Source organism: Aulonocara sp. 'chitande type north' Nkhata Bay, linkage group LG7, assembly GCF_057382095.1.
Source record: "Aulonocara sp. 'chitande type north' Nkhata Bay isolate Kocher_YH1m ecotype deep benthic linkage group LG7, A_spYH_male_GT1.1, whole genome shotgun sequence".
In the NCBI taxonomy this organism is placed as follows: Eukaryota; Metazoa; Chordata; class Actinopteri; order Cichliformes; family Cichlidae; genus Aulonocara; species Aulonocara sp. 'chitande type north' Nkhata Bay.
This window is the reverse complement of record NC_141350.1, coordinates 50,702,043-50,833,774: the sequence shown is the minus strand read 5'-3', so window position 1 is coordinate 50,833,774 and position 131,732 is coordinate 50,702,043. Positions and strand designations below refer to the sequence as shown.

The following is a 131,732-nucleotide window of genomic DNA, read 5'->3' as shown; positions in this document are numbered from 1 at the left end:
TCAGGTTTGGAGAAAAAGTTATAGAAGCAAGGTTGAAATGGTTTGGATATATATAGAGGAGGGCTAGTGGATATACCGGACAAAGGATTTTAATATGAAGCTGCCAGGAAGGAGGAAAAGGGGAAGACCACAGAAAAGATTCATGGATGTGGTGGAGGAGAACATCCAGAGGAAGAACTGTTGTGGTGACCCCTAAGGGGAGCAGCCAAAAGAAAAAGAAAAGAAAGATCACTCAATATTGAAACAGCTGTATATCAGTAACATAAGGAAAATTTATAATGGTTAATGAACACAGTCTTCTACAGATTTCTTATATGTATTTAGAACTGTCTTACAGTGTGTTATATGGCATTAATAAAGTGTTTTATGGTTCTTATTTAAGCTATTATGGAACCCAGGAAGAGTGTCTCCTGCCAAGATAACTAATGACTGGGTTTTAATTAAACTGTAAACTGGAAATGTACTTTTAAAGTGCCTCTAGTTATACAGAGTGTCAATTGATTAAACAATGTATCTTGAATGTAAGTGCCAGAAATAAAAGGCATAAAAATAATAAAAAGTGTTACAATGTTAACAGATGTCTTTATCGTCTGGCATAGAGCGTTTGAAACTAAAGGGAAAATACTGCACTGCCAAGACAGGACTCATAAACAAATAAAGTACAAGCCTCTAATAAAGTGATGCTTCATTGCAGACTGAGTCTCCACCCAGCACTGATCGTGACAGCAGTGACTGAGGATCCTTTGATAAATCAGTCAGTGCCTCGGGACACTGACAGGGCTGACGAGCCCAACCCATTGGAGCTCACACCAGTACCAGTAGCAATTACCCAAAGATTTATTTTTGCATTGACAGCCTAAAAATGTTCAAACCTTGGCATGTCTGTGGGAAAAGAAGCCAGCTCACTCTAATTTCCCACAAGTTTAAGAGAAAATGAAGGACTGCAAGGAACAGTAAAAGAACACTTTAAATATTGGAAATGAGAAGTTGCATTATTCTTGTTTTTAAATATTGGCTTATTTTGGATTTGGGTTTTAAACTGCCTGAATGTACTGAATTGCTGCCATGTGTTTGAATGATGATTAGAACGGCTAACGCAGAGCTGAGCTGAATGTTCAGACTTGCAAGAATAAAATGTATCTAGACTATTTTATGATATTTATGTAATGTTAGAGACACGTGGGCGGTGTACAATACATAAGCACATGCAAGCGTCAGTCAAAAAAAGACCTCACCGGACTGAACAGAGCTGCACTCACTTTGAGCTTATCTTAACACATCTCACATGATTTAAATCACCGTCTCACAAAAGTTATAAACAAAAGTTTTTATTTAACTTGATCTACACTGACTGATTTAATGATAAGAAGCAGATGATAAAGAGACACTAGCTATCACATGACTTTAAACTTTTGTCTATTGCTGTCATTAGGCTGAAGATTATATCAGACCTAGACTTTTTGTTGTCAAATACCTTCAAAATTGAAGCCATTCTCTATCAAGCTGTGTTTAGTACTAAGTCATTTTATTTGTTCTTTTATCCTAAAGGTTGTGATTTAAAGAATGCTCTTTTTCACACTGAGATCGAGAGTTGGCTCAATAGTATGCTGTTAACACTCAACTAAATTATCAGTCATCACCATAAGTCATGTATACATCTATAATGGTGCGCATCCAATGGTCATACCCGCTTGTATGCCTCAGCTGTCAGTTATTATGAATTAATAGCCATAAAAGTGCAGACATTCAGCTTAATGAGTAATATGTCATATTTCATTAATATTTCATTAATATTTTGAGTTTTCACTTCACTATTCGAAAAAAGATGTTAACACTATGATACTTTTCATCTGTGTATCCTTCCCTCCCAGAACCTTCAGGCAGAGGAGTGGAGTCAATCGTTCATGTTTAATGCACCTAATTTCAACCAGATGGAGCAGTTTGGAGAAAAAAATAGTCAGGCGAAAGCTATAGAATGCATAATTAAAACACAAAAAGTCAAAAGCAGCTCCACAGAGAGGCACATACTCCTGGCTTGGCAAAGTGACCGAAACCTCAAAGGAAAGATTATGGAGTTTACAAAAAGGGAAAGCAACAGAAACCACAGATGTCGTCAAAAAAGGGTTTATCCTTGAGGTTACTGCTTCTACGTAAATGAACGTGGGCGGGAGGGCCACATGAATACCGGGCTTCAGCGCTAAACATAAAACTTACAGCAGCCTATGGGGATTCTACACTTATGTACTAAAACGCACGCTACATGTCCTGTTGAAGGAGTTATATGCACATGCAAAATTGACAATTATTTCTTTCATCAGCTGTGACATTAACGCCCTTTAAAATTAGTGGCCGTGGCTTAAAAACCCAGGGACGGTGTAAACACTCCAAATAAAACAGTCTTCTCTGGTTTGATGAGTCTGTCCCTGCAGAGATGCGCCTCTCTGAGAAGCATTCATTAGAGCACACCACCCACATGCAGTTTACCGAGCCCTTAACCTCACATTACCAATCTCTGCAGGCTGTGTAATCAGTGTGCATCTACATATGTGTGTCCTTGCATGCGCTCAAGTCTACGTGTGGTTTTGGGGGGTCTGTTAGCTTTCCCACTCTGCTGACCATGTTTCCACTTTCCCTTGGAAAATCCTACCAGACCTCAACAGAATTTTTTGATCCAGCAGTTTGTGTTGAGGACTTTGTGTAGAATAACTGTACTGACAAGTGCTTTTGGCAACTATTTTTTAAGTTCTACAGTCTTTATTTATTTATTTCTTAAGTGTGGCTATAGGGATAGTTTTGAAAGAAGAAAACCAATTTACTACTATACCTTCAATGAAGGTTTCAGTGGAAAAGTCAATGAAAACTGCAGGATTATAGTTTTTAAGTAGAAAGGAAATGCAGTTGTGTAGTCCTGGAAAGTCAATAGGCCACAAATAAAGTGTGAGGTGTGGAGCAAATGAGGAACAAGTCTTGGTGAAGCAAAGGAACATCTGGGTTTTTGCATGGAGTTCAGGGATGTGTTTTACACAATTTTTGATGGGGTTTATAGGACAGATTTCCTACTGTTCGCTGGCTACTGTGGTAAAGCGGCAACTTAAATTCAATTTTCCCTGTCATAGCAGTTCAACTAAAATTGAAAAAAGTGATTTTTATGGGGGATCATGTGGATTATTCCATGAGTGGTCTCAGTGGTATAAATCTTACTAAGAACAAAGAAATCGATGAACTCAAAAATACAGAGCAAGGGTGGAGAGATAAATGCAAAGCCTGAGGTGGCAAATAGTTTCCCCAGGTGTGAGTCTGGCAAGAGGGGAGGTCCGCAGAGGAGAGTTTTCCAAGGCCAAACTGGCAGGAACTTTGAGGCGGGAATCACGAATAAGCACAAGGAACCAAATGCTGAGCAAGAAAATTGAGGGAGCCTGGCGTAGTGCTGCTTAGCACGTTGTACTGCTGCAACAGCAAGTGGGTGGATGAGCCTCTCTTAAATACAGCAGGTGAGTGAATAGTTGATTGAGTACAAGTGTTCAACTGTATAACCAGCTCTAGCCACAGACCTGAGAGAGCCTCGAAACAGCATGGAAAGCAATTAACTCCACACAGAGACACAGTGAGGAGAGAGGGAGAAAGAAAAGAAAGGAAAAGAAGCACAAGAGAAAAAGAGAGAAAGCGTCAGCCTGCACTGAAAGCAAGCAGGTTTGCTACAAAAGAATGAATTAAGCATTACTGTGAAGGTTTTCATGATTTTATATCATACATTCAGTGTTACACTGTCAGAAGCTCGCATTAAACACATAGGTACAAGTAACCCCTGTAAATCTAACTGTTCTAAGCTTCCGTTTTAGATATTTTGTATTCAGATCTGTTTGATGTCAACAGATCAGAAACGCCACCCACCTGCCTTTCAAATGTTTTGTTTGCAGGGTGCAGCCAATTAGAAGAAAGGTTGGCTTAAAGGGAGGTGGAAGGGAATTAAAATGGACCATTTAATGAATTTAGTGGGCTTCACTGAGGCGCAGTATAAGATAAAAGGGGATTTTTGAACTGTTGAAATTGTGTAAAGCAGCTCTGTTATAGTGCAAGAGTAAAAGTTTTACTGGAGCTGAGCACATTTTCTCCATTTTTTTCTATTAATACCAATCCAATACTAAAAGAAAAGCCTGATTAATATAGGAATATAAAAACCTTATTCTCCCTAACAGAGAATATCCTTGATACTTTTGTGACCTTCTGTTATACTTCAGAGAAAGCCATGACATAACTGGAATGGTAGCGACCATAACATGACATCAGATCTAAAACTAAAGCATCATGGGGTCAGTTGTTAGGGAACAGACTGACAGAGAAGCCAGAAATCATGTGGTGTTCAGGCCGTGGATTGAATGTGTTGATGCTAATTCATCCTGATTAATCCCGGAGAGCGATCTGGGTTCAAGATGATGGTACGCCAATCAAACTGTTGCTATGGCTGGTCAGCAGCCAGAATTATCGTAGACGTGCTGAGATGTTATTCTTTGAATACTTTGGCTTGATGCACGGAGACAGACAGCCAAGGTGAACTTTGCAGACACAATGGAACCTGGCCAAGGCAGATTTAAGAATTGCAGCGCGAGCCACTGAAGAGGAGAAGGTTGTAGAACACCCAAACATTTAGTTTGGTCAGCCTGTGGCCTGGGACAGAGGCCAAACCTTCCTTTTGTGGAATTTAGAGAGAGAAGCAGCAGCGTAAGCAACATTTGAAGGACATAAAATTGCAGGGAAATCTAAAATAGAGCTGGAACTGATTAATTTCCTGTAATACTAATTGCTGTGTGTTCACGCTAAACTAGCTCATAATGCCAAAACCAATATAGAAAGCTCTAGAAAGGAAGTGCAGCAGAAACTAAATAAATAAATGAGTAAACTGGATTTTTTTGTTTACCCTGATTGTATTTTAAATGCTGATTCTGTTCATTTTGCTCTATAAATAGTGAGTTAAAACCAGTAATAATGAGGAGAGATTCACAGATTTTATTTTATTTTTTTAAATAGCAAATAAAGAGCTAATAACACATACTAAGACCAAGAAAAGCATTTCTTTGACTTTTCCTTAAAAGATAGTCAAAACCTGAATGTCACCTTATTCTGTTATGCATTATGCGGGACACTTACTATCCTCCTTGGTGTTTTCAGTGAACTGCAGGCAACTAGTTCCCTAAAGTTGGGAAACCCGCCTTATGTCAACTACACACACTTGTTAGATTTTATTGGCTCAGATCAGTTATCAGTTATTTGTGTTACCACTTGTTATTATTCATACGTTTAGAGTGGATTTTAACCACAAAAAGGACCACTTTTGTCATATTGTACCAGAGGTTTTTTTTTTGGTCCCTCTTTTGCCATGCCACATGTCCACCCACACAGGGGTTCTCAATTATTTTTGCCTGATTAAACCTCTTCTTAGGACTGTGTGGGCATATACGGTTTGTTCTTCACTAACAGCCCCCTAACTTGCCTGCTTTTCTTTATGTGTACCAAAGGAAAGACACCCTGGGAGCCTATTTTACATTTCATTCAAAGCACAAACACACAAATGCTGCTAATAACAAGACTTCATTATATGCAAATGTTCCAGTGACTCGTGACAGACTGAGTCAGCCAGCAGGCACCAGCATGTCGAGTCCCAGGAAATGAACCAAAGGCACTTAAGGAATCGTATGTATGTCTTTTATTATTTACAACCATGCTTTTATAATGACCAGATACACATCTAAACAGGCACAATAACTTTAAAAGGTCAGGGATAACAAAACTCATTATAGTTTAAACCGCCTGTCACCGTTACCTATCATCCAGCCTTTAAGAAAAAAGCCCCAACAATTATGTGCGCAATTCTAATGGTGAATAGAACAAAAAGTCATGCACTTTCCTATTAGATTTACCCTGCGTTTTTCTTTACATGCATTCTACATGTTGTCTGTACCATATATAAATTAATTGCCTTCCTGTGAGTTGAAGAAGGACAGTTTATCCAGATAGGTGAGGGTTTTGCAGGCCACCAGTCCGTAATAGGTCTGCAACAGCGAACATTTTCTATCCCTCTGTCTCAGGTCAGTCCACACTCTGTCTAGTTCATGGCTCCCCATTCCTGCTGAGCTGAACATATAGTGGTAACAGCAGGCATTGTAGCGGATGTGTTTTCCTCCTGAGAACCTGGCACTGTGTGTTGGTGCAACACCGGCCTTCTTAGCACAAAGTCCCACAAAAACATCAGCTGGCACAGGTGCGCGGACCTCTGCGGATGCTACATACACTTTTCGGACCACGTCCTGGGACAGAATGTAAGCTGCCCCTTCACAGTATTCAGGAAGGTATTTGCTTGGGTAGAGAGATGGGGGCAGGTAGCCAGGACTATTGGGATCCCTGTCAGGAGAGTCTCTCTGGATCACTCTGCCCAGATAGAAGTCCTCAGGGTGCCTGTGTAAGCCAAGCAGATAGCCTACAATGGCAGGAAGGTTGACAAACACAGACTCTTTGGTCAGCAGGACAAAGCGTGCCAGAGGGCAGAAGGTGATCACCCAGCGGATAGCCAGCACTGTCTTCTCTGTTGGGCCATGGAGGGATGAGTCAGCTGTAGCATGACCTTGAACCACATCTCCATAACGTTCAGACTCGCTCACGAGGGCTTCCTGTGCAGCAGAAGTCTGAGTTGATCCGATGATAAACAGTATCTGCACTGGAAAGCCTTGGATGAGTGTTTGATTGGCCCATGTCCTCCTAACTGCATCTCTTTGGGTGATATTATCTGGAGAGCTGAAGACAAGAGTGAGGAGGAAAAGGTCAGAGGTTTTGCAGACATCAGGGTTAGCGATAGGATAAGCCTGTGACACATTTTCCTTGGCCTTGCTCAGGTCCAGTTTCCTTGCTTTCTCTCTCACGCCTACAACCGTGCCATCAGCATAAACCCCAGGCGTAGGCTGCAGCAGGTACTCCTCGATGAAATCGGCCCCAAATAACAAGCAGTGGAAGAGCAGCACATTGAAGAAGAGGAAGCACCACTGGTGGGTACGTAGCTTGCACAGACAGAACTGGATCAGCAGATAAAAAGATGAAGCATAGTCAATTAGAACAAAAATTAGTTAATAGAACTTAGATTAAATTGAAAACTGCAAAGAGTTCACTCTGTACCTGCATGACACCCTCTTCCATCAACTTGTTATTGTTCTTTTTGTTAGTAACAAATGACCAGAGGACCTCCTGCACTGGTCGGCTTTAGGACAATACTAGCTGACAGACAGTGTTTTCATTTTCATGAAACTCTAGCAGCATGTAACCTTGCACCGAAGCCCGGAGTCAATACCTCATTAAGAGGAGTGTACCTTGCGTCCTCCATACAACATTAATGACACCTAGAAGGAACAGAACAGTTATTCTGCATGTTATAAATGTTTTTTTAAAAAAAGTACCAAAACACTAAAACTCCTCCTCCTTCTAGAAGCATACAGAACTTATTAAAATGGTGATATGTTGTATATTGTTTGGCAAGCTCAACAACTAGATGCTGTCTTATCAGGCCTCAGGCACATTTAAATTTAAGGTCTGATTAAAAAAACTAAGCGCGAGAGCTGACCTCAAGTTTTCTGGGAGCTGGCTCAAGTTATGCGGGTCATAAAATCTAAATGCTGCTTCCCCAATGTTTAGTTTTGACTTTGGGAATAGAAAGAAAACCAGATGTCTCAGATAATCTTAGACTTTAGACATCAGTGGATCACAAATGTGTTTTTGGTCTCTAACCATTAAGTGCTTTGTATACCAATAGTAGTATTTTAACATCAATGCTTCGCCACACAGGAAGCCAGTGTAAATATCTGGGATATCTTCAACTGCTACTTTTTAAAGAATCTAACTAAAGACATAATTACAGTGCACAACCCTACTGAACACAAATCCTTGCAAAGGTTTATCCAAAATCATGCCAAGACACAAGCTTTTCAGTTCTTTATAATCAATTAATTTTGTAAATGCCAAATGTAGCTGCTGAAATTTTGCTTTAGGTCCAAAAATACACCAACATGCCAAGATGTCAGCATCTGATGCACTAAGCAATAACTTTAATCTTTGTGTTTAAAACATTACTCTGCATTTTGTTTTCATTTAATTTAAAAGAATTATTATACATCTTAATTATGTATGATGTATTAATCTGGGATACACAAGAAAAAGCAGATGTTTGACAAAAGTGGCCCCAGAATGGATCCTTGAAGAACTCCTCATCATATATCCTTGTACAATGTCTAACTGTGCACTATACAAGTCACACAAAGTAGTCCCCGTCCTTTAATCAGTTAGCGCTTCCCCACACACTTTTACCGGTACGGTCTTTGAGTCGTTTGGTACCGGGCTGCGAGAGTTGAGCCTCAGGTGTGAAATTTATGGTTTTCAGGTTTTTTATCAGTTTTTAATGTATTTATTTTTGTGTTTTTATTGTTAACTCGGTTTCTCTGGTATTTTCCCATGTGTTATGAATAAATCTTCTTTTTTTGGTGCCGGTACTGGTTTTATTTCGTTGTATTTATCCGCAACACCTTAAAGGTCAGTCCGTGAAAATATTGTTAGATATAAACCAGTCCGTGGTGCAAAAAAGGTTGGGGACTGCTGGTATACATGATATATATAGTGCCTAACTCTGTATCTAGCATCAAATGTAGCAGTCAAATGTAGCATTAATGTCAAATAAGTCCAACATTGTAAAATTTCTGCTGTAATCTGTAATTACTTGTATTTAGAATGGGCCTATAGTCTATTAGCAAGAAGGCTATATTGTTCTTATTTTAAAAGAGATGCAATTTTATGGTTTATGTGGCCTTTAAGGGAAAATTTAAGTGAAGTAACCAGAGTAAGAGTAACCAGAGTGCTGCCCTCTCACACATGCTCTACACTAGGCAACCTCACTCTTTAACTTTACATCTGCCATTTCTAGCCCCTTTTCACTAGTACATACTCAGCACTAGTTGCGGATCCTAAATGCTCATATTGTGCCATGATTACAATTACAGACTCACATTACAGACTCTGAATCTGATATGGAGACACTGGCTGCTCCTCTAAGGTTTAGGGTCTACAGGCTTATGAGGTTTTAGCAACAAATTAACCATAACAAATAAATGTATATTGTCATAAACTTAAGTATGACAGCTGGCTCCAGCGCCCCCCGCGACCCTGTAAAGGATAAGCGGAAGCGAATGGATGGATAAATAAAATGCTTTAGAAAAATAACAATAAAAACAAAAAGAAATGCACCCCCCCCCCCCCCCCCCCAAAAAAAAGGAAAGAAAAAGAAAATGCAACACTATTAGATGCATGATCTTTCCATTACCAGTAATAATGTCAGTTGTTGGTGTCAACCTGAAAGTTATAATACAGCGTAATTTTATTATTGAAGTTACACTTTGCAAGTTGTTTAAATTAAGGGGGACACATGGAGAGGGAGGAGGTGATAGGGCAGGGATCATGTAGAGCAGAAATGAAGGCTGTTGAGCCAGATTAAACCTGAGGACCAACCAACATGTACGCCACTGCTGTGTCCCTATGATCAGTCAAATATAAAGTCTTTATTGTCAGAGTTTGTACCTGATGTGGAAAGACAGTCAAACACAGTGGAACTTGGCCAAGGTGCAGGGAGCACATTTAAGTCTTTGAACTGCTATGAACTGTGTGTCAGCAGAGCAGTTTTCGACAGACTGGGAAAGTGACTTCTCATTCTTTGAACTAGTATGATGTTCATGGCTTAATGAATGACGGGGAGAAAATTTTGATTAAAAAAATTATATAACATTGGTCAGAAATGTTGAAATTACCCTTGAATTGTCTAAAAGTACCAAACCATACTGCGGTACAACAAGTAAACATATATAACTATTAGATAATTTGGTTATTAGCAAGAATTTGGCAAGAAATAAAAATAATTTTTAAAAAAGAAAAAGAAAAGAAAAAGAAAACAAGGACCGATATAAGTGGAGCATCCTTCTCAGTCCAGCAGGTGGCGGTAATGTGCCATAATGTTAGATAGCCACCGTATCCGGAACCGGATGAAGAAGAAATCATTTTGGCGGATACGTTTGGCTGAAGTCTCCCCAAACACTGGAAGATATGGCTGCTTCCATTGACAGCCTACTGGAGGAAATCGCTGGAGTTGAAGACCCAGTTGAAGAACTTCAGAGTTTAAAAACTGCTCTGTTAGCGATTCCTGTCAGTGTCTTGAAGGACTCAATTAGAGGACAGCGTTTAGATGTCATTTTCTCTCTGCTCAACTCCAGTGACAGGTGCGTTTGGCTCTGTGCATCAGCTAAACGTTGGCGAATAACTGCTGAGTCAGTCAGTGGGTATAATATATGTATTGCTAACAGTTAGCTATATTGACACTAGGTTAACGTACAAGAAGGGTTTATTAGTTAGCCTAAAAGAGCTGCTTGAAACTGAGCTAATTGTTAGCAAGCTAACTGGTTACAGTGTTACTAATAACACAGCCCCAGCAGGACACTGTTTGACATTTAAAACACCAACCTTCATGTTTAGAGCATGTTTTTAACCACTGTGCCCTTTTTGGACAATGAAATTGCTACGGTTTTTGGTGAACTATGATTACAAACATGCTCAAAGTTAGCATTTAAACTACATGTGTTGTTTAAGGTTTTTTTTTTAATTGTAAACATGCAGCTGAACGAGTTCATCCAAGCACTGTTTTTAGATTGATTTGATTACTGTTATGTATAATCGCCATTCCCGGTCCCATCTAGTTTTTAGAAGATATTTTTAGTGTTGTAATTTTTAACCTGTAATAGCAGGAACTATTCTACGCTATACAAGGGTTTATGCTTTCCTTCAAATGACTTGTTACTGGTTTCCTTAGCTTCAAGGTTAACTGAATTTGGCCTTAAAGGTGCTTTGATACATCAAATATTTCTACACTGACAGCTGTGAATGGTATATACCATTCACTTTTCCATTTTACCATTGTCTAACACTGTACAGAATAACCGTAGTTAAAATAAAAAATAAGAAGGAGCTATATTGATTGTTAAATAAATAAATACTCACAGGACGCAGGTGGAGCTATGCGTAGACATCCTTGAACGCATCTTAATGGCCATGAGCCCTGTGCATGTGGTCCAGAACTACAGAGCGGAGCTGCAGGGGGGGTTGACTCACCCAAATGACACTGTTAAGATACTGGCCTTGGCACAGGTAGGCTGCTCGCACACATACATGCACAGAAAGTATCTTGTAAAACACTGAAAATATTAGTTAATCCCACCTTCTTGTGTCAGATTGGGAGAGTGGTGGAGGACCCTGATGCTGTTACTGAAATCCTCAACAACCACGACGTCCTCCGAGCAGCAATCCGCTGCATCGGAGAGGAGAAGATAGCTGTGGCAAAGCAGGTGATGAATAAAGCATTATAATTACACTCCTCACGTTTTATAAAGTGTCAGTGCCTGGAGTATCTGCTTTTCTTTTGTTTTATCTCAGGCGATTCAGTCCTTGTCTAAGCTCAGTCATTCCAAGCCTGGATTAGACAAATTATTCCAGACTGACCTGCTGCAAGTCATGAAGGATGTGATGGCCACAAGTGACATTATTAGATACAGAATATATGAGGTATGTTCAAACTGGGTTATAACATAGGATCAGCAACCCAATGATTTTAAATTCGATTTACTTAGTTGGAATCGGTCGACAGTATGACATTACTTACACATACTGACTTAGGTCATTTTATATATTGTATACATGTCATGTACAGAGTTCGACACTTTCATATAAATGATCTTATGAAGTTTTTTGTCCTTTCTGCTTGCAGCTGGTGGTGGAGATCTCATCTGTATCTCCCATTTCTCTCGGTTACTGTGCCAACAGCGGCCTCATTTCTCAGCTGCTCAGCGAATTAACAGGAGACGACGTATTGGTCAGGTAGTACAAACTAAGTTTGACTGCTTTTCTCCTTCTTTCATATGCATTTCGTCTTCGTTTATGCTGTTAATTTGTTTTTTTACTTTTTTACCAGGGTCACAGCTGTAGAGATGGTTACAACTCTTGCACACAGTCAGCATGGTCGGCAGTATTTGGCCCAGCAAGGTATCATGGATAAGATCTCAAACATGATCAGAGGAGCCGAGACTGACCCCTTCTCTTCCCTCTACCTTCCAGGTGAGTGTCTGTATCATCCCCACCCAAATATATATTTATCTGTCTAATACACAACAGTATAATGCAATGCCTTTTACAGTCTTATCCATACAGTTCAGCATTATTCTGCACTTTATGATGTGAGTATTACTGCTGCAGGTTTGGTGAAGTTCTTTGGGAACTTGGCCATCATGGACAGTCCACAGCAGGTTTGTGAAACCTATCCAGCTTTTCAGAACAAAGTGTTTGAGATGGCGCTTGATCCGGACCCTGTGATGATCGGCGTGGCTCTGGACACTTTGGGATTACTGGGATCTAATGTGGAGGGGAAGCAGGTCCTGCAGAAAACAGGTTAGCTCGGTATCCTTGGCTTTATGAAAGAAATTTTCTACATAACATTTTCTTATAAAAGAAAAAAAATTGAATCTGAGTGAATTTTAGTTTAAAAGTTATTCTCTTTTTTCTGACATGACTTTGAAAGGTCTTGGTCTAACAAGACTGTCTTGTATTTTTTGACCATTCTTATGGTTTGACTGTTTTCTTTTTGTTCAGGAGAAAAGTTCAAGGCTGTGTTGTCAAAAATGAGCCAGCTTGCCAGTTCTGGACCTACAGAGCTCAGAGTTCGAAGCTTGGACGCGATATCACAACTTCTCTCCCTACAGGTATTTTTCTGACATGTAAAGAAAAATCATTTTTAATAAAATAATTCTTAACAACGATACAAAAGTGCAAGTTGGTCAATTTATGCATCGCAGCCAGAGCAGCAGACAGAAGACCTTTTGGCCCTGACAGAGTCATGGTTCCACCTTTTGTCCAGCCAGCCCATGGACATGATTCGCAACATCAGCACTCAGCCCTTTCCAGAGCTGCACTGTGGAGCACTGCGGATATTCACTGTAAGCACTGTTTTTGTTTTTCACCTTCTAATATTTCCTCTTTGTGGCTCTGACCACCTGGTTACCTGTAGAAATAAAGGTCTCTATCTGATAGTGATATTTGGAGGGGGGCACAAGCGTATATTGCTCTGATATATAATATCACTGTCTTATATAATATCACTGGATGTCTGTGCATATGTGTCTGCCAGGCCATTGCCACTCAGCCATGGGGCCAGAAGCTGATGATTAACACTCCTGGATTCATGGAGTTCGTTTTGGATCGTTCAACGGGCCAGACGAAGGAGGCCAAAGATGCCAAGTTTGAACTGATTGGGGCACTTGCAGGTTCATCAACAGCAGCTGAGATCCTGGGCAGTCAGCACTACATCCGCGTGAAGTCTTACCTCAGAGAAGGACCTTACTATGTTTCAGCTGTGGCCGCAGTCAGCACCGAGGGAGCGGACTGAGTCAAATTAACAATAAACCAATTCAAATGCACTTCATGGGCTTCTAGTTGATGCTTAAGTAATGGATAAGTGGCTGAGTGATCTGCCTGTGGATTAATATAACATGCTCTGCAAACCCTACAGCATCTGGATAAAAAATTACCATGTAAAGGCTGATTAAAAGTTCTTAGAAACAAATAATTTATCTTCAGTACTTGCACGGCTAGGTTGCAGCTGCACTACATTCAATAATTATCAGTTTTTTTGGCAGAACACTAAACTCCTGATCCTTATCTTCAGTCATATTCTGTTACTGCAGTTTGCAGTACATAGATCATTGTTTATAAAATAACAAAAAGTTTCTCCATGAACCATATCGGTAACCACTAAACAAATAAACATGTGTCACTTTGTTGCTATGAAGTTTTTTTTAATTACACTCAGAAAGCTTGCGTTTAAAACCAAAAAAGTTAAGAGGTTTCTAATGAAAGATTCAGCTTTGATTTCCTTTCCTCCTTTGATTGCAATGACATCAGCAAATTCTTGAGTATCTTATCTTATAGCTTGAATTCAGTCTATATTTTTCCCATAAAGCATCTGCGCACAGTAGAGGTCAAACAAGATGAACTTAATGAATGAATGAGTACTATACCAGCATACCCACGTCTTATCTATAAAGTCCCCACATAGCGTGTTATGTTAAGGTGTTTAGTTTAAGCGTCTTTGCCAATACTTAAGTAATAATTAAAGAAAACAAAACATCCACACACTTATACAATTCCACATCAGTGTATTTGGATCCAAACGATTTAAAAGGAAAAAAACTCATCTTCATCATTTTTTCCTTTCCATTTTTTAGTTTTTTTGTAATTAAAGTTTCTGTCTCGCAACTTGTGTGTTTCTTTACTTTTCATAAACTTTAATCCCCCTAATGAACATATTTTATTCCATCATTGCATACTGTATAATAGTATTGGGGGATTAGTAATTTTTTAAATACTGTAATTGTTGCCTTAATACCCATGTTATGGTCCTTGATTAACTTTGTTGTTCTGCTGCTCATGTAGCACATAATGGGAACCTAAGTAAAAGCTCTGGAACCAACTAATATAACATGGGTGAGACTGAGAGGAAAAGGTTTTTTTTTTCTCCATAGCATTTCTTCTGTGCCTGTCAGTGTAAAAAAATTAATGAATAAAAATTGAGGGAACTTTCATGGGAAATGATTTAACGCCCTGGTTTAACCACAATAATAATTAAAAATTGATAATACTTAGTAGATATTCTAAGTATATATTCAGTGCAAGGACAGAAGCTGGAAACTTTTTACTCATCTCCACCAGAGGGCAGCATTTCAGCTATTTTCATTTCTTTGTACCTTTTTCAATCTTTGCTTTTGTTTCTCTGTGAAATTTATAACGTGATGGCCGTTTGAATGAAAATCGTGGCAATTTTACAAGATTACTTTCAGTTCAATCTGGGCTATGCAGTAGCTACAAATATACTTTAATATGAAAACATATTGTTAAATGTGTTTTATAAACCATCACGTTAAATCACAAATAAGCAAATAGGTTTTAAGTACTGCTTTCACTGAATACTGTGTCCACTTACATGTCTAAGTCATTAACCTATAAGTGTCTTATATTGCTTTTTTCTTTAGACTCTCACTATTTAAATTAAAACAATAAAAGGTAAACTGAAAAGTAACCAGTTAGTTAAGGTACAAATAAAGTAGTAAACAAGTGGTTTTATGTTGTATGCAGTATCCAAATGACATAGTGCATCTCTCTGCCAATAACCCATCAATTTAAATTTTAAACAAACTAAAAACCCAATAAATCGGAAAGTACAAGGATTTTAACATAGAAAAATTAAACCAAATGCAACAGTCGTGTTACTGTTTTAGGTTTCCTTTAGAATTTGAACTCTGCGAAGTGGAGAGTTCGAGCTCAGGGCAGTACAGTGGCTCCGCACACCAGATGGAGACCGCGATGGCACAGGGGAAAGGTCCAACTTCTCACTGAAGATAGTATCGCACCTTATGTAAGCTTTTAGACACGGAAGATAAAACCAGTGCAGTTTGTGCTAATGATAGATGTTACAGACACTGGTCGTTTTCATCCTTATCGGTGTGTCACGTCACTACAACTGTAAATACAGAGCTGGCAGAACGTGAAGTAAGCAGCTCTGTAGCTGTAGCATCTACAGCTGGAACACAGTTATGTGTTCTCGGTGACTGAGGCTGAAGCTTGCTGTGTTTGTGTGTTTGTCCCATTTTCTTAAATGCAGTATATTTGAAATACTTCCAAATTTTTCACACACACTTAAAGAGGAAAGAACGGATTTGTTTTTTGAAGTCAAAGCTCAACGTAGCCGTGGCCTTGCTTCTAGTTGGGAAAATTATTGGGAAACCTGAGAGGGATTATCACTACATCTTGCACAAATTTTCACTCAGGCTGTAGGAAAAAGTAAATTATAATTTAAATATTAGAAGCTGCTGTGATTTTTGTGTTTGTTTGTTTTAGGGTTTATGGCCATGACTCAAGAGTTAATTTGATTTTACCACATTTAACAAGAACATCTAAAGTGAGGAGATTTTTTTTATCCAAATGTGCAAAGGTTAACATCACTTTAATGACATGATGTTCTACAAAAATCACTTTTCAACTCTATGCTGTGACTCGGGAACAGACGAAGTGCTTCGAAACTGCACCAAGACTGATTAGCAGAAGAATTTATGAGTTTTCACAAGCCACCAGCAACCACTTAAATATGTTTGGGTTTTTTTTCTAATTTATACTTTATAATATAATATTGTAGTTCATCAAATTTTTGTCTGGATGGCAGAGCGTCTTTATCTTTCCCACAGTTAGACTGTGAAACTTGTGACATCTATAATCCTGCTAAAAAAAATCACTGTTGTTCTTAATATTTTCCTCCAACAACACACACAAATTACAGAAAATCAAGATAAGATGTCTGTAGACATTTTTTTTAAATATTATTGGCTTTTTTTCCATTCTCACAATCTTATTTTGAACATGTTTGCTTGCTGACATTAGGTCAGAGTACAAAATCCAAGTATAAGAAAGTATTAGGAGTTTTTTCAACCTACATAACAAACACTTAACACTTAATTTCACTATACTAAATACATAGCTGCTGGATTCACCTGAGATAATGAATGAGTGGAATAAGACTATATTGCAATCCAGTAATTATTTGTAGAGATCAGCCCGGCTTTAGCACGATGTTACTGTAGTCATATGCAAAAGGTTTTTGGTTGAAGCGCAAATGTTGTGTTTAATGTGCTTTGTGAAGAATGTCCATACACATTGCATACGTTCTTTTCAAGGATTGAACACACTCAAAAGCCCTCGAAGATCTTCAAAGACCATCTTCTTTCATTCTGATCTAGAATCTGTGATCAGTATTTGAAAAACAAGCTGACAAGCAAAAGCCTACAAACATTTTGCTGGACTTTACTGCCTGGCATAAATATAAAATGAATCCACATCAATTAATCTGACTTCAGTTATATTTATAAAGTGCCAGTTCACAACAACACTTACACCTGGTAATATACGAGAGAGAAACCCAACGATTCCCTGTGAGCAAGCGCTTGGTGGTATTTTCGATATCAAACCTTTACACATCTCTCCCGGTGGAATCCCTTAATCTCATGTATGCACTCTTTATCTACAGCATTAGAAATGTTTCCCCGGAGTGAGAATGACTGACTCAATCCCAAACGGCTTCAAACTCTTCAACAACCTCGTGTCACTGCCGTCCCAGTGAATCATATCACCTCACCCACGTCTTGTACATACTTGCTCCAGCTTGCGTCATCAGATAAACAAAGAAATAAATAATAAAAAACATCCAGTCAGTCAATCTTTTCTCTGTACATTAGATTTATTTATTTTTATTATTTCTTCTGGCGCTTCTGGATGTGTTGTTGAAATCATTCAGCTATGCTCTTTTTTTCTTTTTTCCCACATATCGTTTAGTGTTCATCATTAGTGACCTTCTCCTGAAGGATAAAATTATAACACAGGGACTGAAAGACATCTCGAAACAGTTTTTGGACTCAGCTAGTCTGAAGATTTCATATTCGGAGTCTTCGTGCATTTTGACCAGACTAATCATGTGTATCAATGATTGCTAAAACATAAAGCTTATCTGAAACGTCTTATCTGAAAAGCTGCACGTTAATACCTGCCAAGCTGCTGGGCTCTCATCTTTCCCCTGCTGTGCGATGGTAAAGATGGCGGGGTTTCCTCTGCATGGAGGGTGATTTTCTGCTTCAGCTCATTACACCTGAGAGAAAACTGACAGCAGGCACAAAGGAGAGAGCTCATTTGAGTGGGCATCGTCCAGTCACCATCATTAGTCTATAGATGCATATCATGTAACTGTGTCTGTGTGTGCATTTTTATACTATGACCTGACTTGTGGAAGGGGGCAAATAAATACTCTTAAATATGTCTTTTTCCATTTATGAATTTGTTATTATAATTTGTCATCTCGCTTGGCATTACTTGCTGTGGAATAACAGAGCAGCAAGAGACACAAACCCATCACCAGTGTGTTGCAGGAAAGTTAGAATTATTGAATTTATCATGGCAATGCATTCTGTATATGAAGTGGTATGGCTGGGTTCATGCAGATAATACACTATATGGATGAGGTAGGGTGTTAAATATGTATGTGGTTGTACTGTACATTAAAATGGATAATTAAATGGATAATTGTATTTCATGACATATGATAAAGCAGTACTTTTGGACAGGTGTAGTTATATAATCATAGATCTAACAATATATGTATATATATATATATATATATATATATATATATATATATATATATATATATATATATATATATATATATATATATATATATATATATATAACAAAGGACCATGTATTACATAGCCATATTTATTTATAGCATCTATGTACATTTTGTAAGGTGTGATCAAAGCAGATATAGAAGATGAGCTAAACAGAGGTAGGATATAATACGCATTAGCTTCCTCCTACTCCTTTTAAAAGGGGAAATGGTCAACATTGTTTTTTATCCATGGGAATATAATGGCTTTCACTGATTTTGTGTGCATTTGTTTCAATGCGGATTAGATTAGATTGATTGATTAATTAACATATTCATTGTCTCACAACCCTCATAAAATATCTATATATCAAGCACAGCTGGGCTATTTTCCCTGCAGATGTTTACTTGTGATGCTTGAAGTGGATTTTGCTGACACTTTTTCTTCTGCACTCTGAATGCATTTCCCCCTTAAACAGTATTTTTGCTTGATTGTACCACAATTGCTTAAGATGGCAAACATCCAATAAAAACAGCAGTACAGCACAATATAAGCTTTTTAAAATAAATAAATAAATAAATAAATAAATAAAAAGTCCAAGCGTTGTTCAGACTCCGTGGTCATGCTTATGTTGAAGGCTGAAATGCGCTGATCTCTTGTGTCCTTGCCTAAATGTTAATGTTCCCGTTTCAACTTGAGCTCTGTTGGAGTCTCTGAGGAGACTCAGAGCCTCCAACAGATGGTGCTAAACTCTCTCTCTCTCGCTCTCTCTCCGTCTCTGGCTCCCTCATCATCAAGAGTTGGGTGATAATTCGACAGTTATGTCCCCGCACCTCAATAAGCAGAGCTGTGATGTTCGCTGCTGCTGCAGACCTGTCCTCTCTGCGTCCCACAGTGTTTCCCACTCTACACGCTGACAGCCAAATGATTTCACTCAGCGTGTCCGTTTGAAGAGTTCATCGGGCGGTTGTTACATCGCTGGCAGCCTCTGTCTGTGCGTAGGCTGACACAAACTCACCTTCGAAATGCACCTGGATAGGTGAGAGGGGCGCGCGCGCGCGCACGGTCAAAATCACTTTTAAAGGAGCGCGTGTTTTATCTCCAGGAGTACACTCCTTTTTGGCAGATCACCCTCCGATGCAATTAATCCAGGAAGACGACTTCGCCAAGGGAGACTCAACGCCGACCACCGCAGCACTCCAGTCCGACGGCAGCGCCGGATCTCCGGCCAAAATGTGCAGTGAATGTTACGTGAATCAGTCATTTGTGAACGATGACGGGAGCGTGAACGACCACAAGCCACGGTAAGACAAGCAACAGCTCAGAGACTCCAACAAGTAGCCTCAACCGGCGAACTTCATCCATTATGTGATTGACGAGGATGAAGTTAGATCCTGTATTCATATATATATATATATATATATATATATATATATATATATATATATATATATATATATATATATATATATATATTTATTTATTTATTTATTTTTTTTTTTTTAAAGTATATTCACTTGCGGGTTAGTTTGGGATTTGATTCTAAAAAAAAATATCAGGAAATTTGCCTGTTGAATAATGTGACTGATGTGACGTAAACGTGTTGCATTGTTTTTCTCATCCATACACAATCTGCTCATCCGTCATCACCTGTTTTGTGTCCAGCTGTTCACCGGTGTGCTGTCTCAGCTTTCAGTGTTGGCCTATAGATGACAGATTATCTGCAGCTCATATGAATCCATTACCAGGGCTGGTGATGCCTGGTTTGACCCGTGCACGCACATGCTTTCTTAAGAACATTTGGGATGATTTTTGGCCAAAACAAAAACCATCTTCTCTTAAAAAATGGATACTGAAGCCATACAGATATATCACATGCATCCATACGTGCTGAACTATTTAAATGTAATAACACATTTTTCATGTCTTCACTTATCTTATGAGAGCTGAATGGTGAACTTTACTCCTGGGTTGTATTTGCTTAGATGGATGAGTTAAACAAAATCACAGTATCAAAATCAAAACATCCCCTTCATCAATCATGCATTAAGTTTGACAAGGTTAATGGAGGACCAAAGCTGACAGACACAGTGATGGAGATTCTGTTTTGTGCAATTCTAAGAGCCTGAAAACGTTATTCGTCTTCACACCAAACCAGGTTCACTTGCATTAATAACTACCCTGCAATGAGTCATATTTTATCAAAGGATGCAATATTTTAATTATAAAGGTGATGTGCTGACCGGCGCTGATCATTTAACAAATATTGAAAGCAAGAGTGTAATCTCACAAAAGCATCCATCCATGCTGCGACAGCCACACAGTTAAAAATATTAAGGCATAAATAACGCCGCTCACTTCACTCTGGAGTTTCTAATTCATCTCATTTCTTCAAGCGACAGAATCAGTTCATCTTCCCACATCATCTTCTCCAGCAGTAAAGGTAAAATCCCACTATGCTGTACTTAACCTTTGCATGTTACTCAGGCTTTCGGGCTGCACATTAGAGAGATGTGTCTCAGCATCTGCAGCCATTCAGAAAAACACAGCAGCTGAAGATTTTTTACTTTCTTTCCCACTGGTTGAGATCAACTTTAATCCAAGTTATGAATCTATAGTGATTCATAATCATCATTCATAATATGAATGATGTGTACTTGAAGCTGAGCCATATGTTGAACCTGGTGGTGGACAAAATACTCTTGGATATTTTGGAAAAGTGAAGTAATAGTACAACAATGTAAAAAATATACCACTACATGAACATGCCCTGAATTGAAAGAAGGCACTTTGATCTGTGTCTAAAAAGAAAGGGTATTTTTTTCCATTTCATGCAAGCATGTGTATACTCTGTTAATCTAAAGAAACAAACGCTTCTGTTAACAAAGTTAAATCCTATTAATAAAGTTGTGGAAAGTACTCAGGTCTGTCTTCTATGGTCTGTAAGCAGCACAGGAGCGACATAACCTTGAATGCATGCTAATTTCTGCTTTTAAGCCTGAATCATCACACAGCAGCAGCATTTTAGCCTGTCCCTGCTTCTGTCCCAGGATAGTGAAGAAACCACAATGCATGGTGCTTCAGGTGAACATATGTTGGCTGGTTCTTCATTACACAAAGATTTTAGCTGCAAAGGTCATTGTTTGGGATTATCTTTACTAAAAATACAAAAATATAAACTTTACAGTACAATATAAAGTATTCATTAGGGGCATTATCCTTTTTGGTCTGATTTTCTGTAACTCCATACCCGGGCCCCGTCAACTGCACTTTTCCATCCCATGTTTACCTTCCTTGCCTCCTTTCCTTCTCCTTGTGCTTCTTGTTTCCTTTCAACATTGGCTCAACTGGCTTCCTTCACTTTTGCACAACTTTCTCTGCCTTCTGTTTCTTTACTTTTCTCCTGTCCCTCCCCCCAGCTCATCCCCAGCCCCACTCCAGACCAAAAACAGCAGCCGCAGTACTGGGGTTATCTTAGACATCTCTACTCTCAAGATGGAGCAGCTAGAGAGCGAGGTGCTTCCTCTGCCACCCCGTTTCCGCTTCAGAGACCTTCTTCTTGGGGACCAGAGCTTCCCGAATGATGACAGGTAGGCAGGAAGCTCTGCTTATAACACACAAACTTGGCTGAGACGTGGTGTTTGAGGTGGTCAGGAACCGAAAGAAGTAAGCTGAGAAGAAACTGTCAAACTTAAAATTTGTACAATTCTGACAGACGCATCAGCTCATAGACATATAACCTTTATAATGGGTGTTATAGGTAGCCTAATATTTCAGCTGTCTATACACCAGTTTAGCAATTTCTCAACATTGAATTTAGCTTCGTATTTCAGGTAATTGTCTCTTAAATTCAGCACTTTTGCTGTTTGCCTATTACTTTTAACAAATTATTTTGACTATTGACCCTTAGCTGAGCTACCTGTGTTAGCTGTTTATTGCTTTTTACTCATCTAAGTTGAGCTGTTGCAACATTTATTTGTAACTCTTAGGTTTTGGTCATATATAATTAGCTGTTTTGCTATTTGTAGTTTACTAATTTGAGTTATTTCAACATTTAGTTGTTACTTTAAGTATTATAAGTATTATAGCTAACATGCCGGCTTTTTATCCTTTCAATGCACCATTTCTTTACGTTTAGCAAACAGCTGTTTGCCCAATAAGATTGGCTATTGATCTCATTTTTGCTTTACTTTAGTGAATGATTAATGTTAGTTAGTTAACATTATTTGCTAACTAGCACTCTCTCAGCAAGCAAGTGTAACAGTTGAGTTAAACGGTGGATGTTTTTTTGTCAGAATCGGTTAGTTGTCCTACTTAGTTTTGTATCCCAAAGCAAGCAGCTGTAATCTTTAAACAAATGCTGCTTAATCCTCTTTAATGTGGACTATTTGGGGGTAAATCTAATAATAAAGAAAAGAAGACCTTGGTTTCTTTTCGCACCATTTTGTGAAGATGAATCTACTATTACTAATAACTGTGGTAATAAATTGTCAGATTAATTGATGTTGGTCAGTAGCCTCTATAAAACGTTATGAAAGCATTAAGTGAAGTAGTGTAAAATGACGACATCTAAAAAAGAGCACACATCCATTATTCCCCCTGTTTTATTTTAAGTGGCTGCTGTTGTTGTTAATTTTTGACTCCAACTGTTTGAATTTTATGTAAGTTATTAGTGTTTTATTTGCAACAGCCCCAAGACATATACAGGGTGAAAAAAACAAGTAAATTGAATTGAATTAAATCTCATCACAGCTCTGTTGGTCGTCCGCGCATGTTGCTTTCACTTATCAAGCGTGCTGATTGCCAGACCTTTTTTTTTTTTTATTCCTGACAAATACTGTTATTTGGAGTTTAATCCCACTTGATTCACCTCTTTGTAGTTGCTGAAAAGGCTTTGTTCATGGAGTGTTTACCAGTGTTTGCCCCCTCCAGACTTTAGCACGTAGGAGCGCAGTCTGAAGTGTTCTCTTTTTCCGGTCTAAGTGGCGTTTGTGTTTAAAAGGTGCCAGAAACGTAGCAGGATTTGCGGCGCTGTCCGTGGTGCTGAATAAGAGGGAGGTGCATGAGAAGCTGTGGAGCAGGTGTCTGTGTACGTATTTGAAGATTGAAGAAGTTTGACTTGAAACACATTTTTCTTTTCTGCGACAACATTGCGACCTACTTCACTGTCAGAATTGAAAATGAGATCTCTCCGTCGGTCTATCTGTCTTTCCTCATCTTCTGCCTTCAGCGCTCTACTCAGCTGCAGCATCTGTGTGTGATGCTTCTGTTTTTCTGAGATCTGCTTCACTGGTTTCCATCCTGAGAATAAAAAACATTCTACTTTAGGGAATTTAGAGACCTTCTTCATTAGTTTAAGCACAAACTCAAAGAATAAGAATTAGGCACTCTTTTTTCTCTTACAGCATAACGTTTTGAAGTGAATTGACGTTCATAATTTGGGTAAGTCAGCTAAAAAGCTAAAACGTCCTCGGGATGTTTATTCAGTGCATAATCGCGTGTTCTCCAGATGGACCGCTGGAGAGGTATGATCAGATGTAATTTTAGAAGTGATAACAGCAGCAGCAAGCATTTCAGACTGTAGAGCTGTTTGTAATATTTGTCATATCTGTTTTGTTTGATGAGGAATAACAACAAGCTCTGCCAATGCTTTTAGTCAAAGATGACCTTTTCTCCAGCTGTCCTCACAGCTATCCTCGTTTTCTCTTCGAGAAAGCTCCAAACCTTTCCAGCTCCTATTTAAATGGTTTCCCGTCTTTTTTTCTGTTCTGTCCCTGCAAATGAGCGCATCTTCTGTCCTTAGGAGATAGTGTTGTTTATAGGGGACTGATGCTTCAGGTTAGCGTTCCAGTGGTCAAGTCAAGAGCTGTGTCTTGAAACCCCAAATGTCACCGGTCACATCTGTCCGGGGAATCATCCCTCACTCAAAGGTTCCTTTCTAAAGGAATCAACACTCAGTAGTGGCAACATAATTTGCCACAACTGAGTCCAATTTCAAAAATATGTCTCAGTTTGCTACATGATCAATGTGTAAAACAACAGAAAAGGTCCACTGCCCAGACTGTCTTGTGTTATATTAAAGCTTGTTTTGTCTGTAGTAGAAAATATCTAAAGTAGATATTAATTGTTTATCTATTATGTAACTTTTAAAGTAGTATAAATGGCTATGATAAAGTTATTTATTAATAGAAAAAGCTGTAAAACATGAAAATACTGTTAAACGTTCATGATCTATGCCCCCCTTTAGATTTTCCAAAGCCTTCCACTGAGCTGGATTGGAGTCTTTGCCAGACCAATTCTGGCCCCCGAGCCTTATGTTTGACTGCCCTGCCTTGACTATCCCCTACCTGATTTTTATCTAAACTTTGTGATCCTGAACACCATGATGTGTCTTACAGGCAGAGGCTGTGATGTAAGGGTGTTCACGTGCAACTCAGAAGCCACACTGAGTGGCTGTACTGGTGTGGGCGAAAGGGGGTTCAAGAGGGATGGCCTTTCCTCCTATTTTCAAAAGCACTGACTGCTGGGGGCAAGGTCATCTATAAATTAGTACTTCAGACATTGCAAATTTAGAGGAGACAAAGAGGTGGGAGACTGAAGGGAGGGTGACTGCCAGATCAGTCCTCTTGATTTTCCTTTCATCTGCACTGCCTGTTCATTTTTCTTTTTGTAAAAGTGCATCATCTTTCTGTTTTTGTCTCAATCCACCACATCCTGCAGAGCAAAGCGAGCGTCATCACCAACTTGTGTTTAGCATGATCAGACAGAAGAACAGACGGTAAGGCGGCACATTCATTGAGACTGTACGAGCTCCGAGTCATGAAAACTTCCTTCCAACAGGCTGAGGGTAGTCTGCTGACATGCTGCTGATGCCAACAGCAAATTAAAACAAATCCGAGTTCATCTGACAATCTCTCTGATATGGCACAGTGAATGTTTACAGCTTTGTGCTGCTGGAGAGGACCATGCTGCAGCAGCAGCAGTTAGGGTTATTCCTGTCAAAGCAACGTTGCTGTGGCAACAGGCCCGCGCAAAGAAGGGAAAAAATAAAAAATAAAAACGAGCTGCGGGAATATATTTCTAAAAATACTCCAACAAGCATCTGAAAATAAAATATATTAAAAAAAAAAACCGCTTCGTCTATGGTTTCTTATTTTTATCTTCTTATCTTTATCGTGTCGTTTCATAAGTTAAAGCTAAAATCAGTTCATCCTCCGGCAGTGCTGCGCTGGTATTTTAGAGCTGCAGTGAGGCACGTTGGTCATCTGTAGGAATTCAAACTGGTTGCACGACGCAGCTACAGGTGTCCTGCACGATGGATCCGGAGATCCTCATCCCAACCTGGAGGTCGGACACGTTTGGTAGTGGTGACGCCGGGCAGAGGTAGGGCCACGCGGAGAGGAGAATTTACCCTCCGAAGTGCGCACGATGTCCAAATGTTAATGGAAGTGGATGCGCCGGTAAAGAGGCGGGAGAATAATGCTGTCCACGGCTTTTTTTCCCCTTCTCTTTGCTGTGAATTATTATTTTCAGGCGGGAAGAGTCGTAGTTATTACGTATTAGGAGTTATTAGGAGATAAGCAGGAGTTTGATAAGAGGTGGAAAAATAAACAAACAAAAAAAACCTTCCTATTTATTTATTTATAGGGGCCAGGATCAGAAAGTCATTTCTTCTTTACGCATCGACACTTCTGCTATTATAGAAAGTAAAACGGTATCTTAAGGTCGCTATTGTGGATTATTATGTTCTCAGTTACTCCTGTACTTCTTTTGTTCAAGTGTGAAAACCCCCACTCGCGAATTTGCAAGGTGACTATTTAAAGTAGTCGAAAACGGAAAGGTCTTCAGTCACGAAAACGCGCAAATGTTGACTGCTGAGACGCACATGAACTGAATCTTTGTACATTTTGTTTCAGTCGTACCAATAATTGATTTGTTTTAGCGGTAATTTAAAAGTCAGCTTAGTGTCACATAAATGAGAAGAAAAAACAAATTAACTGAAAGTTTGTAAGATTTTTGGGACTTTTTGCTTGAGGACTTTTTACATATATATTAATCCATATATTTTCTGTCAATTGATGAATGGGCCTTTTGGATTGGAAGCAACAGGTCTATGCTGTTATTGATGAACCCCTCGAGCTGCATTGATTTAATGAAAGCGAGGCAATGATCACACACACACACACACTCACACTCGCTGAGCCACAAGCAAGCGTTTAAAAAGATCTAATTGGTCACAGAAGTGTGCGTCTTGTTGCCTGAAACTCCGACGTGACACTGCAGTATGACTAATATCAGACCTCTTCAGTTCGTAATTGTGTGCTCAACAGGAGCTGATTAAGGGCCATTACTTGTACCCATTAGGCCTATGTATGCGTGGGAGGGTATAAGGACGCGATAGACAGACAGACAGACACAGACAGAGATCAATCTGTAGGACTCTCATATACGACAGCACAGCCTCTCATTTGAAGTGTTTCTGCCTCCAGAGCCCATTTCTGTCCCGCTGCTGGCCCCATGTTACAGATGTTTTTAGTTCTCATCGCAGAGCGGTTCTCTCAGTTTTTTTCACTGAAGGGTTTCCATCACTGTGATGTAGTTTTAGTGTCGTGAAGAACTGTAATAGCCATTTTAGTGCCGCATCCAACAACCCACACCGCCCTTTCCCTTCCACTGTGATCCTTTCAGCCACAAGCCAAAACTTGAGATTAATGGAGCATCAGTGAAGCGTTGCAGTTTTTCACCCTTTCTGAAATCCTGCTAATCTCTCTCATGCCTTCCTTTTCATACCTTCCCATGCCCATGCATCAGAAAATAGTACTGCAAAGACAGCACTGAAATTCTCTTTCATTCATAGCGATCAAAGGAGTTTTTGCACTTTCTCTCTTTTTGCCACACAGCAAGAAGCTTGTTTTTAAACCTCCTGGTTCACTGTTGTTTTCTTTACCTGTGTGGGTTTCCCCTGGTGTTCTGGTTTTCTCTTTCAGTCCAAAAACATGCTTGTTAAGTTAATTTGTGGTTTTAAATTGGATGGACATGTGGATGTGAGAGTGTGTGGTGGTTGCCTTTCTTTCTGTGTTAGCCCTGTAATAGTTTGTGCTGTCCTCGGTTCTTCCCATCTTTCAGCCCGTGTCAGCTCAGCTAAGATCCAGCCCCTTACAAGCGAGATTCTTTTTCCCAAGGAATCTCTCCTAATCCCAGCTAGTTTGGATTTAGCATAATTTGATGAGGTATACAGCGCTGTGCAAAAGTCTTGAGTCACTCTTCATTTCCTAATACTTTACTAGGAAAATGAGAAACAGATGCAGTGATTTATTGAGTTGTGCAAACATAGATGGAAATACGGTAAATGAGATAAAACAGAGTTGGTAGAATTCTAACAAAAGTCAATATTTGGTTTGACCACCTTTAACTTCAGCACAGCCTCAACTCGCTTAGCCTAGCCTTCTTGTCATTTCTTTATGTAGTCTTCAGAAATAGTTCTCCAGGCTTCTTGGAGGACATTCAAAGCTCTTTTATGGATATTGGCCACCTTTTGTTCCCTTCTCTGTCAATATGATCCCACACTGCTTCAATAATGTTGAGGCCAGGATAGGACGAGGCCAATTCTCAGCAGATCCTGGTGTGTTTTAGTTTTCACTGTGTGGTATGATTTTACTGAACTGTGTTTGGGATTATCACCTCGCTGAAAAATGAAGCTATTGCCAAACAGCTTCCTTAAGAATGTCTTCTTGACAGCCATCCTTGTACTGAGACCATTTCTGATAAGGTTTCATTGGATAATTGGAAGATGGATAATTGGAAGGGCTAGATGCAACTCCCAGGTCTTTTGTCAGGTCTTTGCTGGATTTACCTTCTCTATTTCTTAATGACATGACTTTAAAATACTGTTCATCTGTTATAGGTACTTCATTAGACCTGCCACTTCTGATTTTATCCTCAGCTATCCTGGACTTGACTGTCCAGTTTCTTCAAACCTTGTTTCCTCTGCAACACGTTTCCTCAGATATATACCAAGTGTTTAGCTAAGAGCTCTCTGGGAATCACCTTGTTGCTTCTGGTATGTGTAGGCACAATGTGAATTAGTGAAAAAACAGCAAGAAAAACTTTGAAAGACCTTCAGAAAGTCTGGTGAACCTTTCCTCAAGACAACCTTAAAGAAGTTGTAAGTCTCCCTCCTTCAAAGAGAAATATAAGAAAATAGGAGTGACTCAGAACTTTTGCACAGTACTATATTGACTCAAGCATCTCACCAGCTGGCACGAGTAATAAGCCAAGCGATACAGTAGCAACAGCACAGGCAGTCAGTTGTTGGCAACAGGGTCTTACATTTGAAGTGTCTTCTTTTTGGGAGTTTTCATGTTCTCATTGTGCCCGTGTTGTTTTTCCTTGGGAGTCACGACAGTTTGAAAAAAATGTCACAGGCACTCAAACTAGATTGGACCTCCACATCAAAACCTGATGGATGGGCTGATGCTGTCACAGGGATGCAGGAGGATCAGTCTTTGACAGCTTTGAGAGTGCACAAACGCAGCTGTGTGGGGAGATGCAGTGATTTCTAATTTAGCATAAATATGAGCAGCAACAGGATTAGGATGAGAGATACTGAAAATGTTACTAAGGCATACCAGAATAAAAATGAATCTCCTCACACTCAAGATATTTTCTTGAGTGTGAGGAGTCACACTAAAGGAGTCACTGATGAATATACATTTTCATCTTCATTATATCATTCTTAATAGCAAATACAAACGGGTGTGCACAATGTCTCGCACAACATGTGTAATCCTTCTGTGGGATGGTGCAGAAACAAATCTAATATTCATTTATGCACAAGCGCGTCTTTTCATTCCATTTCTGGATGTTGGATTTCTCATCATAAAACATGCTTTGGTCTGATATGGAAATCTAGCAATGCCACTGATAGATGTCACTGACACAGTGATATCTGCATAAACTGTTCCCATCTACTATATGACCTTTTTAATGATGATATCAGAGGAATAGAAAAAAAAGGCTCTGTTCTCTTCTCTTTTCCTTTTAAAATATGAATGTTGTTGTCTTGCATACAAAAAATGTGCAAAAATATTTACCTTCATCTCTTTTAACTTCACTCCTGGCTAAAATGATGCTCCACTCTAGCAGCTGCTCTTTGGTTTCTTCAGTTGAAACTGCGTGGCCTACAGGAGTCCTGTCATGTAATTGGAAACTAAATCAGACACAGATAATTACATAACTCTCCTCAGGCAGATAATTACAAAAACAGCATTATGAATATTCATGCTGTATTAAGGTCGTCGGTTTGAAAAACATCTTCGTATCTCTGTTAATGCTGCTGATTCTTGTGTGACTGTCTCTCTCCCTCTCTTACCTGTTAGGGTGCAGGTAGAGTTTTATGTGAACGAAAACACTTTCAAGGAGCGCCTGAAGCTTTTCTTCATCAAAAACCAAAGATCAAGTAAGTGGATGGCAGAGGTGTGGACTCGAGTCACATGACTTGGACTCGAGTCAGACTCGAGTCATTAATTTTATGACTTTAGACTTGACTTGAAAAAATGTTCTAAGACTTGTGACTTGACTTGGACTTTTACACCAATGACCTGGGACTTGAATTGGACTTGAACCGGTTTACTTGAAAAGACTTGATATTTTACCCCAAATATAAAATTTAACATGCATATTATATAGAGATTGAAAATGTGACGTCATTCACGGGTAGAACCGCAAAGGATTCTGGGAACTCGTGGCAAGCGGTACTAGCGCACGCAGGCTTTCAATTAAAATCAGTTATACAGCGATAAAAAGAAACACAAAAATGTCAAGAAGCTGTTGTATTATTAACTGCAATAGCCGGTCGCATGACAGCCACGGGAAGCCGACGGGTAAAGAGATCGGTTGTTATCGGATTACGTCGTTGAAGAGAAATTGTTCATGTTTCCGAAGTAACAAAGAGGCGACGGATGGCCTGGATTGCAGCCATTCAAAGATCAAATATAACGTCCCAGAACCCTCCAGCTCACAGGTTAGTCTGCTCCAAGCATTTACACGAAGGTCAGTGTTTTTTAGTAGTTAATACGTCATTTTCATAACATAATTGGTGATATAGGTTACAAGCAAGTCTGGCGCTGAACAGAAATTGTGGCGCTATGCTCCTTTATTTATTGTGCATAAATAGTGAATTGTCCTGACACAATATTGCGTTTCGCTTCTGTTATTATGGTACATTGACAAAAACATATACTTTTATTCACAGGATAAAACAGTTGTTTTGTATCACTAATTGCCCAGTACGATTACAGCATACAGTATTATTGTCACTGCTACATTTCTGTGATGGGTACCAGAAATTATTTCCACTACTAATTAATTACCGTTGAGCTCAAAGGTCCTATTAATAAACGGTTAAGGAATGTGTATTTATGACGACGATTTGTGAGACTGGTAAACTTATGATACGTACGATGGTCTTTCGTTCTACACGGTGCATTTCAAGGTCCTGCACCCATCCGTCGGTAAACTGTACCTGGGCTTGTTGCAGTGACCTGAAGTTACTAAACTTCATGAGTGTATGCACTCACTCCAAGAAGCGTATAATTATAAATATGCATATAAATATGCTACAATGAGATAGCTGACTTCATCCAACTAGCAAATGTTGTCCAGGCTACGTTGGTGATACAGTTTTTTTTAATGTGTATGATATTTTTGTCATGCGATTTTAAAGCTGGTCCTACAACCGCATCCAAGAATAACATGCAGCTTATCTCAGAACTGTCGGTGAAAATTATTCTTGGAGCTAGGTTTAATTGAGCTGCATTTTAAAGAGGTGCAATTTCACAATTTGTGTATATTTTCTAAGTTCACTATTTTGTCATGTGTTGAGAAAAACACAGATTTAAAAATTACATGGTCTAATATTTACATTTAGCATAACTGCAACATTATTTTTTCGTTTGTTTTTTTTAAAGACTCGAAAGGACTTGAAATTCAAAGTTTCAGACTTGTGACTTGACTCGGACTTTTACACCAGTGACTTGAGACTCGACTCTGACTTGCCTGACATTACTTGAGACTTGACTTGAGACTTGAGGATAAAGACTTGAGACTTACTTGAGACTTGCAAAACAATGACTTGGTCCCACCTCTGGTGGATGGTACCGGCCACCATCTCATGTTCTTACGATGAGTGCTGCTTAATTGAAAGGGCACATTAAAGGGCAACGCGACAAAAGCAAACCCAGAAAGCTGTGCATAATAAGACCCAAATGTGTAAAGAAGGGGAAATAATGATTGAATATGTACATTTGCTGACTTCTAAAGAACAGTTTTAAATTTTCATGGTAGTTATATATTAATTTTAATATCAATTAAAAATCCAGAAAAGACTCATTATATGAAGAATTGTGAATTGATTTGTATGTCACTGAGTGAAATAAGTATTTGATCCTCTACAACCCAGCCAGAATTATTCTGATTCCTGCAGATTGGTAGTATGTGTCAATTGCAATCAATCAAAAAATCAGCCAAGCAATTAGAGATGGTCCTGATCTCAAGTCATTATGTGTATAAAGCACACCTGCCCACAGAATCTGTTTCATCCATTCCAACTGCTCCACCACCATGGGCAAGACCAAAGATCTGCCAAAGGACATCAGGGATGAGATTGTAGACCTGCACAAGGCTGGAATGGGCTACAGTTGTTGGTGTGATTATTCAGAAATGGAAGAAATATAAAATGACCATCAGTCGCCTTCAGTCTGGAGCTCCATGCAAGATCTTGCCTCATAGGATGATCACGAGAAAGGTGGTGGATCACCCAAAACCACATGGGTGGAGCTTGATAATGATCTTAAGGTAGTTGAGGCCACAGTCACCAAGAACTCCACTGGTAACATACTACTACACTGTAAGGAATTGATATAGATTGATATGTTGCTGCACCCTGCAGGGCGATCGTGGCTCAAGAGTTGGGAGTTCGCCTTGTAATCGGAAGGTTGCAGGTTCGAGCCCCGGCTTGGACAGTCTTGGTCGTTGTGTCCTTGGGCAAGACACTTCACCCGTTGCCTACTGGTGGTGGTCAGAGGGCCCGGTGGCGCCAGTGTCCGGCAGCCTCACCTCTGTCAGTGCGCCCCAGGGCAGCTGTGGCTACAATGTAGCTTGCCATCACCAGTGTGTGAATGGGTGGATGACTGGATATGTAAAGCGCTTTGGGGTCCTTAGGGACTAGTAAAAGCGCTATATAAATACAGGCCATGTCCCCTGCTCAATTGGGCACATGTACAGGCCCATCTTAAGCCGCGAGAGTTGAGACTCTGGTGTGGAATTTGTGGTTTTCAGGGTTTCTATCGTCAACTCGGTTTCCCTGGGTCTTTTCCGACGTTGTAGTTGTGTGTCTTATTTTGAATGAAATATTTAATAATAATATGATCCAAAGAACACAATCCCCACAGTCAAGCACAGAGGTGGAAACGTTGTGCTTTGGGGCTGTTTGGGGCAATCCGATGATGGACACCTTCATCGGATTAATGGGGCAATGGACTGGGCAGTGTACCATAAAATCTCTTCTCTCAGCCAGAACACTGAAGATGGGTCTTCCAGCATGACAGTGACTTAAAAGAAACCACAGAGCCAACAAAGGAGTGATTAAAGAAGAAGCAAATTAAGGTGATGGAGTGGCTTAGCAAGTCTCCAAATCTCAGTCCTGGAGAAAATCTGTGGATGGAGCTGAACCTTTGAGTTGCCAAGCAGCAACCACGAAACCTAAAGGATTTAGAGAGTTTCTGTAAAGAGGAGTGGGCTAAAATTCCCCCTGAGATGTGTGAAACATGGTGACCAGCTACAAGAAACATATTGCCGCTGTGCTTTCCAACAAAAGTTTCTCCCCCAAGTATTAAGTTAGACTTTGCTTAAGAATCACTGACATGAAAATCAATGATATAATTCATGTAATTTGTTTTTTCTGGATTTTTGGTTGATGTTTTGTCTCTCTCCAAAAAACTATAAAAATTATAAAAATATTTTAAAAATTAGAGACAAACTTACAAATTCAGCCCGGGATCAAATGATTATTTCCACCATTGTATGAGAACACCTGTGGAGAATCCCAGATGTTTTTTCCTTACCTGTCAGAGATTTACTCTGAAGAAATGACACTGTGTTAAATACAGTTTAAACTTAAACACAGGAAAGCCTATGTACACACTGTCACAATAAATCTTACTTACAAATAAGATTTATTTATACAAATCTTATTTTCTTTTGCCTTCAGGCCTCAGGATTCGTGTGTTCAACTTTTCCCTGAAGCTGCTCACCTGTCTGCTGTACATCATCAGAGTAATGACAGACAACCCCGCTCAGAGCGCAGGCGCCAGCCACAGCGCTGCACAGCAAAACGCTCCCAGTGGCAACAACAAATGGTTTGTTTAAAATAAAGGTTTTCAGGTCAAGTCGAGGATTTTTATCAAGCACATTCTAACGCAATGTTATCACAACACTCTCAAAAAATGAAAAAAACAATTATAATGTTAAGATTTGTTATTCATCCATTGCAGTTGATTAATTCTTTAAAGGAAAGCAACAAAAAAAGGTGAAAAAAGAAGCTAAACTGCAAATAAAATGCCGAGTACTGAGTACTGAATATAAGGTTACTGGTTAAGGTTGCTCTGCATATTATATGTAGGAGGACTGTTCCACAGGTCGGGATCATAATATCTATTTAGAAGCCCTGGAGTCTGCGTAATCACAGCAACAGCAGCCTCCTTTGGTGTCATTTAGATGACACAGCATGCTCATGTGCGATACTATATATAGGATACTGTATCTATTGTACGCATCATAAGACCTAAATGTCACATACTATGATTTACTCATGAAAGTGGTCCCTTTCTCATTTTTTAAAAACCAAATTATTATGAATTGAATAAATATTATGTGTAAAACTGCCAATTCTAGAGCTGCTACACGCAAACGAGTGCAGACCTCCCAGTTTGCATCTGTTCATCTAGAGTCGCCTCTCAGTGACTCTAGATAACTTTAGGCCAGTCAGTGGTGATCTGTAGAGGTAATGTCTCATTCCAGTGTCTGCCCCATCAACTTTTTGCTGTGCTTTATCTATCTGCTGTTGTGACCATGAATAACTGGTAATCAGAGTTTGATTCCACAGATAGTCACCTCAGAACAAGAAGCTCCTGGGCTTGACTCCACCAGCAGTGTGGGGCCTTTCTGTGTGGATTTTGCATGTTCCCTTTGTGCTTGCATGGTTTCTCCCAGAATTAGTTTGGCTTACTCCCACAGTCCAAACATCAGGCATTTCAGTTTAATACTAATTCCAGTGATTCTAAATTGGCTGTAGGTGTGAGTATAAAAGCGTTTTGTTATATGAGAAATATAACAAAGGTTCAACTTTGATGACTGAAGATATGTCTTATAGGACCAATAGATAAAGCAAAGATTTGCTTATAGGACAGAACAGGAAGCCTTTTCTCTTTTCCATACAGTTATCTATGAGGAGCTGGCCAGCTCCTTTGGGTGGTTAACTTGATTAATTGGCTTGTTGTGTGCTTTAAATTTTACACAAATCAAATGATCATTAATAAATAAATGTGTGTTTCATATTTAAGTTTTTAAAATTTTTAAAAAGTGTGAAAAGATCTAGCATTCTATTTTAATTCAGTATGAAGATTTAGGAACTCATACTTTGCTTTAATAAACTGACGTGTCTACGATCTAGTTCAGCTGCAGAAATCCTCCCATGTTCATGTTTCACTTCCTGCTATTTTGCTGCCTTCCTCCCTTACCATCATCACTACTCCACAGTGTCGACTGTCAGTGGAACGGTTCAGTGCAGGACAGAGAAATTAACTGGTAAGCAGCAAAAGGTGTGATTTCTTTCAGCTCTTTGTTTGGTCTGATACCTCATTTCTTCCATTCACCTTATTAGTTATTCTGGCAGGCCATCGGTGTTTTCATTATCGGATTTTCCCTTTTTATCAACATTTATGTAAAGAGATCCCTGCCAGCTTGGTCTTCTGTTTATCTCACGTTGTCACTGATGGTATAGACACCAATCATGTACAATTTTTCTTTGATTTGGAGGGAATTTGTTGTTAAATGTAGTACAATTGTCACTGTTGTGTGCTCTCTCTGTCAGGGAGTTGATCTTCTGGGTGGATAGGAAGCTTCCTGTCTGGGCCATTCAAGTGAGTCACAAGAGAAGAAAGAGCACATAAAGCAAAACTTTCAATGACTTTCACTGAGTTGCATAAACTTGTGTGTGTGTTTGCCGGCCTCATTGGCACAGCTGGTACAGTTTGTACCTTGTGAGTGTCTGTGTGCGTGCATGTGTGTGTCATTGTGACAAATTGTCCTGGAAACATCTTCTGTAAGTGGAACTACCACAAAGCCATTTTGAGTTCTCGGGCAGGTCTTTATCTGTCTGTCTGTCTGTCTCTCTGTATATCTGTCTGTCTGTCTGTCTGTCTGTGGACAGATTTCAACAGCATAGCGTCACAACCGTGCAAGATTCAAGATACTTTACAGGTGTGTAGTTGAAAATGATGGCCGATTTTTAAAGACGGGGGTTCTCCGACCCATGTGTACTCACACGATCAGGTAACAGTGTAGCAGTGACTACATGGGTCGTGTGTCAGAACATCAACATATTGACAGGTGTTGCAACTGGAGTGATCCCATCTCTGCTTTCAATTGTGCTGTTGACCAAATATTTGACTGTCTAATGCAAACCATAAATGTCTGATCGTCATGTGAAAACATGGTGAGCGTCATTCTTAGAAGATTATTTGTGACAACGCTGTTGTAAATAATTAAGTATGTCTTATATCCTGTTTTTGCACAGGTGATTGTGGCCATCATTAGTTTCCTGGAGACTATGTTACTAATGTATCTGAGTTACAAGGTAAGACAGAGTGTGCTAAAAAAAAGCACTCTGGCTTCAAACATGATTAATGCATTCTGTACAATTAATCACTTACAATGTGCTAGATTGACAATCCATAAGTGGTGCAATTAGACCAAGTCATTTGTCAAGGCTACATTAAAGACAGACAGTAATTGCAGGATATGGCTGAGGTGAAGGAATAAGTGGTTTTGCAGGGTGACAGACAACAATGAATCTCTGCAGTGACTCACTGTCTTTTGTGTGCTTACAGATGAAAGTGTTAAAAGTCTGTGCCTGTTTTTACTTTTAGGGGAACATTTGGGAGCAGATATTCCAGGTGTCCTTTCTTCTAGAGATGATCAACACAGTTCCCTTCATCATTACGGTAAAAGTTTTACCATGACAACCCTGAAATGTGCTTTATTATGCAGAAGCACTCCATGAAAAATTAAGCACATCCTATGATTCAGAAGCTTGTGGAATCACTTTTAGCAGCAATAACTTTAATAGTTAGCAACCATTTTCTATATGATTATATCACTCTCTCACATTGATGTGGAGGAATTTTAACCCACTCTCTTCTGCAACATTGCTTCAGTTCACTGAGTTTTGCAGTTTATTTATGCACAGCTCTTTTAATTCAATTCAGTTCAATTCCATATATTTATACAACACCAAATCACACAACAGTCGCCTCAAGGCGCTTTATATTGTAAGGTAGATCCTACAATAATACATACAGAGAAAAAGCCAACAATCATATGACCCCTATGAGCAAGCACTTTGGCAAAAGTGGAAAGGAAAAACTCCCTTTTAACTTTGTTATAGATTTGATGCTTTACTTGAGCTCATTAAACATGTGGCCTCTGGAATTATTGCTATACAGAGGAGTTTGTGGTTGATTCTAAGGCTGCAAGGTCCCCAGCACCTGTTGCTGCAAAATAAACAAATCGTCACCCCTCTACTGTGACGATTTGATAGTTGGTATAAGGTGTTATGCTATGTCCACCTCTGGGAAGATTGGTTACTATCTTGAATGTTTTCCACTTTTGAAGAATCATTCTCATTGTATGAAGGATTGTATGCATTGTATAAATGATGGACGTAATACTCCCTCCCAGATTGATGAGCAGCAGCAGTTGCTTCTCAAAGATGGTTGCTGAGTTCTTTCGTCTTGTGTTAAAGCACACTGAATGCTCTGGACCAGCAAACTGCAAAAACTTCTGCTCCTGTAATACCCTCATTAGGTGTACTCACGCATAATGATGGTCTCTTAATCAGCACCTGGCTGCTACTTAACCTCTTAGGTCCGATTGGTAGGGTGTACTGGAGTTTTTTACACACTCTTCTGCTTAGGTTTACTGTCATGTTGTTGTTACTCCAAATGTATTTATCTGTTCTTAAGATAATGTTTTTTGATTATATTAAGATAGATAGAATCTAAAGAGGGTGTACTTTCTAATGGATGGCACCTTGATTTGTGGTGGCCAGATGGCCAGAAAAAAATAATCATTTCAAGCTCAGCAGAATTGTCTCTTTAAAGAAGTCTTGGCCTTGCTACTCTAAAAGATAAAACAAGTTTCATTAAGGACTAGTTTGTTGGTGCCAAACTACATCAATGTGCAGGACAAGTGTGCATCTGCCTGTCACAAGAGGGTCATCAACATTCAAATCATTGACCTTGCTGTAATTAATGCTGCATGCTTGCTTTGATTAGCTCTTATATGAAAATGCTCAACTACAACAAGTACTAGAGAGGTAACACTGACATTTTGTGCAGATTGAGCTACATGGACAGAGAAGATAGAACTACAAACATCATAGCTGACTAAGACAGTGCAGAGTATTCCTCTTTAATGATTCTGGGTATAAAAACGTTACACAATAATACTTAAAAGTTTTAATTTTCACAGGTAGCACGTTTAAGCTGCAGACATATGACCCACTGCTGTGAGATTTTTATTGTTTGAGAAAACTCTGAAATGAAGTGTTTTCTACCTCTCCTCAGATTTTCTGGCCCTCGATAAGGAACATTTTCATTCCTGTGTTTCTCAACTGCTGGTTGGCCAAATGTGCTTTGGAGAATATGATCGTAAGTCAAAGCAGTTAACTGAATTTTGTCTATTAATGACCAGTTTTCAACAGCTTATTGATTTACTTCAGACATTTTAACTGCACTGATTTATAGAGGCCTTCGTACTCCCCGACATCCACACTGTAACAACAAAAAATCCTTCTTTGGTTCTGCTCTGTTTGTGCTGCACACAGGAGGGAGCTCATTAGGGATTATTTTCAGTGCTGTGTGCATTTTATCATGTTGCTCTGCAGACTGCAGTGGGGAGCATACAAGAGTAGAAGCATCTGCAACCGCTAAACGAATTCACAATTAAATGGAACAGGGGTAGACGCAGTGTCACTGATTATAAGCATTTGTATCCTTGGGAAACACAGTGGTCCAGTGGTAGTACTCACTGTCACCTCACAACAGGCAGGAGCTTAGTTCAAATCCAGACTGGTCCTATTGCATGCCTTCACTGTGTCTGCTTGGGTTTGCTCCAGGTATTCCAGCTTCCTCCCACAATCCAAAAAACATGCATGGGGTTGGATTAATTAGAGATCCTAAATTGACTCTAGATGTGACCTATTATCTGTCTCTGTGTATTAACCCTACAACAGTGTACCCTCGTCCTGTGACAGCTGTGATAGGCTTCAGCCTCCCCCTATAACTCTGAATTTGATAAGCAGAAGAAAATGAATAGGTTTTTAACTATAACTGCTGTATGTTGTTTATGGTAGAACGATGTCCATCGAGCGATCCAGAGGACCAACTCGGCCATGTTTAACCAGGTCCTCATTCTGATCTGCACCCTGCTCTGCCTCGTCTTCACTGGGTGAGCCTGCCTCTGCAGGGACTGTAAAACCATTCTGTTCAGAGTGGTGACATATTGTGCTTCTGTCTGTGTTTGCTAAAATGTGAAAGAACTGTGCAGATTTTTATTTATATTTTTAATAATTACTAAGCGATACTAAAAATGGTGATCCAGATAATTCCAAATATTATGGGAGCATAACTTTGACAGTGCTGTTTAGTTCACTGCAGGGTAGTTAAACTCATAGACAGTACGTAAAACACAGATGTAACCATGATTATGTGAGCTGTTTATAAACTGTTGTTTTGAAGCCTGGAGCTGAGCATTTTCACCATCAGCGTCTTGGTTTTTGGAAACCAGAGGTGACAAGCAATGGTTGGCTCTGACTGAGAAATCGAGTGACTCTGTGCGCTCATATGGTAGCGACCTGCCAATCACAAGGCAGGCGGACTCCAAAATATACCCTGCTTTATTTAACTCTGAATGGGGCCATAAAATTAAAAATATGAAAATCATGTTATACAGATGATTCAAAACTAGCAATTGAGATCATAATCATAATTATATTAATGAAGAAAACTGCAAAACAAACTAATAAAGTAAACAAATCCACTGATTTATCCATGTGTGGCTGATGCCATCACAGTGAGACAGCTGACGTCACATCTCCTGGCATCCACCGTGTTTTTGTGTTATTTCAGCTTGCTGTATACTCTTGCTTTTTGTGACCTGGTAAATGTGACACCGTTGCCGCAGCCGAGTGCAAAACAAGCGTATGAGATCACATTTCAGTGATATAGCCGTACAGGAACTTAGACATTTTCAGATTATACAGTGGAGGTTGATGCAACAGCTTTAAAAGAAGAGAATTTACAGTGAAAACTTTGAAAAGCACCCACCAGCTTTGTGCTTTGATTTCTTCTACTCTATACTACTGGTTAAAGTATAATTGTAACGGTGAAGAGTGATCCAAACCATTTTTGCTAGCTGAGAAATGCTCAAAATGAATTAAAATATCAGTTATGAAGTCAAAATGACAAACAAAAGCTTAATGTTTATTTTTTATTAATATTTAAACAAACCTTTTAGTTGTTAATACAGCATATTTATTTATCTATTCCTTGTGGCCTCTATGTCCAGGTTCATAACCAACCTACATGCTGTAGCTGTATATGCTGACTTCGTATTTGTTTGTATACAGCACGTGTGGGATTCAGCACCTGGAACGAGCAGGCAAAAACCTCTCCCTCTTCACTTCGTTCTACTTCTGCATTGTCACCTTCTCCACTGTGGGCTTCGGAGATGTGACTCCCCGCATATGGCCTTCCCAGTTACTGGTAGTCATCATGATCTGCGTGGCCCTGGTGGTGCTGCCTCTTCAGGTACAAAGATACTGAAATAATCTTTGGATCCGTTTACATTTCCTCGTGTGACCTCTGCATCGCGTGCTGCTTGTCAGTTTGAAGAGCTGATCTACCTGTGGATGGAGAGACAGAAGTCTGGGGGGAATTACAGCCGCCACAGAGCACAGACAGAGAAACATGTTGTGCTGTGTGTCAGCGCACTCAAAATAGACCTGCTCATGGACTTTCTCAATGAATTCTACGCTCATCCACGACTGCAGGTAACGACCGTTACATACACGTGCTCGAGGTTTACTTACAAGTGATAATGACTGACATGGTGTGTCTCCATTTACATAGAAATTCCTCTTTTGAGATACTGATGTGGTTCTTACATAATCTTCAAGGATTACTATGTGGTGATCCTGTGCCCAACTGAAATGGACCTCCAGGTGCGAAGGGTGCTGCAGATCCCTCTGTGGTCTCAAAGAGTCATCTATCTGCAAGGGTCTGTCCTCAAAGATCAGGATCTGCTTAGAGCCAAGTAAGTTACAGTTCCTATAACTAGATTATACTTTAACTGTGACTTTTTCCAATATATAATCCTGTGAAAAAAAGAGACTCTTCACAGGACTGTTTGCAGTCCTGTTAGAAACTAATCACACCCTTCCCGCTTCCAATAGGAATTAAGAGGGTAAGTAACACTTAGCCCTGCTAATCAAATGTACTTGATTAACTGATCATCAGCAAGTTAGAACACCTCTACAAAATTTTGTCAGTTTGCTAATCTTAACACAATTAAAACAATGCAACAGCCTCAGGAGTCACACTGTGCAATTCTCAGAGAAACTGGACCCCAGAGCTACATCTCAGACTTTACAGGCTTCAGCTAGTATGTTAAATGTAAAGGTTTATGACAGTACAATGAGAAAAAGACTGAACAAGTCTGGCTTCTTTGGAAGGGAGAAAGCGACATAACAGCACAGCATAGCACAGCGGGTTTGCCAAGTTGCATCTGAACCACACGACTTCTGAAACAATGCCCTTTGCACAGATGAGACCAAATGTGAGGCCATCTGTCCAACAGCTAAAACTTGGGCTCAAACTGGGTCGTGCAACAGGACCAAGATCTCCAGACAAATCTACAATCTTGTTTATTATTTCCTTACGCCTGGTGCACTTTCTTTTGGTGTTATGGTTTCATGTCCCTCTTGTTTTCCCCACACTGTTAGTTTATTGTCTCCTTAGTCCTGGTCTTTTATTTTGGGAACCTCTTGTCTCTTGTGTTTTGTATTCAATTCTGCTTCCCCTCTTTCATTATCTGTAATTAGTTTCAGCTGTTTTCCCACCTGTTGCCTGTTTCCATGTTATCCTGTGTTTGTATATAAAGCCTCAGTCTCCTTTTTGTCCTTTGTTGTATTTTTCCTAGTTCTATATTTCCCTTGAATACTAGAAGTTTTGGTTTTCTTGTTTTTAACTTGCATTATTTTGTACTTGGTGTAAGTTTAGCATTTTAGCCGCTTTTAAGTTTACCCATTGTCTTCCAAGTCCTGCTTTTTGCATCCATCTTCTGCCTGCTACACAGCTGCTTCTGACACAAATGCCAACAAACATCAATGAAATGAAGGAAAATTGCAGTCAATAACATTGATTAGGGACGTGGTAAAAGTTTGGAACACTGTCCATCATTTACTGAAATGCGCCATGTTGGTGCTCATTTTGTGGGAGACTAAAAATTGCTTTATTATATAAAATTTTACAATCATTGTGTAATCTTTACTGAGTTCGCAGAATAGTATTAAAGCACAGAATGAATATTGGGAGGGGAGAGGATGGGAGTTGAGCTGTTGAAGCCCATATTATTAGTTAATGCAGTCCTTAGAAACCCACTATAAGTGGTTAAGTGTAAGTGTAAACATAGTCATAATAAAATACTGTTTTATTGTGTTTGCTTCACTGTGTTTGGCAAGGGAGAAAACATTTTGAGAAGAGGTCAGAGTGATGTGAGAATTTTATTTCTAAATAAATTCAATTGGGCCCCAAAGTATTTGTGCTTGACTTCAAAAGAATGCTACTAGAATGAAAATGAACAAATGGAAATACAGCTTGGATCAAATGCGTAGTTAAGATGTTAAGATAAATGTCAAACTTCCCATTACAAAGAATAACATAGATATTGAAAGAGAAAGTTGAAAAATGAAATGGTTTCAAGACTGACCTTTGTTGAAATTGTCTTTTTCCCCTTTTTTCTCAGTCAAATAGCTCTGTGTGCTGTTTTTTTCAGTTTGTTTGTCTTTCTTGGTTTCCTGTTGATTGGTTATGTTAAAAATATAATAATGTACTGGTGTCATATTCATAAAGACAGTTTTATGGATTCCTTTTATCATCTGACATCTGCACCTCATTTGTTTCCAATTAAATCATCTACAGTGGCTCCCAAAAGTTCATATTTCACATTCTGGGAAAGGTACTGATAATTCTTGCAAACTGTCAGTAGGACTTAAAAGACTATTGTCCTACCAATCCTTAATATTACCCTGATATTCTCTTCTTCTTTTCTTAGTAAATAGGCTTGTCAGAGCTATTGTTTGGCCTCATACTCAGACAACACTGTAATTATTCATTCAAGCTATACTCATTCCTTTTGAAAGTGAACCGATAGAGGGACTGCTCTTCTGAAGAAAGGCAACATAATCTGTCTCACATTCTTCTGATACTTTGGAGTTGTGAAAGATTCATGAGGGAGACTATGGAACATTGTAACAATGATGAAAGGCATAAAAACTTGTTGTCAATCTGTATGTCAAGTCAGGTTTATTTTTGTAGCCATAATGACATCTATGACTCAGTTGAATTTTATTTATGTCGTACCTCTCATACAAGTCCAATTTGACAAATATCCAGTATGCAGAGCTGCAGCCAAGCTTAAGCGATAAATCCAGGAATTTTGTACAGCGCATTACAGTTAATTTGCATATTTGTGGTAATCGTATACAGTCTTGATTTATGTACGGCTGTTTGAAAAACTTCACAGGGATTCTTTCAGTGAAGTTGTGACAAAGGTGATAAAGATGAAGGTGTTCAATAGACAGAACCACACCAGGAACAGCCCAGATATACAGGGAGTGCAGAATTATTAGGCAAGTTGTATTTTTGAGGAATAATTTTATTATTGAACAACAACCATGTTCTCAATGAACCCAAAAAACTCATTAATATCAAAGCTGAATGTTTTTGGACGTAGTTTTTAGTTTGTTTTTAGTTTTCGCTATTTTAGGGGGATATCTGTGTGTGCAGGTGACTATTACTGTGCATAATTATTAGGCAACTTAACAAAAAACAAATATATACCCATTTCAATTATTTATTTTTACCAGTGAAACCAATATAACATCTCCACATTCACAAATATACATTTCTGACATTCAAAAACAAAACAAAAACAAATCAGCGACCAATATAGCCACCTTTCTTTGCAAGGACACTCAAAAGCCTGCCATCCATGGATTCTGTCAGTGTTTTGATCTGTTCACCATCAACATTGCGTGCAGCAGCAACCACAGCCTCCCAGACACTGTTCAGAGAGGTGTACTGTTTTCCCTCCTTGTAAATCTCACATTTGATGATGGACCACAGGTTCTCAATGGGGTTCAGATCAGGTGAACAAGGTGGCCATGTCATTAGTTTTTCTTCTTTTATACCCTTTCTTGCCAGCCACGCTTTGGAGTACTTGGATGCGTGTGATGGAGCATTGTCCTGCATGGAAATCATGTTTTTCTTGAAGGATGCAGACTTCTTCCTGTACCACTGCTTGAAGAAGGTGTCTTCCAGAAACTGGCAGTAGGACTGGGAGTTGAGCTTGACTCCATCCTCAACCCGAAAAGGCCCCACAAGCTCATCTTTGATGATACCAGCCCAAACCAGTACTCCACCTCCACCTTGCTGGCGTCTGAGTCGGACTGGAGCTCTCTGCCCTTTACCAATCCAGCCACGGGCCCATCCATCTGGCCCATCAAGACTCACTCTCATTTCATCAGTCCATAAAACCTTAGAAAAACCAGTCTTGAGATATTTCTTGGCCCAGTCTTGACGTTTCAGCTTGTGTGTCTTGTTCAGTGGTGGTCGTCTTTCAGCCTTTCTTACCTTGGCCATGTCTCTGAGTATTGCACACCTTGTGCTTTTGGGCACTCCAGTGATGTTGCAGCTCTGAAATATGGCCAAACTGGTGGCAAGTGGCATCTTGGCAGCTGCACGCTTGACTTTTCTCAGTTCATGGGCAGTTATTTTGCGCCTTGGTTTTTCCACACGCTTCTTGCGACCCTGTCGACTATTTTGAATGAAACGCTTGATTGTTCGATGATCACGCTTCAGAAGCTTTGCAATTTTGAGACTGCTGCATCCCTCTGCAAGATATCTCACTATTTTTGACTTTTCTGAGCCTGTCAAGTCCTTCTTTTGACCCATTTTGCCAAAGGAAAGGACGTTGCCTAATAATTATGCACACCTGATATAGGGTGTTGATGTCATTAGACCACACCCCTTCTCATTACAGAGATGCACATCACCTAATATGCTTAATTGGTAGTAGGCTTTCGAGCCTATACAGCTTGGAGTAAGACAACATGCATGAAGAGGCTGAAGTGGACAAAATACTCATTTGCCTAATAATTCTGCACTCCCTGTAAAGTAAAGGATATAAAGGAATAATTATCTGGTGCTTTGCTTAATTTGTAAGTTTGCTTACCTCAAAAAAAGTCTTTGATTTTTATGGTAGTTTCATTTGAATTTTAATAGAGAGAATATCAAACAAAATCCAGAAAAAATACATTACATAGAAGTTAGAAACTGATTTGCATATGATTGAGTGAAATAAGTATTCGATCCTCAAGCAAAACATAACTTAGTACTTGGTACCCTTGTTTGCAACAGCGACAGCAAGATGTTTCTTGTAGTTGCAGACAGGAGGGATTTTGTTCCGCTCCTCCTTCCAGAAACTCTCTCCTTTATGTTTGTTGGCTGCTGCTTGGCAACTCAAAGCTTCAGCTGCCTCCACAGATTTTCTATAGGATTGAAGTCTGGAGACTGGCTAAGCCACTATATGAACTTAATGTGCTTCTTCTTTAGCCACGCCTCTGTTACCTTGGCAGTATGTTTTGGGTCAAGGTCATGGAAAAACAGCCCCAAATTATTTTTCCAACTCTGTGCTTGACTGTGAGGATGACTTTGGGTCATACTTAGTATTAATCTTTCTTCAAAGTCCGAGTTGATGCTGAAGAGCTTGATTTTGGTTTCATGTGACCACAGCGCTCTCTCTGGATCATTTAGATGTTCACTGGCAAACTTAAGACAGGTCTGTACGTGTGCCTTCTTTGGCAGGGGGACCTTGCAGGCACTGCAAGATTTCAGTTTATCACAGCATAGTGTGTTACCAGTGGTGACTTCAGTTCAGTTTTATTTATATAGCGCCAAATTAAACAACAGTTGCCTCAAGGTACTTTATATTATAAGTTAAAGACTCCGCAATAATACCAGGAAAACAGAGAAAACCCTAACAATCATATAATCCCCTATGAGCAAGCGCTTTGCTGACAGTTGGAAGGAGGGGCGGGGCCATCTGCCGCGACCAGTTGGGGATGAGGGAAGGAAAACAGGTCTCCTGTTATTGTGAGGGGAGGAAGAGAAGTTATATATATATTTTTTTCCATTTCTAAATCACATCAACAGTTGTTACCTTCTCACCAACCTTGTTGTCGTCTTGTAGTCCATTCTAGCCTTGTGCAGTTCTACAGTCTTATGCTTGATCTTCTTCGGCAGCTATTTGGTTTTGCGTGGTGGTGGAGAAGTGGGAATGGATAAAACTGATTTTATAGACAGGTTGAATAGGTTCAATTATTTATTTCAGTTAAAATTATGCATATCAATCTGCAACTTTTATGTAATGTGTTTTCCTCCATTAAAAGTAAAGAAACATAAGAATTAGAGAGCAAATTCAGGGGATCCCCCACCATAGCTGCCATCTTTGAAAACATTTTATTAATAATTAATAATAATAATTAATAACTGTAAACATAAACACACCCTGGCACTTCTCAGTCCTGTGCTGACTGTACAGCTGTACCATACGGCATGTCCTAACTTTATTCAAATCAAAATTACATTGATGTAATGGATTGTGTAAATTCACTGTATACATTTGGCAGGTTTCTGACAGAGCAATTAGAAGTCGAGGACTGGGCGTGTAGAGCTTATATTCTGCATCTGGCACTGTTTCAAATCCTCCCACACTTTGTTTTGCATTCTGCACTCTCTTGGCTCTGTTAATCATATGCAAAATCAGTTCCATATTCTCAGCACCTTCAGTATACAGTATATATTATTTCAGCTTGTTTTGTCTGCCTGCAAGCGAGCAATGCTAATCTGAAAATTCAATCAAAGATTGTTGTTGTCTCGCCTCACTATTATCATTTCAGCTTTGTCTTTTGTGGGTTGTATTTTCTCTGCCGCTGTTTTGTTTTTTTGTGTAACATGACATTTAATAATTTGTCAATTTTGTCACAATTCTGCAGAATGGATGATGCAGAGGCTTGTTTCATATTGAGCAGCCGTAACGAGGTGGATCGCATGGCTGCAGTAAGACAAACAATAACAAATGACAAATTATGAACTGTGCTGTAATTCTGATTTATGAGTTTTCAGAAATTAATGCTGTCTGTCACAGAGACAGCTGCATAATTTTTGTTGTTTCCCCCCTCAGGACCATCAGACCATCCTGAGAGCTTGGGCAGTGAAAGACTTTGCTCCAAATTGTCCCCTATATGTCCAGATACTCAAACCTGAAAATAAGTTCCATGTTAAATTTGCAGGTGAGAGTTTCTAAATGAAATAATGAAGCAATCACGCAAATACATGTTCAGTCAAGTCAGTAACTTTTTGGACAATGACACAGTTGTTTTGTAATTTTGCCTCTGTACATCATCATGGTGGATTTAAATGTAAACAGTTAAGGTCGACTGAAGCTGAGAGTTTTTATCCGCTTTATTTGATATGGAATAATGAGGGGAGAGGCCTCACCTGACCATGAAACTGTTTATCAGTCCAATGACCTTTGGACATCTGGCTAAATAGGAACTATATATAAAAATGGCTGTAATTCCTAAACAGCTAGTGCAACACTTTTATTAAACCCTTTTATTCACCCCTTGAATTAAAGTCTGAACTTTAAATCAAAGCTTGATTGTGTGGTTTAAAATGCACTGTGGTGGTGTGCTCAGACAAAACAACAGAAATTATTTTTTTGCCCATAAAAAAAGCAAATGGGGAATTATTTTACAGCCCACTTCTTTCCCTTCATATACACTCATTGGTCACTTTATTTGGTATACCTGTTCAACATCTCGTTAGCACAAGCAGCTAATCAATCACATGGCAGCAACTTAGTGGATAATAATAATAATAATAATGGATTGGATTTATATAGCGCTTTTCAAGGCACCCAAAGCACTTTACAATACCACTATTCATTCACTCTTACATTCATACACTGGTGGAGGCAGCTACAGTTGTAGCCACAGCTGCCCTGGGGCAGACTGACAGAAGCGAGGCTGCCATATCGCGCCATCGGCCCCTCTGGCCAACACCAGTAGGCAAGTAGGGTAAAGTGTCTTGCCCAAGGACACAACGACCAGGACAGAGAGCCCAGGGATCAAACCGGCGACCTTCCGGTTAGAGATGCGATTCCCAACCACGGTCGCCCTGGCTCAGGGGGCATGTTTGGTTAAAGCGACGTGCTGAAGTTCAAAGTGAGCATCAGAATGGAGAAGAAAGCTGATTTAAGTGACTTTGAACATGACATGGTTGCTGGTGCCAGATGGGTGTTCTGAGTACTTCAGAAAAAAGAGGTCCAACCGAGTACTAGCTAGGTGTACATAATGAAATGGCCAGTGAGTCTATTTACCAGTAGCTTTTGTTCAGTCTGTGGTAATCAGACATTTATAAACCTTCCAGTTTGTTCTTTTACACCTAACAACTGCCCATACAGTTAGCTATTTCAGGTTTAAATGTCAGGCGAAAGCCAAGAGTTGATTAGCTTAGCTCGGCATAAATGTGTAACTCCCCATAACACCAGCATGTACTGTAAAAATTAATGAGATTGTGATTTAGCAAGAATTTGGGGAGTTAAGTGTATTTGTTAACAAATACAAATCTGTAAGACAGCTCTGATTGTGCACACAAGTAAATGCACACATGACCTTGGCTAAGCCTTATCATATACTTGCCTTTGCAGTGATGATGGGGCTGATACAACTTTGTACAGTGACACATAATATAATCACCCCATTATAACATTAGTGCAAGTTGTAGAGTACTGTGAGTAGTTCTCGGCCAGCTCTGCTGATCAACTATTTTCTTCATTTTCAGATCATGTTGTTTGCGAGGAAGAGTTCAAGTACGCCATGCTGGCTCTCAACTGTGTTTGTCCTGCCACCTCCACTTTGGTTACACTCCTTGTACACACTTCCCGTGGACGGTCAGTTCTTCTACAAAACCTCCTCAGGCTGTTTGATTACTCCTTAGTGAGACTGCAAAGTTCAAATTTCTTCACATTTTCATGTCTGCTGATGCATAAATAGGGCCCATGGAGCTGCCACAGAGAGGTGAGAAAGCCAAGCCAAAGACAAAAGTCCCAGCTCATTGTGAAGCTCAGCAGGATGTAGGAGAGAGTGCACCAAAAGAGAGAACAGCCGCTACCGAGATTGATTTTTTTAGCATGTGTTTCCTTTATAGCGCCGTATGAAAAGCACTCCAGTGGAAAATGATTTTTTCACAGCATGCAAACAGATCTCGCTTAAAAGCTGATTTCAGTGCTCAAGGGAAACAGCATTAATGAAGAATAAATAGGCTTTAGTTAGTGCTTGCTGTGTTCCTGTCAACCCTTCAGAAAAAAAAAAGCTTGTGTATTTTCTATTCTAAATTTTTAAAATTGCAGACATTTTCCACACAAGTGTAACAATATGTACCTGAACGTACCGTATTTCATTCTGCATGTTTCCTTCGCTTGTGTGGGCGTTTTGTGGGAAACGCTAGGTTTTAGTGACATGCAGCTCATCATGGCGCTGCAGTGGGAAATAAAAGGGGATCAGGAGTTACCAATCGTCACGAGCAAGTTATTTTTCCTTTTACTCAAAAATATGAAAGTTAGAGTGAGAAATCCAATTTACATGTCTTCTTATGCAAATATTAATAACTACTAAGAAGCAAGTATGTAAACCACCACCTTGGGGTTGTTCTGAGCATCTCTCACAGCCCATTAAACTCCATCAAAGCACTTGAACAATTACAGTAATAACCGGAAGTCATTACAAAGGGCATATTAGCACAAAACTGCCTGACTGACACAGATAAATTAAGCTGCCTGCTTTCGTCAGGAGACTTTTGAGACCCCAAGGGTCTAGAGGTAGGTGTGCAGCAAAGAAGAGAGTTTTTCTTTCACAACTGATGATTATCACTGATCCTGAATAGACTGAATAGGTTTACGTGTTAAATTTACCCATCCGTCTGTATTTCCTCTGAATGATTCCAGAGAAGGACAGCAATCCCCGGAGCAATGGCAGAGGATGTATGGATGTTGCTCCGGCAACGAGGTCTACCACATCAAAGTGTGTGACAGCAAGTTCTTTGGAGAGTACAATGGCAAAAGCTTCACATATGCCTCCTTTCATGCTCACAAGAAGTGAGTAGCTTTGTAAGCAAACGCATCTCCCTCAGAGATTAAAATGTTTGCTTGTCTGTTTAGCTTAGTGTTACACAGCATTAAGTGCTTCAGCAGTGCTTTTCTGGTGAAAGTCATATTCTGTGTGCCGCAGACTACAAAAACACTGGTTTTAATTTCATGCATGTTTAGATAACACTTCTGCTCTTGTTTGAAGAAAAAGCTGTGCCAAATGCTGTCTTGCCTAGAATTATAAAAGGAAGTTCATATCATCCTTATATCCGCCCTTTGCAAATAAAGCTACTAGCATCAATCAGTTAGCTAATCATGGCTTGAAAACCGGAAATAAGTAGAGCCGTTAGCTTGTCTCTGTCCAAAGGTATCTAAATCCACCTATCAGCAGCTTTAAGACCCATCAAACAACTGTTCTGCATAGGGCAGAGTTTAAAGTTTAAAAACTATTCAAGATTAAATAGTTAGAATGAATTTGAAGCTTTATCTAAATTAATTTCATTTCAAAGGTTAATGAGACCTAAAAACTTCATGTCCAGTATATTCAGTTATATCTGATGAAGGCTGCCTAAAATTATGCTGGCTTTGCACACACATAAGACTTTAGGGGCTTCTTCTTTCCGTCCAATAATGTTCCATAATTTTCAATTTAGAATTGTGTCTCATGTCTCTCTGTTACACTGTCTCTGGTGCTACACACAACCTAATTTAGCAGTGACCAAAGATACCACAGTCTGCCCTGCACCAGTTCAGCACCTGTCTGTCTAATATACAAAGTTATACATGGTCTGGCACCTCCACCAATGAGTGATCTTATTAAACAAAAGTCTAGCAGTGTTGTCGGGTCTCGACTGACTCGAGCCACTGTGAGAGGTGATTGTGAATGGGCATTTAGACGGACCACCTTTTCACAGAATGCTCTGTCGTATCAAGGAGTGAGCTTCTGGAATAGTCTTCCACTGTCAGGGAAAGTACAAGTCTTTGTATCTTTAAGAGTCACTTAAAAGGGTGGCTGAGGGACGCACAAACATGTGATCATGTTTAATTAATCATGCTTTACATTAGACGTGAAAAAGAGTTAGTGTATTACAAAAAGGGAAACAACTATTAATGTAATGGGTCAGTGCAATAACCCGACAGTCAGGGCATGTGTAATACTGGGGTTTGTGCAATATAATTGATGTGTTTCCGTTATTGTTCTCTGTATTGTCCTCTGTTGTCCACTCCTCTTCTCATATTTACATTTGTTAAAATGTTCATTAATGTGTATTGCCCCACTTTCTAAATAAAGTAAAATTACACTAAATTAAATTAACACAGTTCATCACTGTACACTAAACAACATCACTGAAAAACTACCCAGTCTAACCTGCTCTTACTATCTTTTTTAGTAAAATGGACTGAAACATTCAATTTGAAATTATGTGCTACTTTTAAAAAATTACTCCACTTACCAAGTACCACAAACACAACTTCTTATCTGAACCATGAGCGCATTGCAGGGATGAAATGAAAAAAAGGATACATGCAGGCGGGGTCATCTGTTGACTTAACTCCCTCAGTGGCATCAGTTAAAAGGAGAACCACAATGCAGCTCGTAAAAACAGATGTTGCTTGACAGTATTTTGTGCAACTACCACTCAGATGTAACAACTCGTTAACTGTAGATGCCATTCTGGATTGTTCCAACCTCCTTCAACCCCTGGATAAGGAGCATGTGGCTGTGTTTGGACATGACATAAGAATCATACTGATGCTCCATCAAAATAGGACGTAAGAAGCTCCACTTTGGGGGTTTTCTTGTGTTCCCATGTCTTTCATGTACAGTCTAGTAGTCGCTTTGTCCTGCTGGAAGAGTCCTGCCATCAGGGAGTGGTATTAGTGTTGTGTTCAAACTAAAATCTACTATTCATCGGGTTCTAAGAGAGAACGGCATATCATATTAGCAACTGAACTAGCTGCAAAACAATATCAGTCAGAAGATCTTTTGTGGGATTGTATCAGTTATCAAGGAAAGCTCAGTATTTCTTAACACCTGTTTTGTATAATTTTAGCAAAGTGCTATAATGAAAATTTATTTGATATAGGAATAACAAGTACATTTAATATGCATGGAGGTTAATTATTAATCTTGGAGCTCTCATTAAGATGCAAATTAAAGTTTTTCTTTTTTTCATGCTGTAAAATATAATTAGCTAATAATACCTCAAACTTATACCTCTTTGATGACATCTCTGATAAGATATATCTGTTTAGATGAGAAAGAATGAGCAGAAACACCAACAAATATGCTTTAAGATTGCAAATCTTATTAAAGCTCTTAATAGCTTTTAAGCAATTAAAAGACTTACTACTGAATTTTCAGTTTTAATTTGAAGTTTCTGTGCTCATCCAATCTGAAAATCTAGTCTTTAAACTTACGAGTAGAACTGCTCTTTTTCTTTTGTCCTCAGTCTTCCATCAAGCAGGTCGTTCAGGCGCTTTAGTCTAACGGCAGGTATGTGATCCCCAGGTATGGTGTTTGTCTGATTGGTATAAAGAGGGAAGACAACAAGAGCATCCTGTTAAACCCTGGGCCGCGCCACATCATGGCTTCTACAGACACATGCTACTACATCAACATCACCAAGGAGGAAAACTCAGCCTTCATCTTCAACCAGGAGGAGAAGAAGGGTGGTCCTGCTGGGGGACTCTTTGATGGGCCTTCACAGCTTCCTGTCCACAGCATCATTGCCAGCATGGGTGAGAAAGAAAACAAACTGATCACGTTCGATCAAACTTAGGACTGAGATTCATATGAACCAGAATGGATGTATTTACAGGTACGGTTGCCATGGATCTTCAGAATACAACCCCTCCTGATGCCCCAGTAGGTAAACTGGTCCCACCTACAGTAAATGGAACTGGAAGTCGTAGGCCGAGCATTGCTCCGGTTCAGGAATTAGCAGACTCTGCCTCAATCTTGCCATGTGACCTGCTAAGTGACCAATCAGAAGATGACTCGGTCTTCACAGATGAAAAAGGCCACTCATCTACAGAGTAAGGATTCTGGTTTTCTGTGCACGTGTAAACACACACAGTTTAATACCACCAGTCTATTTTCTTAACTTCTTGTCCAGTTCGGGGTAGTGGGAAGACTGGAGTCTAAACCAGCTCTCATAGAGGGAAAGGCAGGTCACACCCTGCCAGACAAACATAGTTGTATTAAACATTAAGATTGTCTTAATTTGCACATGGATGTATGCCTTGTATTCAGAATGCTGGCAGGTATTAAATGTGTATTTTATGTCACCATGGCTGAAGTTCATGTTGTTCTCAGAGAGCCAGCCATTCACTCTCACATCTTTGAGAATTACCAGCTGACAGGGAGGACATAAAAACACACACAAAAAGGTGGCAGATGGTAACTGGATTCAAAACCAGGACTCTCTTGCTGTGAAAATGCACGTTAAAGCCATTAACTGTATCTAAAAGATGGACATAGCCTCTGTGTTCATAGTGTTTATGTATCTTTTTTGAATCTACGTTGTTTTTACTGAACAGCAAGGTTCAAAATATCTGGCTTCACAATTAAAAGGTATTGAAGTCTACGAGCCCATTGCTCATTTTATTTATAACTTCAGTTAACAACTTTGTAATATTATGGTCTTAGTCACTGTCACTGATGTTTGTTTTGTAAAATATGACACAGTTTTAGATGGTAGCGACTTCCATCTATTATATACAGTCTATTCTTAAACCTATTTACAAGGAGACCGAGCAGAAACACACCTAAAGAAACTGATTTAAAAAAAAACAGCAGGGAGTATTATTAGCGAGTATGATTACTCGTTATTTATTAGGCTTAAATTTTTCTCAGATAGAACATAATTTTTTGTAATCTTGTATTTTTGCTTTAAGTTTGCATTCTTGTTTAAGTTCACAACATGAACTTTAGCATGCTGGCATGGGTTCATGTTGTTCTTGTTCAACTTGAACAAGAACAACATGAACTTCAGCCATGGTGACATAAAATACACATTTAATATATGCCAGCATTCTGAATACCAGGCATACATCCATGTGCAAATTAAGACAAACTTAATGTTTAATACAACTATTTTCTTCACTGTTTTGTAGTATCCGCCTATATATTATGCAAAAAAACAACAACCCTCAAACAAACAAACAATGTTTCTTACCTGTTAGATTTCTGTAGTGGCCCGTGCTAATGTGCTGTACATATTTCCTTTTTTCTCTCCAAGTAACAGAGGCCAGTTTGGGTGTTTTTATTAAAAAATAAAGGAAAGGAAAGTCCTGTATGGTTTATGAAATGTGTCGTTCATGCTTTTTGGATTCGTTGCCAGGTATGTGAAAGGTTATCCCCCTAACTCTCCGTACATTGGGAGCTCGCCCACCCTTTGCCATCTGTTGGCTGAAAAAGCCCCGTTTTGCTGCCTACGTCTGGACCAGGTGGGCAGTCGATGTTCCTTCAACTTAGTCACTCAAATTACTTACTGCCTCAATCACTCCCTCTCTCCTCTCTCTGTCCTTCACTTCATAAAAGCAATCCTGAAATACCTCCATGTTTCTGAGTTTTTTCTGTCTTTGCAGGGGTGCAGGCACAACAGCTTCGAGGATGCCAAAGCGTACGGGTTTAAAAACAAGCTCATAATCGTTTCAGCCGAAACAGCAGGGAACGGTCTCTATAACTTCATAGTGCCTCTCAGAGCCTATTACAGACCCAGGAAAGAACTCAACCCTATTGTCTTGCTGTTGGATAACCCGTGAGTTCGCCCTCGCGGCGCGCACACACGCCTGCCACATGCACACTGTCCCTTTCTTCTCCCTTCACTCCATCCTTCACCGTTTCACACCGGGAAACATTATGTATGTTAAAAGCCTGCGTCAGCCGAGCACTTAGGACACGGCTGTGGAGGCGGGACTCCATTGTCAGCCCTGATGTTAGGTTAGTGCTGTACCGCTTGCAGTGACGGTGTGTTTTGAGTGACAAAGAAAATAAAAACACTGCTCTCTGTACCTCCAGACGGTCACCATGGTAACTTGCTTTGCCTTGAACCTGAATGATTTAGATTGCTACAAGGGGAGGAAAAGATGGAGAAAATGATTTCTTTGGAGAGCACTACGCAGGCTTTCATCCACAGCCCTGATGTGTCCCTTTCAGCCCCCACATGCCAGCTCTCAGGACTCTCATGGAAACAGACAGATAACAATAACTCTCCGTTCATGCGGCGCTCTCTCTTTCTCTCTTCCTATTGGTGTCGCACGCATACAAATACAAACACCCACGCATTTACGACAGCCTTGGGTCTCTAGTCAGCAGGACTGGGCAGATGCATATGCAGTGACGTTCTGTCAGCAGCTAAATCTCTCTGAGTGGACTCATCCCTCAGCCTGAAGCCACTAACAGGGAATTAAAGCTACCATTTAAGTGCTTTGGGGAACTTGTGCTCACTGTTGCACATATTATAAGAGCATAGCAGCTACTATAGTCAAAAATCTTAATGCTTTCTACTTTAATAGACTTTATTTTATGTTTGTCTTCTTTTTTTGAGGAGACGTCAGGGCTATTTCATTTTGCCAGCTGAGATTTGAATGATCAAATGCTCAATATTTCAAATTTGGCCCATCTCATGTTGTTATAATTCATCGCTGCACATTAAACAAAATGACAAGAAATGGCATGTCTACAAGAAATACTATTCACTTTTTGTGTAGCTCTTTTTAACAGTGCAGCAGTTCAACACTCTTTACATAAGACAGAAAGATAAACATCATTAGTAACACTATATTTACATAATATCAGAAGTGTGGCTACACACAGCAAAATATTTAAAAAGTAGAAGAGGAAGTCAACATGTTTTCAGAGAAAGGAAGCTTGGGCTACAACTTTTCTATGTTTGAATGATACACTTATCTCTTTAAAATCTGTTATATATTCATGTAATAAGGTTCATGGAAGCTAAATGCACCATATATACTTCCCTCAGGCCTGATAATCACTTCTTGGAGGCCATCTGCTGTTTCCCAATGGTCTACTACATGGCTGGATCCATAGACAAGTGAGAATGTCACATAATTTTCTGCTTTCATTTTCAGTTTTGATATTTATTACATTTACTTTTTTATGTTATATTCTGCTTTTTTATTGTGTGTGTATATTTCAGTCTGGACAGCCTGCTCCAGTGTGGGATCATCTACGCCGATAACCTGGTCGTTGTGGATAAAGAGAGCACCATGAGCGCCGAGGAAGATTACATGGCCGATGCCAAAACTATTGTCAACGTGCAGACAATGTTCAGGTAAAGTGAGCATTTTTTCCAGTCGTTCATATATTATTCATGAACCGCAGTCAGTTTGTTATGAAATGATGCCTGAGCTTCTAATTCCTCTTTTTTTTTCTATCACTTTCTCCCACTCAAGGTTGTTTCCCAGTCTCAGTATAATCACAGAGCTTACTCACCCATCCAACATGAGATTCATGCAGTTCAGAGCGAAGGACTGCTACTCATACTCTCTCTCTAAGTTGGAAAAGGTAAAAACAGCATGAGGGAGCTTACGGTTAGTTGCCCTGTAGGCCTTTACAGATGCTTTGCTTTATGTGTGTCCTGTCTCTCCCCCACAGAAGGAGCGTGACAAAGGCTCCAACTTGGCCTTCATGTTTCGCCTACCCTTCGCTGCGGGCAGAGTCTTCAGTATCAGCATGCTGGACACCCTGCTCTACCAGGTTGGTACACACTTGCAGCGAAACGCGTAGTCTGAGGTGACTCTTTTTTAACACTAGGTGAAAGAAATGAGTAATGTCTGAATGATGGCTCATAGCAGCAGAAAAACAGCATCACCTGAAGATGGTGAGCAGTGTTACCATCATAAAGCACAAGTGCCCTCTTGTGTTCAGTGACTGATTAAAAGGTTTCCCTTTTTTTTTTTCTATTGCATTTATAGCTGTCATGGCTATGTGTATGTGTATGTATGAAGCGATACAAGTAATCTTCTGCTATTCTTTGTTAGTCTTTTGTGAAGGACTACATGATCCTTATTGCAAGACTGCTGCTGGGGCTGGATACCACCCCAGGATCAGGATACCTGTGTGCTGTGAGTGTGACAGAAGAACAGAATTAATGAAAAGAAAGAAGCACAGTGCAGCCCATATGCCCTAATAGTATATGCTATCATGTGCTGTTCTAGATGAAAGTAAAAGAGGAGGATCTGTGGATTGGCACTTACGGGAGACTGTTCCAGAAGCTCTGCTCCTCTAGTGCTGAAATTCCTATTGGGATCTATCGAACTGAGTCACACATTTTCTGCACTTCTGAGGTGAGATCTAAGCAAGATGTCAGGCTATCAATCTCCAGTCCAAGAACTTATTTATTAAATACACAAAAAACAAATGAATGTATGCAGTGATGTATTTCCATTGAGATCTCATTTTGGTGCTTGAGCAAAAACTAAAAACAGAAGAAAATGATTTACCTCAATGAATTATGGTCAGCCTCCCTTCTTTAAAGATGTGTAAATGTAACTTATTGTCTCGCCACCTTAGTCGCAGGTGTCAGTCAGCGTTGATGACTGCGAGGACACAAAGGATAAGGGGGACGAGTCTCGCAACAACGACCCATCCGATCACCCCCTGTTGAGGAAGAAGAGCATGCAGTGGGCTCGGCGTCTGAGTAAGAAAAGTGTGCGGTGGCAGGGGGCGAGCCGGGATTCGAACAAAGAAAACGCCCAGCGCATTGCCCAGCAGCGCCTCAACCTCTACAGGCGCTCTGAGAGGGAAGAGCTGTCAGAACTGGTCCGCAACCGCATGAGGCACCTGGGCCTCCCCACATCTGGATATGGTAATGATAGACACGAGAAAACCGACAGCTCGGTATTTAATTGTTTTTAATCTAACTGCTGTTTGTGTACCTGTAGATGACCTGACAAATCTGACAGCCAGTGACGTCATGAACAGAGTTAATCTGGGTTACCTACAAGGTATTCAACTCATGATCCTGCAAATACAGTTTGATCATGGCATCGCCTTTTGTGCTTGACTGTGGTGATGTTTGTGTTTCAGATGAACAGAACGATCACCAAAATACTCTCTCCTATGTCCTTATTAACCCATCTCCTGACACTAGGCTGGAGCTCAATGATGTTGTGTAAGTTTTACTACTTTATGTTGCTGCGCTGTGTATTTCCCTTCCTCCACATCGTTGTATTTCGATGTATTTACATGTCTGATGACATCAAATTATTCAACGGTGAGGGAAAAAGAAAAAAAAATGCCAGTAAGATATTAGTGCACACTATAATTAAAATAAAGTGAATTGCCAATATTTTTATGTTATTAATGAATGAATGTAATTTGTAGAGCAAATCCATAAAAATGGCATATTAACTAATTTTACATGCTACAACTTTACATTTTTGTCAGTTTATTAGGCATCTAAGCTGTAAAGAGATAAAGACTTAGCTGGTTTTTATAGTAGATTATGTTGCAATTAATGAGCAGACATCGAAAAGAGTACACTCAAAAAAATGAAATTGAGTGGTTGTTACGTTTACAGAATTCAAACTTGCAATGTGAACAAAATAATTTCATGTTTCTGTGGTGAACGTAATTAAATCATGTAGGATCTGCATGAAATCCAGCAACTTAATTTATTCTTGTTGAGATGACATGATACAATCTAGTAAGAGTGGTTAGTTGCCTGGATTCACAAAATTCACAAGATCAGACAAGAGTTCAAACCACAGGAAAATCACTGGGGTTAGAAGAGACAGACAACCATACACACACTATTAGCTATTTATTGTGGTTTAACCTGTAAAGGACAAAAACGTACAGAAAATTCTATATAAAGCCTTGTAATCATAGTTTCCCTATTTTTTTTAACTCTAGCTTGACAGCTCGGTGGCACAGTGGTTAGCACTGTTTCCTCACAGCAAGAAGGTCTTGGGTTCAAATCTGCAATCTGGCCAAGTTTGCAGTGGGTTCTTTCTGGGTACTCTGGTTTCCTGCCACAGTTAAAGTCATGCATAAATTAGGTTTAGGTTAATTGGTGTTTCTAAAATATCTGTGAACATGAGTGCAAATGGTTGTCTGTCTCTCTGCGATAGACTGGTGACCTGTCCAGTACTCTGACTCCCACCCTATCACATCTGGGATAGGCCCCAGTGTCACTGCAACCCTGGTAAAGATAAGAGGAGTGCAAGTTATTATAAATCCATTAACATTTTATGTTAACAAGACTCTAGACTTTGTTACACTTTGTTGAACACTCCAAAAATAAATAACTTTATAAATGAATGTAAAATAACCATGGAAAGGATTTCCACATTAATAAATGGCTTTCTATCACAATTAAGCATTTTTGTTGTACTAACGTAATTTGCATTGGTTGGATCAACTCAATTAAATTAAGTTGGACTCAACTGTAGTAAAACAGTTGATTCATCATTAATTAATCAAGTTAGTCCAACTCAAGTACATTAAGTTGGATTAACAGAATTGCTTAATGCTAAAATAAAGCAATATAATTACGTGGAAATTCTTTCCATGATTTTTTTATGTTCATTCAAAGAGTTATTTTTTTGAGTGTACTGGACTTAATTTTGTCTGGTGGCAAGAAGCACACCTCTTATGAATATAAATAAAAGAGGGGTAAATAAAGGTGATGTCAGTAAGTTGCTTCAATTGCCTTTAAATTGTAAATTAAAGACGCTACAATAATAGAGAAAAAACTCCAACAATCAGACAACCCCCTATGAGCAAGCACTTGGTGACAGTGGGAAGGAAAAATTCCCTTTTAACGGGAAAAAACCTCTGGCAGAACCAGGCTCAGGGAAGGGCATGACCAATTAAGGCTAAGGTGTAGGGGGGCATGACAAAAGACATGCTGTGGAAGAGAGCGAGAGATGAATAATATCTAATTATTAGATACTGAGTGGTGTATAAACACTTAGACAGTGAAAAAAGGTGGTGAAGAAACACTCATGGGAAGCACCCGGCACTCTAGATCTGTTGCAGCGTAACTAAGGGAGGTTTCAGGGTCACCTGATTCAGCCCTAACTATATGCATTATCAAAAGGAAAGTTTTAATCATAATCTTAAATTTAGAGAGCGTGTCTGTCTCCTGAATCCAAACTGGAAGCTGGTTCCACAGATTAGGGGCCTGAAAGCTGAAGGATCTGCCTCCCATTTTACTTTTAAGTATCTTAGGAACCACCAGTAACTCCTAGAGCATTAGAGCAAAGCACTCTAATGGGTTGATATGATACAATGAGGCCTTTAAGATGTCCTGGTCCTTTCATTCTTCAGTGAGCTGAGTGAGTATGGAGCAGTTTTAATAATGAGCGAGATACATCAGCATTTCATTGCTTTCTGCTCTCTTTCTCCCACCCAGCTACTTGATTCGTTCGGACCCTCTGGCTCACGTCCCCGAAGAGCCCCCTGTCCACAGCAGCAGCCTGAAAGAGAGACACGAGTCCAGCATGGACACCAAAGAGGACACCCAGCTCTGATACCCTGCCAACCTTTATTGCTACACTCATTAACCCAGCTTCAGCTTCTGTGGGGGTCTCGTTGCATCCATGCGGGTCCAGACGTCTGAAAGAGGACAATTTGTGCTACAAAGTTTCAGCACCTGCAGTCTGCCACTGTATTATACGAGTGCCTAATGTTTGTCAGGTGACAGCTGATGTCATCAGTGACATTTTCATCCTCTTGCCACAAACTCTGTAAAAATAGTGTGTTGATATTTGTGAGAGCTCTTTTTAGATAGAACTTTATTAACTTTATTAATCCCTCGGGTGGGTTCCTCTGGGAAATTCGATTTCCAAAAAAGCACAGCACCGACAGAAGTTACAGATTTACAGAATATTATATATATATATATATATATATATATATATATATATATACACACACACACACACACACACACACACACACACACACACACACACACACACACACACATATATAAATACAGAGACAATATAAATAAAATATACGAAGGGGATAAATAGAATAAATAGGAATAAAAATAAAAATACAAGTGAAAATAGGAATAAAAATAAAAATGAGCAGTCAGGGACATGCTTGTTATGAAGTGAAGTGAGCTAACTGAAGGAATGCCAGTCAGTTTCATCAGAGCTAAAGAGCCGGCCCTGGTTAGAATGAATCCAATTCATTTAGCCATTCAAGTATGAGCACAGAAATATGTATTTGTCACTGAAAGCTACAGAACTCTGGTGGTTTGGTTTGAAGTATCGTTATTAGAAAAATTGTGACATTGAAGTTCAGGATTTAATCCTCTTTCCTTGCTTTTTTTTTTTTGAGAATATCAGGTGATCATATTTTGAATTTCCCTGGATACACATTTTCTGTTTACCACCACTCGCATAAACTCAAGCGTAACTTGCAACACTACATGACTCAAATAAAAATATATGCTTTAAACTCTCAAAGCTTAATTTTTGCAGCTGAAGAATAGAAGTAGATTTTTAGTGGTGTAGATTAGTATCATGTACAAATAATGGTGGTTACTTATATGTTTGCTGCAGTGCATTTCTTAGACTGGATGAAGTATTTACTACTACAAGAGCTTAGTTCAACCCTTTAAACAGGCTGTGCCATGTATTCAATATTGTGCCATAAAGTATTTAGTTGATTAACACTATATTAGTAATTAGAGAGCGCCATTTTTCTTTCAGCACCGCTAAGTGAAACACTTTTGCTTCATAATATACAATTGTGGTTGCTTTGGCCTAATGTAAGAGTCTTTCTGACTCTTTGACTTCGTACTTATTTGAGTGTTGAACTTATTTATACTTGAGTCTTATTTTATTCGCACATTAAAGTGCTGTATTATGAACACAACATACTGAAATGATTTCAAGTTGCCTATATTGTTTTTTTACTATAGAAACCTGTCTATTAGTAAGCAATGACATTAAAGGAATAGTCTGATGCTTTAGAGACTTTGCAAGAATTTTGAGAAGAATGCTACTGCTTAAATTGTTTTAAGATAATTTCATAAAAATGTTAGCTTACTTTAAGATAAGCACCATAAATGGGGGGAGCAACTAACCTGCCCGGAGGCCGCAACAGACTGAGCTAAGTAACATGTTAAATCTAATTTAGGCTTTTTAATTATTTGAATTGTGAAAATATCATTTATGGATTGTTTATTGTGTTTATACAAGCCTCTGTTTATTCCTTCTTCTTCTTCTCTCAACAACCCAGAGCTAGTTAATGAATAAACCGAAGAACAAACTTGCACCTCTAAATGCACAGACACAAATCACTTATGTACCTGCATGAAAATATGGGACATTTAATACATTATTTATAGATTATTAAAGTCCTATTATTTAATAAAACAAGTTATTGGGATACGTTCAAGGTGAAATCTGATTTTTGTTGTTGCCATCACAGGAAGTTATGATTTGGTTGTGATAGAGAAATGTTGTTTTATAAATTGTCTGAATGTATGCATGAAGTGGGTTTGATCAGTGAGACGCTCCCTCTGATCTCTGTTTGAAAGATTATACACTTCAGCTTCCTTCTAACTGGCTTTTGAGACCTGACCTGATTTTATGAGAAATGTGTTTGCCCCGATGAGCAGGAGGAAACTGCAGCTGAAAGTCGTCAACTTTCTTTGGTGGCCGCTGAGGCTGACTGCACGAGTGAGTAAATCCCCATAAAGTACCCTGTTTAAAAGACCATTCTTTAGATTATTAAAAAGTATGTCTGATGCAAAAAAACATACATATATGTAAACCCATGCACCTAACACTGGTGCTATTGCCATGGTTACCTTAATTGACAGGAGCTAGTTGGTGTATACTTTGCTTCACTTCCACTGATTGGCATCACTAAACTGGAATCTGTAATTATGCTGCTGGTGATTTTTGAAGCATTTTTAATGGAATTTTCTCGCTAAAAAGGGATTTCACATTTTTACTTGTTCTTTCAAATACAAAATGACTTGATAACATTAATGAGAGATAGGTCTGACAGATTATAGGTGAAAAATAATCACTTTTTGGGAAAACAAGGCACACGGTGAGCCATCAGTGTTAGATGGTGAGAGCAAACTTGTCGGTTGATGTACAGTAAAATTCTCCATTTTCTTTAGTGACTTTAATTTATCAGGACTTTTGTTTTTAATTTGATATTTGCTTATTCTATGTACATCATTAAGTGTATTTTCTTTAATAAACGACAATATAAAAGATCATTTACAGCAATTATAATCATTTAAAACATTTCCATATTTGTACTGGGATAGTTTTTTTTTGTTAAAGTCGCAGGGAACCACCGGAGCTATGGATTGGTTGCATATTTCCACTGGCTCCCTGTGGCTCTAAGGCAACAAAATCATCGTAATATTGTAATTAAAATGCAAATTTGATTAAAACCAAATAATCATAAATAGCCCACTGCCGAGTAGCAGTGTGGTACAATGTTTTACTTAGCTACATCTATTAGTAGTCCTGATAGTTTCATTAAGGTAATTATTAAGTCTGAAAAATATGCTGATTATTTTTAAATAATAATTGCTCAAAAAAGTCTGTTTGAATGTACAAGAGACTGGCATATACAGTTGTGTTAAAAAGAAACTTTTCACAGGACTTTTTGCAGATATATTTCATGCTTATAGAAGCACCTGAAATCACCTGCTGCAAAACAAATCCAAATCATGACCATAAATGTTGATAAGCTGCGTTTGCTTTTGTGCCAAAGGGGAGATGTTGACCATAATACAGAGGACCAGATTTGGCAAGAACCAAACAGCATATCAGCAAAAAAAAACCCGGACACTAACTGTTAAGCATGGCCATGTGAGGGTGATGGTTGTTTAGCGGGTGATTTCAGGTCCTCCTATAAATGACTGAATCATGGGATGTACTTACTGGTAACCATAGCAAACAAGTCACAGTTGTGCAGTGTTTTTCTAACTGGACTTAATTGTACTTCCTGATCAGCAACCATAACTATTGCTCACTCTCCTGACCATATGTCCTCCGCAGATCTTCATTTTCTAGCTTTAACTGCCAGCTGCAGGTGCTGACTGTGTGGCATTTAGTAGTTCTTAGCAATCCATAAAAAGGACTTGTGCATCCCCCTCGTTTAGTAAATACAGAGTGGAAACGGAGAGCAGAAAAAAGACACATTAAGGCAACTTTAGCAAGAAAATGTACCTAGCTGCATTTATTATATTTAATCAAAATAAATAAACATTCAATATAACACGGACAAGACTCAGCTCTGTATGCCTGTAACAGAACAAACCTCGAAATAGTGCCTGTTTTTTTTTTTTTTTTTGGTAAACATAACTTGTACGCAACGTACAAAAAATACTGCTCAAAAACGTACAAAACGCAGCAAACAAATATCAAGTATTGTGCAGTTTTCCCAAACACTGTACCAGCTGCTGACATCAGTCACTGCAAGGAAATTATTAGTGTGAAGCGCCAGAAGCGGCATTAAAAACGAACATCTCGCCAACATCCAGCCAGCGGTTATATGTGAGAGGCAAACAGCTCAGTGGCATAGACCAGTCAATTTTAGTTCAGTGATGTGAGCTAATCGGTGATCTCACAGGGCTCACATCGGAATATATGTTTATATATGTGTGCGATTATTTCCGTAGGCTGCCCTTTAATGCAGTGTTTAAATTGCTTCAGGTTTGAGATAAATACCAGTACAATTTCCCTTAAGGTAAAAACAACATTATTTTGTTTTCCACTGTAACAGCAGCACAAATACCCCCCCCCCCCCCGAAAAACATTTGCTTGGTTGTCAGAAGATTTAAAGCATAATCAAAAGAGTAAACACATTCAGGGCCAAATGCAGAAGAACTGCAGTCTGCTCTCCCCTCCCCCTAACACAAAGACTGACGCACTTCTCCAAACACACTAAATAGAAAAGAAGACTACCACTTGCTAACATCCATTCCACACGGACATAAAAAAAGTCTGTTCGAAGCTCCCTCGTCATAAAAACACATACGAGTAGTAGAAGAGTCCTCTGTATGCGCAGCCTGGATTAATCACAGCAGTCGGGTACTTCTTTGCCAAGCTGGAACAGTAAATGTTACAAGACACTGTCAGGTTCATCCCTGCGTGTCTACACTTGCACTTGGTACCAGTAGATTCAGTAGTGGGGGTGCTACATAAAAAGAAGTGCCTAATTAAATGTAGGATATCCCCACAAATTAAAACCCTGCAGTGTGACATACAGAATAAAAAGCTAATACAACAGAATGCAATACTTTTGAATATCTGAACCCTCTAATGACATGACAGTCGTCTCCACGCTTATTGGGGCCTGCCCAACAGTAGCAGATGGGACCAGAAATGGTTACAAATGTCCCCCTTTCTCATTTTCTTCGTGCACTCCCTGGTCTCTTGACCTGCCACAGGTGATTGTGGATGGTCAGAGCGTCCACGCTGACCGACACAGTCTTGGCGGGGATGACAGTGAACTGCTTGCGGTCTGAGCTGTACTTGTAGAGCTTGTCGATCATCTTTCGGTTGATGGTGCGCGGTCCTGTGCCTGAAAACTTGATGATCTCCTCAGTGTCCGGAGAGTACGAGTAAATGGCGCGAAACTGGCACCCGCCGTCACGGAAGAGGATGATCAGGTGATTGGACTCGCACTTTTCTAGTTCCTGAGAATTTAAAACTGAATTTTTGAATGTGGTAAAAAGTTTAAAGTACTATGCAAAAGTCTTCAGCTTCCACTTATTTCTTTGTAGTCTGCTGAAAATAGCTGCAGTGATTTATTGAAATGTGCAAACATACATGGTAATATAGTCAATATTTGGTATGACCACCTGTTCCACTGTGTTTCACATATTGTTGCATGTCTTTCCTAACCTCCTCCATATATATTAACAACCATTTAAACATTGGGATGATTTTCAGATAAAGTTCATCTGTTGTATATAGTTTTTAAGGCCTACTACTTCTTCTTTTGTCCTCCACTTGTCCACTGCACACCATGCTGAGATAGAACTTTCCAGCTGATAGCTCTTTGGGAATCACCTTATTGTTGGAAAAATGAAATTATTTGCCCAACAAATTGTGTTATCTTTGACATTACATTAACATTAAACTAATCTAAAATTGTGAGCTTGCAATTTAAAACGGGTCCTTAGCTAAGTTGTCTCTTATGTTAGAAAGTCTGGCTTCTTGAAAGGAAAATAGAAAGGAAGGACGGGTGGCTCAAGACTTTTGCATAGTACTGTTTCAATAACACGTTAAAATGTTTTACTATGATATACACAAAGTTCCCAGACAGTTTCATAGGTATTACTGCTGTGTGTTCACTGACCTCAAGAACAACGCTCTTCTGCACTTCATTAACCTTTCCGGCCAGGCAGCAGTGGGCGATGGCATTGATGATGATTGGCTTGTTGGACTTGGAGCTCGGCTCCTTGAAGAGTTTGGGACCTATAGCATATGAACCAAACCAAGAAGATCAGTAAATGACATACAGGTCTCTAACCGTTTAAGGAGTGGTTTAGGTTATAATAGAAAACAGGCCTAACTCTTTTCTTGCTGAGTTACATGGGAATATCAATGCTTCTCTCATATTTTTAAAGCAATTATAAAGCTAGAATAAGGAGCCGATTAGCCTAGCATAGCTTAGCATCAAAACTGAAGGAGGGAGTAGATGCAGTGGCAAACTGCTGTTCAAGCTTGTAGCAAAGTTTGTGAAGTCATGGCTTGAGGTCCAGTGGATATTACAATCTGTGCTTAAGGCTAAGCTAACTGTTTTGTTGGGCCTGGTTATACAGAAGAGCCATCAACCTTTTCACAGTTTCATTGACAAATAGCATAAAAACACATTTATCTAAATGTCTCTTTCATTAAGAATGTGACAAAATAGAAAATTTGTTTTGCACCAATCTTTAAAAATAAATGTTGGTTTTGTGATGATGGAAATAAATCTTTTTTTCAGCATTTCTATTCACCAGTATACTCATTCGAAGTAATGGAAGAGGCTATAGAGACGTTCTCCCAGTCCCGTTCCATGTTCCTGCTGGAGGCCCTGCTTAGGGGGAATGACTCCATAGAGCACACAGATCCAGCCCTAAAAAAATGCACCAAAATCAAATTAGTGCAAAGACACACAACATGGACACAAATTTTCTCTGCTTTTATACAGCCAAACTCTCACCTGTTTGACTCTGCCCCTCCGGAGATAACGCTGTCTGCATCAGTTGCCAAAGAGAGCGTTGATCCTCGATGACTGCAGCTCAGATCGGCTGAAAATGGAGACAGAAGGATTTAGCATCAGCTACTTTCCTTAGCCAAGTGCTGTTTGCCCAGTTTTATGCCTGAACTACTGCACTTTCACAGCAATAATTAAAAAAAAGAACAATGTAGTTAAAAAAAAGCACATGTAAGACCAAAGAGACACAATAAGCTGCACATAAAACAATAAAACAAGTGTATCAAAGCCAATCAGAAGTGTCTGCTCTGAAAAAAGACGGACTGATCTTCCTATTCTGAAATCCACTCCTATTTTTATCAGTCGTGTCCACATCATGCAGAGCAGCTTAAGAAGGTTCACCTCCCCTGCAGCCTGCTGCAGAGTCCTGGGCTTTGATCAACATGGAAACCTTCAGAGAATTACCTGCACGACACACACGCACACACACAGATACTCAGAGGACGACAACACGATCACATTTTTACTGCTTAAGTACTAGAGACACTCTTACGTGTAGCGGATCCTTTGGAGAGACCGCTGGACTCTTCACGGTGCAGCGATTTAGGCCTGTTCCTGCGGGCTTTGGTCCGTGGGCGAGGTTTGACCAGACCCTGCTCCTCCATCAGGGCTTGTTGCTTCCGCCGTAAGTATTCCTGCTTAATCAGCTCTCGCCGTGCCTTCTCTTCCTCCTTACGAATGCGATCCTCTTCAGCCTTTCGCCTTGAGCAAACAGAAGGAAAGTTAATACAGCGGCCAGATGCCCACCCACGCCTTGGACCACTCCTTATCATTTCTTAACATGTGATTTCATGTCCAAACTCACCGGGCCTCATCACGCTTGAGCTCGCTCTCAGCCTCCTGCTGAAGTTTGCGTAGTCTCGCCTCTTCGGCTTTGCGCTGCTGTTTGAGGAGGAAGGCAGCGCGACGTTTCGCCATTTCGTCCTCTGCCTTTTCATCATCCTGGAAGATTAAAGAAAAACCTCCAATATACCACATTGAAATTAAAACACAGTACTAGGGCTGCTCGATTATGGCAAAAATGATAATCACGATTATTTTCACTGAAATTGAGATCACGATTATTTGACGATATTTATTTAACCCTTTAAGACCTACTATAGAACCAAGTCCACCAGAGCTTATATTATTTTTTTTACATGTTGTAGTGCCATTTGTGGGAGCATTTCAAGTTGCTATACATCAATACAACTGTTATAGCCCATATTTTAATAATATGTATGCATTAAGTCCATAGTAATTACATAAATTGCAAAAAAGTGCAATAAACTACAAAAAAAATTGAAAATCGCTTTTGTTTTGTTTACATATATTTCTACTTGGAGAAATTTAAGAGGCTTATCCCTCAAAACTTTAAATACAATAAAGTTGCAAAAAATAGTTTACAACAACAGGAAATTTATTTTGAGTGTCTTCATAGTTTTATTTTGGAGATACAGCAATTTTTATATACTGCAGGAAAAACAAAAAACAATCCTATGATGCAAATTTGCAAAGAAAACAGCATGTGCATCATTTCACTGTGGGAAGTGTTACGAACAGCTGATAGGAACGGCAAAGCGTGTTTCTGGAATATTATGTTTTTGTTCCTGCAAGCGCTTTTTATGCAATTTTTGCAAAGCTATATGTGGAACGAAACCGTGACCGAGGACAAGCTGATGGCATCAGATGTAAGTACAACTCCTCCGGTTTCATATGCAAAACAAATTATTGCGCTAGCTTACACAGTTCAGGTTCTACAGGGATTTAAAAATAGTTACGCAAAACGGAGCGTGCTGCTCTGACCGGCTTTAAAGGGTTAACAATGACTTTAAAAAATAATATAAAATAGTGTGCAACACCACTGAAGTTTTTTTTTTTTTTTAAACTCTCTTTTCAACCAACGGCAGTCACTCTCCAAATAACTTCTGCTTAGCTTTCCGAGCTTCCCTCGGGTCCTCTTAATCAGCGGTCTCCACCCTTTTTTGCGCCACGGACCGGTTTATGCCCGACAATATTTTCACAGACGGCCTTTAAGGTGTCGCGGATAAATGAGGGAGGGGCTAATAATCGGCTCAGTCATTTTTAATGATCGTTGAAAGCCCAGATTGTAATCGTGATTAAAATTCGATTAATTGAGCAGCCCTACACAGTACAACAAAATGTGTAAACATCTTCATCTCACCTTGAAGAAGAAGCCCAACACGTTCTTCTGCTCGCCTTCTGCCACGCAGTCTGGGGCGTCTACAGTGCCATCCTCGAGTTGATCTTTGAGCTCTGACAAGTCGACTTCAATCAGCTGACCCTTGACTCTTATGCTCTCCTCCCCACTGGCAACCTCCATCCTTGACCTGACAGCTGCGTCCTTCTCCTGCTCTCCATCCTGTGATGGAAATTGAGTCGTACTGGAGATAACTGGTGGGTCTGGTGATTTGAGTTTGTCTGAGAGGCGCCCTGTTCCCTCTCCTGTGCTGTCTTGGACCCTGAAGGTGGTGTTCCTCTGAAGGCTTCTCTCAGTCCTAGAGCTCTCAGCAGTACTCTCCACCTCCTCCCCTTCAGCACATTCTGGAAGTTGGATGTTTGATTTTTTGACACTCTTGCTGTTTTCTTTACTCTGTTTCAGCTCTGGGGCTTTGCTGCGCTGGCTGGAGCTAAGCTTGGGAGGACGACGAGTTGGTGCAGCACTGCCGGCACTGATATCTACAAAGTGAACTGCATAAGATCTGGAGTCTGAGGTAGAAGGTGTTTGTTGTGTTGGGTTTGTGTCAGGGGGTGTGCTTGGGCCTGACGGCACCAAGTCTGGAGGGGAGGCCACGCTCTGCTTCATGAGCAGGTTTTGCTGTAATGAGAGTTGCATCATCTGCTGCTGAATAGTACTAATAGCTTCATTGAGCAGCTCTATGGAACGGGAGCACTCATTTATATCAGGTTCAGCTCCGTTATCCTGGGAGAGAGCGTTTAATCTGTTGTCTGTGTTCATCGGTCCTTCCTCTCTTTGACCTCCCTTTGTTCGAACCTTTAGAGCATCAAGACAAGAATCATCTCTGCTGGTCTGGCTCTTTGATTTACTCCTGTCAGCAGATGTTAGCGCCAAGGATTCCTTGGAGTGTTTGAGGGGTAAAGGAAGAGTGTCGCTGCGCCCCCCACCCTTCTTAACAATGTTCAAGAAAGCAGCTTTCCCAAGCTTTAATCTCTGCCTGGCTGACACCGTCTCCATCTTTTTCTTCTGATATTCGATTGCGCGTCTCTGCTCTTCCAGTTGCATGTGAAGTTGCAGTAGCTCTGAAGGCACAACTGGAGAACTAAGTGCCGTATTCTTCCCCATCACAGTGCTCGGTTCTTTCCCCAGCAAACCCGAGGTGGAGTCATTCCTCAGTTGCCAGGGAGGGCAGGGGGTGACATCAGAGCCATCAGGTGTTGTCTTTTGGGAGCTGCTGGTACTTGAGTATCCGTCACGGAGACCAAGTTTGAGGAGCTTTCTCTCTGCAAAGCTGGTCATCTTGACACTGGCGCTGCCCGAAGCACTGCAGCTGCTCGCCCATGATATGGTACTAGGGCAAGGGCTAGAGCGCCCACTGCAATCTTCCTTATCCTCCCGCTCGCTTACCTTCATGTCTTCTCTGAGTTTGGCTGACTCTCCCTCTCCAAATTCTCCAAATTCAGCCGTGTCGTCCTCTTCTGGGCACTTTCCCCTCCCTCCCTTCACCTCCTCTTTCATCAGCTCCATCTGATCTTCTTCTTCTTCATCCTCCTCCAGGTCTGCGATGTCAGAGTCAGAATCGGGCCCTGCCTCTGGCATGCAATCTATGGAGAAAGAACTGTGCTGGTCTGGCTCATCTGACAAGTGAAGGAAAAAGCCTTCAGATTGCTTCTTTCCAGGCTGAGAGTCGACTGCTGAATCCTCGATCAGTTGCCTGAGAGAGCTAGGAACTGATTCCACCACTTGCGTGGGTGTACAGCTGCTGGGGGATTTCCTCTGTGAGGTCCGCAGGACACCGGCCGTTGCATTTCTTGCATTTCCCGTGCCTCTGCAGCGACTCTCACCGCTCTCCTCCTGCTTGTTCAGGCTGATGCTTTTCTCTTTGGCCATTTTAGGGATGGCAGGCAACAAAGGCTCCAGATAATAGCTGTCGCCTCGGCAGTCCAGAGTAAAAGGGCCCGCATCGAAACAGGAAGGACGAGAAGCATTACATACTTTTGAGGCAGGAGCTGCACTCTGCATTTCCAGCTCGTCCTGCTCCATGTTGCTCCCGATTCGATGTCTAGAAAATACAGAAGGATGGATAACGGCAACCAGTTCCTCCTCTTCTATTTCTTCTTCTTCATCCTCTATGCGCATGTGACTAAGCAGGCTTTGACCACTAAGTCTATGCTGAGACAGACCCGCACCCAGCATGTGTTTAGGAGTAATGCTCATTATGTTGGAGGCTAAGCTGTCTTTGCTAATGGAGCGAGCAAGACTGATACTGTCTGCATCATCCTCTGGGGCAAAATGCAGGGCATAGGATGCAGGCTGGGATAAAGGCCTGGATGAGATAATAGTACAGAAGGAGGAAAATGAGTTAGGTAAGCTGAACAAAAGAATTTGTCATACTGATAGATTCTGCAACATGAAACTGAATAAACCAATTACTGTATACCACTCACCTCGTCCTTCTCTCTGGCCAGGCCATTTTGGAGCCCTGATGTTGCGCATCTGGGCCTATCAGAGAGTTAGGCCTATGCCTTATATCTGCACAAAGAATACATGATCCATGTTAGGAAAAAATATATTTACTTCTTGACTTCAGGCAGAAACCTCAGCTCAGAACACAGATGATTTTTTTTTTACCTGGAGTGGTCTCCTCAACCACTTTCTGTTGTCTCTGTCTCAGAGGCAGCACAGATGGGCTTGTGGAGCTTGATTTAGTGCTGCATGAGAGAGATAGAGAGAGAGAGATATTAGCTGTGTAAATTATTATTGTATATCTATATCATTGTATAAATTAATAACCTCTTAATTTACTAAGTTTACATTGCTTAAATATTTAGTGCAGAGGCATTTAAAACACTACCGCAGAGACACAAAAGAGAGACACCGCACTCCGAATCATCCCACAGATCTTCATTTAGGAGAAGAGCCAAGATGATGCTTGTCTGGGTCCTGTGACCAAAGACCCAATCAAAAGCTAAACTGGGAAATATAAAAGCCAATCACTTTGCTTAAATGATCTGGTGCAATAAACCCAAGACCTCAATCGTGTCAGTAGTTTAGCCCTAATGTTGTATAATTTTGTATATGTGTAACTTTTAAAACATTAGTTAATTTTGTTTTGTTTTGTTTTTGATCTTAGGGAAAAGACAGCCAAACTCTTTTTTTCTGGACTAGTGACTCAATAGATGTTTTTTGTAATGATACCTGAGGTCAGGGCTTGTGGGCGTGGCCAGGGTGTCAGCAGAGTGCGATGATGTCAGGAAACTTCGTTTAGTGATGTTGGAGATGGGTACATAGGATCGAGAAGTTTTAGGCTGCAGCAGCAGTCTCACTGTGGAAATAGAAGAATGGCACGTTTTCACAACAGCCACTAACATTTCAGTAAATACAAATATATATATATAGTCATCAAATCAATCTGTGTACATGTAGCGACTGTGCTTTTTGTGTTATTCAATCAAAACTGATGGATGAAGGCAGAAAGTGTGCCATACCATCTCTGATATCCTGAAGATCCCGGGGTTGAACAAAGTCTGGCTTCACAATCTCAAACCACCAAAACAGCTCGGCAATGAAGACCATCACATTATTCTGTAAGACATCAAAAACTGACGCTATCAGGAAGAAAAGCAAGACATGACAAAAAAGCAGCATAGCACAGGATCAAGGCACACTGGGCTTTATATGTATTCTTTAGATTTAATCCATCGCTTAAAGCAATTCACTATCAGGTGTTGAGACTGAGGGCAAGAGGAGCAGGACCACAAGGACAAATCCATAAAACACGTCTTTTGTTGAGGTATAATAGTTAAGCAGTTAAATTTAACGTTACTTTTATTCAAAAATAAATGTACAGTGATTTTATTGTAACTATAAAAGTGTTTTATGTTTCCAAGCTCACCTTTAGTACCGGTGGGGAGTACAGCAGGTCTTCAGGCTTCAGATAGAAGCATTTGTTCAAATACTCGTTTGAAAACTCCATCAGTAGTTGGATATTGTAAACACTTTCACTGATAGAGGGAACCTCCTTCAGACAGATATCTGCACACAACAGGACAACGCTATCAGGCTTACTCTGTACTCTTAAACCTTTTAAATTCATAGATACTGCTCCTTTTGCTTCACAGTCGTATTGATCTTTTAATTCACCTCTTGGTAAAACTATCCTGACTTATATAACATTAGGATAAATTGACAGCTACAGTATGTGCTACACTTCTGGCTTGAATAGAGCTGTGTTACAGTACCTTCCAGTCTAACGAGTTCTGGGCAATAAAAGTGGATCACAGCCAGCAGAGCTGTGCCATCACACATGTCTTTCAACAGGTCGTCCAACAAGGGGAAGTGCTGGAGCGTTCGACCTGATAGGTGATCTCTGCGGTAACGCACCTACACACCAAGAGAAGGCCTAGGATTACACAGTGTGCACACATTTGTCTAATGAATCACTGAATCACACTCTCACTTGTCAGATAAACATAACATCTCACATGCTGTAAACTAATCTCTGCTTCTCTTCAGCACTAACTGGGGTCTAGGGCTTCTTGGTTGTGACATGTCATGTGGTGCATAATGTGTGTCTTCGCTGATACGAATCGGGAAGGGTGCTAATGATTCTCATATAAAATATTTAAGCTAAGCATAACACAGATAAGTATTGCGTGGATATGCAAGAGAAAAAGTCATAAACCGTACAATGAAGTAACGAAAGGGGTTAATGATGAATACTTTACCACACGAGAGAACTCCACAGGTTCCAGTAAGCAATGAGCCAGAGCATGCAATATATCAGGCTAGAGAGGTCAGAAAGAAATGATATTGGGAGGAAGTTAATGGTGAAATAAAAGAAGCCATGAGCCATTCTAACACTGGGTGGATAAATGGATGGTTTGGGAGGAGGAAGTTGAGGACTGAATGAGCTCAGCTGAATATTAAAGGATGTAAAAAAGGATTTGAAAATAAAAGCAAACGAGCATGGTGATGTTCCTTCCTTTGCCAGTAAGGGCCACTGTGTCATCTTCCTTATACAATTTACTGCATTTATATAACACCCATAAATATATTCCCTTTTTCCTTCATCCTGTTAGTCTAGTTTTTTCCCAGCTTTCCATTACGCTGCCACATCTGATGCACACACATACACAACCTCACACACCTCCAGTTGACACATTGACATTCACACAGGTGATTGCAAGCAGTGGCACTTACAGGTACAAGCTTCCAGTACCATTTGGAGGGAGACTAGTATCCAAGAGGCACACGAGGGAGTTAATTTGGGAGGGAGACACAAAGAGGAAGAGCAACAGACAAGTAAAGGGTCAGACACAGCCAGAAGGAATCGAATCTTCTCCTGATTGGAAGGAGGCAGATCTGGTCTTAAAGATAACCGGAAAGGGTTCGAATGAAAGCATCAGCAATATCTATTTATTCAGGAATCAGGGGGGAACAACTGAAATGAGACATAGCTCAAAAGACACACTGTGCTACTAATGATGCAGCTAGTTAATGCAAGCGTCAATCCAGCGGCAACTGTCTGCACATCTGTTGATACGTTAAAACACTAACTACCAAAAGCTTACTCAGCACAAACTTAATGATGACAGACACAATTTGAAAAAAAAATCCCTATGTTAAAAATATAATACATTAAAAACTGGTTCCCCACAAAGAATCCCACAGCTTAATTATCCTAAAGCCCTCAAATAATAGGGACAGTAGTTTAAAAATATAAAGCATGATATATATATCCTTTAAGCATGAGGTGCAAACACACACAAATAAAAATGTTTGAATATCTGATCACAGGTTTGCAAGACAATGTCAGTAGAAGACAGAACTGATTACTTGACAATTAATATGTATTTTAAGGACAAGATGCACACATGTAGGACATTAGACAAAGGCAAAAAACATCACTTAAGACAGACTCTTTTCAAGACAGGGGAAGCTACACTCTCTGAACACTTTGTTATGTGCACGTTGCTCATACTCAGACTCCCTTTTGCCTTCAGCACTCCCTTCACTCTATGTAGAACAGGGAAACATCCATCAGAGATTTTAGTCCATATTTACATGTTAATATCATGCACTTGCTGCCTGCTGCACATCCATGATGTAATAGATCAGCAATAATGCTGAGGTGGCGTTTAAACTACTTCTGAATGTCATAGCAGAAAAATAAGGCTCATCAGACCAGGCAATCTACTATTGTTCAATTCTGATGTGCCTGTTTGAATTATAACTTCCATTTCCTGGTCTTAGCTGACAGGACTGGCACCCGGTGTGGTCTTATGCTGCTGTAGCTCATCTGCAAGGGTGTTTGCACCCTACTCTCTGCATTCAGAAACACTCATCTGCATACTTTGGTTGTAAGGAGTGGTTATTGGAGTTACTGCTGCAATCATATCAAATGCAAGCAGTCTGGCTTTTCCCCAAGCAACAGAACATGTGCACCAAACAAAGTAGCCAGTGAGTGTATTTTTCTGAAACTTGTTTTTAAAGGGTGCTATATACATAAAGTTATTATTGTTGTTATTATATTATCATTACCTTCTGGTGACTCGGTGAGTCAAGAAGATGTTGCTTCATTTTACACTCTTTTTCTGTGATCTCCCTCAACTTTATGTTCACCTAAAACACCAAAGAATACAGCAGGTTAGCACAGACAGACGAACACACAAATCCAACTGTCATAACAATAACACTGTTTAATTGTTGCCTTGTTGATCCAAAACAGCATCGCATCTTCCAGGTCATAAGGAAGCTCCTTTGAGGCACTGAAGGTTGAAAAGCGCTTGACACTGGACACCACCTTCTCTATGCTGATCATCTCCACCGTATAGGCCATCATCAGGGAATCAATGAGGTGGATGTGTGCGCTCTGGGAGAACAGATAAAGAGCTATCTTTGAATCCATCATTAGATACATAGCATTTGAGAAGCCTTAGGCGGAAATGACTTTTCCTGCCCCCTACTGTGACAACCCCACATTCATGAAGTCTTTCTATGTATTAAATATTTGGGAATCACAGATTCACTTTAGTATAGTAGTAATGGTATAATGGTAATGGTACAATATTGTTTTTATATAATAATCATTCCCTTTTATGTGTTGTTTTTGCATTTAGAGCACAAAAACTCCAACCCATCTTGCCTCAATGATTACCGCCCAGTAGCACTCACCCCCATCATCACTAAGTGCTTAGAGCGACTGGTCCTAGCACACTTCAAATCCTGTCTCCCCCCCACCCTGGACCCCCACCAATTCGCATACCGCCGGAACAGGAGCACAGAGGATGCAGTCTCCATCGCAATGCACTCTGTCCTCTCACACCTGGACAACAACAACACCTACGCCAGAATGCTGTTTATAGACTTCAGTTCAGCATTCAATACAATCCACCCCTCACAACTCATCAGGAAACTGACAGACCTGGGTATCAGTTCCCTCATCTGCAAATGGTTACTGGACTTCCTGACCAACCGCCCCCAACATGTCCGGCTGGATAACCGCTGCTCATCTACCATCACAATGAACACCGGTGTACCACAAGGCTGTGTGATGAGCCCTTTCCTCTACTCCCTCTTCACCCACGACTGCAGACCTGCTGATGGTTCCAACACCATCATTAAGTTTGCAGATGACACCACGGTGATTGGCCTCATCAGTGACAACGATGAGGCCGCCTACAGGGAGGAGGTGGATCGTCTGGCTGAGTGGTGCGACAGAAACAACCTGCTGCTTAACACCGAGAAGACCAAGGAGCTCATCGTGGACTACAGGAGGAATGCTGACCCACATCCACCCATCCACATTAAGGGGACGGCTGTGGAGCGTGTGAGCAGCTTCAAGTTCCTGGGAGTCCACATCTCCGAGGATCTCACCTGGACGACCAACTGCTCCAAGCTGGTCAAGAAGGCTCACCAGCGCCTCTTCTTCTTGAGGACTCTGAGGAAGAACCACCTGTCCTCAGACATCCTGGTGAACTTCTATCGCTGCACCATCGAGAGCATCCTGACCAACTGTATAACAGTCTGGTACGGGAACTGCTCTGCCTCGGACCGGAAGGCGTTGCAGAGGGTCGTGAAAACTGCCCAGCGCATCGCCGGAGCACCACTTCCTGCCATAAAAGACATCTACAGGAAGCGGTGTCTGAAAAGGGCTGGGAAAATCATCAAAGACCCCAGTCACCCGTCACATGGACTCTTCACCCTCCTGCCCTCTGGGAGGCGCCACAGGAGCCTCCGGACTAAGACCACCAGGTACCGGAACAGCTTCTTCCCCACAGCTGTCAGACTCCTGAACTCTGCCTCCTGACATCTGACCCACGTTAAACTCATGGACTGAACATACACACACCCACAATGGACAACTGTACCCTCAAACACAATAATAACATGGACTGAACCACCACTCACAACCACTAGCACTTTATATAGCCTCTGTAGAAACTATCTACACCCTCACTTATCTTAACTGCACTAATGTATAGCTCTGTGTAAATAATCATTCTGTACATTCGATAATCTTTAATCCTACAACTGTTTACAACTTGCATAGTTCCCATTTCTGTATAGCTGTATATCCCAGATTCTGTAAAGTTATTTATTTCATATTCTGTATAGTTTTTCATATTTATATCCTGTTCATATCCTGTACATAGCTTGTACTCACTACAGCCTGTACATACTTATAGTTATAGAATATTCACAACATACTTCATACCGTGTACATTATAACATACCATAATAGACCCATTTCTGTAATATACTCACATATCTATATTATTGCTAATATATATTGTAATATATCTATATCACTAAAGCACTTCTGGATGGATGCAAACTGCATTTCGTTGCCCTGTACCTGTGCATGTGCAATGACAATAAAGTTGAATTCTATTCTATTCTATTCTATTCTATTCTACATTTTCAGGATTATGGAAATCATCAAGAGAAAATTGAAAATTCATGAAAAACTTTTTGATCCATTTTGCCTGATGAATAATTCTGTTACATTGGTGCATTATTTATTCCAACACTACTAGCTCACATTTGGCTCTGGAAAGTCAGATTAGCTTGTTAACAGATGGTAAGTGTGGGTTGCCAGGTTACTGGGTTATACTATTACAGAGGAATACTAACCACAATGGGGAAAAAAACAAAGAGATTTTTGGGGAGGTGTGTAAATCAGTGAAATGAAAGCAAATTAAATATTTGTTATTTTGTCACTGTTACAACTGCTACACATGAATCACAGAATCTGGCTTTGGGACGTTGCCGAAATGTGACTCATCTTTCAGAAAACTGAGTCTGCTTTTTCTGACAATCTAGAAAGACACATTTTACCATTTTGATGGGAGAAGCGCTGAGATCCAGATCTGAAACTGGCGCGTTGTCGGTCTCCAGGACATAGATGCCTTTTCTCGACAGAGCCTGGATGACAGACTGGTGGTTTTGGAGTGAGCTGGCCTGCTCGGCGTGAAGGATGAGCCCGCACACACGACAGTAGAGCTCTCCAGACTGCAGCATGCGGATGATGGGGGGTTTGATGTGTTCCTGCTCATACTGGTCTGTGTAGAAGGGGTCCCGCAGGTCTGCAGGAACATGATCTGGGGGAAGGATTGATGGCAAACAAAATGCTTTCAAAATGAGAGCCACAATGTGAGCAGCAAGTTTTTTTACCTATCAAAGTTGTATAAAGGTACAAATCACACTTTACAACCACACACACAAACTATTTTTATACAACACGTGTCCAACCAATGCCTTGCTGTGTTATGTAACAGAGAAGCTCCTAGTACACAGGCTTTAAAGGGTATTAGACCGTCTAAGAAGAAACCAGTGCATGAGGAGAGCACTCAAAGTCAGTGGTTAAACAGCACCTGGGCCTGAAGCCCTAAGCCACTTAGCCAACAGGGACTTAGTGGTGATAGTTAAGCTAATGGTGTCGTCCAAGCCAGCCTAGCACTCTCCAGCTCCTGCTCATGCACATGGACATGCCAAAGCTATTTTTATGTCTTGGACATGTTAATCCAGGAGTTAAGGCCCGAAGCATTCACGAAATTTCTGTGTGTTGAAACTCTGTTGTTTCTTGTCACCCCCCCCCCCCCCCCCCCCCCAAAAAAAAAAACAAAACAAAAAAAACCCTCAAAGCCATCTGATAATGAATATTATAAGCATGCAAGCTAATGTAAAACTGACCTGAACTTGTAGTGGATTTAGTATTTTAGTAGTTCTGTCCATCATAGAGGGGTATGAGTGGGTGTGTACTGCTCTAAACAAAGTGTATAACTGTATAATTTATTTCTGTGATAAATCAGTAAATGGGTAGCAGGCACAGTGGTATCTATTTTACAATAAAAACCAGAAGGTGCTTAGTGTAGGTTAACGTAAAAGTGGATGGAGGGGGAAGCAGTAAATCTGTGTCTACAGCACCTCTTAGCTCAGCTATTACTACATTACATCTTGTTTGAATAACCACAGAAATGAAGGAATGTTGGCAAGCAAATGATGAGGTCTCTAGGAGACTCTAGCTCTTTTTTTAACTTTGAAGAGCTAGGTTTGTTTGTTTGCTTCTGTGCACAGTCTTTTTGCAAGGATAAGCTAACTGCTTCTGGCTCCAGCTTCAGAGATGGTGTGCATACAAGAGAATAATATTGATCTTTGCATCTAACTCAGCAGAAAATGAACAAGTGTATCGCTCCAAAATGTCAAATTATCTCTCTGACAGTACAACAAACCTCGTAGCCAGATAGAGCTTCCTTGCACATCTTTGTCTTGTTAAAATATTGTAATGTCCGCATACACAGATATGCCTAAAATGCACTGTTTTTAACTGCCATTATCTATGGTTTCTCTATCAAATGATTGGTTTGGACTAGCAGTTACACCCTGCCAGGCTTCTTGAGGGACTGTTTGTTTCTAAGTCAAACATCTCCAGAACTGAGCGATGACAGTGATGAATAAAAGTGTGAGAAGAGAAGATAAGCAGCTATACTTGCATCAGTTAACAAAAGCATGTGTTCTCGTTTTGCTTCACATTAGGGATGATGCTGACTGTGATGTAACAGACAAACATCCATCAGTGGAAAACGCACACACAGCAGGCTCGGTACTACATCTGACTGCGAAGACCTCAGCTGTGTCTTTTACGACAGACTGCTTGCTTGTCATGGTCCACATACAGGATCTATTGCACGCTTCGCTGATGTAGCGCTGCCATATGTGAATGAGAATTCTAGATCATGTGAGAAAACACACCCCTGCATGTCTGAGCTCCTCTGTTTTGTTTTCCTCTTACAAATACCCCCACTTCCTCACTCTTAGCTGTCCCAGAATGGTTCCTCTTCCTCCCTGGTTGCTGTGGTGATGGAGAGGCCGGAGGCGGGGGCTGGGATGCTGTCCCGGCTCCTGCTCAGTGAATTGATTCACGGACCTTGACATCAGGAGATGTGTGCATGTGTATGTGTGTGTGCAGCAATAAATTTGAAAGGAGAGGTTCTCCTCCATAATTCTAGTAGTTAATACTGCTTAGATATTTATCGTCTATCTGATCCAGGACTTAAACCCAGCCCAGTGTGCATGTATGAGTCTTTGTTCTTATTCTTTCAAGCACAAAGGTCAGACTGACCAGCAGAAATCCTGCTGACAGTTAAGGCAGAGCTATCAGACTCCGGGCTCTGCAGGGGTATGCAACATTTCTCTCCAATAAGACGGCTCAATGAACAGTCCTCCTGAAGACAGCATGTTGGGCAAACATAGCCTGTAAGTCAATAAGCCAATCCCACCTGAAAGCATGGCAAAGCAGACAGAACTGAAAAGGTGGGCACCAATTTTCCAGATCCTTTATTCTAATTGTACGCATTTATTATTGTGCATGAGAGATCACTAATACAGCCATCCATCCATGTATCATTTTCTAACTGCTTATCCAACTGAAATCACAGGGGAGCTGGAGTCTATCCCAACTGACACTGGGCAAAGGGTAGGATACACCCTGAACAGGTGGCCAGTCCATCCCAGAGTGAACAGCACAGGCAACCATTCTTGCTACCATCCAAGTATAAAGCCAATACAGATATGCCAAGTAACCAAACAACAACACAAACAAAAACAAAACTTTGCTTCTGGAAAACAGAGCACTTATAGAAAACCCATGTAGGCTTACTGAGGGCAAACAAACTGAGAGCAAGACCTCAGCAAGTTCGAACCTGAAACCCTCAAGCTGAAAGGTGATAGCACTAACTGCGCCCCAGGAGAATCTCAGCACTTCCACATCTACCTAAATATCCAACTATTCCAGTATCGGTTCATTCAAACGGCATTCAGTTTCCATTTCAAAACTATTTTTTTTATCAAGTAAAGCACAGAACAAAAAATCTATGGACTGTACTGATCTGTACAGTAGGTGACAGAGCACTTAAGCATTATGTGGGAGAAAATATAAAAGCAATATCCCTGACCTTTAGAGCCCACTATTGTACAAATTATACAACATAAGACTGTTGACTCCAACTGTTAAAAGCTATTAAAACTGTACATAAAAAGTAATTATGTAGTTTGAAAGCGACACACTTTTACTATCCGTTTATCTGTTTCTTCTTTGAAACTGTTTCCAGTGCAGGAACGTTCAGTGTTTCTCCACAGGCCATTAATAAACATGTCATGAGTCTAAACAAACGGGCTGTGTTGTTCAGAGACACAGGCCTTCAGGTCCAATCCCATTAAACACTTAATCATGTGACTGCTGTGCTGACTTTCACAACAGACAACACGGTCCTCCCGGCACTGCTGTGTCGGTGTGTTCGTCAGTTTGCACTCTAATAGGAGTTCTGATAGTGTGGTTCTGTCTTCCACACTTATCTCTTCTCTCCAGATGAACATTTTTTTTAAAGCTGCATGATACCCGAGTATTGCTAAGCGCCCAGCTGTTTATGACCACAGCATACCCATCTTCTGATGGTTGCTTCCAGAAGACACTTGTTCTTAAACATAACAATAAGCTCACTTTACTCAAATGGCCTCCGCAGTCACTAGATCTCAATCTAATAGAGCGCCTTTGGGATGTGGTGGAACAGGAGATTCACATCATGGACGTGCTGCTGGCAAAGCAATTGCATGATGCCAATATTAACCAAAATCTGAGAAATGTTTGTTGAATCTATGCTATAAAGAAATAAGACAGAAGGCAAAACGAGGTCCAACAACAATCAGGTATATCTATTGAAGTGTTCAATTTATCATTTAAGTATTTCTTTAAAGGAAAAGTGCCAAACATTTACCACTTCCTGCTTAATTATGGTCTCAGTTGCTTCTTTGTCGAAGTGATAATTGCTAGCTGCACACCACATTAAGCTAAGCAGGAACAAAAACTGACTGTCATGATAAGCGCCACATGACAGCTGCGAATAAATGGCGGCGACAATCTAGCTCATCATTTCCCTACTACCTAAATAGTTGTGATAGCTTAATAAACTGAGGAGTCCCATGTCATATAGTATTGGTATAATCCTCATAGACTTTTATATCAATGCCTGCATAAAACAGGACACCAGAGTCCCTGGCACACATCAGGAAGAGCCAATGAGATTAAGGGAAGCAGGAAGCTTTCTGAGATAATGGTAATGGTTTGGTGTTTATTATGGACATCTTATCTCTGCCCCGAACAAACACCAAGCTCTAGTCTACACAACGAAAGCATACAATATTTTGCGCATTCATGGTAAAACACTAAAATGCTCCATCTGTTTATGTGAGATTGCTCATGCTGACATGACTGATGGAAGATGACAGTTATATTGTCATCTGAAAGATACAGTAATTCCCAGTGTGTAGATTGGAGCAGAATTTAGCATTCGGCTTCATTTCTATGGTATTATAAGCCCTGCATTTTCAGTTTTAGTTCCCATGTCAGCGTCAATTCCCTGAGTCATCTACAGGAATGGATACACTTTAATTGCAGGCACTCCAACTGCTTGACTCATAAAGTGGATATGAGAACAATGAGTTTTCCGTTCCTAAATGACTGCCTCCGGATCAACTTCCAAATACATTATTGTTACTGATAAAACAAAAACTGAGACTTGCAGAGCACAGCTGACCTCCTGATCACATTCCTGATAGATCTGCTAGTGTGTGGCATAAAAACCCACATTCAAAGAGTGATTTCCAGACATTTGCAGTACTTACAGCCTGCCTATGTAGAGCAATCATTTTTAATATTTTAACAGACCTCATCAGAGCTGACAAAGCCAGTGACCTGTGCATGAAAGACTCATCACGAGATGTCAGCCCAAGGATTCACTCGCAGGAATGACGCTCTGGAGTGCTGCTATGTTGTCGCGGTATGAAAAGTTAATTCTCATAAAATACATTTGCAATTGTTGTGGTCGAAAATCAACACTCAAAAAATAGGATAGTGGATTTCCAAGTAGACTGAAGTCTCAATCTGCATAAACAAAGGACTAGTAACTGGAAACTTGAAACCTAACGTCAACATATCCTGATGTTTTCAGTTATTCTGACTGTTTAATAACACAGTTAGAAATCAATAATGTTTAAACTGAAAAGGTCACAAATTTCATTTTATTAAAATTGTCATTTGTGTCATAGTAGCATCTGTATAACTACACACAACTCAGATGTGATTCTAGACATGGACCTTTTGTAGGGTATATACCTTTCTCTCTTTCTACTACTAGGACAAAATGCACAATAAAATATTCATCCATATAAAAAGATATGAATCCTCTTGCATTCTTGACATCCAAGAAGGTCTCAGCAGCACAAGAGAAAGTCTTACCTGTGCCATAGGCTTTGGCAAACAACCAGCGGAGATTTGCGTCTATTTTGGCTCTTGCACAGTCGTACAGCTCCAGCGGTACAACCTGAGCCTCCATGACCCCTCCTCCTCCACCACCACCAGCACCATCATCATTTGCTGTTGCTGCCGCTGCTCTCCTCCAAGTGCTGTCCCTGCCAGCACTCACCTCCACATCCATCCTGAACATAGAGACACACGGGTATTACTTCTTCTCATGAAGCCAACACCATTACATCATCGATTTCAGGACAACAACCGGGGCCCTGCTCACTGACAGCACGGGCTCCGTTAACATGAAATTCACAAAGACTCACCTCGTCTGACCTGCAGGTGCTGTAGTCGCCTCTGCTGTCAGTCAGCACGACCATTCATATGAGCCCAAAACACCTTCTATATGTATGCTGTTGGCTATTTATCTGATTATCAGCTAATAATGTCTTAGACTGAAGTAACTATAGGGCACTTCCGGGCATAAATGATAGCTCTGTGTTCTTTTAGAATTAGCTTCAAAAATGAAACCAAAAAGAATTTTTTTTTAGTAAATGACAGCTGGTTCTTGTGAGTCCAGTTGAACAGAACGACCCAATATTAACCTAGCACCGCTATGTCCACTGTATCAGTGGCAGGTTAGCTAGCGTTGCAACATTTAACAGCAATAATATAACATGTAGCAAAGACTCACCTCTAAGAGCACATTAGGATCCTCTCCGAAGCTTTGTATTTGAGATGGATGTATTGTTAAAACGCCGACATGCTGGCCTGGCTTCAGCTAACGTTGAAATAACAGACTCCTCCCTGCCCAGCGACACAAATCTCCGGCCTCTCAGGATAAAGCTTCGCCTGGTGGCTGATGGTCGTTAATCCAATAATTATAATAATAACAGTAATAATAAAAAATTCCGATTGGCAACCACCACAGAAGTCTGCTTTCGATGGAATCATTAATGTCAAATAGCTGGCTCTTTCATACTGAGGCTGTCATCGTCTCTGACGGAGGACTGGCGATTCTAACGGTGCAAGAGCAACCCTGTTGTAGGAGCCTGTCTCTATGGGGACGGGTGTTACCGCCAGTTACATATAGCCACCTGGTGAGGGCGCTGCAGCGCTATTTTAAAAAAAAAAAACAGCTGTGAAGATTAATAAAAGATAAGAAAAAAAATCAGGAACAAATTAACGTAATAAAAAAGTAAAGCCTAAAACATAAGATTGTTGCATTAGGCAATCATTTAGAACTAAATAATTTATACCAAAAGTTAAAACTAATAAGACTGGATATAATTAATAAAGCAATTATTTGCTTGATTTAATTTCCTATTGGATATTGTTGTAATATTTGTTTTAAACAGACAAAAAAGTTCATAACTACAAGTAATGTTATTTATTGTTTTATTTATTTATTATATCCACTGTAGAAATGAGCACGTGTGAGAGTCAGCACACAGAGCTCGGTGACTTATAAGGCACAGTAAAACGGTAGAGATGGCAGCCATCCCAAACTCATAGAACAGGGAAAGCAGTGAATGTGATCTTGTGCAGGATCACCATGCACAGAATGAAATTGATGCTTATCTCTCTCGTCCATAAAACATTGTATTTTAAACATTTATTTTTGCTGTGGATAAAAAGCTGTTTATTCTAAAATATATTTTGTACGAAACGAAATGTTTTTCTTTAATTGCTGTTTTTACCTAAAATGGTACAAAGAGGTATATGAAAAATCGACAATCACTGCATTTGGTGGCTCACACATCAGTTTTCACCGTCATCATGTAAAAACAGTGAAAGAAGAACCCTCTGCCTAGGTGAACCCAGATTAAGGTGTAATATTCTTATTTTTCCACGCAGGGGAGTGGGTCTGAAACTTCACACAGTCAGCGAGTGAAGCCAGCCTCCAATAATCAAAGTGATTAAATGTGGCTTTGTCACAAGTGTGCTGCTTTTCATTGAGGAATACATCCAGGAGGGGGCGGTATTGGTCAATTTATATGTCTAAAACAATTTAATTGTAAATTCATGGCAAAAAAAGTAAGTAGCCATAAATGTGGTTACATTGGACGAATGCTGGATAATGGTGTGAAAATGACAAAGATATAAATCAAACAATCAAAAATAAAGCATTTTTAAGTGTAAGTACTTATGTTAGGATATCACATTTTATAAGATGTTTTAGGTGAAAAAAGGGACGGGGGGCTCAGACACTTTATTACGTATACGTGTTCAGCTGATTCAGATATCTAAGCAGTCTATTACATAGTGGCAACTGAACTTGAAACTGAGAATCAGAATGTGAGTGGCTATGAACATACTTCGGTTGGGTTGTGGGTGTAAAATGGACAGGTATTTCTTGGTATTTCAGAATCTGTTGATCTTGTTAGATTTTTCCACAAAACCATCTTTAGGGCAACTGCAGCTGTGTGATGCTATCATGTCAATATGAACCAAACTCTCTGTAGAATGCTTCCTGCACCTTTTTGAATCTGTGCCATGAAAATTTAATGCAATTATAAAAGTAAAAAGTGGACGAGCCCGTGTTACAAATAGCGGGCTGTGAGTGTGCAAAACGTGTACACTCAGTGGCTCAGATAAAAATTAAACATGTTCTATCTGACTCAGAATGGTTCACATACAGCAAAGGAATGAAATATTGTACTTTAGGTTTATCTTTAGTTTAATTAAGCTTAAGCAAACATAGTGCCAGTTAGCAAAATTATGTACTTAAAAAAAGTATTGCATTATAATGTGACAGCACTGTTGGTACTGGCCTAAACCTGTCTGGTAGGCACCAGGAAGAAAAACTGTCAGCTCTGTACATGCACCATATTGTTATAAGTCCACTGAAACTTGAAGAGATGTAAATAATGACATAATTCCTTTGTGGCATACTTTCAAATCAGCTATAATCTTCAGCAGATTAGCTAGCAAGCCCACTGCATGAATAGCGATAGTAGCAAACACACATTTATTCTTATCTAGTTCAGTTAACATCATGTTTCACACAAATGTTTATCAGCAACCCTAGCAGGCATTTTCTTTTTCAGAAAATAAAGTAAAATTCAGAAAGACACACATTTTAAAGTTTAACAATAGCTTTTATTGAATCAAGACCATTTTTACAAAACATTTTTATTCAGCAAATATTTCTTAGCAAACTACAACTTTGCATGAAGTTTGATTTTGAATTCATTATTTTTTCTTTAAAAAAAAACACCTTTACCTCTGGATTAGTTTATAAAACGTGACATTTAAACACCTTAAACCACACTCCTTTAAAAGTGCAGGTGATTCCATTAAACATACAAAGGTCCCAGCTTCCTTCACAATTTCTGCCCCACATTTTTTACAAGAAAATTCACACACACATACACTGCGTTTCAAAAAGCACTGGCACTATTTGAAATTGTGGCAAATGTAACATTTCAGTGTTCTACTACAGGTTTGCCATTTAACACAAAACAGGTTAAACATGTAATCATTGATTTGTGATATAAGTATGCAATAAAGAAACAGTCCTTGCATCACGAATAACCACAAATCTATTACTCATTGCCAGCCAAGACTGCTATTCAATAGAATAGGCTCAGATTTACTGAGATGATTTAAACTCATTCTCAAAAGCAGCTCTCAGCCGACAGGACATAGTTGTTCTGTGCTTTAAGGTCCAACATTTTTAAAGTATTATATCTTTGATACCTTTGCTCAGTTACTGTCTCCACCATTATTTTTTACAGACAATAGTGTAGCAAGCAACATCATGAAAGGTGATGCTTTATGTACAAATCTGATCAAAGCAGACTCTGATAAGACTTAGTGAAATGTAGTTTAGTAACAAAAATTGTGGAAATTAAAAGGACAAACGAGGTTAGAATATAATTAATACTGAAACTTTAAAATAATCTATAATTTTTTTTAAAAAGTACAAACATAAAGCAACCCAAGGATAAAATCTGTCAAGACCGATACGTCAAATATTAAAATAAATCGAGTAAATATACCAACAGAAGACAGAAATAAATAGCCAGTGTACACACTCAGGAGCTGTTTTCTGATATACACTCCCTTTTATGGGTTCTAGTCTTCCCATACATAAAAAACAGAACAAAAAAACCCCCCAAAACAATAAAAATTTAAAAGCATAAATATAAAAACATCTTTATCTTTCAGTCAAAAAAGCACATAAATAAATACAAAATTACTAAAATTGTTCTTGTCATTAGTATAAAAACTGAAAATAGAAAAAAGAACATGTTCAGTCTTGAAACAAGTTTTTTCTGTGTCTTTCATGGTGAACATTGGATATTTTTTATGTAGTCCACACAAGAGTTCAGTCCATTTTACAAGTTTTTACTTAAACTGGTCTGGGATTAGATTCATCTGCGAGTGGATACTTGTGGGAGGGCTGGAGATGCCCTCTGACCAATCAGACATGTTGGAATGTGGGGAAGAGCTGGACCATTGGTCAGGGGACCCAGGGGAGGGGGTTAAAAATGGGTGGTCAGGCACCTGTAGCTGGTGGCTAGGTGTGTTGTCCATTGGGCCTGAATAGCTGTGCTGAGATGGAGGGGTGAGAAACTGGGTGCCAAGAATCTGGGTCTCCTGCGGCATCACCGTGTGGATGGGCATGGTGCGGCCTGAGCAGTTGTTTTGCTGCATGTCAGATCCATTCAGCTCAACAGTTGGGAAACTCTGGTTGAGGGACTGAGTGGCTGTGGTGTTGTTAGAGTTCTGGTGCTGGAGCTGCCGCGAGTGAGCCTGTTGCATCATGTGAGCGGACGAGCCCAGATGGCTGGTTTGCAGATTCTGGTAGCCCATTATCTGAGACAGAGTGGCAGTACTGACACCATGCAGAGGACCCATCATGTTATGGGTTATCTGTGGTGGTTGGGTGAAGCTTCCTTGCTGGCCTATGCTTGAGTGCATCCTGGAGACCCAATCACACTGCCCCCCTCTGCTACCACCTATAGATGCTGCGCCCTGACTGTTGGGGCTGGACACAGGCAAATGGGAGAGACGGGGTGGGTTAGGATCAAAAGCCATGCAACTCAGATCCTTACCCATGTTCATCTGGCCAGGATGGGAATCTCCATTCCCCTGCAGGTGATTTAAAGACATTGGGGGCGATTGCTGAAAGGGGGAAGCCATGGGAGGCGAGGCAACATCGGAAAGGTAGCCATGGGGTGACTCGAGGGAATCAACTGGTGAGAGGACACCTGATGTGTCTAGCAAGTTACTCTTCCCATCCACTGACTTTTTCTTCTTCAGCCTATTATCTTTGCCGTTGTCCTTTCCTCCTTTTCCACCCGAGCTAGGCTTACGAATCTTCTTGCCCGAAACGTTTGGCTTGAGGTTGCTGAGATAGTCATTGGGGGAACAGAGAGGTGGGGAGAGGGTGGAGGTGCTTAAGGGTGCACTATGAAGCCCAGGACTCCGGACCACATTGTATTCATCCAGAAGACGCACAATGTCATGGTGCATGCGTTCCTGGGCAATATCTCTGGGCAGCTGGTCAAGATGATCGGTGATCTCGCGATTGGCAAAATGCTCCAGAAGAACTTTCGCTGTCTCATAGCTCCCTTCACGGGCTGCCAAGAAGAGCGGCGTTTCTTCCTATAAAGAAACCAAATATTGAGATTATCATTAGTTAAGGCAGGCCACAAAGTCAGTGTAAATGGGGATTTCTGCTTCAGCAGGAATTCTACACCACTGTAACTACAAACCTCTCTGAAGCCCCACGGCATAATCTGATTTGTACCTCACTAGAAATGTAACTACACATCGCAGTGATGCAGCCCATAACTTTTGTGATTGGCCGGTTCAGTTGATTCCAACTATGCATTTACGGCTGCTTTTTTTCCTCTGTTTTTTAATTTATCAGTGTGAGAATAACAATTACTGAATAAGTATAAGGAATAATAATGATATATTAATGTATCACAGATGCTCAGATTTTTAGCAATGTGACTTTTATATATCCTGCATTTAATTGGGTAAAACCATTGACATTTAAAAATTGTTTTTCATGAGAGATCTGGCCAAGAGGACAGCAGAAATTACAACGAATATAACATTAAATTTATAACAAAACAGGCATTTCTTTTTTTTTTTTTTTTTGGGCACACCACCACCAATGATGTTGGCCACTTACGTAGGTTGCAACAACAATTGACTGTAGACGTCTAGACAGCAGCTGATAACAGTTTTTTTTGTTTTGTTGTTGATCTAACTAACAAATCTCAAACAGGACTTTTATACAGTGTTTAAGCTGCTTAAGATTGCCTACCTTTGCTGCATCTCTAAGCTGCTTTTCACCGCATCTCATGTTTTTTATGTGTATGACTTATTATACCTGTTGTTCTTATCAAGGATATACAAGTACATGTTCTAGCAGGGAGGTATGCTCTCCTGGGTGGAAATACCCACTTCTCATTAAACAACACTTCATACACTAGATAATCACTGTAAATGTAAGGACAAAGGCTTGTGGAAAACCTCCATTAAATGCATATCATTTCACATACCTTATTATCTTGCATATCTTTGTTGGCACCATTTTTCAGCAGTACCACAGCAGCCTCCACATTGTTTACAGCTGCAGCCCAGTGCAGAGCAGATTTACCTGCAGAGAGTGCAAATTCGGGGTTTATTATCATGACCCCTAGCACAATAAGCCATTTGTGAAAACTGTAGAGATTGTAGTTTGATAAAACTTTAGCTACCAGATTCATCAGTGGCATTAGCATCGGCGTGACAGTTGATAAGTTCTTCAACCATGCCCTCAACTGCTAAACGGGCCGCCAGAATCAATGGTGTTGTTCCATCGTGCATGCGGGCGTCAAGATCAGTAGCACGGTTTCGGATTAAAATCTGCAAGGACACAAGATGTTTTCTGTTAAATTAATTTAAACTGTTGGGTCAAACTGGGACAAACATTGTCCTGAAAATAAAATCCTGAGGGGATTTCCAGGGCATTTACCTGGAACACTCCCTGTGCATCTGCTGCCACGGCTGCATGAAGCGGTGTGCGACCCATGTTGTCCTGAACGTTGGCATCTGCGCTGGATTCCAAGAGGCGTTTGGCAGCATCTGAGCGGGCATAGCGGGCAGCCAGGTGGAGGGCAGTCTCGCCTGTACGGTCAGTCTGGTTATGGAGGTTGGCGCCCTGGTAAATAAAGTCAGAGATTATTTCTGCCGATGGATCCTCTTCCTCTTCACTGTTGCCATTCTCCAGTCCTCCACCGCTGCAGGAGGCGATCATCAAGGGAGTAAAACCATCTGAAAAGAAGGGGGAGTGGATCAGTGAGTATATAGGCATCTTCAGTCAGTTGTAATTCAAAAGATAATTTATGTTTTATTCGTTTGTGACACCCTGACAGAGAAATTGTGAGTTTTCCAGTTACACACCTGGTCCTCTGACATTGACATCCATGCATCCATTCTCTATGTCTCCCTGAGGAGGTGTAGGAGCAATGGATTCAATCCGCAGGTCCGCTGCATCCAGATGTTGCTGTGTCCATTTCCTATGATCTGTATGATCACCCAAATCCAACATGGCCTGTTCCTCAAACTGAAAGACACACCAGTTAGTGTCAGTGTTAGTATCAGAGATGATAAAATTTAGAATGGACAGCTTTGGTGCAAAGGAAAACTCTTCTTACCCTGAAGCGTTTGCACTCCGGATCCTCGTCCTCCCATTCATTTTGATTGTCATCCATGAGGTTCATGTCCGAGTGTTTCATTGGCCTATTGAAAAGAGGTTGCAGATTAGAGCACCTACAGCAAAGCAAATACAAGTCAAGGAAATATAGTGACCCACTGCCAGTGCCAATAACCTTCACATTCCACTTTCAGAGTGCACTTACTTTAAGCCAACAGAATCCTCTCCCAGTGGCTCGCTGCGTTTCTTTTTGCTTGGCTCCGATGCTTTGAATCCTTCAGGAAACCAGAGCTGGCCGTGCTCTCGTCGCCGCTTACGGGACACCAGAACACCCAGACAGATGAAACCCAGAGCAGCCAAACCGAGGAAGATTATATACATGGGGTAGAGCTCTGAATCAGAGGGAGTGGGTCTCACACCTGGAATGATTGTTTAAAATAAAATTATTTTACATGACTGAAATGCATTGTGTTTGTGTATGCATATATGTGTATATGTATGGAAAATCTTATGGCTGAAACTGAGACACGTACTTGTGACAGCTTCAATGTAGGGAACATTGAGATTCCCACTGGTGGCCAGTGCTCCAAGGAATGCAGCTACATCTGTGGCACTCTGGAAGCATTCAGTAGACTGCTGGTAACACTGACGGTTGTCAATCTCCAGGTACACCACAGACCTATGAGCAGAGATAGATAGTCACATTAGCATTAACCTTTTTTAGCCTTTTTGTGATGTGAATACAAATCAGTGTAATTATTTAGTGATTAAATGTTAAACATAGCTAAAACTCTCTATGTTGTGCCCTACCCTTTGATTTGCAAAGGATCCAACTCTCTGCGTTTCCGGGAGCTGACGATGGATGACACACCCTCTTTAACTTGATCCAAAACACTGGCTGGCATCGAAGCCCAGTCAGGCCACCCATCTGCAGAGCGCTTCAGCACATTATGCTTAACAAGGTCTTGCTCATTGCCATAGTAAGGGAAGATCATGGGTTCTCCTTTGGCGTCACGGCGGAACACCACATTAGTGTGAAGGACACTGCTGAGCTCTCTGAGGAAGGCTGAAGAGCGGTTCTTAAGCTCATCTGGTGGGATGTGGACCACAAGAACTAAATGTCCATCAGCCAGTTTCTCTGGCATGTTGTTGGCACAGTCCAGTCCATCCCATTCACATTCTGCGTTGTTGCAGCCCTGGTCACAGTGACCATCAGCATAGTGGTCTTTACAATACTGATCATATAGAGGGCTGAAAAACAAAATAAGACTGGGTTAATATTCTGATACCGCCCCACAAATCTTTAAAAAAAACACCCAAGACATTTCTGTGACACTTACTTGCATTGTCCTTCTTGTCCTTGGCAATCAAAACCATCATAGAGACACCCAGGGCTATTACACTGCCCATCACACTTCCCATCATTGAAGTATCGCCAACACTGTAAAGCAGAGGAGCAGTTTTGCCACGGATCATCAAAATTAAGCGAACAGTCTCCTCCATCCCAGCCGCAGGCGTGGTTGTTGCACACTGAGTTGCAGATGTGGTTTCCTGCAAACTCGTCACACTGTGGAATCTCGCAGCTCATCTCCACCTCCGGAGGTGGGGTGATGTCCCGGCCAAACCCGCCAACGAACGAGTAGTCAAGTATATGGCAGAGCAGACCATTGAAGTTGCTGGGGCAGCTACACTGGAAAAACGGAGGGTCTGGAGTTATCTGACAAGTGCCACCATTGTAACAGGGGTTCGAGATGCAGAGGCTGTCAGTCGGAGTTTGGCACTCAGGCCCGGTGAAGGTTGAAGGACACAGGCAGCGTGGACTTAGGTGGCCTGACACACACGTGCCACCATTCCTGCAATTCAGACTCCCACAGGCACGAGAGTCATACTCGCAGGTGGAGCCAGTGAAACCCTACAGGGGCAGAAATGACACAGACTTTATGATTAGTGTGCTATGCTTTGGTTTAAAAGGACTTTTTAAGTGCTAACATTTAAGTAGACGCTATAATGTTTTACTCACAGGTGGACATTTGCAGACAAAACCATGAGGTGTGTTACTGGCAACAGCACATGTCCCCCCATTTCTGCAAGGTCGCCCTTTGCAGCCATCAAATACCTTGTCACAACGCTGGCCTGTGGCACAGAAGCAAAAAGCATGTGTCAGCTACTCTTAGAAAACATTTAGACTTTTGCTGTACTTTTGCTGCTGATCCACATTCAGTACCTGTATACCCAGTGCGGCATTCACACCGGTAGCTGTTGGTGAGTTGGATGCAGTTGTAGGAGCCTCTGGGGTCACAAGGATCTGACAAACACTCATTGACGTCCCCTTCACAGCGCTCACCTACATAACCCGGTGGGCACACACACTGGTAGCCTCCAATGCGGTCCACACACTTGCCATTGTTAAAGCACTTGGGCTCATTAGTGAGTGGGTCTCTGAAGGGGTTGCAGTCATCTAAGTTAATCTCGCAGTGGACACCTACGGGAAACAGATAAGTTGGGTTACACACCATGGATACCTAGGTATTCATTTATCAAGTATATTTTTTGGAATGTGTGTATGCACATATGCTAAACTATAAGATACCTTGTGTTCCTCTGGGACACGAGCACTTGTATGTGTTGATTAGGTCGATGCAGGTCCCTCCATTTTGGCAGGGCTGAGACTGACATTCATTGATCTCTTTTGAGCAGTTCACACCATGGTAGCCAGGGACACACTGACAATAAAAGATATTCAAGCATATTTTGTTATTTAAATGAGAAACAAGTTTAGAGGGTTACCAGAAATAAACAGCCTCTTGATGTATCTATTATATCATATTTCAGAGTGACTATTAAATCCATATCAGCTGCAATCCCTTCAGAACAGTTTGTCTTAATGCCAACCAATCACTTGGTGGCTCAGCTGATTCCCATATGCATCTGCAAATCACTTTGCAACCCACCTCTATCCCAGCTCCTCATTTAATGCTCTAACTGACTTAATCACTGTTATAACGGTTGTATTCTCTGCTACTGCTCTCACTGCTCCCTGCTTTCCATGCATGTTCATGAAGGGGTTGGGAGGTGCCTTACGAGTACCACATATATAGGAAGTTCCCAGAAAAGAGTCATAGCACCAAATATAAATCAGTGTCCTGGTGACAATGGTTTATCAAGCTGGCTTAGCTGACAGAGTCCTGTCCAGGACTTTATTTAAGATAACTTAAATAAATCAATTCATCTTTAAATTACTCATATATCCTTTTACCTCACAACTGTAGCCTCCTAGATAATCAGTGCAGGTGGCTCCATTTTGGCAAGGGTTGGGTGAGCACTCGTCCACCTGTTCCTGGCAGTAACTGCCAGTGTAGCCAGCTTGGCAGCGGCAATAATGCGTGTTTCCAGCATCCAGACACTGGCCTGAATTCCGGCACAAGTGAGCCACGTCAACACCTACAATCAAAGACAAACGAGGAGTTTCAGAATGTACAAACTGCCCACCAGACTATAGCAAATTTACTATCAAAAGCTTCACCTTATAATCGAAATGAGCGTACCTTGCTGTTTAGCTGCCACCTCACAGGAAACACTTGGGATGTCACAGTAGAGGCCAGTCCATCCAGTCTGACACTGGCAGGTGTAGGAGGCACCTTGCTGCCAACACGAACCTCCATTTTTGCAGGGAGCAGAGTCACACCAGCGCACAAGATTCTAATTTAGGATAAAAAAGAGAGAAGGTACTTAGATGTAGTAAAGAAGCCTAGGCATGTGATAAGACAAAGATAAGAGTATTTCTCCCTACCTGACAATTGATCCCTGTGTAGCCATGAGGACAGGTGCATTTGTAGGTCCCATAACTGTCAAGACAAGTGCCTCCATTGAGGCATGGCTTGGAGTCACACTCATTGATATCATATTGACAATAGCTCCCTGTGAATCCGGGTAAGCACAGGCAGGTGAAAGTGTTGATTCCATCCACACAGGTGCCACCATTAAAGCAAGAACTATTGAAACAAGAAAATAGGAAATGTTAAATCCCTTACTTTCCTCTGGGTCAGTTCATCAGAACAGTTTAATAATAACAGATTGTAGTGAGGGGAGCTACCTGTCAGTGCAGTCGTTTGTGTTGATCTCACAGTTGATACCGCTGAAGCCAGGTGGGCAGGTGCAGGTGTAGCTGTTCACACAATCGGTGCAGTTGGCCCCGTTCCTGCACGGGTTGCTCTCGCACTCATTTATGTCCTGCTCGCATCTGCCACCACGAAACCCGGGCGGACAGGTGCATGTGAAACTGTTGATGCCATCGCGGCACAGGCCACCATTACTGCAGGGATCTGAAATGCAAGAAAAGGAAGTATGATTGCCACTTTTGTTTTAAGTCAAACACAAAGTGGGAACTTAAAAGGCTTTAGATTTGCTTCTTACTTGGTTTGCAGTCATCGATGTCTGTCTCACACTTCTGGCCAGAGTAACCCGGCTGGCACTTGCACTGGTAACCTCCCATGGTGTTGAGGCAAAGGGCGCCATTGCGGCATGGGCTCTTCACACATTCGTTGATATCGATCTCACATGTTTGACCTGAAGGGGAAAACAAAAAAAAATGTATTGTACTGTTGGGTAATTATATACTAACTGACTACACACACATTCAGCCAAACAATCAAAAAAAAAGAAAAACACTAGCTGGAAAAATGTATACCTTGCCATCCTTCAGGGCAGATGCAGGAGAAGCTTTGATAATCTTCCGACTCCTTACATATTCCACCATTTTTACATGGCCTGGAACTGCAGGGGGCCAGTAGAGTCTCACAATTTTCCCCTGGTATGACCAAAAAAACCAACATTGATTGAATCACTCTGGCATTACATAGGAGCTCCTTTGAGTACCTAACTGCATGTAATAAAATAAGCACCACAGTTTCAGTGACTGCAAAACACAATTTTAAAAGCAACACAATTTTTTTTAAATTCCAGTTTCCATTCCACTTCCTTATTCATTTCCATGACATCTTAGCCAAACAGGAAAGGCCTTCCTGTTTCCTGCTATTGTTTGTTCATAGACAGGAAACAGGACATGGCGGAAGTGGGACTAGTGCTCGGAGCAGTGTCCGGGTCTCTGCGTTACATTAGCCACAACGGCCTGTTATTCCAAAAAGCACACACACACGCTATTATCCCAGCAAAACAGACGAGCAGATCTTTCCACACAGAGACGTCAAAAACCAGACATCCCTGTCAGTAGCCGCTGGGTGATGTTTTCAAAAACAACACGGAATATAACAATCTAATCCTTTTTCAGTGGAAACTTGGAAGATTGTGTTCATGCTATCAGACCTGTGCAAACAGCTAAAAGCAGGTGCTAGTTAAATGAACAATCCAGTTAGCAGTTGTAATTCTCACAGTGGGAGATAAGCAGTTACATGTCGTACCGGTGTAAGGAAGCAAACAATTGCACTTGTATCCAGCCACATCATCGATGCAAGTGCCCTGGTTGAGGCAGGGGTTGGAGGCGCACTCATTGATGTTAGTTTGGCAATTAGGACCTACAGCAGTTGGAATTAGAGAACACACTTTGGTTAGATGTTGGCCAACAAGGCTCTCCTCATTCAATCTGTGCGCGAATAAAAAAGAAAAGTGCAGGTAGGGCCAAACACTGACCTGTGAAGCCAACTCGGCACGTGCAGTGGTATCCGCTGGTCATATCCTTGCAGGTTCCTCCGTTCATGCATGGGTTGGACTCACATTCATTGTTATTGATGTCGCAATTTTGGCCGCTCCAGCCAGAGTCACAGGTACATTTGTATCTTTAGTAGAAAGGCTTGTTCAGTAATTGATATATATAGAAATATATATGTGTGTGTGTGTGTACTTTTTTTTCCTCATACAACCTGGATCCCTACTCACCCATTAAGAAGGTCCTGGCATCTGCCATGTATGCAGGGGTTGCTGCTACACTCGTCAACCTCGGACAAACAGGTGGCATCATTGTATCCCTCTGGGCACAGGCAGGTGAAGCTATTGATGCCATCCACACATGTGCCTCCATTGTGACAGGGATTGATGGCACAGTCGTCAATGTTGATGTTACACATTGCTCCTGTAAGACAGTAAATCTGGTTTTAAGAACAGTGTCACAAACGTTTCTTTTGGATGAACTGAAGTGATCAATAACTAAGCTGGCCATTATCGAAGCCAAACAGCTGGATACTCCCATGTGATATAATTTAAGGCCTTACAGTTTGCTCACTGAGATAATCTGTGCAGGGTTTTTTTTGCATATGAAAAACAAAAAGACAAACTCCCTCAATATTCAACAAATACAATGTGTACCAAGCCTGGTGGCCCCTGGAGGCTCTTTTACCTCTCCTACATTGATTGAATAGGGCCCTGTTGAATAGGCAGAAGGAGCCCTTCAGCTGAATCACAGAGAGGGGGGAGCACACACACACACACACACACACACACACACACACACACACACACCACCCCCATCCAGGAGACCTAACCTCACCCAGGGCTGTTTACAGGGACAGAAGGCCAGACTTATTTCACACATGGCTGAGTAACAATTAACCCCACCCCCCTTTCTGATCTTGTACCCGGCTCCCTCCTCCTATGCTCTTCATCAGTCAGGAGAGGAGGGCCCAACTGCCTGATCTTCAGTTACAATAGCCCTCTGTCCCTCTGTGTCTCAGTCCTGCCGTGCCCTCTACACTCAGCACAAAAAGATTTTTTTTTTTTTTTGGGGGGGGGAGGCAGCCTTCACATCCACACACACACACACACACACACACACACACACACACACACACACACACACATTCCCCCTAACCACACATCCATCCCTGGTTTTAGCACAATCACATAACCACTACCAGTCAGAACCGGATCCATGTGACCTGCCTGGTCTATTTCTTAAAGAGTGCCTGTCACCAAAGTTCTGTATTTTAGTGCATTACAGGTTGGCTTGCTTAGTAAATCAAGTGTTAACTGGCTTGTTGTGCAGACACACTAATAATCATCAGATATGTGATTAAAGGACAGCCTCTCTTTTCCTTTCAAAGTATCAGTTTACAGAGTCTTTGCAAGCTCAACGTCACAATCTTTTCAGACGGGAAACAAAGTCAGTGCTTTGTGTGTGCTGTGTGCATGTATCAGGCTGTGTTCCCTTTCTCTTCTCCTCCGTCCCACATAGGCAACATGACACCATTGTTCCACAGGAATGGGTCCGTCAGCCACCTGTTCTACCTGCCCCTCCCAAAGCTCAGGTGACCACCCCCCTGCACCTGTAAACTCCACCCAGCGCTCACCTGTGTAACCGGGCTCGCATGCACATTCATAGCCATTTATTTTGTCGATGCACTTCCCGTAGTCACAGGGCTTGCTCTTGCAGTCATCCAGGTTCACTTCACAATTGAAACCTGTAGATCAGAATATACATAAGGGGCAGAAAAAAGGTGAAGAAAGTGCAGGCATATTTCACTGGAAGAATTTCAAAGTTGTATAATATTAAAGTCTCACCCGCAGTGCCTTGTGGGCAGGAACAGATGTATGTATTCTCCCTGTCCTGGCAAATGCCGCCGTTCTTACAGGGCTGGCTTAGACACTCGTTGATGTTAGTTTCACACAAGCGGCCAGTGTAGCCTGGGCGGCACTGACAGGTGAAGGAAGCCAGGCCATCCCTGCAGGTGCCATAGTGGCAGGGATTGGAGTAGCACTCATTGATGTCAATCTCACAGTGCTGCCCTGTGTATCCTGTAATGTAGGAGAACAGCTTTAACACCCGCAACTTTTTTCTAAGAAAGACAAACAAGATTACGCAATAAATTAGAAGAAAGGATTAGTCTGGTGTACCTTCAGCACATTCACAGGTGTACTTGTTGGGTCCATCGGTGCATTTAGCTCCATTCTTGCAGGGTGTGCTGGCACACTCGTCAACGTCCACCTGACAGAGACTCCCTGAAAAGCCTGCAGATGCATTTTTTTAAAACAGAGAATTAAACTTCTTTCAATATTGAGAGGAAATATATTTGCAGAAATGCAGAAAATTGCTGAAATTTGCATCTAAAAAAGGCCACGTGGTGCTGAAAGTCCTAACAAATCATTCCACAACACTCCCTTCACCCCTCCTTTTTCGGGCTCTTACTGTGCAGTGAAATCTTTCTTTCAAACCGCATCACAATAGTCCACAGCTTACCAGCTAAAAACCAAACCCTACCCCCCCAATTCTGGCGCTAAGCTCTTACACAAACTCTCCAGCCCGCCAAATATGCTAATGTTTCTGCAGCCCTGTCTGTTCTGTCCAGCACACTCGTAAATGCTTCACTGACACTATTAGAAGAAGTAAATCATTTACGTTCAATCGGGGGACTGCATGCACGGCACTCATTGACAGATAGTTAATGATCCACCCTCTTTTCTTAGCTCCCATTGTCTTGCCAAAAAAAGGGAGGGTTAAAATGATACCATGGAAGCTATTTTTGTGGCTCTGTTTTTACTGTAGTAATCAGATTATTTCTCACCTTTGGGGCACTCGCAGTGGAAGGAGTTGATCTTGTCAATGCACTTGCCATTGTTGAGACAAGGTTGGCTGGCACACTCATCTGTGTTGATGTGGCAGAACACACCCTCATATCCTGAAATGGGAGTTATAGGTCAGGTCACGTTTCTTTTCTTACCACAAAGTAAAGGAAAAAAACATGTCAAAAGAAAAGTAGTCTTCTTGTATTACAAACCGATGCTTTACCTGGCATGCAGATGCAGTGGAACCCTCCGATCTGGTCCAGGCAGGTGGCATCATTGTGGCAAGGATTAGACATGCATTCGTTGACATCCATCTCACAACGAGGCCCTTCATACCCTTGGAGGCACTTGCACTGGAAGGAGCCCTTTGTGTTGAGGCAGCGACCGCCATGCTCACAGGGGTTGGCACCTAAAACATTAAATATGCAAGTTGTAATAAATAAATGTAATAAATCAGTTCTGCGTGTTAACTGCAAAGAATCAGAATCATCAGAGGGTTGTAATCCAAACTAAAGGAGACAAACTGGTAGCTTAATAACATACCCAGAGAGCACTCATCGATATCCAGGTTGCAGGCCGATCCAGTGTAACCTGGGGGACAGGTGCATATTGCCTTGCCATTGACTGGGTTGGTGTCGCAGTTGGAGCCCTTCTGGCATGGGTTGCTGATGCAGGCATCATCAAGGTGGCACAACAGACCTGTAGCCATGGATGTATTACATTTTACTCTCTAAACATTAAGATCATGATATGTCTGCATAGCATTCACAGAGGGGTCACAAGAGCCATACCTGTGCGTCCATGAGGGCACTCGCAGAAGAATGAGGCCACGCGGTCGTGGCAGGTGGCACCGTGGTGACAAGCTGCACTGGCGCAGTCATCAATGTTCTCGCTGCAGTCATCGCCGGTCCACCCATTTACACAGACGCAGTGATAGCCACCATGCGTGTCATGGCATGTCCCGCCATTCTGACATGCATTGGGCATCAGCTCGCACTCGTCCACATTTTCTGTGCAGTATTGACCTAAAAGAGAAAAAAAAAGTTGGTATTTATTATCTTAAAATGTTATTGGATGATTGTTTTAAAGCCTTTAAGTGAAAGGTACCTGTGTAATGAGGTGGGCATCGGCAGTTGTAGGTGTTCACCCCGTCCACACAAACACCACCGTTCTGGCAGCTGTGGCCTGGACAGTCATCGATGTTGATCTCACAGTTGTGGCCTGTGAAGCCTGTTGGATTGGCGTGGGGTGAGAACAAACGAGTCAAAATGTAGAAAAGCTCTTGCGACACTTGATTGCGGGTAATAATCAGACCTTTCCTTCCTGCATAAAAATAGATATACAAGCTCGTGGCAGAGCACAGCCTGTCCCCTCTGTTAACATCAAAGGCTTGTGTGGGTGTTTTATAGGCACAATAGCTCCGCTTAACAATCAACCCACAGCTCCACAGGTGCCTGTACTGGTGTACTATCTAAACGCATTCCAGCAAAGACACCCGCAACTGGCACGCAGCGTGACTTAAAACTTCGACACACAACATCAGTTATTCATCCGCATGTCCAAACAACGGGCTCTGTGCTGACCACATAATGAGACAAAAACACAGGCAAGTTAAAGCTTGATCCAACCACCCTTTTATTTTAACTGATGTGGTGTGCTAGGGATAAGGAGGTAATACTTTCCCTAAGAGTCCGCAATGTACACTGCTACTACTCCAAAGTAAGATTGTGACCTTTGGAACTAACTGTGACCTTCTATGAAAAATTATACAGTACTTTCTAATAAAAATTAGAAAGCATGGTATGAATAATTTAAACATAAGTACTGTATAGGTTTGATGCAAAATCCCTAATTGTTTTTTCTCCTCTTTATTTCCCCACATCTACACGTATGTAGTGTGTGTGCACTTTCTACACATCTGGTGTCCTGACTCTTAACAGCAGTTACCACAACATTGAGCAATAAATGTGGCAGACAGGCTGGCAGTGTTGATGTGAAAAACAAGCTATTTTTGCGAGTCTGTGATCTCGTGAATAGGGTGTGTAAATCTATAGGTTTGTGTGCATGTGGGTTTCTCTGCCATTGTAGGGGCTCGCTACCGATTATCAGAAGGAAACGTCTGTGCAACTGCATCCTGCCTGTGCAGGCTGGCAGAGAGAGAGGGGAAGAGCGGTGATTCCAGATTACTCCACTCCACCCAATCAGATTTTACTACAACAACAGGCTGGTTTGTAGGTCAACTGATGTAACAGGAAAAACAATTGTGTGTTTTGTTACCACACTAACCATCCACAACTCCACGTGGCAGCTACCATTACTCTGTAAATTCATGTTTGTGCCATACCTGGAAGACAGCTACAGTCGTAAGCGGTGTCCCCCTTCTGGACGCAAGTGCCTCCATTCTGGCATGGTGACGGGCTGCATGGCAGATAGGGGTTCTCGCAGTGCTGGCCTGTGTACTCTTGAGGACAACGGCAGTGATACGAGCCCACCTCATTCACGCATACGCCGCCATTGAGACAGGGAGAGGGAGTCTGGGCACACTCGTTTACATCCTGCTTGCAGGTTTGACCAGTAAAAGCGCGTGGGCATTTGCAGATGTAGGTGGATTCTAAGGCTGAGCACAGGCCACCATTTGCACATGGATTGGAAGCACACGGGTTGGCAGCCTGGCAGGTTTTACCTGGAAAGTAACATAGTAAAAGTGAAATAATCATAAAAAGGGCTTAAAAGAGGGGCAAAAGATTTGTAGTCACAAAACAAGTTTTGAACATTTCCATACATACCAGACCATCCAGGTGGACAGTCGCAGCGGTAGGCATTGAGGGCAATGAGATGGCATGTTCCTCCATTGCGACAGGGGGAGCTCATACAGGCGTGGTTGGTGGGGGTCAGGCACAGTCGGTCAGTGAAACCCAGGCGGCACACGCAGCGGAAATCGAACGTGTTGCTATGGGAAACAGCGCGGCATTCGCCACCGTTGCGGCATGGCGAAGGACTGCAGGGATTTGGATACTGGCACCGGCTGCCTATGTAGTCACTGGGACACCTGGGAACAGACAGCGAAGAGAGGGAGCAGCAATGATTAGAAAAGCATGACTTTTTTTTTAGCATGGGAACAATTATCTAAACAAAAGGGGAGTAAAATGAGGGGTTTGACGTGTAAGGGGGAGGTGTAGAAGGGAACTAAAAGTTTCCCGCCCAACAAAGTCCCACTGCAGTGTGACAGGGATAACATGTTGTTCTAATACGTCTCTCTGGATTAGCTTCCCTCAGAACCTTGAAAACACATTCTGCCGGGACAACAGACGCCACAAAATAGTCTAGCAGTCTAACAGCCTGTTCCCATCTACCTTTCGTCCCCATGCTGTCCATACTCATCCACAATGACCGTAGAGATCAAGGGGAATGTGCCGCTCATGGATGACTGATATGAAGCTCTGCATTCAGGCCCTAAGCCTGCTTCCCTCCTATCCAGACCAAGGACTGTTACTGCTAAGTCACACAGCTCAAAGTGGCTGATTAGTTGAACAAATTCTCTCATAAATTTCACAAAGATGGGTTCTGCCCACTGTGGTTACAGGGTGTTTGTAAAAAAAAAAGAAAAGAAAAAATCAATACATTTTGACCAAAGAGTACAAGAAATTGACTGTTTTAGCATTGTGCTAATGAAATGCACAGACATTATTTGATATGCAGCCCGTACATAACACTGCAGTCCCATCTGTCACGTGAGGGAGCATTTAAAGTCACCAGAAAAGTGTTTACATTTGAATTGGGAGGCTTGTGTGACTGTGTGTAGCTGTGACCTGAGTGTGTGAGTGGTTATGTGTAAAGGAGGGCATCTGTTGGCCTCCTAGTATCTCCACAGGGAGCAGGTGTGCATGTTAATGAAGGCAGCTGTTGGTCAGGACTCCTTCTCCTCCCCCATCCTCGTGTCCCCTCCTCCTTTCCCCTTCCTCCTCCCCCTCCCTTCTGTCCCCTTCTCAGACAGGGGTGCTGACAAAGCCAACCTCTCCTCCGGGGACATAAAGAACCCATGTGAAGTCAGCTGTTGCAACTTCTGTGCCTCCAAACCACACGACTTATTCTTAATTCCTCTCTTACTTACCTGTTCCCTTTTTTTTTGTTTATTTCCCTTTTCACATAAAATATTTCCTTCTAGTTTTCTCTACTTTAGCTCTCATTCAGCTTACCATGGGGAATCATTTTTTCCTGTTAAAGGGACATTTTTCTTTTAAACTCGTAGCTGTTTCCCTTTTGCAGATTTCCCCTTGTGTTGCACCGGATTGTTCAAAACTCTATTGTTGACTTAGATAGGTGAGACCAACAGGGAGTTTTTAGCAGGGCCTCTACAGGGAGTCCAGACAGTTGTAATTGGCACAAGATTGTAAAAGCATTTGAGGTGACTTTGAAGTCACCGGGAAAACACACTGAGTGAATTATAAAGGTAATTCACTGCTGAGGTACAAAAATCTCACCCACTATGATAAAAACGAGGTGTTAATAATGGTGTGTGTGTACCATCCTGTGTGTGTGTGTGTGTGTGTGTGTGTGTGTGTGTGTGTGTGTGTGTGTGTGTGTAGTTAACTCCCACGCAAACTGACTGTAATAGACCTTGTTTGTCCTGAAGTCAGAGATAAAGATCCACCCACACGCTGAAAAGACCAGCAGCACACACCACGGCAACAGGTCTCTCCCAGCGCTGCAATGTCCCCTCAGGCCAGAGCAGATGCTTCCCCGACCTCTGACCCTAAACACTTTTGTGACTGTGGGACAGCCCCTTTGCCTTCTCTTCCCTCTCTCCACTCTCCCTGCTGGGCCTGATCTACCATCTGTCACTCTGGGGGTGACTTTATGCTCTGACACAAAACGTGCCCAACTGTGCGCTGGAAATGCCACCGCTGTGGAAAATGTCATGTGAAATGACTGAGGGTGGCGTACAGTAATCAAAGGCATGTATAATGTTGTCAGTCTTGGTTTTTCCTTTCATGATACTTGACAACGTTCCAAGATCACCGACTATTTTTCTTCTCTCTTTTGATTTTCACTCGTCCTTTTGTCTTTATTACATATTTGTTTCTGCCCTTTCCTCCTCATTTGCTTTGTCTGGTTAGTTGATGTTCCCTTGAATGTGTCTCATCATTAGCCAAGATGTGACCCCTGGGGTCCACATCTGTTAGTAAGACCAAGAGCGGAGCAATGTAGCCCAGCTAAAGAAAATGAGAAATGCACTGGATTTGGAAGCCTCTCAAATCCCACTACAGCAATAAAATCCATGAGAGAGAAACACTGTTATATTAAAAGGGTGTATAATAGTCATACAAAGATTGTGCACTCTCAGGCTGTTGAACCTAAAAAGGGCTAAACTGCATAAAGTGTTTACTAAACATTGAATCATGCTCATTTGGTTCGGTAAAATGCGCATTATTGCTTGGAAATCAAACCACCTTCCTAAACAAAAAAATTACTCTCTACAAGTAACATATATCTTCAAAAAAGGGGATCTTAGAAGAATCATTGGACAATAATAAAGCGGTTTCTGTTCCACTCTCTAAAATCAGTGAAGTTGGTAGAGGCGGTCAGAATGAGAAGAATTTGGCACCTGTCTGAATAACAGCACAGCCTGACAGTGAGCTCACTTTCATTCATAAAAGTACGGTAAACAGCCGACGGCATAACTCTGATTCCCTGTGTGTGTGTGTGTGTGTGTGTGTGTCATGCACCTTGTTCTGCTGCACTCACTTAACAACGCTGTAAAAACATCCCAGCTCACGATCAAAACCAGGAAAAACACCTGCCTGCCATTCCACCTCTTGTGATGATTATCAGTGAAAGCCGATGGAGTAGTCTGGAGTCTATTACTTCAGATTACCATCAAGTCAGGTGGGCACAAGTGTGTTACCACAACATATTCATTCATCATTACTTGTTTGGTCGCTATAAAGGGTGACTCACATTCCAACCAGATAACATTCCCCCCCATGCACATGCAATTACTAGAAATATCAAGACATGCACACATTTTCTGGCTAGAAGAGTTATTTCATTTGATAGCCTCTACTGCTAGATATGAACTTTCAACACCCACTAGAGTGACACAGGCCCTTATCGCTCTGCTCTGACAGCATTGCATCAGCATCTCCTGCTTTGAAGGTTTCCAGATCAGTCTCCAAAGTAGGTGTGAAAAAATATGCCTTTACATTATATATGCAATGCGTTCTCTTCTGGGAGTTCTATATCTGAAAATTGCACATCAACTGTAAGAAGATGGGACTTTTTTTTTCCCCACCAGCCTCTTTCAGTGCTATATCATGTGGCCCCTGGCATCTGGGGAATGGGCCCAACCAGGGGAGTGGCAGCATTAGAGCTTAAACCCCAAATAAAAAGGCAACACCAGCAGGCACCTTAAACCCACTAAGCACTTGTATGTCCCTGATTCAGGGAGCTGAGCTTTTATAGAGACCTTCCTGGTAATCCTATAGGAGGACAAAAGAAGAGCAGCATTCTTAGAGGAAGAGTGTAAAAATCATTTCAGGTTGTGACTGAGACGCATTATCGTCAATAAACAACACCATACAGCTCCCTTTACTAGCTACATCACATTAAGTGAAATTCTCTCGTCTGGTCTATTTCTGTCAGTGCAGTATTCGAGACATGTGGGGCGACAGTTGAGATGTTTATTCTTAACACTTATCTCTGACCAAAACGGCACCCATTTCAGCAAAGCAGCAATAACAGTGAGTCTGTCACGTAAAGGCCAGACCGAGGGCAACAACCTTTTAACCTGACTTTGCCCTCATTACAGTCTGACAAATGGAAACTAAATTTGACTCACACTATGCTTGTGCCCTCAAACTTTAAAGTTGCCTACATTAAAAAAGACTGCTGCAGCTTCGTGGGAAACAGGAAGCCCCAGACCTTGAGATAACCTCTTAATTCACAGAATCGCAACCGAGTACTTCCCCACTGCAGACACTCGTTGCTATTTCCGTGTCCAATATCGCCACAATTTACATAAACTCTCCGACTTCCCCTAAAGTTACTCAGTCTTTTAATGTAAAGAGATTTGTCTTCAATCGAGGAAACAGCATTAAAGGTTTTAAAGCTGGTTCCCCCTTTGTTCCTTTTGAGTGTTTCGATTTTCTCTGGAGGTGTATGCTGTCACACACATTAAGACCATATTCTTGTTCCATTTTTAAAACCAGCATGGGAACCTTACTATCTCAGCCAATCAGTCAACCACACAGCTAGCTGTTATATTTCTTTTAGCTAAATCTAACCTTACTCTACCAAGCTGACTGCTGTGATTGTAGAATGAATTAAAGCTACCATCTTTAGAGGTTTTGACTCTTGTTGAATTTACAGTTGGTTGGGGTTAAAAATCACCTTAAAATCCTTCATTTGAATATCAGCTTGAGAAAAAGCAGATTCTAGTGAATGCAACATGAATAAAGAAGACAAATCTAATCCTTTTCCTGATTTCCTAAAGGTATGAAGTAATATTGGGGGAGGGAGGAAGGGTGTAATGTTGTTCATCATTGTCGGCATGTGATTCGACTCTCGCACTCGTGAGAACTGTGCCGAAAAGAGGATTCAGATCTGTCTTAACCACTCAAAACTGTGCCACCATATGCTGCATAACCACAAAAGCAGAACATGATTCAGTGGTATCTCCGATAGTTGGTTCTGTGGGTTTGATGTGTTATAACCTGCTGACCTTCCCCTAAACATCACGTGAGGGCGACCGCACAATTTAGATGCCCTCAGCTGAACTCCACCACTGCTTTCCTTTTTCTTGTCGGAGTGCAGGCATCCCCTCCTTTCTAACTCAGCCGACTTTCCACCTATGTGTCAGCAGCACAAAATTTAAAAGCGAATTTGATGTGACACAGCATGGCACAAAAATATGGACCACTGCTGGAAGATTCTCTGCTACAGACACTTTACCCTGACCCCCCGAATCTCACAGTGTCCCCATGACTGATAGCTGCTTAGCTTGGCAAGGATGAATGATGAATGAGCGGGAAGCCAGGAGGAAGAGAGAGCGCGGGTGGGTGAAGTGATGCTCTTATCCTGTCTGTTTTTAATTGGACTGAGCAGAGATGAAGAACACAATAACAGCTTTGTGGGATCGGAGGGTGGAGAGAGTTTCTGTGTGAGAGCGTGCGCACACGTGCAGGGCGCTGTGTGTGACTGTGTGTGTGTGCAGAGCGTGCAGATTCACATATTGTGAATTGGTGCCCCTGGGCTACTCGCGTAGGTCCTTCAATAGCTCTCCCTTGTCCCCGCAGACCAGAGGAGAGCCTGCCATGATCACATGCCCCAGGGCAAACCAGGCCACCTCTGAGTTTCTTTCAAGAGGGGAGAAAAAATAAAGTGACGCCACAAGTAAAAATCACACATAAAGATGCTTTCAGAAAGGATCAGTTTCCAACTCAGACCAGATAAAAGTTGGTGTCTCATTACATTATATTAAAATTTACAGGAAGGCCAGCTCAAGGGAATATGTTTGCATATTAAAACGTCTCACCCAAAAACATCAATCCACACTCTAAACAAACAGCCCCACAAGCTGCCTCCCTGTCTATTCCCACTTGTTCGCCCTCAAATTTCTGCACTTTATTCCAATTAATCTCACTCTCTTGACATCCAATCCAATTACATTTCCCAGCCATCTGGCTTTCAAATGGAGATCACAAGCGGGTGAGGTGGGGGTGGTTGGGGGAGAGAGCCATTCAAAACGACGGAGAGAAGCCTTTTGGAGGAGGGGGAGGTATGGCAGGGGTTTGGTGTGTGTTGTGGTGTTTGGGGTGGCTGTGGCATGATGGGAAGCCCCACTCAGATTAGTCACACAGCATTATTCTGACTGCAGGACAATGGGTGACGGGCGGCGGGCGAGCCCCAGCTGTCGCCCATGAAAGAGCAGAAAAACAAGATTTAGGACTGGACGCGTCCTCTCACTTTGCCAGGTGAAGGGGGACTTGCATTCATTAAGGGGCTGATGAAGGGGGGGGGGGCTTTGTGTGTGTGTGTGTGTGTGTCCGGCCTCCCCTTTCTCATCTCCCCAGCACTCTGAGGCTGCTCTCTCTTTTCATTTCTGCACTCCTTTAAAGTCTTTTCTTTTCAGGGAATGTGTGCAGAGAGCAATGCAGCTCTCGGAGGGGTACAGGAGCACAGCAGCCCAGAGGAAACTTAAGGGCCTCTGGTTGCTCAGCAGAGAGACCGCTCAAAGGCTGGAATTAAAAGGGGGAATATGTGGCCTCTTTTTCTTCCCCACCCGTAAAGAAGTACCACGATTGCCCCACAGTGCACTACTACGACCATACAAGCTCCAAGTAACACACAAAAAAGATAGCTATGGTGTTTCCTCACTGCCTGCAGCAGCATCTTCATGTGTTGCTCTTAGGCTCCCTGTTACTTACTTGCATTCACCATTTCCGTTTGGGGTGGCTTCACATCTTCCTCCATTAAGGCATGCCTCGGTGGGTAGAGAGCATTTAAGACCTGTTGAATGCATAAACAAATATATAGATCAAAACATGTTTTACCCAGCACAGTTTCTCTGTGCACACAGGACGGAAATGAGCACACTGGGATTAATCGGGATTAAGCTGCAGGTGAAATCATGAGGGAATTATCCAGCAGTTAAGTTTTGTTTTTTGGGTTGTTGTTTTTTTTTAACACAGCTTTATTAGCAAATTTTAATGCACACGCGTCGTGATTTTTAAATTGATTTGTTCCACAAGTGTCCGCAGGGGATATTGGGAAGCCTGTTCGTGGACACTGGTGAGGCTAGAAGCGCGTGGTGCGTGGCTTTTTTTCTTCTTTTTTTTTTTAATTCAGGGGAGGGGGCTGCGGGGGGACGCACGCTTTTGCGGGGAGAGCGCAGCAGCTGCGGGGCTCAGATGCTGAACAAAAGAAATCGTGGTGCAGCACGAGCCATAAAACACCCTCCTCGGGTATTGTTTACCGGGCAGACGGGAATAACAGCACCTCCTCCTCCTCCTCCTCCACCCCCCGCCAACCCGGGACTCACAACACTCTCCCACACTTGTAGACAAAAGGTGCTTGCAACCCCCCCCCCCCCCCCCCCCCCAAAAAAAAAAAAAATCCGCGTCCCTCCGCACCAACTTCCATTATCTCATATTTTACATGAAAGTGGTCCAATAACAGCTTACAAATAGACCGTTTATTGTCTAAAACTCTAAATGTCGTTTTTTTTTTATAAAGCATTAAAAATATTTGTTGATAAAATTCTTGATATAAATTTAGAGTAAGAAAACAAATTAAATGTTGTGTTCAGTTAGTTAGCTTTTGATCGTGGTTCCAACATTGCTGCATCTACCGCATAAGCTCAGCTGATTTTAGTGTGACTGCTCTGCAATGAGCGGACAAAATAGCTCGCGACATCTTCATTTAGCGCACACCGGGGGAGCCAGCCAAGCGCACTGCAGCTTCTGGTTTCTTCACTTTCCCACGGCCAAGAGAAGCTGGAAAACTTTCATCGAGATTTATTTATGCAACTTTTTAATACTCCGATCATAATTATACAGCATGACATTTAAATCACTCAAATCAGTTTGATCGAGTGTCTTTCTCTTCCTCTTTATAATTCACAAACTTCTCTAAAGCCCACTTTAATTGTTGCGAATATCACAGATAAGTCTCGGTCATGCTCTGTGGCAATGCACGCTCAAAAATAAATAAATAAATAAAAATTGTTTACCTTGTGCGATGGCGATTGCTGGAATCAGAAATGTTAGTTTCACAAAGAAACGATACATTCCTTCTCTTCAACTTCACAAATGTTGTTGACTCCCGCGTTGGGTTCGCATAGATCCGCAGTTGATGAATCCAGGTGTTGTCTTGAAATAAATATCCAAGAAAAAAAAATATGAAGGTAAATCCAACAGCGAGAGATGGGTGAGAGAAAGTCTTCAGCTGGACTCAGTTCATAGATGTTAACCTGCTGCCTTCCGAGTTCTCAATGAAATCGGTGGGCAACTCTACAAGTTCCTCCCACTATTCCTCCACACCTCCCCTCCTCCCACACAGGACGAAATCACGCTTCCTCTCTGGGGGGAAGAAACAGTGTCCCTCTCAAAGTAAACTTGGTAATAGTAAACAGCAGCATTTTATAGGGATTTTTAACCATTTTCTTTGCTTCATTAAAGCTTGCATCTACTTCCTAGCCTGCCAAAGAAACATACTTAAATTTTCACTCATAATAAATTGAGACAATGAAAATCAAGATACAGGATAACCATTTAGTTACTAACATTAACCTTTAAAGACAGCCGAAATGGCATTCAACCATAACAGTAACAGAAATCAAATTATAATGTAATACCATTATAGTATAGTATAATATACCATATACTATATACTTGGTAACAACACATAATTAATGTCCAAATGTACATAAGAGTATACTGAGGTTGTAATGGCATATTTTTACAGTGTGGTGCTATTGCTTTGACTAATATATCAAGAAAAAAGATCTGAATGTTTCCCCAACACTCAGCAAACAACTACCTAAACAACTAAGCAAACAAAGAACACTCATTAAAAGAAATACTTACACTTGTAGCTTTCTACTTCCACAACCTTTATTTGACAGCTAAATTTGCCAGAAATATAAAAAATAAAAATAAAATAAAAAAGGTGAATGTTTACAGCCTAGTCTTATAAACAATTTTTAAAAGTGATAGGTTTGCTTTAGGGGTGTTACACACAGAGCACCATGCAAAAGTCTCAAGCCACTCCAAATTTCTTTGCCAGGTAAAGGGGACATTGTTTGTTTGTTTGGAATTTGTGTGATTGTTTGCAGTGTGCAATACTGCAAATTGTACTGCAACTACAGCACCAGTATTGCAGCTGATACTGATACTTTTAACCTATAAACACATTTTATGTAGGAGAGAGCTGTGTGTCCTGAGTTACGAGATGAACCATCATCAAGCTGGTTTTTACTTTCCACAATAATTAGCTAACACGAATAAAACACACCTTTCAGCTTTTCATGTTTTTTGAAACTGGTTGTTTTGGAGACCTGGGATGCAAATGTGCCTGTCTTTAAAGTGCTTTGGGTTCACACATCTTTCAAATTGCATGTTTGAAGTATGCTTTTTACAATAATATCGATATTTGGATGGCTCCACTCATCTCTAACTTGTGTATTTCTAATGAACTTTAAATTCAACACTTGGTATGGCCGCCTTTATTCTTCAACACAGCCTGAACTCTCTTGTGCAAGCTTTCTAGTACCCTTGTATAAGTGTTAAGTGTTAAAAGTCACTTCTTTGTCACTTCTTTTCAGGTTGTAAACCATTACATTACATTTATCAGGAAAGAAATGATAAAAGATGCTTGATTGCAGGGCTAAAAAGTTAAAAGCCCATGTCACAAATGTTAGTGTCATGTTGACTGAGATCTGCGTTTTTAAGGCTATGACTAAATGAGCAATTTATCACCTTAAATAAATACTGATGTAACCATAAGTCTTGTGTTCAAACATGATTCAGCAGGAGGGTGGAAATGCGTCAAACAGACACTTTTTGTCTTCCTAAAGACACAGTCAGATGACTTCAGCTCATTCAAATTGCTGCTGCCAGAGATTAAATGAGAACCAGGAGAAAAGAATGCTTTAGTTGTTTACACTGGCTCCCTTATACACACAAAATTTATAGAACAGGCTTCTTAATCACGCTGTAATAACAGGGCCATTAGATCCTGCACGAAGGAGTCAAGTAGCAGAAGTTTGGAAGCAAACAGGATGAACCTGCTTTTTCATATTGTAAACCACAGATGAAACCAACTGTGGCACTGATAATCTCAAATGCATCCCATCTTTAAACACCTTTCGTGCATTTTAAAACTTACTGCTGCACTGAAAGTGAATGACAACTCAATTTCTGTTTGTGTGTTTGTTTTGTGTGTACGTGTGTATTTCCTTTTCAATGCATGTGTTTCTTTTAATTACTTTAATCACAGTTATTTCTCTTAAGATGAATCGAAAATGAATAATTCAAATGGTTTTCCTTTTCTAAATAAGTATGCTGTATAAAGAAACCTAAATAAAACCATCTTGTGTCATGATTATCTACTAATAGAATACAGAGATTGTTTTTATGCATGAAACCTTTATGCAATTTAAAATATTAAGACTAAAGGAAGTAAAACTGCCTTAATATAGTCCCAGGATGTGGCTTTTACTTCATGTAAAGTCAAGTGCTAAAGCAACAGCTCAAGCTTGACATGTCCATATGAATTTTGATATTCTGGAGCAAAAACTACAAAAACATTATAAAATATGGATACATTTCCAGTTTTGCATGCTCTTCAACACACATCTACGTCTTTCTTGTGCACAAGTAGGCTGCACATTCCGTTGCTCTGTATTTCACCTCGAACGTACAGCATTGCACGACAAGCGAGAGTGCATGTCTCTACGAGATTTCAGCGATTCCTTTTTTCTCTCTCTCAGGGCAAGTGAAACTGTCTGGGAGTAGCTGCAGAGTTTCAGCACCCCAGGGCAAAGATTAGTTTATTATGAAGCCTACGCACATGTTGGTCCTTCTGTTGTTATGACAGCCAAATGGATGAGCGCCAAAGGGCGCTAGATCTCTCAAGGTGCGCGAAGTGTGGGAAACACTGGGAGGAATGAGGAAAAAAAAGAGGGAGTGCGTGCAGTCACCTTTAAATGTGTTGCACAAGAGAAAAGCAAATTTGGAGTGGTGAGGGAAACTGCTGGAAATAAAAGGGAGATGTGCATGGGCATGCAGCGTTGTAGTAAGAAAGCACCTGACCCACCGTGAGAAACGTCAAAACTATCAGGCACACGCTCAGCTCAAGTCATAGTGTACTGTTAATACTTGCCCTTCTGCATCCTTACTACATGTGGTGAGGTGTGGTTTGGTCAGAGCGTGCAGCTTTTTCAAAATTGTTGGCAGAGCATGTTTGTCTGTCTATGATACTGGGGCGTTTTTTCTTTCTGAGCTCTCTCTCTCACTCTCTCTGATTTGAAATGCTTGTTTGTTTCAGGGTATATAAGAGGCCATGAGAACATACTCCACAACAGATTCACAAGGTTGGAGTGAGGGAAGACCCAGTGCTAGGAAAACAAGCTCTATCAAAGCTTAATATAGAAACAAAACCTAGAGAGGTTGGTGCAAAGTTCAAGAAAACACAGTGATTTCTTTTAGATTATATAAATGTGGCTGCCATTTGTAGTATGAACTCTGGCTGCTCAGAGTCTGACCTAGAGCACATTGCATTTTCCTTCAATCAGACTCTCTTCCTTCCTTCTGTGCTAGTAGGAATGGAACGAGGACTGAGGCCCTGATAATAGCTCTCTACATGATGTCATCCTACTATCAGACCTTAAAGCCTGAGCAGAGCTGGAGATATTACTTGTGGTTCACACCAAAAAGCAAAAGCCAGGAAGTTGCAAGAAAGCACTAAAGACACTGGCCAGCAAAATCGTACTACTTCCTTCCTTCAAATTCAACCTGGTTATTTTTGCTGTGGATTAATTGACCAAAAAAAGTACAGTAAGCAGCTTACCAGGTACCATTTTCTCTACTTTAGCAGCAAGGTAGTGATTTTTTAAAGATTTTAATTGGGAGTGAACAGGATAGACAAGATTAGAAATTAGGGCTGATATAGTCTGAGAGGCAAGGCTGAAATGTTTTGGTCAGGTGCAGAGGAGGTATAGTGGGTATACTGGGCAAAGAGTGTTGTCGATTAAGCTGCCAGGCAGGATGAAAAGAGGAAGACCACAGAAAAGATTCATGGATGTAGAGTTGGTGTAAGAGCCAAAAGAAGAATGGCAAATGGTAAACAAACTGGCACTTATGTAACGCTTTTCTACTCACTTTGAACTCCCAGAGAGAGATCTTACTACAAGCCTTTCAGACACATCCTTTTTTGTCAAACCTAAACATGTTTAACCTAAAGTTCACACACTCACACTCTGATGGATGCACCGGCTCAGTATCTTGCCCAAATATTCTTCAACATGCAGGTTGGAGGAGCCAGGGACCGAGCCACCAAATTTCTGATTAGTAGATAAAACACCCTATCTCCTAAGCCTTTCATATGATCGGATCAAACCTATGATAAAGCTCTGAGAAAACAGTTGATTTTTTGCAAAATCGACCCAAGCTGAAAGTAGTTCACACCTATGTGTCTGCGAATCTTATGAAGTATTGACTAAAGGGTTTGGAGTGCATTGGCTACTGTTTGTAGGAAAACGATCCTTTTTGTTGGCTACATGGAGATAAAGGGTTGAAAAAGAAAAGCACTTCATTGAGAAGAACACCTCCCCCGACCCCCGACACCTCTGGGGTGTTAGCAAACAACAGAGGTCCTCAGATGTCCCAATTATCACCTCCCTCTGATGGCCCTCACCTTCGGTTTTTAGACATGTATGTAAGTCACGCTAATTTCAAACACACCCAGGCACTTAGCCATGAGAAGACTTAAGTTAGACAAATTTAGTATGATATTTTGGTGAAAGAATTCAAACCACAACCGGATGAACTCACAATAGTAATGTGATAATTCAACTACCTTTATTTAGAAAAAATAAACACAGCTGAATGGGGGAACCTTGCATATAGCTGGCAACTTATGTGTTGCAGTACCTCACTGCCATTAGGCATTGCCTAGCTCTCCCTAAATGACGTGCCACCACCCGCACCAGCCTAAAACTAAAACGTAACTTTCTATGAGTTGTCCCAAAACACTATTATATATAAACAAGACAAATACATAAATAATCTACATCAGCAAACCACCCCCCCAAAAACCCAAAGAAAAAACCCCAAGATCTGACAAATTAGATTTGCTGCTCCACTAAGCAGACATTTGAAGCCTTAAAAAAAAATGGACATAGCCTTGGCTAAGGACTGTAGCAGTGCAGCAGGCCAGGCAGTTGGTCTTTACAGGCCCACTGATCCAAACCTTAATAGTTGCACGAAGTAGTTGGGATTGCACAGCTGGAAGTCTATGCTCTGCTCTGTGTCTCCAAAGGAAGGCACAGTAGTCCCTGTACAGGGAGTGCAGAATTATTAGTGTCATGATCCTGGGTCTGCTGACCCAGCGTTTTGTGTTTAGTTTATGTAGCCTTCAGGTTTCCTAAGTTTATCATTATCATGCCTAGGTGTTACTAGTTATTTTCCCCTCGTGTTTCCACTATGTTAAATCTCCCCTGCTTTCATGTATTTTATGTCTGTGGCGTATGTTGTCAGTCCAGGTTGTCATGTTTATATCTCACTGTTTCCTGTCTTATTGTGAAGAGGTCTGGTGTGTCTGTGTTCATCGTGTTCAGTTTTACTCTCCCATTGTCACGTCATTATGTTCATGTGTGTCAGCTGGTTCCCCATGTGTTGCCACTTCCCTCATTATCCTCCTGTGTCCATTTAGTCTGTGTGCTCTCAGCCATTCTTTGTCAGGTCGTCTGCTCATCCATGTCTCATCTCCAGGTACCCATGTCAGTTCACTATGGTTAAGGTTTTTCATGTTTTGTTATTAGTTCACCCAGTTTAGGTTATTGTTTAGTTTTCAACGATGCCCTATTATTTTGTACCCTCATTACTAGTCTCATTAAACGGCTTGTTTTGTTAATCCACACCACGTTTCGGTCTGCGCTTGAGTCCTCCTCTGCAACACATACGGCCTGCCCCAGCCAGACCGTGACAATTAGGCAAATGAGTATTTTGTCCACATCGTCCTCTTCATGCATGTTGTCTTACTCCAAGCTGTATAGGCTCGAAAGCCTACTACCAATTAAGCATATTAGGTGATGTGCATCTCTGTAATGAGAAGGGGTGTGGTCTAATGACATCAACACCCTATATCAGGTGTGCATAATTATTAGGCAACGTCCTTTCCTTTGGCAAAATGGGTCAAAAGAAAGACTTGACAGGCTCAGAAAAGTCAAAAATAGTGAGATATCTTGCAGAGGGATGCAGCAGTCTCAAAATTGCAAAGCTTCTGAAGCGTGATCATCGAACAATCAAGCGTTTCATTCAAAATAATCAACAGGGTCGCAAGAAGCGTGTGGAAAAACCAAGGCGCAAAATAACTGCCCATGAACTGAGAAAAGTCAAGCGTGCAGCTGCCAAGATGCCACTTGCCACCAGTTTGGCCATATTTCAGAGCTGCAACATCACTGGAGTGCCCAAAAGCACAAGGTGTGCAATACTCAGAGACATGGCCAAGGTAAGAAAGGCTGAAAGACGACCACCACTGAACAAGACACACAAGCTGAAATGTCAAGACTGGGCCAAGAAATATCTCAAGACTGGTTTTTCTAAGGTTTTATGGACTGATGAAATGAGAGTGAGTCTTGATGGGCCAGATGGATGGGCCCGTGGCTGGATTGGTAAAGGGCAGAGAGCTCCAGTCCGACTCAGACGCCAGCAAGGTGGAGGTGGAGTACTGGTTTGGGCTGGTATCATCAAAGATGAGCTTGTGGGGCCTTTTCGGGTTGAGGATGGAGTCAAGCTCAACTCCCAGTCCTACTGCCTGTTTCTGGAAGACACCTTCTTCAAGCAGTGGTACAGGAAGAAGTCTGCATCCTTCAAGAAAAACATGATTTTCATGCAGGACAATGCTCCATCACACGCGTCCAAGTACTCCACAGCGTGGCTGGCAAAAAAGGGTATAAAAGAAGAAAAACTAATGACATGGCCACCTTGTTCACCTGATCTGAACCCCATTGAGAACCTGTGGTCCATCATCAAATGTAAGATTTACAAGGAGGAAAACAGTACACCTCTCTGAACAGTGTCTGGGAGGCTGTGGTTGCTGCTGCACGCAATGTTGATGGTGAACAGATCAAAACACTGACAGAATCCATGGATGGCAGGCTTTTGAGTGTCCTTGCAAAGAAAGGTGGCTATATTGGTCGCTGATTTGTTTTTGTTTTGTTTTTGAATGTCAGAAACGTATATTTGTGAATGTGGAGATGTTATATTGTTTTCACTGGTAAAAATAAATAATTGAAATGGGTATATATTTGTTTTTTGTTAAGTTGCCTAATAATTATGCACACTAATAGTCACCTGCACACACAGATATCCCCCTAAAATAGCTAAAATTAAAAACAAACTAAAAACTACTTCCAAAAACATTCAGCTTTGATATTAATGAGTTTTTTGGGTTCATTGAGAACATGGTTGTTGTTCAATAATAAAATTATTCCTGAAAAATACAACTTGCCTAATAATTCTGCACTCCCTGTATATATAGCCTTTCATATCCACCTCCACACCGTGCCTCTCTCTGTGACCACTATGACAGTGAGGGTCTCCTGCCAGCCAAATGCTGGAGCGCTGAATAAAGACACTCGTTATCCCTGCTGAACAGCCACAGCTGTTTTTGAGTTAAAAGAATTTCGGAGAAAGAGCTACTGACTGTCAAACAGCTGAAACAAAAGAAAAAAAACAAAGACAGAAGTAAGGATGTGATCTCTGCATGCACTTCCTGTGGACGTGCTGCAAGTCCACACCAGAAATAACAAGTTGACAAAAGTCTCCAGTTCTTATATGGAGCTACCAGGCAGGAGAACAAGAGGAAGGTCTTTGACTCTCTTGCACAGTTCCAGGGAACCAAACTGGAACTGTGTGTCTTGAAGTTATGTGTTTGTGCATGAGTGTGTGAACACGAAGACTGATTATGTGAGAGGAGATATTTAGATATTTGTTCAAGTGGGAAATTTACTGATGAGATTAGGTGCTGGTACTGTGGTTAGGGTCTTTGGGGGTGTGGAATGTAAACAAGAGATGAAGGTTCAACCACATTTCCACCACCACCACCCATTGTTCTCCTCCTTCCTCCTTCTATGGTCTCCCAAAAAATACACACACACACACACACACACACACACTTTAGCTTTAACTTTATGTAGTTTATATATATATATATTTTTTTTTAACTTTACTAAGCAACCTTCTGTTCTGCTGTGCGTACATTTAAGAATTCATGTTTGGCAAAATGTGCACAATGAAGCAAGCAAGAGAGGAAGAAGTCAGCAGTAATAGCAATAGTTTGCAAAGGATAGATGATTAAATGAATGCACACCTGGTTTGTGTGTTACTTTTTGAAGACTTAGCTGCATTCTAGTTTTTCTTCTCTGTCATAAGTAATCAAATGTCCTACACCTCAGAGACCAAGGACAAAAAAAAAATCGTGTGTTTTTGTGGGTGTGTACACAGGCGTGCTTGTTTGTGAATTTACGCAACTATAGATATTAAAGGTTGGAACGCTGATAAGTAAAGACTTTACCGCACTCCCTTGTGTTTTTGTTTCTTATCTGAAACACGGTGCGGCAAACATGGGAGTTTACTTTGTTGATATACTGTATGACTGCAAAATGTTTCTTGTAACACCTGACCGGTTGCTACTAACTTTTCTTGTTCTGTGATGAGCACTGTTGTACCATACAGATAGGAAGTTGGCAAAAGGTAGATTAAAGCTCAGGCTGCGATTATGCTTTCCATGTGAATATGAACACAGACAGCTGCCGACACTACAGATGAATAGCTGTTTTTATTATACTTTTGTTCAAGTTCACTTGATGTTTGCCGCACACGGTTGGTGCATTCTTGTGCAGTGTCTTGTGGACAAATGTACACAGTCACAAAACATTGGCAGGCACTCTGACTAAGTCATTAAGACTAGGGTTCATCCTCTGATAACAATATAAATTAGAGATGGCACGATACCACTTTTTTATGTCCGATACCGATATCATAAATTTGGATATCTGCCGATACCGATATGAATCCGATATAGTGTGTTTTTTAATCAATAAAACTGTTTTTTTAATATCTTGCTGCTTTTTGTATAAGTTTATACCCAAGTAAAAAAAAACCCAAAACAAAACACTAAAGCTATTCTGTTATACCTGTATGCAAAAAATACACTGCACCCAAAATATTTCATAGTTCAGCAAAACTGATCAATCTAATAAACTTAAACCTGGTATTTTAAAGACTAAGCAACCTAACTAATAGGGTTGCAAACTCCCAGCAAAAAAATAAAAAATAGGGAACCACCCTCCACCCTCCACCTCATGATGCTTAATCGACGTAATCAACTTTAATTTGATGCAGTATGGGGAAAAAAATGCACAGAAATCAATTCTTTTTCAAGAAATATTAAATAGATTCAACATCTTTCTTCAACAGAATTGCAGACTGCACAGATGGTACCTTCCCAAAGGAAAAAATACTATAGCTTACTAGGGTATATTAGACTTAATAGTTACTATATTCAGTAATGGACTTCTATACATTTTACATCAGATTAAAATTTTGGGTGTAAGATTCAGATAATTATTTATTAAAAGCTAGACATTTTAAATGAGAATAAGAAAGAAAAGTATGTCTTTGTGCCCCCTTTTCCCTGTTCATGCCCCATCGGCCCCCCTGGCTAAACTTTGCTAGATCCGCCCCTGCACAGTTACAGCCGTCAGCTGCGTAGAAAAGGATCCTGGTGTAGAAAGTAATATTAAATAAATTCTAACAACAGCTTATCAAACTTAAATGTGCTGCTGTTGTTCAGCTGCTGGTTTCCTCTTTCTGGCACGAAGTGGGCCAAAAGCAAACAAGAGAGACGGACTCGTGACAGAAAAGCCGATCAGCTGATCATTGATCAGTTTTATGATTGAAGTAGCAACAGGAGAGGGAGGGAGAGGCAGAGGCAGTCGCTCCATATATCAGTTGTTAAGCTTAATGTGGTTATGATTTACTAACATTCAGAGATGAACTTACACATTTGCTTTACTTCTCTCTGTGATCACGTCCTCGGAGATGAAATGCTGGATTGGTAGCGAGGCTACAAATACACACAGCCGCTCTATCACGTGAGGCATACTGCTGCGACGTGCTACGGTTATGAGCCGAGTTACGCCATGTCGCAAGTTTTGTGAGGTGCTTTTTTGATATTTAATGGATCGGATTACATTTTTTATTTCTCTCCGATATCCGATCCAGTAATTTATGTCAGTATTGGACCGATACCGATATGTAATATCAAATCAGTCCATCTCTAATATCAATGAGTAAAATCTTGCATAAGAGTGTATTGAGGTTTTGTAGACACGTAACCAGTAACCATATGATGTTAACTTGTCTGCTGTTTTGCATGTGTGACAACTATTGTGACAAGGCAGGGTCAAGTGAATAAGGCCCCGTTGACACAAGCCTGGAGACTTGTCTGCAACTGGCTGTGAGGGAAAAATGAGTAATCCCTGACCAATTGGCAACTGATTGCTGGAGGTTGATTGCTAAAGCCACAGCTACATAGCCCTAAAGAACAGTTAGTGGTAAAAAATATGTATTCCTCAACCAGTTGGCAGAAACCGTGTTGTAATTTTTTTGGTTACTATCAGATTTCTGTCAGTTTTCTGTCACCTGCAGCCGTCATCAAACACGCCGGCTTGTCTACAAACACTCTGAGAGTAGCTTGCTTTTCTCTGTGAAACTGAGAAGTGTGGCACAAACCAGAAACAGATACCATTTCCCTTAAAAGTAAAAAGTAAAAACCTTTTGAAACCTGCAGCACTGAGGGACAAGTTTAACTTCAAAGGTGAATGTCTGTTTTCACACAAACTACAGGTGAACACAAGGACATTTTTGGCGCAGCACTCTCTTTGTCACCAATTTCCCTTAGAGACAGCCAGCAACCTCCAGGAACAACTTCCAGTCAGGAAATACAGATTTTTTCGGGATAGTTCCATCATATTCAACAAGGTGGACAACTCTCAAGCCATGTGGGCATAGACACAGAAAGATAGATACAGAAGCTCTGTTTGCCAACATGATTAAAAATGCAAGGCAGGTATCATGCTATTGTTTGCTAATTAGCATTAAACATAAACTATAGCTGATATTGGAGAGAACATCATTAGTTTTGTAAATAAACACGATTGACACCAGTGATGGCGACAGGTCACTGGTGTCCTTTGTGACAGAAGAATGCCAGATCAACTCAAGGGAAAAATCTACAAAACGGTGGTCCGCCCAATAGCTCCGTATGGCTCCGCATGTTGGCCTGCATTGACCACACATGAGCAGGCCCTAAACATTATGGAGATGCACATGCTCCGACTGTCAACGCATCACCTGAGGACGCCTTGGACAGAACCAAATGAAGAAACCTTTGCCGAAGAGCGGACCCTGCACCAGCGGGATCAACACCAGGATGAAGATAGAAGTGAAAACTGACCAAATAGTATTGCTTCAAGAAAGCATAGCCTGTAAAATATGACCAATGAGCAATGAAAAGTTATTGAAGTACAAAATGTCCTCTTTTTTTTTTTTTTCCTCCAAACCTTTATTTAAACATCAGTACAATACAAAATGGAATTAAACAGTACTACAATAATGGTGTTGTACTTACAAAAGAGTTGTATGCATAGATAAACAAATACAAGAACAGTATTCAAAAACAACAATATAAATATGCTAGGGGGAAAGTAACTGATCAAGCCAAAGAATAAAGTGATTGAAAGATCTTGATTTTTTCACAAACACCAATAGTTTTTATAGCTTTTGGGTTAGTGGAGTTCTTAATTGAGTTAAGATACTGTACAAATTCAAAGGAGAATACATAAAAAGAGGGATGTCTTCCTAAACATTTGGACTTGTGAATATGAAATTTAGCCATTAAAAGTAACAAGTTAATCATATATCTGTTATCAAAGTTGAATTGTTTTTGGTTTTTGTGCAGACCAAACAAAACATATTTCCAAAACAGTAAAAATCCTTTAAATATATTTTCTGAAATAAAAACACATAAACTCTGCCAAAAATCTTGTACAAGGTTACAAAACCAAAAAAGATGTATAGTAGATTCCTTGGAAGTTTTACAAAAGCTACAGCTTGTATCAATGTCTAATTTGAATTTGCTTTGAAGATAATCTTTAGAAGGATAAATTCTGTGTATTAATTTATAAGAAATATCTTTAATTTTGTTGGTAATTAAAAACTGATTAGGGAGTTTCCAAACTTCATTCCACATAATACCATCTGACAGCCGGTTCCAGAAAAAAATGACATATGGTAGCGTGGTTATGGTACTCTGAAATAAAGCTCTAATCGATTTATTGTTGTTTTTAGATTGCTTAGAAAAGCTAATCTTGCCAACAAAAGTTTGTATGGGAGATGCCAACGGCCTGTGGAATGAAGTGATATTAGGTTGATTCTTAAACAGCATACAAACCCCTGACGGTATTGAGCCAAATACTTTGGTATAATCATGACGAGTTATAGCTAAATTGAAATGTAAACAAAATTCTTCATAGGAGAAAAGAATACCATTTGAATCAAATAACTGGTTGACTAAAACAATGTCATTCCTAAACCAACTATCTAAGAAGAGAGATTTTCTTTTAAATAAAACATCCTTGTTTTTCCAGATATAATAACTGTGTGGACTAAAGTTATGCTTGTAAATAAGAGTCCATGCTAAAAAAGCTTGACGATGAAAAGCAGAGATGTTTAAAGGGATTTTATCAATATCAAAATTACAAGTAAGGAAAAATTCAATGCCACCTAACTTAGAAAACATGAACACAGGTATAGTATTCCAAATGGAAGTAGGATTAGTAATTAGATTCTTCAACCAATTTATTTTGAATGTGTTATCTAAAGTGTTAAAATCCAACACATTAAGTCCTCCATTGACATAGGAGTTCATAAGAACTGTTTTTTTAATGTAGTGTGTCCTATTTTTCCAGATAAAGTTGAAAAGTAACTTATCAACCTCTTTTATAAGTTTTTTATCAAGGTGCAATGCCAATGCAGCGTATGTAAGACGAGAGATGCCTTCTGCTTTAGTTATTAATACTCTGCCTTTTAACGACAAATCTCTTAAGAGCCACTGATTAAATCTGCGTTTGAGTTTCTCTAGAATAGGATAAAAATTTTGAGTGATTCTACTTTCCTGATTTTTGGTTATTATGATACCTAAATAACGAACTTCTTGTTTTATTGGAATGTTACACAAAGGTGTTTTCGAACTTTCTTTTATCGCCATAAGTTCACATTTAGGAATATTCAAGTACAATCCAGAAGCTTTGGAAAATATGGAGATAGTTTCAATAGCAATAGAGATTTGATTTTCATCTTTTAGGAATAATGTAGTGTCATCCGCTAACTGTGTTATGAGTAAATCTTTGCCAATTAGCGATATACCTTTTACATAGCTTGATTTCATATGGTTAGACAATAGTTGGGCAATTAACAAAAACAGGTATGGAGAAATGGGACAGCCTTGTCTTATCCCTCTTTGTATGTTAAATCTGGGTGAAGTACCGTTTGTTAATTTAATATTGCTGTTGCTGTTATGGTATAATGTTTTAATCGCTGTAGAGAAGTAAGAGCCAAAACCATACTTATCCAGAGCTTGAAATATAAATTCATGCTCCACCGTATCGAAGGCCTTGTAGAAGTCTAAAAATAATATGAAACCATTGCAATTTATGAGGTCAGAATAATCCAGAATATCTAAAACCAATCTGATATTGTTAGTTATGTGTCTTTTGGGCATAAAGCCAGATTGTGTTTCATCAATAACAAAATCTTAAGTCTGTTAGCTATAATTAGAGCAAATACCTTATAATCATTATTTAGCAAGCTAATTGGTCTCCAGTTATCAATCATCAATAGGTCCTTATTAGGCTTCGGAATCAACATAGTCAAACCTTGATTCATCGTAGTGGGAAGCTGTTGGTTTCCTATGCTTTCTGCAAATACCTCAAGAAGAAAGGGAGACAACTCTTCAGAAAAAGTTTTATATAATTCAGTAGTAAGACCATCCATACCTGGAGATTTATTATTTTTCAATAGCCCAATTGCATCTTTGATTTCTTATAATGAGATGGGTTGATCAGATAATATAGAATCTTCTTGGCTGATAGATTTAACATTCTGCGATTCTAAGAGATGATTTGCAGCTTCCTGAGAAAATGTAGAGCTATAAAGTTCCTTATAGAAATGACTACAATATTTAGAGATTAATCTGTAATCCTCTGTTATAACCCCATTTATCATTAATTTGCTAATATTATTTATACTTGAGTGTTTCTTTTCTAAACTGAAGAAATAATGGGAATTACGCTCACCTTCTTCAAGCCATTTAGACCTTGATCTGATAAAAGCTCGTTTTGTTTTGTCTGTGTATAAACGATCTAATTTATCTTGTAATTTAGCAAGGTTCATTTTTCCTCTTCAGTTAAAGTGTCAATTTGTTTATTAGATAACTGTGTGATTTGAAAGATTATATTTTCTTCCTCTAATCTTTTGGATTTTGCATTAAGGCTGCCAACCTTCCTTAAATATTTGCCAATTTCAAATTTTAATAATTCCCAGTTATTTCCATACTTTAAATCTTTTTGAGCTATAGACCAAAAGTTTGAGATCAGTTCTTTACGCTCCTTTTTCACATTGTCTTTTTGTAATAATGAGCTGTTTAGTTTCCAGTATGTAAATTTAACAACAGAAGAATTAGATAGAGAAGTTAGATTTATTTTAATATATATGGCTTTATGATCTGTTGCTGGAGAAGGCCAAGCACCTACATCTATGCTATTGCTGTCAAAGCTCTCTGAAACTAACCAAAAGTCTATCCTTGAATGTCTCGAGTTAGAATTGTTGCACCAAGTAAACATTTTGGACTGAGGAAATTTGAATCTCCAAATGTCTGTAAGTTTCAGGCGTACCATAACAGTGGTATTAATTCTGTTCGAATGTCCTGGAGGAAATTTATCTAATTCAGCATCCATAATACAGTTAAAGTCTCCACCTAGTAATAATTTTGCATTTGGAAATTTATTTAACCAGCTAGATATTTTTTTTCAATCGTCAAAAATAAATGATCATTTTCTAGCTTCGTGTTAAACCCGTATATGTTAGTTACAATTAAGACTAAATCATTATATTTTATGACTTGACATCACATTCTGTATGTAAAACATCCCCATTATATCTGTTTTTTAGGATTGATACCCCAGCTGATCGTTCAGTTCCATGAGATAACCATATAGAATTTCCCCATTGAGATCGCCAAAAACTAACATCGTTGATAGTAGAGTGAGATTCTTGTAAAAACACAAAGTCAGATTTAAGTTGCTTTGCATAAAGAAAAGTGGCTTTACGTTTTAAGTTGTTACGAAGACCCCTAGCATTAATAGAAACAAAAAACAAAGAACACAAATTGACAAAGAAAAGATATGTACTAAAATGTAAATCGAAGTTAAACTTTTTAACCTAACACTGAGTTCAGCACTAGAATATGAAAATGTTCACAGTATAGAGTATATATATATATATATATATATATATAAATAAACCTTAGATGCCTAATAAAAGCGTAACAAAAAAAGTTTTACCTATTTAACAGTAAGTTTGCTTTTTGCTAACATCAAAGAGCAATTTAGACAGCCAAACATTAATATCTACAAATATCAGGCACATCAATATAAAGAACACCTTGTAAACAAACCTGAGAAGAACTAAGGGTCAGGGAATATTGAAGAGATTATGTGTGAATTTCAGCACCATTTACAAAGCCTCGACCTCCAACAAAGTAAGCAGATTTCCCTTCTTCACGTGCTTTCTTTATAATGGGCCACAGCTTCAGTCTGTTTTCTTTGTCCTCTCTCGTCAGGTCTTCAGTGAACCGCAGATGATTATTTTGAAGGAAAGTATTGTTCTTGGCAGCTTTCCACACCGCATCACGAATTCTCCTTGAGATGAACCGGATGATGATCCCTCTGGGTCTCGGGTCATTTTGTTTTGGTTTCCCCACTCGATGAGCGATGTCTAAGACCTCTGAAAACTTTTCCTTTTCCGCAGGCAGAACCGTTTGGCATATCCCAATCGCCTTTGTGCGCACATCTTCTTTCTCCAACTCCGGTACCCCATACAGTCTCAGATTCCAACGGCGGTTGTAGCGTTCAACTTCAGAGATGCGTTCGTCACATTTCTGTGTAAGCGTTTCGTTTTTCTCAACCCCTCTTCTCAATGACCATAATCTTATCACTTATGTCCTTTAAATCCGTACGAACTGTTCCTACCATTTCTTCAATGGCGTCACTTCTGGTGTTGATCAGATTAATCAAAGTGTTGACCGCATCAGCTTTCAGGGAGGCGCCACCAGAGTGACTGGTAGATAGTGTTGGTTTTTTAGCCACTGGAGGCTTGGAAGGCGTAACTGGTAGAGGTGGAAATTCTTCTTCAACCATCTCCTGACACTCCATTTCTTTCATGTAGCTATGGTCGCTAGCTAGCATGCTAGTTGCATGTGGTTTGCCCGAGTTACTCAGCCTTTTCTGAGCAGATTTCGACATGTTGTTGTTATAGAATTTGGTTTCAGATTTAGCAGGTTTAGTGCGCTGATCTTCAAAAAAGTCTTGAAAGTTAGAAAGACGTCAAATATGTGTTGTAAAAATGCTTTATATCCTTCTAGTGTGCACACTGTGTCTGAGGAGGATGTGCGGAGGTGCTTCAGGAAGGTGAACGCACGCAAAGCTACTGGTCCGGACGGGATTCCCGGCCACGTCCTCAAGTCATGCGCGGCTCAGCTGGCTGGAGTGTTCACGCACATCTTCAACCTTTCCCTCTTTCTGTCTGTCTGTAGTCCCAGCCTGCTTCAAAATGGCCACCATCGTCCCTGTACCCAAATCCTCCACCATCTCCTCATTGAACGACTGGCGACCTGTAGCCCTGACCCCCATCGTAAGCAAATGCTTCGAGAAGCTGGTCAGGGACTTCATCTGCTCTGCACTACCCGACTCACTGGACCCTCTACAGTTCGCATACCGCCACAACAGGTCCACTGATGATGCCATAGCCCTGACACTACATACTGCCCTGTCACACCTGGAGAAGAGAGACACGTATGTGAGAATGCTGTTTGTAGATTACAGCTCAGCATTCAATACCATCGTTCCCTCGAAGCTGGACAGGAAACTGCAGGATCTAGGACTGAGCAGCTCCCTCTGCAGCTGGATCCTTAGCTTCCTGTCTGACAGACGCCAAGTGGTCAGACTGGGCAGCATCACCTCATCCCCAGTCACACTGAACACTGGTGCTCCACAGGGGTGTGTACTGAGCCCTCTCCTGTACTCACTCTACACCTACGACTGCACAGCCACTAACAGCTCCAACATCATTGTGAAGTTTGCGGACGACACTACAGTGGTGGGTCTTATCACCAACAGTGATGAGACAGCTTACAGGGAGGAGGTCAGCGCCCTGACCCACTGGTGTCAAGACAACCATCTCACCCTCAACGTCGCAAAGACAAAGGAGTTGCTAGTGGACTTCCGGAGGTGCAGAGAAGTACACACCCCCATCACCATCAACGGCGCTGCTGTGGAGAGAGTGAGCAGCTTCCGCTTCCTTGGTGTACATCTGGCTGAGGATCTTACGTGGTCAGTACACACAAACAAAACAGTGAAGAAGGCGCAGCAGCGCCTCTTCTTTCTCAGGAGACTGAAAAGATTCGGCATGAGCCCCCGCATCCTCAGGACCTTCTATCACTGTGCCATTGAGAGCAAGCAAAATACGCTATACAAATACAGGCCATTTACCATTGAGAGCATCCTCACTGGATGCATCACCACCTGGTATGGCAACAGCACCGCCTACAACTGCAAAGCTCTCCAGCGAGTAGTGCGGTGCTCTGAACGGATAATTGGAGGTGAGCTTCCCTCCCTCCAAGACATCTACAGGAAGCGGTGCCTGAGGAAAGCGGGGAGGATCATCAAGGACTCCAGTCACCCCAGCCATAAACTGTTCAGACTGCTTCCATCAGGAAGGAGGTTCTGCAGCATCCGGTCCCGAACCAGCAGACTGAGAGACAGCTTCTTCCACCAGGCCATCAGACTGCTGAACACTTCATAGACACCTCAGTTTCACTACTGGAACTTTAACATTATGCACTCCATACTGTACAGTAATGCCACTGTTTTGCACATGTCTCACTCTGTATATTTTATTTTATATATTTTATTTATTGTTTACTCTATTTAATTTGTAAAATATGTGTACACACACACACACACACACACACACACGTAGAAAAATATTTAGTATACACATCCAGAAATGCATATACTATTATATATTGTACATATATTTATTAGTTTCAGATGTAGCCATTCTTGTATTTTGATTTGATTTAGTGCTGAGAGCTCGAAAAAACACTCCTCTTCACTTCGCCATCTTGCTCGGCCCCCCACAAAATGTCCTCTTTAGAGACAGCGGGTTAGCATTGTTAAAGTTGTATTAAGCTTAAATATTCTTTACACCACTATTTATTTAGTCTGTCAAAATGTCTAAAATTAGGTCACATATCCTAACTAATCACCAAGAGAATATCATCTATAAGAAAACTGTCGATTTTCTGTGTACCACATTTTATCTTTGTCACTAATTAGCAAACTCCTGATCATTTCCTCCCATTTATACCTTTTGTATCCGCATGGTGGTGTTGAAAGTGAGTGTGGAACCATTTAAAGATAACTTGGGACCAGAGAATCTCATTCCAGCTCCCCTCTTTTTATTTTGGGGCAAACCTGATATGCAGCTAGATTGTGTTGAAGGAGGAAAACATCCACCAGGCATTCTACGCACAATCCAAGTTACCAGAGTGGGGTTCGATGCGTGCAGGAGAGTGACAGGCAATACCCCAGTGATTCTGACTGAAAGAGTTATGACCGAATGACTCTGTGGTTGCAAGACAACCTCAGGAATTTGTTCTGTGGCCTTGAGAGGGTGAGTGTAGCCTAATTCATAGTGCATCTGTGTGTGTGTGTGTGTGAGAGAGAGAGAAAGAGAAGGGAGAGTTAAGGAGACACAGATGCTGAGATTTCCATTTACCCCACAGTTCCACGTTCATTACAAATGCACCCGAAGTAAAGTGAATGTTAAGACGCTTCAAATTAACCCTGAGAGTGACCGAAGCAGTCTCAGCTGTCTCTGGTATCACTTTCCATCCAAATGGTATGGATGAGGGTCTGACAACTGTCACCCTGACCTTCCTTCTCTACACCACTCTCCCAAGACTCACTCAACTCTGGGACTGGGTGAAACGAGATTGCAGACATTCACAATCTCCCTAAAAGAAACACAGACATCTACTAACTACATAGATGTGGTAGCAGAAAGCAAGGTGTCACTAACATGTTAGGATCTCAGATTGTAGAATTATATTTAATATATTAGGTTGTGTATATATGTGCATGTATGTCTTTGCCTCTCTTGCACATCACCTTGAAGGTGACAACTAATCACCCAGAAATTGCTGACTGGTTTATTGCCTGATTAGAGAGCAACATGTGATTGGCAGTACTAAATGTCACAGAGATAAGTCACATACTTTTCTCTTTCCACTCTACTGCAATGTGAAAAACTGTTTGCCCTCTTCCTGATTTCCTATTTTTAGTATGTTTGTCACACTTAAATGTTTCAGATCATCAAACATTTTAAATATTAGACAAAGATAACACACAAGTACACACAAAAAACAGTTTCTAAGCCTAATAACGGGTTGGGCTAACATTCGCAGCAACAACTGCATTCAAGCATTTGCGATAACTTCAATGAGTCTTTTACAGCATCGTGGAGGAGTTATGGCCCACTCATCTTTGCAGAATTGTTGTAATTCAGCCACGCTGGAGGGTTTTCGAGCACGAACTGGCTTTTTAAGGTCATGCCACAGCATCTCAATCGGATTCAGGGCAGGACTTTGACTAGGCTATTCCAAAGTCTTCATTTTGTTTTTCTTAAGCCATTCAGAGGTGGACTTCTTGGTGTGCTTCGGATCATTGTCCTGCTGCAGAACCCGAATGCACTTCAGCTTGAGGTCACAAACAGACATTCTTCTTTAGGATGTTTTGGTAGGTCTCACCGTTGTTCACTAGAGTCCCAAAGCCGTAGAAATGGCTTTGTAACCCTTTTGCAGACTGACAGATGGCAGTGACTTTGTTTCTCAGGTTGCTGTTTAGATTGTGGCATGATTTGTTGCTGTTTTAGATCTTTTAGGCTGCTTCACTTTGGCAGAAAGGTTCAATTTAAGTGATTTCTTGATTCAACAGGTCTGCCAGTCATCAGGCCTGAGTGTGTTTAGCGAAACTAAACTCAGCTTTTAAAAAATGTGGT

The 131,732-nt window shown here is 40.7% G+C and overlaps 5 protein-coding genes across 13 annotated transcripts; 2 read left to right on the top strand and 3 right to left on the bottom strand.

Moving 5' to 3' along the window:
* Window positions 1-5,720: 5,720 nt before the first annotated feature.
* On the bottom strand, window positions 5,721-7,229 carry b3galt9 (beta-1,3-galactosyltransferase 9). The gene is made up of 2 exons (XM_086302580.1): window positions 7,162-7,229; window positions 5,721-7,061 (listed from the first exon to the last, which is right to left on the bottom strand). The coding sequence occupies exons 1-2, from the start codon at window positions 7,180-7,182 to the stop codon at window positions 5,967-5,969; spliced, it is 1,116 nt and encodes a 371-aa protein (XP_086158706.1). The 5' UTR covers window positions 7,183-7,229; the 3' UTR covers window positions 5,721-5,966.
* A 2,822-nt stretch (window positions 7,230-10,051) lies between these two features.
* On the top strand, window positions 10,052-14,631 carry psmd5 (proteasome 26S subunit, non-ATPase 5). The gene is made up of 10 exons (XM_086301134.1): window positions 10,052-10,295; window positions 11,073-11,217; window positions 11,301-11,414; window positions 11,503-11,631; window positions 11,834-11,943; window positions 12,038-12,180; window positions 12,319-12,510; window positions 12,712-12,821; window positions 12,915-13,055; window positions 13,247-14,631. Exons 1-10 carry the CDS (start codon window positions 10,123-10,125, stop codon window positions 13,502-13,504), a joined length of 1,515 nt encoding a protein of 504 aa, XP_086157260.1. The 5' UTR covers window positions 10,052-10,122; the 3' UTR covers window positions 13,505-14,631.
* Window positions 14,632-19,161: 4,530 nt separating this feature from the next.
* On the top strand, window positions 19,162-61,013 carry kcnt1a (potassium sodium-activated channel subfamily T member 1a). Of its 3 annotated transcripts, XM_086301131.1 has the most exons (31): window positions 19,162-19,627; window positions 21,743-21,913; window positions 29,702-29,781; window positions 33,592-33,739; window positions 35,139-35,186; window positions 35,473-35,521; window positions 36,178-36,237; window positions 36,530-36,604; window positions 38,228-38,311; window positions 39,016-39,110; window positions 40,291-40,471; window positions 40,549-40,713; window positions 40,840-40,976; window positions 46,999-47,062; window positions 47,187-47,295; window positions 48,851-48,959; window positions 50,013-50,162; window positions 52,666-52,895; window positions 52,976-53,192; window positions 54,500-54,605; window positions 54,747-54,919; window positions 56,144-56,215; window positions 56,321-56,455; window positions 56,577-56,688; window positions 56,779-56,880; window positions 57,165-57,248; window positions 57,342-57,470; window positions 57,697-57,991; window positions 58,068-58,130; window positions 58,213-58,297; window positions 60,545-61,013. In XM_086301131.1, the coding sequence occupies exons 1-31, from the start codon at window positions 19,461-19,463 to the stop codon at window positions 60,660-60,662; spliced, it is 3,813 nt and encodes a 1,270-aa protein (XP_086157257.1). In that variant the 5' UTR covers window positions 19,162-19,460; the 3' UTR covers window positions 60,663-61,013. The 3 variants fall into 3 exon arrangements, with proteins under 3 accessions (XP_086157257.1, XP_086157258.1, XP_086157259.1); XM_086301132.1 differs by lacking the exons at window positions 19,162-19,627; window positions 21,743-21,913 and adding an exon at window positions 25,598-25,706; XM_086301133.1 differs by lacking the exons at window positions 19,162-19,627; window positions 21,743-21,913; window positions 29,702-29,781; window positions 33,592-33,739 and adding an exon at window positions 35,812-35,861 and having other exon boundaries at window positions 33,770-35,521.
* Window positions 61,014-64,331: 3,318 nt separating this feature from the next.
* Window positions 64,332-85,452, bottom strand: camsap1a (calmodulin regulated spectrin-associated protein 1a). Of its 6 annotated transcripts, none has more exons than XM_086301126.1 (20): window positions 85,069-85,452; window positions 84,366-84,565; window positions 78,911-79,173; window positions 76,281-76,442; window positions 76,112-76,192; window positions 74,771-74,803; window positions 73,810-73,951; window positions 73,464-73,603; window positions 73,057-73,153; window positions 72,767-72,893; window positions 72,200-72,279; window positions 72,016-72,100; window positions 69,554-71,894; window positions 68,195-68,331; window positions 67,883-68,091; window positions 67,732-67,794; window positions 67,336-67,423; window positions 67,130-67,248; window positions 66,487-66,605; window positions 64,332-65,821 (listed from the first exon to the last, which is right to left on the bottom strand). In XM_086301126.1, exons 2-20 carry the CDS (start codon window positions 84,562-84,564, stop codon window positions 65,531-65,533), a joined length of 4,776 nt encoding a protein of 1,591 aa, XP_086157252.1. In that variant the 5' UTR covers window position 84,565; window positions 85,069-85,452; the 3' UTR covers window positions 64,332-65,530. The 6 variants fall into 6 exon arrangements, with proteins under 6 accessions (XP_086157252.1, XP_086157251.1, XP_086157255.1 ...); XM_086301125.1 differs by lacking the exon at window positions 74,771-74,803 and adding an exon at window positions 74,296-74,355; XM_086301129.1 differs by lacking the exon at window positions 67,732-67,794.
* A 2,008-nt stretch (window positions 85,453-87,460) lies between these two features.
* On the bottom strand, window positions 87,461-111,524 carry notch1a (notch receptor 1a). Of its 2 annotated transcripts, XM_086301122.1 has the most exons (34): window positions 111,278-111,524; window positions 109,974-110,055; window positions 103,335-103,597; window positions 102,893-103,231; window positions 101,656-101,778; window positions 101,340-101,573; window positions 101,092-101,247; window positions 100,772-100,957; window positions 100,548-100,661; window positions 99,880-99,993; window positions 99,547-99,780; window positions 99,336-99,446; window positions 97,930-98,122; window positions 97,684-97,829; window positions 97,455-97,568; window positions 96,725-96,844; window positions 96,451-96,603; window positions 96,131-96,359; window positions 95,828-96,029; window positions 95,583-95,736; window positions 95,294-95,478; window positions 94,628-94,760; window positions 94,262-94,519; window positions 94,058-94,170; window positions 93,378-93,949; window positions 92,848-93,288; window positions 92,571-92,716; window positions 92,243-92,456; window positions 92,039-92,123; window positions 91,785-91,947; window positions 91,357-91,655; window positions 91,100-91,247; window positions 90,902-90,999; window positions 87,461-89,990 (listed from the first exon to the last, which is right to left on the bottom strand). In XM_086301122.1, the coding sequence occupies exons 1-34, from the start codon at window positions 111,333-111,335 to the stop codon at window positions 88,728-88,730; spliced, it is 7,443 nt and encodes a 2,480-aa protein (XP_086157248.1). In that variant the 5' UTR covers window positions 111,336-111,524; the 3' UTR covers window positions 87,461-88,727. The 2 variants fall into 2 exon arrangements, with proteins under 2 accessions (XP_086157248.1, XP_086157249.1); XM_086301123.1 differs by lacking the exon at window positions 97,455-97,568.
* Between the last annotated feature and the right edge of the window lie 20,208 nt (window positions 111,525-131,732).

What these genes read in the sequence shown, in the direction of transcription:
- b3galt9 (XM_086302580.1), bottom strand. Translation starts at nt 7,182, where the DNA reads ATGGAAGAGGGTGTCATGCAG. An exon ending in TGGAAGAGGGTGTCATGCAG is followed by an intron (nt 7,062 to 7,161) that starts GTACAGAGTGAA and finishes CTGCTGATCCAG; the next exon opens with TTCTGTCTGTGCAAGCTACG.
- psmd5 (XM_086301134.1), top strand. Translation starts at nt 10,123, where the DNA reads ATGGCTGCTTCCATTGACAGCCTACTGGAGGAAATCGCTGGAGTTGAA. An exon ending in GGAGACGACGTATTGGTCAG is followed by an intron (nt 11,944 to 12,037) that starts GTAGTACAAACT and finishes CTTTTTTACCAG; the next exon opens with GGTCACAGCTGTAGAGATGG. An exon ending in GCAGGTCCTGCAGAAAACAG is followed by an intron (nt 12,511 to 12,711) that starts GTTAGCTCGGTA and finishes CTTTTTGTTCAG; the next exon opens with GAGAAAAGTTCAAGGCTGTG.
- kcnt1a (XM_086301131.1), top strand. Translation starts at nt 19,461, where the DNA reads ATGCAATTAATCCAGGAAGACGACTTCGCCAAGGGAGACTCAACGCCG. An exon ending in TAATGTATCTGAGTTACAAG is followed by an intron (nt 36,238 to 36,529) that starts GTAAGACAGAGT and finishes TTTTACTTTTAG; the next exon opens with GGGAACATTTGGGAGCAGAT. An exon ending in AACGTGCAGACAATGTTCAG is followed by an intron (nt 56,456 to 56,576) that starts GTAAAGTGAGCA and finishes CTCCCACTCAAG; the next exon opens with GTTGTTTCCCAGTCTCAGTA.
- camsap1a (XM_086301125.1), bottom strand. Translation starts at nt 84,564, where the DNA reads ATGGATGTGGAGGTGAGTGCTGGCAGGGACAGCACTTGGAGGAGAGCA. An exon ending in TCTTCAGGATATCAGAGATG is followed by an intron (nt 72,894 to 73,056) that starts GTATGGCACACT and finishes CTATTTCCACAG; the next exon opens with TGAGACTGCTGCTGCAGCCT. An exon ending in GGAGGGGCAGAGTCAAACAG is followed by an intron (nt 67,249 to 67,335) that starts GTGAGAGTTTGG and finishes GCATTTTTTTAG; the next exon opens with GGCTGGATCTGTGTGCTCTA.
- notch1a (XM_086301122.1), bottom strand. Translation starts at nt 111,335, where the DNA reads ATGTATCGTTTCTTTGTGAAACTAACATTTCTGATTCCAGCAATCGCC. An exon ending in TTGTCTGCAAATGTCCACCT is followed by an intron (nt 93,950 to 94,057) that starts GTGAGTAAAACA and finishes CTGCCCCTGTAG; the next exon opens with GGTTTCACTGGCTCCACCTG. An exon ending in TGTCAATGTCAGAGGACCAG is followed by an intron (nt 91,656 to 91,784) that starts GTGTGTAACTGG and finishes CCTTCTTTTCAG; the next exon opens with ATGGTTTTACTCCCTTGATG.